Source organism: Dendropsophus ebraccatus, chromosome 3, assembly GCF_027789765.1.
Source record: "Dendropsophus ebraccatus isolate aDenEbr1 chromosome 3, aDenEbr1.pat, whole genome shotgun sequence".
Classification (NCBI taxonomy): Eukaryota; Metazoa; Chordata; class Amphibia; order Anura; family Hylidae; genus Dendropsophus; species Dendropsophus ebraccatus.
The window spans coordinates 18173421-18286676 of NC_091456.1; the positions used below are offsets into that span (position 1 = coordinate 18173421).

General features: G+C 43.8%; 3 protein-coding genes and 4 non-coding genes across 15 annotated transcripts in view; all 7 read left to right on the top strand.

Annotated features, from left to right (window-relative positions):
• The window catches only part of ULK1 (unc-51 like autophagy activating kinase 1), an 82382-nt gene extending 67756 nt beyond the window's left edge, over positions 1 to 14626 (top strand). Inside the window, exons 21-28 of the mRNA XM_069961010.1 lie at positions 543 to 658; positions 1653 to 1790; positions 1890 to 2077; positions 3513 to 3691; positions 5288 to 5406; positions 6761 to 6918; positions 9852 to 9987; positions 11230 to 14626. Of these exons, the coding sequence (XP_069817111.1) occupies positions 543 to 658; positions 1653 to 1790; positions 1890 to 2077; positions 3513 to 3691; positions 5288 to 5406; positions 6761 to 6918; positions 9852 to 9987; positions 11230 to 11285 (1090 nt within the window). The 3' untranslated portion in view covers positions 11286 to 14626. The remainder of the gene's footprint in view (positions 1 to 542; positions 659 to 1652; positions 1791 to 1889; positions 2078 to 3512; positions 3692 to 5287; positions 5407 to 6760; positions 6919 to 9851; positions 9988 to 11229) is intronic.
• An 8839-nt stretch (positions 14627 to 23465) lies between these two features.
• PUS1 (pseudouridine synthase 1) lies at positions 23466 to 31739 on the top strand. 4 transcript variants are annotated; one of them, XM_069964028.1, is made up of 6 exons: positions 23466 to 23552; positions 25670 to 25952; positions 27017 to 27154; positions 27253 to 27355; positions 29361 to 30046; positions 31262 to 31739. In XM_069964028.1, exons 2-6 carry the CDS (start codon positions 25734 to 25736, stop codon positions 31304 to 31306), a joined length of 1191 nt encoding a protein of 396 aa, XP_069820129.1. In that variant the 5' UTR covers positions 23466 to 23552; positions 25670 to 25733; the 3' UTR covers positions 31307 to 31739. The 4 variants fall into 4 exon arrangements, with proteins under 4 accessions (XP_069820129.1, XP_069820128.1, XP_069820130.1 ...); XM_069964027.1 differs by having other exon boundaries at positions 23469 to 23563; XM_069964029.1 differs by having other exon boundaries at positions 23481 to 23563; positions 25714 to 25952.
• A 4391-nt stretch (positions 31740 to 36130) lies between these two features.
• Positions 36131 to 112440, top strand: LOC138785262 (E1A-binding protein p400-like). Of its 6 annotated transcripts, none has more exons than XM_069961011.1 (52): positions 36131 to 36213; positions 44073 to 45429; positions 47467 to 47554; positions 48606 to 48710; positions 49884 to 50197; positions 50722 to 50982; positions 52308 to 52493; positions 52640 to 52780; positions 53076 to 53154; positions 54123 to 54163; positions 62793 to 62829; positions 62940 to 63118; positions 63212 to 63389; positions 63476 to 63612; positions 64816 to 64985; positions 66140 to 66314; positions 71801 to 71937; positions 72335 to 72521; positions 74005 to 74171; positions 74253 to 74419; positions 76957 to 77139; positions 79581 to 79742; positions 80358 to 80510; positions 82649 to 82728; positions 83467 to 83756; positions 83991 to 84193; positions 86322 to 86491; positions 87007 to 87203; positions 87676 to 87787; positions 89631 to 89774; positions 90100 to 90261; positions 91649 to 91732; positions 91896 to 92024; positions 92607 to 92651; positions 95478 to 95631; positions 95737 to 95978; positions 96958 to 97131; positions 98371 to 98418; positions 98561 to 98688; positions 98967 to 99023; positions 99518 to 99596; positions 99692 to 99907; positions 100787 to 100832; positions 101214 to 101332; positions 102335 to 102512; positions 102755 to 102909; positions 104694 to 104876; positions 104963 to 105128; positions 106264 to 106391; positions 107246 to 107410; positions 110250 to 110327; positions 110480 to 112440. In XM_069961011.1, exons 2-52 carry the CDS (start codon positions 44113 to 44115, stop codon positions 110750 to 110752), a joined length of 8769 nt encoding a protein of 2922 aa, XP_069817112.1. In that variant the 5' UTR covers positions 36131 to 36213; positions 44073 to 44112; the 3' UTR covers positions 110753 to 112440. The 6 variants fall into 6 exon arrangements, with proteins under 6 accessions (XP_069817112.1, XP_069817116.1, XP_069817115.1 ...); XM_069961015.1 differs by having other exon boundaries at positions 104700 to 104876; XM_069961014.1 differs by having other exon boundaries at positions 50728 to 50982.
• Positions 81228 to 81355, top strand: LOC138787727 (small nucleolar RNA SNORA49). Its single transcript, XR_011362462.1, has one exon. It is a non-coding gene; the product is annotated as a small nucleolar RNA SNORA49 (small nucleolar RNA).
• LOC138787730 (small nucleolar RNA SNORA49) lies at positions 85602 to 85728 on the top strand. The gene has a single exon (XR_011362464.1). It is a non-coding gene; the product is annotated as a small nucleolar RNA SNORA49 (small nucleolar RNA).
• Positions 86798 to 86925, top strand: LOC138787731 (small nucleolar RNA SNORA49). The gene has a single exon (XR_011362465.1). It is a non-coding gene; the product is annotated as a small nucleolar RNA SNORA49 (small nucleolar RNA).
• LOC138787728 (small nucleolar RNA SNORA49) lies at positions 90788 to 90915 on the top strand. Its single transcript, XR_011362463.1, has one exon. It is a non-coding gene; the product is annotated as a small nucleolar RNA SNORA49 (small nucleolar RNA).
• Positions 112441 to 113256: the final 816 nt, after the last annotated feature.

Genomic DNA, 113256 nt, shown 5'->3' on the forward strand with positions numbered 1-113256 from the left:
TTTCAAATCAACTGCTGTCAGAAAGTTATACAGATTTGTAATTTACTTCTATTTAAAAATCTCAAGTCTTCCAGTACTTATCAGCTGGTGTATGTCCTGCAGGAACTGGTGTATTCTTTCCAGTCTGACACAGTGCTGTCTGCTGCCACCTCTGTCCATGTCAGGAACTGTCCAGAGCAGCAGCTAATCCCTATAGAAAACCTCTCCTGCTCTGGACAGTTCCTGTCATGAACAGAGGTGGCAGCAGAGAGCACTATGTCAGACTGGAATTAATACACTACTTCCTGCAGGACATACAGCAGCTGATGACCACTGGAGACAGGAGTTTTTTTTAAATAGACGTAAATTACAAATCTATACAACTTTCTGACACCAGTTTATTTGAAAGGAAAAAAAGAAAATTTTTGCTGGAGTTTCTCGGATATTTAGAGGGATTTACAGTGTGTGAAATCCCAAATGAAGATGAGTTTTCATATCTGCAAAGGCATAGAGACGATATTTCCCTGGTTATAATCAGTGTATTTGTGTCTGGATCACTGCAGGTCTCTCAGCACTGGCAGACTCACTGATCTCCTGCTGAAAGCAGCATTTGGGACACAAGCTCCTGACGTTGGCAGTACAGATAGCCTCAACGCTGAGAAACCAATGGAGATTACAGGTGAGTTCACCACATTTTAAACATGTTGATGACCTGCACTACACAGTGAATGGGGTAGGTGATGTAAACAAGTCCCTATCTGCAACTTTGTAATGCAGACCAAACAAACAGAAGGTGCAGCAGCAACCCACAGGTGCAAGGGCTTACCGTATATACTCCTCCCAGCGTACACACGGTAAACACCTGCTCTGTACATATTAAAAAGTGAGGATCTTAGCAAACTATTTGATTAAACAGAGTGTACAATGTCGCCACGTTAAGGCGTCCTCGAGACATGGACCCTACTCCAGCATTTTCACACTAGCAATGGCCTCTACTGGGCTGAATAAGCCTACAACTGGGCAGATAGGAAGCCAAATGATCTCTTTATATAGCAGCCTTGGGACATGGGTGGAGTGCAAGCCAACAGGAGGTAGCCACACCCACCACATTCAACAGAAAAAAAGGAAAAATTGGGCGCACATCTATGACTCTGTTCACACTGCAGGTTGCACACTGCTTGTTGCTAAAGTACAGAGGGACTTGTTTACATCAGGGAGGGAGAAAAGGGGGAGACAGAGAGAAAAGCTCACAGACAGATTTTTGTGTCTTCAGCAGAAAGCAGCAGCTCAGAACTGGTGGAAGGAGACTGAATAGATAATAAGTATGGAAGCCATTGTTAGTCTCAACATGGGCAGCAACATATTAAAGGGGGCGCAGAATTACATACTCGCAGGAGTCTTTCAAACAGCTGCGAGTATGTAGTGACAGGGAACTGCTAGGACCTGCCAGACTCGCAGCAAGATTTACGCTGCGAGTCTGTACGTGTGGACAGACCTTAAAAGTTATATTTGAGCGGAATGTCCCTTTAAGTGTATGAAGAAGGGGGACAGCCGAATAAGAATGGAAAATCATGTGTGTATTTATTGGTAACTTTAGAGTTGAATTTATCATCTGCAAAATATTTATTATGGGTCAGATAACAAATACACAATCTGCTTTGCCTCCTGTGTAGCTCCCTTAGTCGGTTATGGAGGGAACCTGCAGTGTGGGGCCCAAGGCTCTGTCAGTCCGGCTCCGGTCATTTTCACGGTGGGTTCTCCCCCTGATGGGATGACCCCTCCTCAGACAACACGCACGCGACTCTTCTCAGGTAGGTTGGACTAGAATGTCCGTATAATATTACAGTCCGTTAATTTTCTTGTGGACCTTTCATACATTGTCTCTTTTTACTTTTTTTTTTACCTCTCAGTTGGATCATCGAGCTCTCAGAGCTCAGCCGGCTCATACACTGGAAGACATCTTGTGGTTGGCGCAGGTGGTGAAACATTTGAAGCTCCCTCAAGCCTTAGATACGCATTCCCTGACACTGGGATGGCTAATGCTGAAGGCGTTGTAATGTTTGAAGTGCCTGAGCTTCCTGAGGAGACTCTGATGGAGGTAAGAGCATGATAATGGTTACTTTAGATGACAGAAAGCAAGTCTTCCAGTACCCATCAGCTGCTGTATGTCCTGCAGGAAGTGGTAGTTTTTCCAGTCTGGAGAGCAAGAGAGGTTTTTCTATGGGGGGGTTGCTACATCTCTGGACAGTTGTGTAACAGCAGAGAGCACTGTGTCAGACTGGAAAAAATACACCACTTCCTGCAGGACATACAGCAGCTGATAAGTACTGGAAGACTGGAGATTTTTTTAATAGAAGCAAATTACAAATTTCTGGCACTTTCTGACACCAGTTGATTTGAAAGAAATGGAGTACCCCTTTAAAAGTCATGTTTGCTATACACACCCTTCGAGGTCTAAGCACATCAGGAGTAGACAAGTCACAGGCAAGTTACACGTGCAGATTACCATGTTCATTCAGGTTCATGAGAAACATGGTCTGAGTCTGAGAAGCTTTGCCCGTTTACAGTGCTCATTCGGCGTGATAAGTAATAGGTCATGTTTAGTCAGGTGCCGCATACACGTCTTCTCTTGTATAAACATAGGCAGCTACTGCTTTATAAGTGATTATTATGGGAATCGGCAGAATCAGAAGTACTTGTGGTTAGATTAAATTTTTTCACATAGAACTTGGGGAAAAAGTGCAGTGTAGCTATTCCCGCCTGAGCTTATACAGTAAATCATAGGATGTTATAATCCTGGTCAGCTCCTTTAGACTTGGTATGAAGGGGCACACCAACAAAAACAAAATCTTTCAGATCAACTTTCCATATAACTTGCACTATTTAGGGCCATGAATGTCTTTCTTCACTCCCAGCAGATGTATAACTAATAGCCATATAGATTAAAGAGACTCTGTCAGTAGGTTTATGGTGTCCTATCTCAGGGTAGCATAAACTAGTAACAGAGAAGCTGAGCAGAATGATGGATCACTTACATTGTTCTGTGCAGCTAATCCAGAGATATCCTCCTGAATAACATGGACAGTAAGTAGTCCTCTCCATTATGTGCATGAGCCCAGTAGTCCTGGATATTCATGAGAAACAGAAAACTCCACCCACCAACCGCTGATTGGCAGTTATCTATCCATGATGTGTATAGGCAGTCAACTGTCAATCAGCAGCTGGAGGGCAGGGTTAGGGGTGTGGCAGGAATCTTATTCTCCTGCATATTAGGAGAACGGCTGAACAGAATGATGTAATTAATACACCGATCTGTTCAGCATTTATATCACTAGTTTATGCTGCCCTCATTTAAGGCGGCATAAACCTAGTGACAGATTCCCTTTAATGTGCTCACACACAGCATTTATATGAACACAGAAAAATGGAATATTACTCCAAAGTGACGGATACTCTTTAGAGCTTGATTTATCGTTCTCTCAGATTTCTTCATATTCTACCATCTAAATGCAATACGCCACTTCTCTTTCCAGCAAGAGCATACAGACACACTCCGCAGCCTGCGATTCACGCTTGCCTTTGCCCATTCTGTTATGGAAATCGCCAGTCTTAAAGGGGGCTCTGTGGACACCAGTGCTTCTGTGACATCCGAGTACCAAATGCAAGAGAGCGTTGTGGCGGATCAGATCAGCCTCCTGAGCCGGGAATGGAGGTGAGTCGGCCTCTTAGATGAGATGTCAATAGGTGACTTGTCTACACGTGAAGGGAAATAAACCATTCATAGATTATTATGTCATTATGCCCAATGTACAATTCTGGGGAAGCTTATAAAAATCAAACTGCTCTGTTTGAGGATGCTGTGTATGAGCAGCAGCCATTGCCAGATGAAGGGCTTGGAGAGAAACTCCTGTTATACGCTGGCAGAAGATGTCAACTGGGGTTGATGTAAGCTGGCAGGAGATGTAAGCTGGGGGAGAGATACATGGGTCCTTTGCGGGCAGCTGGGGCACAGCTCCTGACCGGCACTGGGCCTACAACCCTGAGATCAGGTAAAAGCGCTCATTCCTCTGTTCCCACTCCCACTGGAGAAATGGATCAGCTGTCCTCCACCTCTGCACTGGGCCTGGTTAGTAGCAGTAACACAGCCCACCACTGAAATCAGTGCTCTGGATTGGTCCGTGGACCCAGTTAGCACTTACAACTCGGCCCGCAGCAGAGACGTAGGACACGTGATCCACGTCTCAGATGGGAGGGGGGACAGAGGAAGGTCTGAGACAGAATAAGAGCCCTGCAGCCGCTTTTTCCTATCTGGAGGGGGGAGTCGGATACACAGTAAGGGCCCTATTCCACGAAGCAATAATCGGCCGAATCAGCCCAATTTGGCCGATTATCGCTCTGTGGAATAGAGACAACGATCAGCCGATGGAAATGTCGACAATTTTACAAGCACCGTGCTTTACCTAAGCATGTTGCAGGTCTTCTCCTGCGTTCCTTCTTCCTCACGGTCCTGCGCACAGCAGCAGCTTCGGTGCGGACTGTCTGAGGTGACAGACCGCTCAGCCAATCACTGTCCAGGACCTGCGCGCAGGACCGGGAGGAGGAAGAAGCACAGGAGAAGACCTGCAACATGCTAAGGTAAAGTATTGTGTTTAAACAAGGGCTGCAAGGACATCGGTAACGATGTCCCTGCAGCCCTCGCTAAACGATTATTGGGCCGTGTAATAGGCCCAGTAAACCAGCGCCGATCTAGCAAATCGGCGCTCGTTTACATTATTGATTGAGCCCCCATCGGCCCGTGGAATAGGACCCTAACAGTGCTAAGGCCGTTATTACATCACATTACACATCTTTAACATTGCTGCATACTATTGATTAATACAATAATCGTTTTGAGCAGAATACTCCTTTAATCTTCAGTAGTTTACCCTGTATGGATATTTTATAGACATCTTTATTTTAAGGTGGCCTTATCCCATAACAGAGACACTTTAAGATATGTTGCTATGTATGAATGTATCCTCCATCCTATGAAAATATTTACTTGGTGTGACGTCTGGTAGATACAAATCACAGTTCAGTCATGTGAATATCTTCATACTAGATTTACTGGGTTGTTATTGTTGAGACCGTGGTGTTTTCTTCTGTATCCTGTGAACTGTGGGTCTCACTTCAGTGTGTCATTATATCGTGTACGATGATGGTTCTCATTTAAGGAAGTTATATCAGGAGGAAGGTAGAGCGATGAAGAGTGTGAAATATATGGAAATCAATATATCGGCAAACTAATTTTCCCTGTACTTTCTATTAGTTATGCAGAACAGCTGGTCCTCTATCTCAAAGCAGCAGAACTTCTCTCCAATGGGCTGCAGACCGCCATGGAGCAGGTGAAGAATGGGAAACTGTGTCTATCCTCTACAGTTAAACAAGGTAGGTGATGCTTTATCATCTATACGTGAAGTACAGCGCTGTCTGAACCTGTCCATAGACATGAGATAAACTGCAACAGCTAATTCTTCCTAATTCTCCCACTTTTTCAATATATTATTGGGGGATAAGCAGCTGCCAGCTGTCAGATATTCCATCGCTTATTTGAGTGACAAGGACTTAAAGTGGTAAAATTCAACCAGTCGGATCCTTTTTCCCCCTGATGTCACTTAATAATGTGTTCCTTTCCGTAGACAATGGAATACTGACAGATCCTGAAGGTCTATGACCAGCTTCAGCAGAAGGCTCTTTATAAATATTAAAGGGGTACGCCTGAGGAGAAAAAACACAATTAAGTAAACTGGTTTAAAGGACAAGTGCCATGAAAAACGTTTTCCCAGTAATTGAAGCACATTACAACGTTATATAACTGTGTAATATGCTTCAATCACCTATCTGCCTCCCTTCCCTGTCTTTTCCCCCCTCCACCCCCACCAGGAAGTGTCCTAACTCACACAGACCTGATTACTGTCGTCACCATCACCAAGCTCTTCTCTCAGCTCCTTTTCCTGTTACACCAGCCTCCCCCCTCCCCTGCCTTGTCAGGTGACTCAGCTTGCTCAGCTCCCATTGGCTGAACAACTGCAAGCCATCACTTGGACTGGGGAGGGGGGGCTGCTGTAACAGGACCTAGAGCAGCCCTCCTGCTGATGACTCATCCTCACAAGAAGGAGCTGCCTGGTGACGGTGACGACAGTCTGTGTGAGTTAGGACACTTCCTGGTGGGGGGTGGAGGGGGGAAAAAGACAGGGAAGGGAGGCAGATAGATGATTGAAGCATATTACAGAGTTATATAACTTTGTAATGTGCTTCAATTACTGGGAAAAGGTTTTTCATGGCACTTGTCCTTTAAGAAAGTTGTACAGATTTGTAATTTACTTTGGTCAAAAAATCTCAAGTCTTTTAGTACTTATCAGCTGCTGTATGTCCTGCAGGAAGTGGTGTATTCCTTCCAGTCTCTCTGCTGCCACCTCTGTCCCTGATAGGAACTGTCCAGAGCAGTAGCGAATCCCCATAGAAAATCCCTCCTGATCTGGACAGTTCCTGACAGAGGTGGCAGAAGAGAGCAGTGTGTCAGACTGGAAAGAATACACCACTTCCTGCAGGACATACAGCAGCCAATAAGTACTGGAAGACTGGAGATTTTTTTTTAATAGAAGTAATTCTATTCTTTCCTCCAGTGTACCCCTTTAAGAAAGAAGCATTCTGCTATATTGTATTACTTTCCCTGGCACAAAGGAAATAACAGATACCTTAGAACGCATTTGACTTTTATATTTTCTTTTTGGTTCCTTAGTGGTGAAGAAGCTGAATGATCTGTACAAATCTTGTGTGTCTTCCTGCCATTGCCTGAACATGCGGCTTCAAAGGTTTTTTGCGGACAAACAGAAGCTTATGGACCGGATCAACAGCATCACAGCAGAAAAGCTGATCTTCAGCTATACTGTCCAGATGGTGAGTGGCGGTAGACGTCTGCCCTCCATTCAGTCTTGAATCATCTCACTAATGCATGAAATCACATCATTCTTCTGCAGCTGCCTAGTCGTTGCTTGGTGCAGATGAACCAACAACCCTTTACAACTATATACTGCTTAATGGTGCGTTCACACCTACAGGATCTGCAGCTGATTTTCTGCTGCAGATCTGCAGCAGATTTCATTTAAATAACTGAACACAGCATCAAATCTGAACCATCAAATCTGCTGCAGATCTGCTGCAGATCTGCTGCAGATCCTGTAGGTGTGAACGCACCCTAAAGTAACATATTCAGTACCCGTTCAGGACCGAAGACATAACCATACGTGCATTTTTGCAGTGCATTCCTGCTCATGGACGTACAGTTACATCCACGGATGTAACGGGTGCGAAAGCTGTTTCATCCTCAGCGGGGCACGCTGTCAGTGGTAGCCGAGCACCCGCCACAACTGCTAGGCCCCCAACCGCACTCGGATTCCAGCAGTTAACCCTATAGATGCTGCGATCAGTGCCTTAGGGAAGAACAGAGGGAGAATTCTCCTTCTGTTTACCATCGGGGCTGTGCAAAGCAAGACCCATAGCCCCCATGAGGCCTCCAGTGTTATAGGTACAGAAGCTGAGTCTGATCAGCTATGACCATGACAGGCACAACGCAATGCAGTGCAGACCAGCACTGCAACTAGAGATGAGCGAACCTGGAGCGTGCTCGAGTCAATCCGAACCCAAACTTTCGGCATTTAATTAGCGGTGGCTGCTGAATTTGGATAAAGCCCTATGGCTATGTGGAAATCGTGGATATAGTCATTGGCTGTATCCATGTTTTACAGACAACCTTAGAGCTTTATCCAAGTTCAGCAGCCCCAGCTAATCAAATACCGAACGTTCGGATCGACTCGAACCGGAACCCGGACCCGGTTCTCTCATCTCTAACTGCAACGTATTATGTCTGTCATCAGGAAATCAGATAGTGGAGTCCCCATGGTGGGGCAATAAAATAGTAAAGTGAAAATGTAAAAACAAATAAAAATAAATATATACACTACCGTTCAAAAGTTTGGGGTCACATTGAAATGTCCTTATTTTTGAAGGAAAAGAACTGTACTTTTCAATGAAGATAGCTTTAAACTAGTTCTAACTTTAAACAAATAGACTCTATACATTGCTAATGTGGTAAATGACTATTCTAGCTGCAAATGTCTGGTTTTTGGTGCAATATCTACATAGGTGTATAGAGGCCCATTTCCAGCAGCTATCACTCCAGTGTTCTAATGGTACAATGTGTTTGCTCATTGGCTCAGAAGGCTAATTGATGATTAGAAAACCCTTGTGCAATCATGTTCACACATCTGAAAACAGTCTAGCTCGTTACAGAAGCTACAAAACTGACCTTCCTTTGAGTAGATTGTGTTTCTGGAGCATCACATTTGTGGGGTCAATTAAACGCTCAAAATGGCCAGAAAAAGAGAACTTTCATCTGAAACTCGACAGTCTATTCTTGTTCTTAGAAATGAAGGCTATTCCATGCGAGAAATTGCTAAGAAATTGAAGATTTCCTACAACGGTGTGTACTACTCCCTTCAGAGGACAGCACAAACAGGCTCTAACCAGAGTAGAAAAAGAAGTGGGAGGTCGCGTTGTACAACTAAGCAAGAAGATAAGCACATTAGAGTCTCTAGTTTGAGAAACAGACGCCTCACAGGTCCCCAACTGGCATCTTCATTAAATAGTACCCGCAAAACACCAGTGTCACCATCTACAGTGAAGAGGCGGCTGCGGGATTTTGAGCTTCAGGGCAGAGTGGCAAAGAAAAAGCCATATCTGAGACTGGCCAATAAAAGAAAAAGATTAAGATGGGCAAAAGAACACAGACATTGGACAGAGGAAGACTGGAAAAAAGAGTTGTAGACGGATGAATCCAAGTTTGAGGTGTTTAGATCACAAAGAAGAACGTTTGTGAGACGCAGAACAAATGAAAAGATGCTGGAAGAATGCCTGACGCCATCTGTTAAGCATGGTGGAGGTCATGTGATGGTCTGGGGTTGGTGCTGGTAAGGTGGGAGATTTGTACAGGGTAAAAGGGATTCTGAATAAGGAAGGCTATCACTCTGCACCGCCATGCCATACCCAGTGGGCAGCGCTTGATTGGAGCCAATTTCATCCTACAACAGGACAATGACCCTAAACACACCTCCAAATTGTGCAAGAACTATTTACAGCAGAAGCAGCAGCTGGTATTCTATCATAGGTAATGGAGTGGCCAGCGCAGTCACCAGATCTGAACCCCATTGAGCTGTTGTGGGAGCAGCTGGACCGTATGGTACGCCAGAAGTGCCCATCCAACCAACCCAACTTGTGGGAGCTGCTTCTAGAAGCGTGGGGGGCAATTTCTCCAGCTTACCTCAACAGATTAATAGCTAGAATGCCAAAGGTGTGCAATGCTGGAATGCTGTAAAAACAATGTTATTTCAAATACAAATCATTATTTCTAACCCTGTCAATGTCTTGACTTTATTTTCTATTAATTTCACAACGTATGGTAGTGAAGAAGTGTGACTTTTCATGGAAAACACAAAATTGTTTGGGTGACCCCAAACTTTTGAACGGTAGTGTGTGTGTGTGTGTGTAATATATATATATATAATAATACACACATACAATCCCCATATATAAAATTATCGCAGAAAATTCGAGGTTAGAAAGTGCAAAAGTATATTGGCCAAAAGTACATTATTTCACAAAAAAACACTCCCAGGAGAACTCTCATCTATGACCAAGCTTTCCGGAAAAGTTGCCACAACATTGCATCAAAAACATGATAGATTTTTAGTTTCCGCTTTGTGTTCCCATCTACTTAATGTCCTTGTTGGAGAATCTATTTCTAGCTACATGATGATACTTACATGTTGTTACAGGTCCAGTCTGCAGCTCTGGATGAAATGTTTCACCATCGAGAAGACTGTGTGCAGAGATATCACAAGGCTCTGCTCTTGATGGATGGATTGCTGAACTTCATGACCGACCAGTCAGATATAGAGAACATCAGCAAATGTAAGTCCACATTAATATGCCTGGTATGGAATGTTAGCTGTCACTTACATGGGCAAAGAAGAGCCTAGTGCGTAACGTTCACACAGCCTGGCAGGAGACTGGTAAGGGGCAGATGTCTGGGTGCTTACAAATCAGATTTTTTTTTTTTTTTTTTTTGCTGTTCTTGAGCTATGTTGTAGTGTACTATGGGAGATAGAGAGACTAAAATAGAGATGTCATGTAGAGCCACCATGTAAACCAAATATTCCCATTTATATGGCAATGGGATGAAAGTTTTCTATTGCCAGCTATCCTATTCTTGTATTCGTTCTTATAAACATCTGACAAGGGTTTACTAAGTACAGCATGTCTGTAAGGGCCTTATTACATGGGGGAATTATGTGCTGGGTCGGGCAGATATCGGCCCGTGTAATAAAGACAACAATCATTCAAGGAGCTAATCATCAGCAGATCATAGTCTTGATGGCTGATTGGTTCTAGAAAATAATAAAGATGTACTTACCTGTCTGCACTTCTCCTATGTCATCCTTCCTTGTCTCTGCATCCCAGCTCAGCGCAGTTGTCGCTGACTCTTCTGATCCTGTCTCTGCAGTGACAGGCCACTCAGCCAATCACAAGCCGCAACCCTGCCCCATCTCAGCCAATGATTGGCTGAGCAGCCTGTCACTGCAGAGATGGGATTAGAAGTGTCAGCAGCGACTGTGGTTAGCGGGGATGCAGAGACAAGGAAGAAGGATAAAGCGGAAGTGTGGACAGGTAAGTAAATCTTTATTATTTTACACCTTTAAAGTAAGGGCTGCACGGACATCTCTAGCGATAATCAAGTCATCTAATAGGCTCTGTAAGCTAGCGCTGATATAGCAGATCGGCCAAATCGGCCCTGTAAGGCTATGTTCCTACACAGTATTTTTGGTCAGTATTTTGCAACCAAAACCAGGAGTGGATTGAAAACACAGAAAGGCTATGTTCACACACTGCTGAGTGGATGGCCGCCATTTAACAGCAAATAATTACTGTTCTTCTAAAACAACAGCCATGCTTTGAAATAACAGCTGTTATTTGCCATTAAATGGCGGCCATCCACTAAATTTCAACAGTATGTGAACATAGCCTTTCTGTGTTTTCAGTCATCTCCTGCAAAATACTGAGCAAAATACTGTGCGGGGAGAAAGCCTTAAAATGTAAAAACTTTAATAAAAACTCCCGATCCAAATAAATAAGTGTCTGTGTTCTTTCTTCTAGGTAAACTTTGTATAGAGCGACGACTGTTTGCACTTCAAGGCAGCATCTGTGCATGAGCCCATGTCCCAGACGTCTTCCTGTTACATTTCCTCTAACTTTGGAAGAAAAGCCTTGCCAGCACCCTATACAATTTCAAGTCTATGGCAGGCTTCACATTTCCAGCTATAAATCATCAATTCTCTAGCTATCTTATGGGGACTCCCCCAATTCCCTCCAACTACATTTTCCTGCACATTAATGTGACATTGGTGAAGAACATCTGGAGAACACTGCATGGAATGTGTTTGTGCTGTAGTAACAGGACTACTTAAAGGGGTTATCCAGGCTTAGAAAAACACTTCTGCTTTCCTCCATGTGATTTTGCAGCTTGGTTCCATGTGAAGTGAATAGAGCCGAATTGCAATACCATACGCAACCTGAGGACAGGGGTGGCGCTGTTTCTTGCAAGAAAGTCGCTGTGCTTTTTCTAAAACTGGAAAATCTTTTTAAAGAAGATGCAAAGCAACCTGAAGAAAGTGCCCAGCTCTAACACATACTGCCTGCACTAAGATAGTCCATCCTAGCCAAAATGGAGTCATGACCTCTCTAGTGGTACAACCAAGGCTGATGACACTATTCCACTTTATAGAACCCCAGGATGTGGACTAGAAAGCTGCAATGTCATTGGCTCCTTAGTACACCTAGAGGTCAGGGTCAGAGGAGACTATCTTTGCACAAGCCCGCCATTACATTTTCTGCAGATCTCCTATTAAGATTTCATTTTGCACAAGTTCCAAGCAAGTGAGGTCTGTACCGTTGGTCGGATCCTCGCTCTTATTTACATCTGAATACTATAGTTTATGAATGACGGGAAAATCTCAACACCATCAACAAGGAAAGCGGAGTCATTACTGTATTGTACTTGCCAAGGCTCAGAGGGCTTGGATGTAATGTTTGCACAGAATTCTTTTTTTCCCATAGACTTTACACAGCGTACCAGCCACAGGCTAAAGGACTAATCTAAGGATTAAGAATGATCTAGTTACCCAGGGTGTGTCTCTTTTATGTTTCTTTTCCGTAAGCTTGATCGACTTTGGAAACCTCCGTCTAGACAAGTTCACTAAAACTTTCCCTGGGAGTTTAGTGACTCGTGTGGATCATAAACTTCTGATATGACGAAGAAGCATCCTCATGTAGCAAATACGATGGTTTCCGGGGACAGGACAGCGTGACGTGGTGCAGTGTTGAATCCTACCATTTCCCTGCATGTTCTGTTTTATAAATAGATTTTTTTTTCTTGCACTTTATTCACTTTTAATGAAGATTTGAGAATGTCAACCAAAAAAATGTACAAAGAACATGTTAAATTTCGAGGGGGACGGATGCTCAGAGCTGGCACAGAAGGCTACAGGCCAGGATATCATAAACCAAGGTTACTTCTCTAGTCTTCTTTCCTTTTGTACTACACTACCAGTGTAAATACTTTAGTGTATATAAAAATATATATATGTATATAATGTAGATTTTACAAGAACTGTAAATTGCAGTAAGAAGCGACTATCAGATGTTTGTTGCTTTTGTCTTCCTATCAGCCGTTTTGTTATTGTTTGATCCACTCGTGCAGAATAGAAGTAGTCACTTAAAGGGAACCCGTCACCATAAAAATGCTACCTTAGCTATCGACATCATGTTATAGAGCAGGAGGAGCTGAGCAGATTGATATATATCTTTATGGGAAAAGATTCAGTATAACTTGTAATTTATTCACTGGAGTCCAGTCAGTTGAGTGACCCCGCCTACTTGACTTCTTAATACAGAATGATCAGGGATTTCAATCAAGTTATACTGAATCTTTTCCTGCAAAGTTATATATCAATCTGCTCGGTTCGTTCTGCTCTATAACATGATGGCGATAGATTATATAGCATTGTCTTAGCGACAGGTTCCCTTTAAGGCTTGCTGCTCTTCTTCACGCTTAGATTTCATAACACAGGTTGGAACTACCACATTTGTGTCTGACTGTGGACTTATAGACTTATATATGATGCCTATACGAGACGGATTTTCAACAAGGCCTTTGCTGTCAACTCTGGGATATTGCCACTTCAAAACTCCTATCCACCGAATGCGTACAATCAATTTGTATCGAGGGCTCAATCTCGGACTTGCAAGATGCAGCACATGGCCACCATAACAATCACAAATGCAAAATCGCATTGAGTAGTGAGCTAATGGATAACCGCTGGGAACCGGATGGACAGTGACCAACATGAGATCTGATCGGAGCTCCTGTTATGAATTAAGGACTCTGCTTAGATCCGGAAGTATTACTCAGCAGCTTATGGTTTACAGGTCTTTTGAAGCAGTTGGTCTTGTTCAGAGAGTACACAATGGAGGTAACATCAATTTGTATTGTCCATAGACCTGTCTGGTAACTATAACCACAGGTCGAATAGTATTTATGGTGTTACCTTAGTATCAGGCTCCGGAGACTAGCAGAGCCCCAGCGTCGGGGGGTAGAAAATCCACTGAGACCTGGTTGTCGAAATATCCCCTCAAGACGATGTGCACCACTGCTTCTACAACTCTACTTCCCAATACTTGAAATTTTATTTAATGCTTTTTAGTCAATAGACGTTAAGCGCCTTGAGACCTGAACGAGACCTAGGAACACATCCCGTTTTCCTGTTTTAGGTAGTGTTAGGCCTCCGGCCACAAGGGTTGATGATGTAACTTGTGTTTTTATTTTGCCATTAGCTGGGTTGCATTTTTATCACATTTTTACGTTGTATGTAGCATTTATTCAAAAACTTGGTATTTATTGTGTGCTAGACAAAAAAAATACAAAAAAAGTTCATAAAAAGGTAAAGTAAAAATATTTTAAGAAAAAATAAATAAAAATCTCAGCTTTTTCACAATGAAAAGTGCCCTTTTAACTCGTGTAGTACCATAGTTCACCAGAGTATTACATCCATAATAGACAGGCAAGCCTATTATCTACATATAATTGAAGGTAAATGTTCTATGTGCTTCTGTATGATGTGCAAGTGTTCGGATGGAAAATGTTTTACAAGACTTTGTTTTTAAAGCCTTGCTAATTCAGTGCAGGACATTGGGCAAGCCCTTCTGGTAGACAGCTAGTCGCTTGTCTATAGGCCCCACTTCAAAGTTGCACCATTGGAAATTATTTTTAGATGACTCTGCTGGATTGAGTCAACCTGACTATTCCACTGTTCTGACAGTGAAAGGGTTAAACTAAGGACGGGATTCTGATCTATTAGCTAGTTGCACAGGTAGAAGTGACTTCCCCGTAGGCTTCCCTACTAAGTATGCTGTTTGTAGTATGAAAACTTATTTGGAATATGCTGGTTGTGGTTGGAAAATTCTGATGTGGAATGTCTGCTTTTATATATATATATATATATATATTAAAAAAAAAAAGAATGAATAGTGTTTGAGACATGATTGTTTTAATTTTGTTCCATTTTTTTTTTGTTTTCTTGTGTGTTGCATTGATCTATTTTATTTGTATACCTTCAATAAGAAAATGTAAAAAGAAAGAAAAAAAAAGAAATAAAATCTTGATAACTCATTGATTTGTGTCTTCATTTTAAACAACAAAATGCTAAAACTTCATCTAGCTCGGGTGGTGTCCTACCTGTGGATCATGGCAACATGCCCCAAACAGCTGGAGAGCTACAGGATAGAAACCGCTGGTCTTGTGGATGACTGCATCTATACAGAAACTTTAATTTTAAAGTGGAAATACGGTGAAAAATTATTATTTTTGAATCAACTGGTACCAGAAAGTTATACAGATTTGTAAATTACTTCTATTTTAAAATCTCCAGTCTTCCAGTACTTATTTGCTGCTGTATGTCCTGCAGAAAGTGGTGTTTTTGTCAAGTCTGACACAGTGCTCTCTGCTGCCTCTGTCCATGTCAGGAACTGTCCAGAGCAGTAGCAAATCCCATAGAAAACCTCTCCTGCTCTGGACAGTTCCTGACATGGACAGAGGTGGCAGCAGAGAGCGCTGTGTCAGACTGGAAAGAATACACCACTTCCTGCAGGATATACAGCAGCTGATAAATACTGGAAGACTGGAGATTTTTAAATAGCAGTCATTTATAAACTTTCTGGTACCAGTTGAATTATGAAAAAAAATTGTCGGAGTTGCTTCATTTATTCTAGCACAATGTACAACTTGCCAGATGGGAAAATGCACCACCTCAGCTCAGCCAATAGCTGCTTCACACCCTAAGGGCTAATTCACACGTCCGTTGTTCTGTCCGCAATTGCGGACAGAACATGAAACCAATGTTATCCTATGGCCCCGTTCACACGTCCGTACGTGTATACGGGGCCGCAATCCGTGCCGCAAAAAACGGACATGTTGTAATGCGGACCGTTTTCAGCGGCACGGATCTCTGGGGTAATGATGTGTGAACGTAGTGCTCCGTGAAGCACGGAGCACTACGGATCCACATACGGTAACACTTTCTCTAAGCCCGTCCTCCAGAAATGAAAGGTTAAATCATTCCTATGTTTCACAACCAAAGACAGGAAGCTCTGAGGCGTGGGAATGGCACAGATAGGGGGTCAGTAGCCCTGTCCCAGAGATAACCAAAACTCATAAAACTAGTAGTAAATGGTTAATTGCATAAGGTACAGAGATGATGCATGAGGACACATGGAGTTGAGCTCCTGGAATGCGTCATCTCTGTCCTATATGTAATAGAGATGAGCGAACCGGGTTCGAGTCGATCCGAACCCGAACAATCAGCATTTGATTAGCGGGGGCTGCTGAACTTGGATAAAGCTCTAAGGTTGTCTGGAAAACATGGATACAGCCAATGACTATATCTATGATTTCCACATAGCCTTAGGGCTTTATCCAAGTTCAGCAGCCACCGCTAATCAATGCCGAAAGTTCGGGTTCGGATGGACTCAAGCATGCTCCAGGTTCGCTCATCTCTAGTAATAAACCATTTAATCTAATAAATGTTGCTATTGTATACCGGCCCCTATGAAGAACATCCCGACTTTAGGTACAGCTAAGCAGTCCTGGTAATGCTCTGCATATCTTTTATATGGACATTGTCACTTTTTGGTGTGTCCTAGAGACATGTTAATAGTTTTCATTAGTTGGGGTCTGGATGCTTAGACCCCCACCGATTGCTAAGAGAAATGCAGGGCTGAGTGCTTTATTCCCTGGCTCACTGCCTTCTCTGTCTAGGAAACAGACTCCGTTGTAAGTCTAAGATAACAGTCTTCTGCAGTAAAACTGGGAATGAAGTGCTCAGCCAAGTGCCTGGCTCTATCTGACAGTGGGGTCTGAACACTAAAACCCTGACCAACATTACCACCTGACATGTCTTTGGGACAGGGACACTCTAAAGCTAAAGTGTACTTTCTGCTATCACTGCTTGCTGTAAGGATATACAGGGGGGTAGACAGCCTGCTCTGTATCAGTAACCCTGTGGCCCTTGAGTAGAGCAGGAATTGGCATAGGCAGCCCTGCAGTACCTAACTGGTACCTAACAGTACGTGCCCATGTCGCCCTACTGCTGCGACTGAATGGAAGTTGTATCATGGATAAAGGAAAAAGTATACATTTATTTTGATGAAGTTATTAATATAATTTATAAATCTATGTATTAACCACAAAAAATCTCCCTAAATAGACCCTTGGACCTTTTACTGGAAGTTCAATATGGCTTACAAAGAGGTACCTTTTGGCCTCTAGGTAGACAGTATACAGTAAGGGTGCTGTTTTTCTTTTTTGCTGGATAGAAAAGTGCAGCAAATTTGCCATGTACCATTATCTACCACATAGAAGCATGCAAAAAAATACATTTACCACCATAAAAGAGGATCTTATGTTTTTATAGGTGTTGGAAATGCTTTTTTTATGCTGAGGTCGAGATTTCGTGCGTCACATCATAGTCTTGATCCATATATTTCTGGCTGCCTCCTGCTGCTGTTAGGGTGACAATGTACAGATCTAGTGGGAGCTGTATAAATCTGAATGTAGTGATCGCCCCCTACTGGTAGATGCAGGAAAGAGCTTATCATTTAAATTACTTGATGCCGTCAGTCTTAAAAAATATGGAACCCTTTAAGTACAGCTCCCTATAGTTTGAAGCCTGTAAGCTGCCTCAGCATCTTAAAGGGGTAGTCCACCCAAAAATTTTTTTTTTCAAATCAACTGCTGCCATGAAAAGACAGAGATTTGTAATTTACTTCTATTAAAAAATCTCAAGCCTTCCAGTACTTATCAGCTGCTGTATGCCCAACAGGAAGTTGTATTATTTCCAGTCTGGAGAGCAGGAGGGGTTTTCTATGGGGATTTGCTCCTGCTTTGGACAGTTCCTGACATGGACAGAGGAGGCAACAGAGAGCACTGGGTCAGACAGGAAAGAAAACACTACTTCCTGCTGGACATACAGCAGCTAATAAGTACTGGAAGACTTAAGATTTTTTAATAGAAGTGAATTACAAATCTCTGGCACTTTATGTCACCAGTTGATTTGAAAGAAAAAAATTTTGGGTGGACTACCCCTTTAAAGTTTTGCCTGTCATTGACTGTAACAAACAGGACTTGAGTGATGTATGTTCTTCATGATGTACCACCCAGGTGACAGATCCATGTGGCTAACAGTCCTGTCTCCTTGCTCTCATCTTTGCACTTTAGGTCCAATGAACGGCCCTTTCTGCATTCAGATTATTGATATTTCAGCATTATTATGTCTCATTATTATGTCTTCAGGTTCTGTTGCACCATAGTCCTATGGTGGACTCCTTGTTCTGTGTTTAGGGCTTAATATTCTACTCTAACAAATCTTAAAATCATGTTTTGTCTCTGTATCTTGGGAGTCAAAGAATTGGGTCTTGCAACAGGTTCTTTAGATATTAAAAAATAGAGGATTTTAGGAATAAATTCCTTGATGGCGTAGTTAGGCCCACCTCTAACCGCTATATACATTAGGCCCCCATATAGTAGTTAGGCCTATCTCTTGCCATATAGTATGAGACCACCTCTGTGCCCTCATGAAAAAAAAAACTGTCACACTGCTCCCCCATGGCTCCTACCATCTCTCTACTCCTCATCTGTGTCCTCATATAGTAGTTAGGCTCCTTTTTCTCATTTTGTATTAGGTCCCCTCTGACCCTCATCACACTGCTCCCCAACTGCTCCTCTCAGCTCTCCACATCTCCCAGCTTTCCGTGTGCATCTTAAAGAGGTACTCCAACATCAGTTAAAAAAAAAAAAAAAAAACATGCTGCTCAATTATGTTGGAGCATTTGCTGCATTCACTCCCTGTCTGCTTTTTCTTTAGCATTACTCAACACAAGGCAACATGCTGAAACTGTCCCAATGTATATGTTTCTGTGTACTATATATGACAAGGAGATGGTGATTTTGGCTGTAGGGTCTGGTTAGAGATAGTGACATCACTCAGGGGGTGAGGGGTCTCAAAGACAAAATGCAGAGGATGAACTGTTGTCTATGAAGAAGAGAAGTAGGAACCGGGAAGCTGTAGACAATACTTATTTTGTAGTCCTTCTATTTTCAACTTCCTGTCAGGGGTAAATCATATGAAACCACGCTAAAGCCAATACTATTAGTGATAACACTATATTAGTAAGTTATATATTTTGGGGCGGTAGTTTTATTTATATACCTGATAGCGGATACCGGACTACCCCTTTAAAGCACACATACAGTTGAAATCTGTGCTCGCCCAGGGACCCGGAACATGAGTCCTGGTTCTCTAGGTGGGCCCTGCCTTCATCTGTAGTCCACAACTGCGATTATCATGTGGCTGCAGCCCTAACATCTTATAGGGGAACATTACAAGGGGCATATGTCCTTGGGCCACTCTTTTTTTATTAAAGGGATTTGCTGATTAAAACCTACTTGTAAACTAGTCTTACCTCTGTGCCCCCCTCCAGATCACCACTGGCTCCTTTGCTGGAGTGCGGCATGTGACCTGCGGCTCTATTCATTCTCTATGGAGCCGCCGGAAAGAGCCGAGTGCTGCACTTTTTTTTTTTTTTAAATCAATGTTCGAGTGCTGTACTTGACTCTCTCTCCGGAAGCTTCACAGAGAATAAACAGATGTGCCAACCTGTGTCGCCATTGAAAACAAAGGAGCCAGAGGCCAATATGGAGATTGCTAGGGGCACGGAGGTCGGACCTGTTGCAATCACTTACTGATAGGGGACGAGTGGAGTGTGGATTTTCTATTGTTTCTGTTGACTTCCTCTGAATATCTATACACTGCTCTCCAAACTGAATGGTGCCAAATAGAAATGAATGGACACAGCGCTCAGCCGAGCACTGCCGCCTAATTATTCTACCACAGCAGGTTTAAAACATCTAGGTTATGTACCCTGAGTTTTGCCCACAGCTAAAACAAGATCCAGATGAAAACCTGTGAAATGTACGCACACACTTTTTGAGCATGCTTACCCCAGGGCCGTTTTAATACATTGGTGGGCCCAGTGCACAGCCCTCAAGAGTGGGCCCCCCCTTCCCTTTCAGCACATTGTATAATGTACTGAATTTGCCCCCACACTGTATCAAGAGCCCCAATACATACAGTAGTTACCTTATAACACTATTTCCACCATACAGTGATTACATATTACATAAAAACTGCACTAAACAAAACAGAAAGATATCACCAATGATACCATTACATAATACCGCCACACCATGACCCCTAACACTACAACCCTATAACAGAGTGCAGTTACATCCAGTGACTCACCGGGGGCGTCTTCTCCGATCAGAGTCTGTCACCTTTTCTTTTTGTCTCTATCCAGCCTGGGCCACCTTGAAGTCTTCTCCTGGCTGTGAATCTTCTCTCCAGAATCTGCCAGACAAATATTTTAGGCTCCAACACATACAGTAGTTAGGTCCCTTGTACCCCTATACAGTAGTTACACCCCTCTGTGCCTCCATAGTTTTAAGGTGTCCCTGTAGTATATAGACCCTCATGTGCTCCTCCAGTTATATACAGCCCTCCTGTGTGCTCCCCCATTAGTATATAGCCCCCCTGTGCACTCTCCCCAGTAGTATATAGCCCCCCTGTGCTCTCCCACAATAGTATATAGCCCCCCTGTGCTCTCCCACAATAGTATATAGCCCCCCTATGCTCTCCCACAATAGTATATAGCCCCCCTGTGCTCTCCAACAATAGTATATAGCCCCCCTGTGCTCTCCCACAATAGTATATAGCCCCCCTGTGCTCTCCCACAATATTATATAGCCCCGCTGTGCTCGCCCCCCAATAGTATATAGCCCCCCCTGTGCTCTCCCCAATAGTATATAGCCCCCCTGTGCTCTCCCCCATAGTATATAGCTCCCCTGTGCTCCCCCATAGTATATAGCCCCCTGTGCTCCCCCATAGTATATAGCCCCCTGTGCTCCCCAGTAGTATATAGCTCCCCTGTGCTCCCCCATAGTATATAGCTCCCCTGTGCTCCCCCATAGTATATAGCTCCCCTGTGCTCCCCGATAGTATATACCCTCTGTGCTCCCCCATAGTATATAGCTCCCCTGTGCTCCCCCATAGTATATAGCCCCCTGTGCTCCCCAGTAGTATATAGCTCCCCTGTGCTCCCCCATAGTATATAGCTCCCCTGTGCTCCCCCATAGTATATAGCCCCCTGTGCTCCCCCATAGTATATAGCCCCCTGTGCTCCCCCATAGTATATAGCTCCCCTGTGTTCCCCCATAGTATATAGCTCCCCTGTGCTCCCCCTCCCATATAACATTGAAAAAAAACAAACACTGTTACTCACCTAGGTCCACGCGTTCCTCTTCTCTTGCCTCTTGTGGCCGCACTTCCTGCGGTCACAAGAGGCTGCACTCCCCTTACCCTCGGGCCGACGCTCCAGTGACGTCGGGCGCTAGAGGGAGAGTGCGGCCTCTTGTGATCGCAGGAAGTGCGACCACAAGAGTGACTGACAGGGAGGGAGCCAATGGCTCTCTCTCTGTCAGTATCGCTGCTGCTGAAGCGCCGCAGCGGACGGGCAGGGGCAGCGGCGGATGGGGGGGCCCTGCAGGGGGCGCCATGGAGGGGTAAGTAGATTACCCATCCATGGTGCTCCCCCCTGACAGGCTGGTGGCCGAAACCCTGTGCCACTGCACTGGTCGCACATAGCAACAGCCGGCCTGCTCGGGGGGGCCCCTTTAACCAGTGGGCCCGGTGCACGTGCACCATGTGCCCTCTGGTTAAAGCGGCCCTGGCTTACCCCAAAGACCCAGCTTTACCCAGTGAAGTAATGTGAAAGTCCAACGCAAATAGAGATTTATCAGGCTGTCTTGTAGTAAGATTCCATAGAAACCATGGACAGTTCAGCTTTAAAGGGTTATCCAGCGTTGAAAAATGGTATATATTGCTGCACTCTTGGTAAACATATTATGCTAACCTCTCCACGTTCCCCCGGTGTCCCGATGTGGCCTCTCCCGTATCCCACAATGACTGCAGCTCTGCTACTTCCGAGACACACCCGTCTCGAGAATAACAGCCTGCTCAGCCAATCACTGGCTGGGACGCTGTTCCGTCTTAGCCAGTGATTGGCCGAGCAGGCTGTCACTCTCCAGAGAAGTTTGGGGACACGGGAGGGACAGCACTGGAACACTGGGGAGTGTGGAGATATAAGCAAAACAGGGTGTCAATATATAAAAAACTAAATAACCCCCTTTAAAGGGAAACTGACAGCATATATGTATATACAGTGGTACCTTGATTTAAGAGCTCTCAGTTTTTCAAAATTGTGACTTGGTTTAACGGCTCCCTGTACTGGGTTGGAGGGGAGTGGGGGAGGGGCATGGTCTGCATAGCGGGGTCTACAGCCCTGTACTCTGACCCAGGAAGTCTCCCTCACCTTCCAAATCATAGTAGATCCACTTCAGGCTGGGGCTTACATCAGGGACAGCACTGTGGAGGTCATCTCTTCATAGCTGTAACCCCTCTCTCCCTGGACAGAGAGTGCTGCATGTATGTGCCCACATCTGCCCTGCTCATTCCTTCATGCTCCCTGCAGTCTCTGTCAGCCCTTGTGTTCCCCATCCTCTCCATTACTGTACAGTAACTTATAATATGACATATCCAGCATTTTCTGAATGTTTGTTTCATCTGTTTTACATGTTATTCAGAATAATAAATCATTATTTTGGGGTGTGGAACTAATTGTCTGCATATCAGTGATATCTTATGGGAAACCTTGCTTTGGTTTAAGAGTGGATTTGGATTACAAGCACGGCCCCGGAACGAATTATGCTCGTAATACAAGGCAAGACTGTACCAGTTCTGCCAGTTCCTAGTCACCTAAGCAAGCATTCCATAGTTAACGTTATCTTGGTTGTCTGATCTGACATGTTTGTAAAAAAAAACAAACAAATCTTTAATTCCTGGTGACAGTGACCCAGAGGCCGGTCTGTGCCACCATTTGCGCCTGCCCCACTCTTGGATTTGCATCTTAGTGTGATTTCAACATAGCCGAAACTAAGCCAGCCGAAGGTGGGAGCCCCATAATGATGGAGCTCTGGTCCAAGAGCAGGGTAGGCGCAAATGGTGTCACAGACCCGCCTCTGTGACACTGTCACTGGGAATTGAAAGGGGTTATGCAGTGTGAGTAAAACATGGCCTCTTTCTTCCCGAAACAACACGACTCCATGTACGTCAATGGAAAACTGGAGACGAGAGGGGTGCTGTTTCTGGAAGAAAGTGGCCATATTTTTCTAAAGCTGGATAGCCCATTTAATATAAAAACAACCAAGATAAAGGTACTCAAGTAGCGTTGTGCGAACATCCGAAAATTGTCCAGGTTCAGCCATGTCGGATGTTCACATAACACTATGGCAGCTCAGACCCCTGCATATCCATCCTGTCAGTTTCCCTTTCATTGTACCAGAGCAATATAAGAAATGAAAGCAGAGATGGGGTTGGTTGCACCTTTACATTTCCCCCATAGACTATACATAGCTTTCAGACCTCTAAAGGGAGGAGAAATATTTACTTCAAACTTTATGTATTCTCAATATAACAAAAAAACATCAATAAAATGTGTAAATGTTTTAACTACTGTTTAGTCTGGGGCATGAGAGGCGCACTACAGTAGACGGACCAGCAGGGGGAGCTCTTACATTGTGACAAGCAGTTCCGTGAAGACCATAGAGGAAATCTCACTCCGGTCACGCCGCGCTGCTGCTAATGCTGGAGAATTTTGACCCTCACCGGCTGCTGTAGTTCTCAGGGCTGGAGACAAGCAGTCTTCCCCACGTGTTGAAGCCGGATACAGAGCACAAGCCGGACGGGTCGGCGCAGGTTAGAGCCAGGTGTATATATATATATAGGGGTGGCAGCTCCCTGCCCAGTCCTGTAGCTGCCCACCCTGTAAGCCTCTGGGATGGCAGCTTTATTCCTAATGGCAGACAGAGAGCCACCATTACCTAAGGCTGTGTAATATGGGGAGTATAAGCTTTCTGCACTGCATATACCACATACTGGGATAGTGACAGCATATACTATAGGGCAGGGCCCCCCAACTGTTGTAGTCCAGGCATGATGAGAGTTGTAGTTGTGCAACAGCTGGAGAACCAAGGTTTCCTACCTCTGCCCTTGGGGGTTTAACAACAGAGGGTCCAGTTCCCCATTCAAGAATAAACCACTTCCTGCAGGACATACAGCAGCTGATTAAAAAAAAAAAATCTCCAGTCATTCAGTACTTATCAGCTGCTGTATGTCCTGCAGGAAGTGGTGTATTCTTTACAGTCTGACACAGCGCTCTCTGCTGCCACCTCTGTCCGTGTCAGGAACTGTGCAGAGCAGCAGCAAATCCCCATAGAAAACCTCTCCTGCTCTCCAGGCTGAAAACAATAAGCCTCTTCCTGCAGGACATACAGCAGCTGATAAGTACTGGAAGACTGGAGATTTTTTTTTTTTAATAGTACTAAATTATTAATCTTTGACACTCTCTGACATCGGTTGATTTGAAAGAAAAAATATTTAATTGACATACCCCTTTAAGCCCTTTAAGGGGAATCTGTTGCCTCCATATTTGCCCCACAAACTGCCCCTAGTATTTTATACATCTGTTGAATTGCATTCTGGCCATATCTTCATATACTGTGTGCGATGCCGCTATCTGCAGGGAAAACAACTATGATCAGCGCTCACGCGGTACACGGATGAGGTTGATCCAGTCCCAGAGGAGGAGACGCATCTGCTTGCAGTTATGATGGTGATGCCCTCTCAGCCTGACATTACTGACATCCCTGGCACTGGAGTCTCTGGTATCACAGGCAGCATTGGTATAAGATACTGGGATGGTTTGTGGTGCAATAAGCAGGTGACAGGTGTCATTAGTTTCATGCTGCCTCACCAGCCTGGATTGGTAGATCACTTTCTGTTTGGGTATAAGGAGAGATCTGCCAGTCAAGTCCAGCAGGGCAGGTAGAATCTACAAGGATCGTGTTAATCAGACAACATGGAAGTGATTCCAGGTATCCTTTAAGAATCATGTTTCTGGTTGCATAGTTAAAGGGGTATTCCACTCAAACATAACGTTTTCTATGTTGCTGCCCATGAAGAGAGTCACAATGATTCTCGTTCGGTCGTTAATCATTAAATGCTATTCAACCGAACGATTATCGCTTAGATTCGAACGACTTAACGATAATCTGAACGATAATCGTCCCATGGAATAGGCCCTTACTCTCCATCTTTCCCCCCCTCTATTCGAGATGAATCATGTAAACAAGTCACTGGCAGGCTTTATTTGCAACTTTGTAGCAACTTTGTAATGCTGGGAGGACTAATCTGAGGTCAAGTTTCTGATGCACTGTGATGAACCCTTCCAGCATTACAAAGTTGCAGATAGGGACTTGTTTACATCAGCCTTCTCAGAAGGGAGGGGGAGACGGAGAGAAAGGCTCACACAGTTTTTTGTGTCTTGAGCAGAAAGCAGCAGCTCAGAGCTGGGGGAAGGAGACTGAATAGATGATAACAAGTATAGAAGCAATTGTTAGTCTCATTATAGGGAGCAGCATGTGAAAATGTTTGAGCGGAATACCCCTTTAATGCACATTGTATACATCATCAATGTCATCAGTAAAGCATCTGTGTTCTATAAGAGTTACCCCTCACATCAGACAGCTGTCATTCCCAACTCCCTCATAGGGCAAAGCCCTCATAGTGGCTGCCAGATATCTCTTGTGCTTCTTATCCCCAGAGTAACAAGCAGACCGCATCAGTCTCATCTGACACATTTTCCTTCTCCATGATTGCAGCTCCTGGGGTTTGTTTTCTCCATTGATCCCAGTGGTGACTGCCCCCACGCTCAACTCACAGATCCAAACCGTGTTTATAGACTGTAACCTGCTGCTCTATTGGTTAAAGATTTAGGATCATCTTGTTACATTGTTACTCTTCATGTCTTACAGGAAGGTTTCCTAAAATACCTATTATACATTTTGCCTGTTTCAAGAGCCCATCTGACCTCTGCTCATGGCTGACCTGTTAACTGAGGCAGCAGAAGAACAAGTAAGCGGCAGGGGAGAGACCAGGAAAGCTGCGTGTCTCCAAGAGGAATCTGAGGCTGTGGAGGAGAACGGACACGATGCAAAGAGGCTTAAAGTGGACCCTGAAGAACAGAACAAAAAGCATCCAAAGAGGAAAGTGGTGCTGCTTATGGCATATTCCGGAAAGGGATACCATGGAATGCAGGTAAATAATCTCATGTATTTAAGTGTAACTCCGGGCGAAAACAAAAAATACAGTGGGGTGAGGGGTCATAGTAATGAATTATACTTGCCAATCCCCGGGCCCCTGCAATGCCGCATCACCGCACCCGGGCCCTGATGGCATCCACCTGCTCTGTCTCCTCCAGTGTCATGACCCGGGTGATGGATGCCCAGCTCAGCCAGTCAGTGATTGGGGTGGGACACGGCTGCAGCCACTGATTGGCTGAGCAGGTACTTTCCCCCGGGCTGTGACATTGCAGGAGGCCAGGTGAAAAAGACATCCGGCAGGGGTCTGGGAGCCTGTTGGTGCTGTATAGGCATGGGGATCGGAATGTATGTATCATTATTATGGACCCTCCACCCCCTGCCCACACTAAATATATATATATATAATTTTTTTATTATTTATTTATTTTTTTTTGCCCGGAGTACCCCTTTAAAGCGGACCTGTCAGTAGCTTTTTGCTGATTAAAGTAAAGGCAGTGCACAATGAGACTCTTGAGTTTTAGCTCTTGTTGCAATCCGTCGCTCCAGCCCTGAGATATAAGCTTTACAAGTTTTGTGCAGAATGGGGGATAAAGCCCACAGGGTGTTTCCCTAGGCTGCAAAAGTCCAGCAACATGTAGTCACTTTAGTCTCCTAACTAAGGCTATGGCTGCACTGCAATTCCTGGCTGCACCGCGTGTCACGTGACTCCATCACTGATACAAGTGGGGTCTATGCTCTCTGCTGCTACCTCTGTCCATGTCAGGAACTGTCCAGAGCAGGAGAGGTTTTATATAGGGATTTTCTATTGCTCTGGAAAGTTCCTGACATGGACAGAGGTGGCAGCAGAGAGCACTGTGTCAGACTGGAAAGAATACACTACCTCCTGCAGGACATACAGCAGCTGATAATTACTGGAAGACTGGAGATTTTTAAACAAAAGTCTATATAACTTTCTGACACTAGTTGATCTGAAAGAAATAAAAATCATCAGAGTTCCCCTTTAATTAATAAAGACATTAAAATTCCTGGATGACTTTTGGCTTTTTTTTTGTTCTGCAGAGAAATGTTGGTTCATCGCAGTATAAAACAATCGAAGACGTACTGGTGCAAGCGCTTGTCCTGGCGGGCTGTATTCCGGAGAACCATGCCGATGACATGAAAAAGATGTCCTTTCAGCGATGTGCACGCACTGATAAGGTGGGCTTCATACGTACTGTATGTCAGATATGGCTGTGTGAAGGAGACATTAGTCATAGAGGGAATGGCCTTTAATATTAGCTACATTTTCATTTCAGGGAGTTTCTGCTGCCGGACAAGTTGTGTCCTTAAAGGTTTGGCTGATCGATAACATAGTGGAAAAAATTAACAGTCACCTGCCTCCCCAAATCCGAATAATAGGTAAGGTCTGCCTATATACTTAGTAGTATGTAAGTCTCTTAGCAGTATATATTTTTGTAGAGCGGCTTCCTGTATTTATTGTATTCTGCCCATTGCAGGGCCGAGGGGGCACAGGGATCCATTCATTCAAATAGGTGATCTGTGCCACAACTATGGACTGCACAGTGGCCCCAACACAGATCTGTAACACCTACCGATGTGTGTATGGGGTCATAGAAATCAATGAGGTCGTATTCTGTCTGCAAATGGGGACAGAATAAATGGATGTATGAAAGAATACACAATTCTGTATTCTTATATTTAAAGCGACTCTGTACCCACAATCTGACCCCCCCCCCCCCCAAACAGCTTGTACCTTTGGGTAGCTGCTTATAATCCAAGATTATCCTGGGGTCCGTTCAGCAGGTGATGCAGTTATTGTGCTAAAAAACAACTTTTAAATTTGCAGCCCTGTGCCCAACGGCCGTGGCCTAGATTGTGTATGCATTAGGCTGGCACACCCTCTCCTTCCCTCCTCTCCACCCTCTTCATCATTAGGAATGCGCCAGGCAGATTTTCTCTTATTCATCACCTGTGTGAGCACAGCACATGGGCTGGATTGTTAATGCACCTGTGCAATGTTCAAACAGGAAAAAATGTTCCAGTGGCATTCCTAATGATGAAGAGGTTGGGGAGGAGGGAAGGAGGGGTGGCGCAAAGTTAGGGCACAGATACTCCAAGCCCCACCTGTTGGGCACAGGGCTGCAAGTTTAAAACTTGTTTTTTTAGGACAATAACTGCATCACCTGCCAAACGAACCCCAGGACAGATCGTGGATTAAAAGCAGCTATCTGATGGTACAAGTGGTTTGGGGGGTCAGATTGTGGGTACAGAGTCGCTTTAAAGCGAATGTACTACTAGGTACATCCCTTTTTTTTGGTTTTTTTTTTTTTACTTAAATAGACCGGCAGTTTTGTCATGCTTCATGCCTGTCCGATGCTCAGTAATAGACCGGCGCCATACACAGGAACTGGGCGGTGGTCCAAAAAAAAGGATTGCGGCACTGGTATGCCTGCGCCGGTCTATTAATGTAAAGAACAAAAAAAGCGATGTACTAGTGGTACATTCGCTTTCAGGTTTTGCTGCATTTCTTTCTTTCTTTACGTATTTATAGCCTAAGGCTGGGTTCACACTACGTTTTTGCAATCTGTTTTTTTTTTTCCCATTGACTTCTATTGTACAAAAAAAAGGTGCTTTTTTTTTTTTTTTTTTTTTTTAAGTGGACACAAAGATGAGGTAGACTGTGTTTTTGTGTCCAGTTTTTGGGGAAAAAAAACTGTTTTTTTTTTTATTTTATTTTTTATAAAAGTGAATGGAAAAACAGATGCATACAAACACATCCATTTTTTTTTTATCTGTTAAAAAAACTGATTGCAAAAACGTAGTGTAACCTTACTAATATGGATAATATGGATTCTGTCCATTGTCTAAATTAAGGGTCCATTTACACAGAAAGATTATCTGACAGACTATCTGCCAAAGATTTGAAGCCAAAGACAGGAATGGATTTGAAAAGATAATCTGTCAGATAATCTTTCTGTGTAAATGGACCCTAATGGCCTTAGATTTGCCATGTGATCAGCATTACCAGGCTTCATCACAGGTGATTTTCCTGCCATAAACGATCAGATGAAGCCTGGTAACGCTAATCACATGGCAAATCCGCTAACAATGTTTGAAGATATGGATGTTAGCTTTAAGGTGCGTTTACACAGCCAGATTTATCTGACAGATTTTAGAAGCCAAAGCCAGGAATGGATTTGAAAAGAAGAGAAATCTCAGTCTTTCCTTTATGACCCGTTCCATGTTAATGGTCTGTTCCTGGCTTTGGCTTAAAAAATCTGTCAGATAAATCTTCCTATCTAAACGCACCATTAGAGTGTTGATGCTCAGACCAAGTATAAATGTCCTCGATCTTATTTTGCTTTCTTTCTTGCATTTAATTGGTTTTATTTTCTCCTCGAAGGACTGAAACGCGTTACAGGACGGTTTAACTCCAAGAACTCCTGTGACGCTCGTACCTATTCCTACACCCTACCTACCTTCGCTTTTGCTGATAAAGACCACGATCTGCAGGATGAAAACTTCCGGCTTGGCCAAGAAACCTTAGATAAAGTCAATGAACTGCTTGCTCTTTACAAAGGAACGCACAATTTCCATAATTTCACGTCACAGAAGGGACCCTGGGACCCCAGTGCTAAGCGTTACATTATGGAGATGTATTGTGAGCCCCCTTTCCTGCAGGGAGGCCTGGAGCTGGCTGTGATTAAGGTGAAAGGTCAGAGTTTCATGATGCATCAGATACGCAAGATGATCGGACTGGTTATTGCCGTAGTGAAAGGGTATGCTCCGCCATCTATAATGCAGCGGAGCTGGGGAGAAGAGAAAGTCGACATACCCAAAGCGCCCGGCCTGGGGCTGGTACTGGAGAGGGTCCACTTTGAGAAGTACAATAGACGTTTTGGGAATGATGGCCTTCATGAGTCTTTGGACTGGGCAGATGAGGAGGAACAAATTGAGACCTTTAAGAAAGCGCATATCTACCCCACAATTATTCAGACTGAAATTGAGGAGAAGTCCATGGCGAGCTGGCTGGATACGTTATCTATTCACGACTATGATGCAACGTCTCAAGAGCAGGTCAATAACAAGGTAATAGTTTGCTCCTATTCATACATCAGCTCATTCACTGGTTTTTAAAAAATGTCCTAAAACGGGTGTGGAACCATGGCTCTCCAGCTGTTGCAAAACTACAACTCCCATCATGCCTGTCCAGCCATGATGGGAGTTGTAGTTTTGCAACAGCTGGAGAGCCAAGGGTTCCTAACCCTGTCCTAAAATCATTATAGGGGTATTCCGCTCAGGTAAAATACATGTTGAATCATCCCCCCTCTTGGAGACTGCTGATTTCTGCTGAAGACACAGAAACCTGTGTGTGAGATTTTCTCTCCCCCCTCCCTTCTAAAATTGGTTGATGTAAACAGTGTCTCTGGCTGGCTATATCTGCTCTCTGTAGTGTCGGGAGGATTAATCAGATTAACCCTCTCAGCATCACAGAGTGCAGAATCGGCCAGGGACGCTGTTTACATCATCCATCTCTGAATAGAGTGAGGGAGAGGGAGACAGAGAGAAAAGCTCTCGCACAGTTTTTTTGTGTCTTCAACAGAAAGCAGCAGCTCGGAACTGGGGAAAGGAGACTAATAAATAATAGATAATAACAAGTATGGAAGGAATTTTTAGTCTCCAGGAGGAGGGTGATTCAATATAGAATAAGTGGATGATTGATAGTGGAATACCCTTTTAAAGGGGTACTCCAGAAAAAAAAATTCAAATCAACTGGTGCCAGAGATTTGTAATTTACTTCTATTAAAAAAATCTCAAGTTTTCCAGTACTTATCAGCTGCTGTATGTCCTGTAAGAAGTGGTGTATTCTTTCCAGTCTGAAGAGCAGGAGAGTTTCTCTATGGGGATTTGCTGCTGCTCTGGACAGTTCCTGACATGGACAGAGGTGGCAGCAGAGAGCACTGTCACCCACTGGAAAGAATACACCACTTCCTGCAGTACATACAGCAGCTGATAAGTACTGGATATTTTTAAATAGAAGTAAATTACAAATCTATATAAACGTTCTGACACCAGTTGATTTGAAAGAATAAAAAATCAACAGAGTACCCCTTTAATGTAAGTGCCTATGAAATTATGCTAGTCTAGTTTTTTTTTAAGAGCTGACGTTTTCTAATCCTACTTTACAATACTAGCCTTGTACTGACCTATGATCATATGAAAATATATGATCACGCTACTGTATAGGAGCATGACCACAGGCTGGAGGCACAATGCATGTATGTAATTTTTTATTTTCAATAGGCGGAAGCAGCGGGGCATAGTGATGATGGCGGAGACTCTGACTGAATGGCGGCCCGTGTTACAACAATCCACAATCTGAAGACGTCTCGCTGGAAGTGCACAATAACACCTCGGCTCTCGCTGTATAAGCCATGCTGCTTTCAGGATGCTGCGGTGATTTGTTCCCCATCTCATCAGGAGGATTCTGGACGTGGAAGCTAAAGGAGTCCGTATCGTCAGTAACACAAACGATATAAATCAGTGTTTTTAAGTTGGACAAGATCTGACTTATTTGCGTATGTAAGGAAACCACTAAGACTTTACCAGGGCAGGATGGACCAATAGTCTGGGCCAAGTAACGGCCTTTTAGAGGCTTTTCTGTGCCTTGGATATTAGTGGTCTCGTAATAAAATATCTTTTCCATCATAGTTTTCTCATTATTTAAGTAAAAACTAAGGGGGAGATTTATCAAACATGGTGTAAAGTGAGACTGGCTCAGTTGCCCCTAGCAACCAATCAGATTCCACCTCTCATTTTTCAAAGAGTCTGTGAGGAATGAAAGGTGGAATCTGATTGGTTGCTAGGGGCAACTGAGACAGTGTCACTTTACACCTTGTTTGATAAATCTCCCCTGAATACTTAGCTCAGGGGTAGGAAACCATGGCTCTCTAGCCGTTGCAAAACTAAAACTCCCATCATGCCTGGACAGCCTTTGGCTGTCCAGGCATGATGGGAGTTGTAGTTTTGCAGCAGCTGGAGAGCCATGGTTTCCTACCTCTGAATGATTGTAAATTCTGGTGCAGCTATTATACCTGCGGAGGACGGCCACGCTGTAACAGTACACACGGACTGCAAACTTGTCAGAGTAGAAGGTTTATCAAATCAAATCCGTTGTTTATTTCTTTTTAATAAACTCCTCATTTTACCATTTGTGATTTGTCTCTGTTATTTGCCTCGTCGTCTTAGAAACTTAACAACACTTAAAAGGGTATTCCCATCTCCTGATGATTCACTGATGAACTCCGACCTCAGTCACTCAAATTTTCTTTTACTGATTAGAGTCAGATACAAAAAATGTTCTTTTATTCTAATCAGTTTTTATTTTCTGGCTATTTTTTATTTTTTTATTCCACTTTTTGTACATTGTTATGGGGGCTGCCATATTGCCTGTGCTGTTCTTAACAACATTTAGTGACCTGCTTTACAGCAAGACTCATGGACATAGACAACAACAGACATACCTTGTCCCCTTGGGATGAATGTGAAACATTACTGACCTTTGAAAATGGCATTTCACAGACAGCTGCTATTGTCTCCTCTATCTACTGGTGTCACATGGCGCTGCAATGTTGTACAGATCACTTTACAGCAGCCTCCTCTTATCACCACAGACACAACAGGACATCTCAGCTTAGTTTTAGCCCCAGTGGTGAGAAAGAAAACGGTAAGCTATCAGTATCATTTTATAATATAGAAAATTAGGAAATATGTCACCAAAAGTTCTTTTAAAAATTATTTTAAAGAGGTATTCCAGGAAAAAAAAAACAACCTTTCCCCTATCCGCAGGATGCGGGAATAAGTAGGAGATCATGAGGGGTTTGGCCTCTTTACCCCCTGCAGACCTCTGTATCAGGCCCTAGCTACTCTGTAATAAGCTCCGTTCTTTCCTATGGAGTGACGGAAAGAGACGTGTACCCCAGATAAGCGCTGTACTTGGCTCTTTCCGTCACTCAAAAGGAATGAATGGAGCTTCGGATCCATTCATAATACAGAAGCCGGGGGCTATACGAAGATTGGTGGGGGGGTACAGAGGTGGCCCCCCCCCCACACACACACACACAATCTCTGTATCCTGATAGGGGAAACGTTGATTTTTCATGGACCACGTCTTTAACATAAAAACATTATTTAAGCAATAAGTTATTTTCTGATGACTGAGAAAAATACAGTAAGCCATTACTTTTAAGGCTGGGTTCACACTGTGTTTTTGCAATCTGTTTTTTTTCATCCTTTTTATGCAAAAAAAAACAAAAAACGGATGACCTAACTGATGTATTTGTGTGCCTCCGTTTTCATCCGTTTTTGCATTGACTCCCATTATAAAAAAAAAAAAAATTGGATCAAAACGCATCCGATCCCGAAGCGGCAATCCAGTTCTACAATGGCCTGGAGAGAGGTGAGTAGTAGTTTCTTATTATGTCCGTCCCCTACCCCTTTAGCCATTTAGGTTTTTGTTTTTTTTAAATAGTCAAACTCCTTTAGTTTAGACTTAAGGCCCTATTCCACGGAACTTTTTCGAACGATTATCGTTCATAAAATTGTTCAAACGACTGCTCATTAACGATATTTGTTTTGTGGAATAGCTGTAAACGAGCAGACGACAACAGCGAAAGTCATTCACTATTTTTTTTCAACATGTCGAAATAAAAATCGTTGGTCTTTCAACAATAATTCGCTAATCTGTTCGTTGAATAAAAAAATCTTTCAGTCGTTCTTGAAATGTCTACCTACATTTCCCCACGTTTTAAACGACCATGTAACGATGTAACGACCGCAAAAAAATCGTTACACTACAGATATCATTCACGTTCCCACACGTATTATGTGTTATCGTTCGCTTAAAAAAATTAAGTGCTCGTTAACGAGCGGTCGTTGGACCTATGAACGATAATCGTTCCGTGAAATAGGGCTATTATACTGATCATGTTAGATGCCCAATTTACTGCCCTTTCTGTGCCAGTATTATAGGCGGATTTCCTTATGGTGCGTTTACACAGACAGATTTATCTGACAGATTTTAGAATTTTCCTCTAAACTAGTTATATAGAATTATATATGCAAATCAACATAGGAAATATAGAAACTAAATTTCAACATTTGCATATATAATTCTATATAACTAGTTTAGAGGAGCTTATTCGTTTTCTTCTTTGTGATCATTTCCACCCTTGGGGTACAGGGCATCAAAGGTTAAAGGGGTAGTGCGGCACTAAAAAATTATTCACAGAATAACACACATTACAAAGTTATACAACTTTGTAATGTATGTTATGTCTGTGAATCGCCCCGTTCCCCGTGTCCCACCACCCCCGCCCGTGTACCCGGAAGTGTGTGGTGCATTATACATTACCTGATCCGTGTCGAGGGCCGTCCGCCATATTGTGCCAAACGTCATCTTCGGACGGCATAACATACATTACAAAGTTGTATACCTTTGTAATGTGTGTTATTCTGTGAATAATTTTTTAGCGCCGCACTACCCCTTTAACCTCGACTGGTTACTGGTAGTAGAACTCACACTACCTCTTTATTGCTTCCAAAGCCAGGAACAGACTATAAACGGAGAACAGGTTATAAAGGAAAGACTGAGATTTCTCCTCTTTTCAAATCCATTCCTGGCTTTGGCTTCCAAAATCTGTCAGATAAATCTGTCTGTGTAAACGCACCATTAGGGCATTTGTTTTCAAGATAATTAGTCATTTAGATTATTTTGATTGATAAACTAGAAAAATCAATAAACCAATATCAGCATCCTGGTTTCTAGAGGGAAAAAATATTGAGGCTCTGTCCTGACAACTGAAGTAAGAAAGCATGGCAAGATAAAGTGGAGGAACCCCGGCTCGGCTCTATCTGGATTTCCTGATAACACTCATAGGTTTCTATGGGGCATGGACACCTTTTGGTATTTACCATGATGGGTGCCCGTGCTGGAATATAGGCTCGGATACTATAGGACTTATGTTATAATTGTCTGGGATTTAGGCGAGGAAACCACATAGAATCCTATGGTGGCAACCGGAATTCCGGACAGCTCTGGATGCAAAGCACGGCAACCTGGACCAATGACATCACCCAGCCAAGTACTGATACTGGCTTTTAAGTCAGCAGTTTCAGGCCAATGAATAGTGCCGCTTTAAAGTGCACATGCTCCTTATCAGGCGGGCATGCAGGCAAGAGCCTGGATTCACTGGGCCCCATAGCAAGATACTTTATATGTCCCTCCCATATTCACATGACCTGGCGCAGTACCTCAACATTCTTCCTGATCCCCGGAGCAGGAGTGACATCAATGGTGCATCGGGGAGCTGGGAGAACGAATGCTGAAGGACTCCGTCATGTGAGTATGTACATCAGGGGCCCTCTTGTAGCTGGAGGTGCAATGCTGCCTCTGACCACAAGAGAGTGGCGGATGTGGGTGCAGTAAGTCGTAGCTACCATGAAGGCAGACCATGATGTGCCCCATAGCAGTTGCGTGGTCTGCCTCCATGGTAGCTACGCCACTCCATACAGTTAAATGCGGTGCTGTATTTGACAGGGTCGGAGGCCATTTGATCCCCGCCCTGTAAATCCCTCTTCTGGCTGGAGGCAGCGTTATGCCTCTGGCCGTTTTGCCTCAAGAGGCCGCTTTCCCCCATTCCAAGCGTTGCGGCGCACCAGTGACGTCGCTTGTGCCCGAAGACAATGGGAAAAGCTGGAGGAGGTCACAGCCTGCAGCGATGAGTATGCTTTTTTTTTTACTTCCGCCTCCTCCCTTATTATGATCAGTGAACACTGATCCTGAAAGGTTCTCTGGCCATAAAAGTGGCCACCGAGATGTGAAGGGGGCCTTAAAAGGGTTATCCAGAATTAGAGAAAGCACAGCTACTTTACTGCTAATACAGCGCCACCCTGTCCTCAGGCTGTGTGTGGTATTACAATTCAGCTTCATTCACTTCAAGAAACTGAGCTGCAAATCCCCACAGCCAAACTGAGGACAGGAGAAGAGCTGTGTCTGAGAGAAAGCGGCCATGTTTTCCTAAGCTTAGATAAGCGCCTTCTTTCTACACGTCCTATAGGCATTTTCCATCGCCAAGACAACGGCTAGAATCCACGCCACAGCGGCCACTAGCGGCAGAGCGGAGAACTCGTTGTCTTGAGCTGTCCTCTCTCGGCCACCGTGAGCGGGGATTCTCCTCGGCCGCTGACTGCCTTTTGTGAGTATTCCGGGTGGGGGGGTCACCGTCGGAGCGCGCTGAGGGGTGAGTGTGGCCGCAGAGCCCGGGATTGGGCGCTGTTTGGCGGGCTGTGGAGGCTGGGGGAGGTCGGGGAGCCGTGAGGCCCGGGTTATGGGGCGGGGAGGAACTTCCAGGAGAAACTAACAACGTGTGTGCTGCGCTTCCTCAATGTGTCCGCTCACACCCAGAGTGCGGCCTGGGCCCGGAGCTCACAGCCCGGGGTGTAGTGAGGCGGGGAGCCGGTGCTGAGCCCCGGGCCCGCGGTGTATACCCCGCACCCCACAGGCCGGCCAGCGCACGGGTAAGGGGCGCTCTGCTGCCGCGCAGTGTGAACGGGGCCAGGGAGCCGCTGCGTTTCCTGCTGGGGGTCAGGAGCTGTGTCTCACCCACTATTTCTTGCTTCTATTAAGTTTGCTGTGTAGTGTTCCCAGGGTATGATGATGGTTGTAGTCCTATAATGTTCCCAGGGATGATGATGGTTGTAGTCCTATAATGTTCCCAGGGATGATGATGGTTGTAGTCCTATAATGTTCCCAGGGGTGATGATGGTTGTAGTCCTATAATGTTCCCAGGGGGTGATGGGAGTTGTAATCCTATAATGTTCCCAGGGATGATGATGGTTGTAGTCCTATAATGTTCCCAGGGATGATGATGGTTGTAGTCCTATAATGTTCCCAGGGTATGATGATGGTTGTAGTCCTATAATGTTCCCAGGGGTGATGGGAGTTGTAGTCCTATAATGTTCCCAGGGGTGATGGGAGTTGTAGTCCTATAATGTTCCCAGGGGTGATGGGAGTTGTAGTCCTATAATGTTCCCAGGGATGATGATGGTTGTAGTCCTATAATGTTCCCAGGGATGATGATGGTTGTAGTCCTATAATGTTCCCAGGGGGTGATGGGAGTTGTAGTCCTATAATGTTCCCAGGGGGTGATGGGAGTTGTAGTCCTATAATGTTCCCAGGGGGTGATGGGAGTTGTAATCCTATAATGTTCCCAGGGATGATGATGGTTCTAGTCCTATAATGTTCCCAGGGATGATGGGAGTTGTAGTCCTATAATGTTCCCAGGGGTGATGGGAGTTGTAGTCCTATAATGTTCCCAGGGGTGATGGGAGTTGTAGTCCTATAATGTTCCCAGGGGTGATGGGAGTTGTAGTCCTATAATGTTCCCAGGGGTGATGGGAGTTGTAGTCCTATAATGTTCCCAGGGGTGATGATGGTTGTAGTCCTATAATGTTCCCAGGGGGTGATGGGAGTTGTAGTTATGTAGTGTTCCCAGGGGGTGATGGGAGTTGTAGTTATGTAGTGTTCCCAGGGGGTGATGGGAGTTGTAGTCCTATAATGTTCCCAGGGGGGGTGGGAGTTGTAGTTCTGTGGTGTTCTGGGGGGCAGGGTGGGGGTGCTGGTGGTTGTGGTTCTGTAGTGTTCCCAGAGGGATGATGGGAGTTGTAGTTCTGCACCAGATGCAGACTCACTGCTGTATAGTGTGATATAGGACTGTAGAATCCAGGATTTACTTATTTTGTATAGATTATAATTTAGAAAGCTTCCTGTCTGCTGCCCTAGAGATAGATAGATATATTCACACACTTTTTGAATGTAATCGGGTCAGGAGGGCAGTTTGAGAACCTGAGCAAATGTAAATGTGTTCAGTCGGTTCCAACACCCACCAATAATTAAAGGGAACCTGTCACCCCCCACTGCAGCCCCCTATACTCACCTGATCCCACCGGGTCACGGAGATCTCAACCGCTACAGCCCCCTATACTCACCTGATCCTGACGGGTCCCGCTTCTGGATCCGGGCGGGTCACGGAGATCTCAGCCGCTACAGCCCCCTATACTCACCTGATCCCGCCGGGTCACGGAGATCTCAGCCGCTGCAGCCCCCTATACTCACCTGATCCCGCCGGGTCCCGGAGATCTCAGCCGCTGCAGCCCGGCGCGCGTGCTGAGAGATGATTCCAACAATCATAGAGAATGACGGAGAGTCCAGCACTCTGTCATTCTGTATGAGCGTTGGACTCCTCTCTCAGCGCGTGCGCTGGGCTGCAGCGGCTGATATCTCTGGGACCCGGCGGGATAAGGTGAGTATAGGGGGCTGTAGCGGGGGGTCGGGAGCCTGTCACCCTGGCACGGGGGGTGACCGGTTCCCTTTAAAGGGGAACTTCAGGATTTTTTTTTTTCTTTCAAATGAACCGGTACAGAAAGTGCCATAAATTTGTATTTTACTTCAATTTAAAAATCACAAGTATCCAGTACTTATCATCTGCTGTATGGGTCCATTTACACAGAAAGATTATCTGCCAAAGATTTGAAGCCAAAGCCAGAAACAGACTATAAACAGAGATCAGGTCATAAAGGAAAGCCTGAGATTTGTCGTCTTTTCAAATCAATTCCTGGCTTTGGCTTCAAATCTTTGGCAGATAATCTGTCAGATAATCTTTCTGTGTAAATGGACCCGATGTCCTACATATCTATATCTATCTCTCTGACATGCAGCAGATGATAAGTAGTGGAAGATTTAAGATTATTTATTAGAAGTAAATTACAAATCTCTGGCACTTTCTGATACTTGTTGATGTGAATGAAAAATGTTTTCACTGGAGTTGCTTTTTAAAGGGGTTGTCCGGCGAAAAAAAATTATTCACAGAATAACACACATTACAAAGTTATACAACTTTGTAATGTATGTTATGTCTGTGAATGGCCCCCTTCCCCGTGTCCCACCACCCCCACCCGTGTACCCGGAAGTGTGGTGCGCTATACATTACCTGTCGCGTGCCGACCACGGTCTCCGATCGTCAGCAGTGACGTCTTCTTCGGGAGCTTGGCGGATCTTCCCGAGTGCCGGCCGCCCTCTGCAGCGTCATCCGAAGCTCAGCCGCGATTGGCTGAGCATAACTGTGCTCAGCCAATCGCGGCTGAGCAGCTGATGACGTGGCCGCGTCATCAGCCGCTCAGCCGCGATTGGCTGAGCACAGTTATGCTCAGCCAATCGCGGCTGAGCTTCGGTTGACGCTGCAGAGGGCGGCCGGCACTCGGGAAGATCCGCCAAGCTCCCGAAGAAGACGTCACTGCTGACGATCGGAGACCGTGGACGACACGACATGCGGTGAGTATAATGCACCACACTTCCGGGTCTAGCGTGGGTGGGGGGAAACACGGGGAAGGGGGCCATTCACAGACATAACATACATTACAAAGTTGTATAACTTTGTAATGTGTGTTATTCTGTGAATAATTTTTTTTCGCCGGACAACCCCTTTAACTACAGTATTTACCTATTACATTGAAATGGGCCCCGTATAATCCCTGCAGTACAGGACATCATACACAAGAAGTGTGCAACAAAACCAGCAGATATAGTATATTATAGTACAGTAGTCACCGACTCCTCACTCATCCTTTACTGTATAGTGCCCCACCCCAACACTATAACGGATGGGAGATGGTGGTGCACTGACTGTACTACTACTGTACTCTATATATGCTGTCTTGGTGACGAGTTCCCTAGAAATGGGCTATGTGTTTATCAAGCAGTCTGATAGGCTGTGCAGTCGGCAGTACAGATCTAACCGATTGTTGCTTGCTTAGGCCTTATTCACATGTCCAGTGTTTTTTTACAGAGCGTGATTTTGTCCGCTCCGTAAAAAACACTAGACGTCTGTTGATTGCATCCGTTTGCATGCACTGGGTTGGGGATCATGAGGCGCTGGTGGTGTCCGTAGGCGAAGCAGGGAGAGACGGGAGTGTGGAAGATAGGCTGGTGACAGGAGCGGGGGAGATGGAAGGCTGGTGACAGGAGCGGGGGAGATGGAAGGCTGGTGACAGGAGCGGGGGAGATGGAAGGCTGGTGACAGGAGCGGGGGAGATGGAAGGCTGGTGACAGGAGCGGGGGAGATGGAAGGCTGGTGACAGGAGCGGGGGAGATGGAAGGCTGGTGACAGGAGCGGGGTGATGGAAGGCTGGTGACAGGAGCGGGGGAGATGGAAGGCTGGTGACAGGAGCGGGGGAGATGGAAGGCTGGTGACAGGAGCGGGGGAGATGGAAGGCTGGTGACAGGAGCGGGGGAGATGGAAGGCTGGTGACAGGAGCGGGGGAGATGGAAGGCTGGTGACAGGAGCGGGGGAGATGGAAGGCTGGTGACAGGAGCGGGGGAGATGGAAGGCTGGTGACAGGAGCGGGGGAGATGGAAGGCTGGTGACAGGAGCGGGGGAGATGGAAGGCTGGTGACAGGAGCGGGGGAGATGGAAGGCTGGTGACAGGAGCGGGGGAGATGGAAGGCTGGTGACAGGAGCGGGGGAGATGGAAGGCTGGTGACAGGAGCGGGGGAGATGGAAGGCTGGTGACAGGAGCGGGGGAGATGGAAGGCTGGTGACAGGAGCGGGGGAGATGGAAGGCTGGTGACAGGAGCGGGGGAGATGGAAGGCTGGTGACAGGAGCGGGGGAGATGGAAGGCTGGTGACAGGAGCGGGGGAGATGGAAGGCTGGTGACAGGAGCGGGGGAGATGGAAGGCTGGTGACAGGAGCGGGGGAGATGGAAGGCTGGTGACAGGAGCGGGGGAGATGGAAGGCTGGTGACAGGAGCGGGGGAGATGGAAGGCTGGTGACAGGAGCGGGGGAGATGGAAGGCTGGTGACAGGAGCGGGGGAGATGGAAGGCTGGTGACAGGAGCGGGGGAGATGGAAGGCTGGTGACAGGAGCGGGGGAGATGGAAGGCTGGTGACAGGAGCGGGGGAGATGGAAGGCTGGTGACAGGAGCGGGGAGATGGAAGGCTGGTGACAGGAGCGGGGGAGATGGAAGGCTGGTGACAGGAGCGGGGGAGATGGAAGGCTGGTGACAGGAGCGGGGGAGATGGAAGGCTGGTGACAGGAGCGGGGGAGATGGAAGGCTGGTGACAGGAGCGGGGGAGATGGAAGGCTGGTGACAGGAGCGGGGGAGATGGAAGGCTGGTGACAGGAGCGGGGGAGATGGAAGGCTGGTGACAGGAGCGGGGGAGATGGAAGGCTGGTGACAGGAGCGGGGGAGATGGAAGGCTGGTGACAGGAGCGGGGGAGATGGAAGGCTGGTGACAGGAGCGGGGGAGATGGAAGGCTGGTGACAGGAGCGGGGGAGATGGAAGGCTGGTGACAGGAGCGGGGGAGATGGAAGGCTGGTGACAGGAGCGGGGGAGATGGAAGGCTGGTGACAGGAGCGGGGGAGATGGAAGGCTGGTGACAGGAGCGGGGGAGATGGAAGGCTGGTGACAGGAGCGGGGGAGATGGAAGGCTGGTGACAGGAGCGGGGGAGATGGAAGGCTGGTGACAGGAGCGGGGGAGATGGAAGGCTGGTGACAGGAGCGGGGGAGATGGAAGGCTGGTGACAGGAGCGGGGGAGATGGAAGGCTGGTGACAGGAGCGGGGGAGATGGAAGGCTGGTGACAGGAGCGGGGGAGATGGAAGGCTGGTGACAGGAGCGGGGGAGATGGAAGGCTGGTGACAGGAGCGGGGGAGATGGAAGGCTGGTGACAGGAGCGGGGGAGATGGAAGGCTGGTGACAGGAGCGGGGGAGATGGAAGGCTGGTGACAGGAGCGGGGGAGATGGAAGGCTGGTGACAGGAGCGGGGGAGATGGGAGGCTGGTGACAGGAGCGGGGGAGATGGGAGGCTGGTGACAGGAGCAAGGGGGGTGGGGGGCATCCGTGCCGCCATACACATTATGACAGCACAGATGGTGTGAATGCAGACACACGATTTAATGGGCCATAAAAATTTTCTGTGGTCGCGGATCTGCGACTATGGACAGTTTTATGGGAAGTGTGAATAAGGCCTTACACAATGGTTCGGCTCGTCTTAATACAGCCTTCAAGTAGCTGAGAGTTGTTGTAAATTCCACAGAGAGTGACTGGTGTAGTAATTTAGCATGCACACTGTAGGACGAGGGACTCTGTTCTGGTGGTCAGTAGTAGGATGACAGCACTGAATCCCCACTGATCGTCTGCCACCGATCCTCTAAGTTATATACACAGTGTATGCACAGAGCTTGTGTACGATTATAGTAGAGGAATAAAATAGCTAAAGGAGGAAATGCTGCGAGAGGGGGTCGGACTCTTCTGTCAGAAAGGAGCCGAGATGGGATAATAAGCTGAGATGGGAATAAAGCTCAGCGCCAGGAATTGTTCTGTTTTTGTGGCAGTTTTCTCTCTTTTTTTTTTTTTTTTATTTTTTTTATTGAATTTTGTTTTCTAACAAATGTGATGAATGAAATGAAGCGCCAAAAACAATGGTAGCAACGCAATGAAAACGCTTGAAATGTATTTTTGCAAGGAATGAAAAAATAGGTGTGATTCCCAGGTTAGGCTTCTTTCACACGGTCAGTATTGTACATCACAATTGTAATTTTAAATCAGAATTGCTACAGTAAAAAAAACTGCAACAATTATATAAGGCCTTAGAAAAAGAAAAAAAACAAACAATAAAAATAAAATTTTTAGGTCAATTGCAGTTTTGTTAAATCAAAGCAGGCTATCGGTCTTTTTTTTTTTCTTTTCAAGAAACATTGGAATGTTTCCCGGGGGAAACCTTGGCATTTTTTTTTCCTGTGCTTTTTTCCCCTTGTATTCTTCAATAGAAATCTTGGAATCACATGATGAAGAATAACATGACTTGTTTTGAAAAAAAAAAAAAAGCAGGAGGTAAAACATCAGAGATAAAAAAAAAAAAAATTAAAATTAGGGAATGCCAGAAGAACTGCCAAAAAGGAAAAAAAATAAATGCTGCTCAAGATTTGTGTGTGAGGGAACTCAGCAGTTTTTTTTGTTTTTTTTTTTGGGGGGGGGGAAACTACTGCTGCAGTTTTTGAGCCAAAACCAGAAGTGGCCCCAGCAGGAAGAAGTATGAGCCATTCCTTTAATCCCCATTCCATGTGAGTGCACTGGTAGTGCTGCATCAGTTTTCAGCTGCGGTCTCTTGCTGCTGGAGATGGTTCTTTTAAACCTACAGATTTGTTAGCTGCAGGGGATGAAAACGTGCACGACAGGTCGAGGGGGAAACTGACAGCACGGATATGTACGGTATATATAAATGTATACATACTTACCATCTGCGCTGCTTGTGACCTGGCATCCAAGTTGTATCTTCAGGCCTGCCTCCTCCATCCGTCAATTATTTTGGAGTAGGCGGTGGCCTGAAGATCTGAAAGCTGGATCACAATCAGTGTGGATGGTAAGTATACACTGCTGCTTGTGATCTTTTAACTGACAGCACTCATATTTAAAAAAATAAATAAATAAAAAAAAAATATATATTTATATTTATTTCCTGGCCGCACATAACCCTGTTACACAGGAATATGTGCGGTCGACAATGATAAATTTTAAAGTCTGCTCTAAAGACCTGATCATCTGAGAATCAGGTGTTTTCCCTGCCCTTCGCCTTAACGGTGTCACACGGGGCGATTATCGGCTACAGGAACGTTTCTACCCACGCTCCTGGCCTATAATCAGCCCTTTACAATAGAGACAGTCCCTTGCTGTGAGCCAGAGAATAAAGAACTTAATCAGGAGTCTCTTAAAAAAAAAAAAAGGCCACCATTCTTAAATCCTACTTGCTGTATATTTTTGCACCATTTTGAGGACAGTATGTCAGTGTGTCGGCAGAGAACAATAGGAGACGGAGCTCATCATCTCTACTGGAACTATTCTAAAAAGTATTGTATTGTTTCACTGCGTGTGTGTTTTTTTTCTTTCTCTTATTAGTTCTCTAAAAACTCTTGAAGAATAATTCCTGCTGTCACTCTATCCTTACTTCCTTATTCAGTAGCATTATTGTAATGGATGTCCCTTTTTTTTGTTTCTTAGGATTATATTGTGAGATCCAGGCTTGGGGCGTGGGGTTATAATGCCCCATGGTAACAGTCCCCAAGATACTCAGAATCAATCTCAGCCGCCAAAGAGCAGCTCAGGGAATGATGGCGACCAACAGAGGACTCCGAAAGCTACACCTCAGTCTCCAGCTCCATCCTTTGCACAAGCGATCAGTTCTCCTGGACCTCAGTCACCCGGTTACCAAATCCAGCAACTGATAATGAGCCGGAATCCAGTGGCTGGTCAGAATGTGAACATTACCCTACAGAATGTGGGGCAGGTGGTAGCGGGAAACCAACAGATAACGCTCACGTCACTGCCAATAACAAGTCCTGCCTCTCCTGGGTTCCAGTTCAGTTCCCAGCCACGCCGCTTTGAACATGGGTCTCCATCTTATATTCAGGTTACATCCCCAATATCTCAGCAGGTTCAGACTCAAAGTCCTACGCAGCCCAATGCTGTGCCAATCCAAACGTTACAGGGGGTCAGAGCCGCCAGTGCTGGAGCTAGCTTGGGGATGTGTAACCAGGCCAGCACACCTGGGTTTGTAGATGCAGGCTTGTTGGTGAGACAGCTAAGTCTTGGTCCATCAAGTACCGGACACTTTGTATTTCAAGAAGGATCTGGAATTACTCAGATCACACCCGGCACGCAAGTGCATCTTCCATCAGGAACTTCCACACCAGTCCAGACACATACTCTGCTGCACTCCAATTCACAGACTGTTGGTTCTGTGCATCAGTACGGGTCGCAGAACACTGTCGCCGCTGGTGCTGGTATGCAAACTTTGGCTACGGCAGGCCATCTAACTACCACTAATATACCTACAAAGATAAGCAGTATTATTCAAGGACCGTTCATTCAGCATCAGCAGGTTCTTCACGGCCAGCAACTGGGCAAGACCATCGGCTTCGACAGAACATCTGGAGGAATGATAGCCGGTGTTGCCGGTGCTTCGGCTTTTGGGATAACGCAACAAACGCCAACGAGCCCATCCCGAACAGCCGCTTCTCAGGGACTCTCAAGTCTTCCTCTAACCATGAGCAGTACTGTAAGGAAACAGGCTAAGAGGCTGGAAGAGATCCCACCAGCCACTGCTGAGGATGCCCGTCTGAGGAAGCAGTGTCTGGAGCATCACTATAAAGCCATGAAAACAATGAAGGAAAACTACAAGGATTGGCTGACAGAGTTGTTCTTTCTACAACACTGTCAAGGGAACATGATGGATTATTTGGCCTTCAGAAAGAAACCTACCCTGCTGCTGCAGACCTTCTTACGGCAGGGGGATTTAGATCTAGAAGTGGAGGAGGAAGAAGTAGCAGAAAAGAGTCCGGCAGTCGTCGCTATGCAGGTAAGATCGGTTATATATATGACTCCATATATAATGACTCCATCCAACCAGTCTCTTATAGTCTCTATTATACTCTATGCCTATGCATAAAGAGAGCTGTCAATCACTAGTTAGCTTGGACCTAGAGTGGTATTTTATTTCTGTTCTTTTCCCTAGACATGTTGAGGCCCATTTAATGCAGGCTGAATTGTGGTTTGGAGGGGCTGTGCTTGTATTATCATAAGGGTTGTCTGGGAAAAATTCATACTTAGCCCTGCATGCCACCGGCATCATACAATCATTAAAAAAAAAAAAAAAAAAAAAAACATTCTCACCCACCTGGGTCCCCCGTATTCCCTGCTGTGATATCATCTCCTGCTTATCTTTTTACCGTCTACTTCTGAGACTGACTTGTTTCACTTGTGATAACCCACTTGGCCAATCAGTCAGGCAGGATGCTGGGGGTCAGTTGCTGCAGTAAAATATAAATGATATAGCTGGATAACTTTTTTAAGTCACCAGTTTGATAGATAGCAGCATTAAAGGGGTTATCCAGCACTACAAAAACATGGCCTATTTTCCCCCCTCTCTTGTCTCCAGTTCAGGTGCAGTGTGCAATTAAGCTCCATTTACTTCAATGGAACTGAGTTTCAAAACCCCACCCAATCTGGAGACAAAAGAGGGGGAAAGTGGCCATGTTTTTGTAGCGCTGGATAACCCCTTTAACCTTCCTGCAACCTCCATTAAATTTTAAATGGAATCTTTGGTTTAGGTAATGCCCACATCGGTTCACAAGTAGCATGCTGATAGAGGATTATTTGATGCTGTTAATTTCAATAGTTATACCAACTACATTAGTATTTTCATTTTCTTTGTTCCTCCATATAATGGCAGCAATTCCAGGACGTAGGGTTCCATTGTGCAGTTATAAGAATAGCCAATATATCCTGCAGAAAGGAAAACAAAAAATATATTCTTAAAGGAAAAACTGTTGAAAAAAAATATTTTAAATCAACTGGTGTGAGAAATTTATATAGATTTGTCATTTACTTCTTTTTACAAATCTCCAGTCTTCAAGTACTTATCACCTGCTGTATGTCCTGCAGAAAGTGGTGTATTCTCTCCATTCTGACACAGTGCTCTCTGCTGCCACCTCTGTCCATAGCAGGAACTTTCTAGAGCAGGAGAGGTTTTCTATAGGGCTTTGCTACTGCTCTGAAGAGTTCCCGTCTCAGACAGAGGTGGCAGCAGAGAGCACTGGATTAGAAAGGATACACCACGTCCTGCAGGGCATACAGCAACTGAAACGGATTGGAAGACTTGAGATTTTTGAATAGAATTAAATATATATATATATATATATATATATATATATATATATATATATATATATATATAGTTGATTTGAAAAAAAAAAAGGACCCCTTTAATGATGTAAGAAGTCAAGGGGTGCCAGGTCAAGCTGCTACCAGGAGTGTGTGCTGGTGAACAGTGAATGCTGAAGCCAGGTCATCACTATCACAGCTCTGGACAACCACTTTGCTGACTGGAGGATCTGCTTGAGGGACTTAGGCCGATCACGTATCACAGATGGCTGGAAGTCCCGGCCTTTCTTTTGGGATAATGACCTGAGCTGCCAGGTGTTGGTTCAAGTCAGAACCGCAGTCATGGCTTCCTTGTTATGGCTTGTCGTGATGCAGAATTGCCTCCATAATACACTTGTGTGAAGTTGGCCTTATGGTACACTTCTATGTAGTAAATGCTGCATTGCTTTGACCATCCCAAGTCCTTGACATTTGGTTCTCTAGTCCCCCTAATCCTGGCAGAGGTCCGTGTGAATGTACAATCCCTCTCCATTGTAATAGTCTCACTCCCCCGGTCTGTAATGTCCTATTCAATAAAGTAAACAGTGATGGGATATTTTATAAGGGGCCAAAATTCACCAAGATACAAGTATGTATTAAGTCGTCTTGTAGTAGTTTGCGTTCACATATATTTACAGATATATAATGTAGACTTTAGCTTTAAAGTTTTATTTTTGCTTGTTTTTTGAATAAGTCCTTTGATGATCCTACAAGCCCCGCACCTGAAATTCCGAGTGCTATGGAGATCCAGACGTCCTATGTACAAAAGGAGAATTCAGCAGGTACTGGATGTGTTAACCAAGTGTAATGTTTAGCTAGCATTGTAAAGATTTAGCTTTGTTTGGGTGACATCCTTGACTGAATGTTAGACAAAAGGTGAAAACTTAAGATTGTTAAAATTGAGCTCTGGTGAAAAGGTACCAGAAAGTTATACAGATTTGTAAAATACTTCTATTTAAAAATCTCAAGTCTTCCCATACTTATCAGCTGCTGTATGTCCTGTAGGAAGTGTTGTATTCTTTCCAGTCTGACACAGTGCTCTCTGCTGCCACTTCTGTCTGTGCGAGAAACTGTCCAAAGCAGGAGGGATTTTTTATGGGGATTTGTTACTGCTCTGGACAGTTCCCATCACGGACAGAGGTGGCACCATAGAGCACTGTGTCAGACTGGAAAGAATACAACACTTCCTGCAGAACATACAGCAGCTTATAAGTACTGGAAGCCTCACGTGCTTTAGCTCACGACTTAATAGTGTCATGTTGTGGCACATTTACCCGAGAAGGCACATGCTGGCCAATGCTAAATTCTAAGGCTATGTTCACACAACGTATATATTGAATTAATCACGACCATTGTTGCAAATTGCAACACTGACCCTGTCCGGAGTGCATATAAATAGTATACACTACGGCAGGGAGTCTTATCGGCCGCAGGAAAAAACTATCATGTCAGTTTTTTGTGGCCGCTGTTCATTGAATAGCAGGCACACAAAACTGCTAGTTTACACGTTGAAATGTGCAGCTCCGGCTGCACTCTCCATTGTGTGCTATGGTGAATTGGGATATGTGCGCACGCGAATGCCCCTGTATCCCATTTCAACAGAAATTGAGTTAATCCGGCTGGTACTGCAGATGAACTTCACTGACACTGGCCGTTCTGTGACACGGCCGGTGTCTTACTGTGTGTGAACCCGGCCTAAAAATGCCAGAGTCTTGAAGTAATGTCTTCAGGACAGATATTCAGTATATAAAGTCCAGTATTTCCATTCTCACGGTTTTCAGCACCTCGTACCTAAGTATTCTAAAAAGAATTTACCACCCTCTATGATTCCAGGCTCCTTACATATGCCGCTTCTTGATTCCATCAAGCCCGAGCCTGGATCCCAGTCACCAGATGTGACGCATGTCGTAGTGCAGCAGCCAACACCTGGTAAAATAGGTAATCTGTCCGATCATTGTATAGCAGGACATATGGCGGGTTGGTTCGGGTGACCATCTGAGAAAATTTTTGCTCTGGGCATTATATTGTTTTCCTCTGGTACAGGTGTCATACGGTGTCATACTTACTATTAGAGATGAGCGAACCTCGAGCATGCTGGAGTCCATACGAACCCGAACTTTCAGCATTTGATTAGCGGTGGCTGCTGAACTTGGATAAAGCCCTAAGGCTATGTTGAAAACATGGATATAGTCATTGGCTGTATCCATGTTTTCCAGACAACCTTAGAGCTTTATCCAAGTTCAGCAGCCCCAGCTAATCAAATGCTGATCGTTCGGGTTCGGATCGACTCGAACCCGAACCTGGTTCGCTTATCTCTACTTGCTATACTACATAGAACAGTACAATGCAACAAAATTTTAGCTATTGATCTTCTTAAGGGTAGTTTCACATGTACCGGATCCACAGCAGATTTCTCGCTGTGAATTCGCAGCGAGACCCGCTGCGGATCCAGTACCATGAGGCTGAATGGGTCCCATACACGCAGCGCATCCACTGCGCGTATGGGACCCGGCCCCTTTAACCGCCGCCCGCCCGCAGCCCCAGCCCCGGCCCTGAGCATACATTACCTGCTCGGCGCCGCGGCCGTGTGAGGCTCACACAGCTGCGGCGCCAGCTGGTATTGTATGCTTGGGGCTGTGGGCAGCTGGCGGCGCGGGGGTTAAAGGGGCCGGGTCCCATACGCGCAGTGGATGCGCTGCGTGTATGGGACCCATTCAGCCTCATGGTACTGGATCTGCAGTGGGTCTCACTGCGAATTTGCAGCGAGAAATCCACTGTGGATCCGTTACGTGTGAAACTACCCTAACACTGATACCAAGAGGGCATGTTATATCAATATTTGGAATCATTATTTTACTGAAGCCAATTGAATTGAAACAAACAAATTCTCGTGTGTGGGTCAAAGTCTGAAAACTCGAGAGTCTTTTAAACAAGCCGATGTGGCTAATAACGATAAGAGGAAACTGCCAGCACAGATATGTATATACAGTTTCTGTGCTGTCAGTTTCCAGATCACAAGTAGTAGTGTATACTTACCTGAGCGGAGTGCCCCTTTAAAGCAGCTCACTCTTATCCCCCCTCGTGTTTGTGGTTGTGTTCTCTCTTACGCAGGTTCCTTCTCCGCTACACTTGGGATGCCACCCTCGCACCAGTCTGCTTCACTAGGTAACAGACAGAATCAACCAACAAAGGTTTCTCTGGTGCCAAACACTGCCGGCTTACAGACTGTGAGCAGAACTGCAGCTCCGAGAACGCCTGTGACTACCGCCACTCCTCTTACACAGCCGCCACATTCAGATCCTGGGAAAGGGAAGCCTCAGGCCTTTGGCACTCCCAGCCTGCAATGTACTCTAAGCCAGAATTCTCAGCAGCCCCAAGAAAAGCTGCTGGGTCAGTCATCTGCCCTGAAATCTCCCTCTCACTTGGTATGTAAAAATATAGCATGTTAAATGTTTTGATGGCCGTCTATTGATGCAGATACTCCATTTAATCCCCGTACCCGTGCTTCTAGGGTACATTACTCTGATATATAGAGCTGTTTCTTGCACTGTTAGTTAAGCTACCTGTGGGTATGCCTCTTGCATGTATTGAGCACTGTTGTTTTGTTATTTTATTTAAGGGCCTGTTCACACCATGGAATCGGGGCAGAGATTCCGCTCGGAACACCCATCCGTGGACTCCACACCGAATCCCGACTGCTATCTCTTTCAATGGGAGGCCTCGCACGCCTCTGCTCTCTGCTCAAAGAATTGACAATTAAAAGGCGCGGAGAGCGAGGCACGCAAGGCCTCCAATTGAAAGAGATAGCAGGATTTGGCGCGGAGTCCGATTCCGTAGTGTGAACGGGCCCTAATGGAGTAAATAAGGGCCTCTGTTGGAGTAAATAATTTCTCAGTTGGACCTAGGAGATTTTTATGTATTGGTTTTATTTATTTGCTTTTCGCTTTAGCCACAGGTTTCTTCATCAAAACTCGGTTCTGATGCTGGAAAGTCTGTAGTTCCCGCTCCCTCTTCACCTACTACGCCAACCTGCATTCCAGACTCTCTGCTCCCTCCTGTACATGGCTCACCCAAGAGGATGGCGTCTCCAGGGGCCAGCAAAGTGCTCTCCCCGTCTTCATCAAAGTCACCTTTGCATTCCGGAGTTCAAGACTCTTTAGCGCTAGTTACAGAGGACATTCAGCAAGAAGTGTCCAGACCACTAGAACAGGTAAATTCTGGGATTTCGGCTTCCATCTGGTTTCCAGATCAGAGTATGACTGAACTGTGAAGAAATTACATTTGCCCGTAATACACAGTCCTACCCTGCACTGTAAGCAAGCACTGATCTCCCAGATTGGCTCTTGCTTACCGAGCCTACACACTGCTCAATAATTGTATGGCATTGCTGTGCGGTCATCGTTAGTGATAGTGATGCCCGTGCAGCCCTTGCATTGGTATAAAATAATGACATGTACTTACCTGTCCAGGCTCCCACAGTCTCCTCCAGATTTGTTCTTGTGTTCGCCGCTTACCGCTGCTGCCTCGGGGACTTTTGATCTCCGCGGTCAGTGATTGGCTGAGTGGACTGTCACTTCACTGACTGGTTCAGAAGTGCAGGAGGCGGCTGGGGTGAGTGGGGAACACAGGAACAAGGCAGCAGGACAGAAATTAGTCAAAATGTCCAAGAGTCTTTGGAGCAATTTTTAAATACCTTATGGTACCATGTTCATGCACGTTTAAAGGGAAATTGATAGCAGGTTAGGAGAATGTAACCAGCTGTTACATTCTTATAGGGCAGGAGACGCTGAGGAAGAAGGTTGTTTTCTTACCTAAGGAAATATAGAAATTTACTGCTCTCAAAGCCAATCAAGTGGATATACATATATATTATGTGCGCGCGCGTGTGTGTGTGTGTATATATATATATATATATATATATATATATATCATATATCATATATATATCATATATATCATATATATATATATATATATATATATATATGATATATATGATATATATATATATATATATATGATATTGGCAAGTATTTTTGGAGCAGGTCTAAAAGCTCCACAAATATAGAGCAAAACAAACACTTCAATAATAATAGATGGCCATATTTCTCCCCATCCCATTTTCACTATACACCATACAGCGATTGTGTTTTTTATGAGGAGGGGTAAGCCACCACCAGAGAGCTGGTGTATGGGGACCTTAAAGGGGTTTTCCCATCTCATCTGAAATATTTTAGCAAAAACATTCTTTTAGCAAACTTAAAGCAGTGGTCTGTATTTGCAATAATATCAAATTTGACCTACAAGTTTGACTATATTAGTGGAAATGATATTATCACTTTAAGGTTCTCCAAAACTGTTGAATTGTAGGAAATTAAAACACCCTTTTAACTCACAGATTGTTTATCCCCTAATCTGAACAGATATCTAGTTGTATTCGCCCACAAGATTTCAGTGATTACATATTATACCGCCCCGCCCCCGCTCTTTGTAAGGCTGTAGACCATAAATTAGAGTGAGTTATCTTTGTTACAGGAAAATCGTATCCACCAACGAATAACAGAACTACGAAAAGAAGGCCTGTGGTCCTTAAGAAGACTACCAAAACTAATGGAGCCTGCAAGGCCTAAATCCCACTGGGATTATTTGTTGGAGGAGATGCAATGGATGGCCGCAGACTTTGCCCAAGAAAGAATGTGGAAAATGGCCAGTGCTAAGAAGGTACTACATACATATAAAAATTATTATTAGTAGTAACCTGTATATATTCTGTTTCTAAGCTTTTTGTTATTTTGGAGTTAGTAGTTCGCTCATTAGAGGAAATGGCATCTTTATTATTTAGTAAATTATTGGCCGTCTGTTTGTAGATGGCGAGGACGGCAGCAAGACATCTACGTGAGAAAGAACAGATTGATGCCAGAGTCAAGAAAGAAGCTGAAGACAGACTGAGACGCATTGCATGGCTTGCTGCACAAGAGATTCAGCATTTCTGGTCAAATATTCAACAGGTGAGTGCGCCAACTGCTGTCTTCCATTTACATAGTATATCCGATTCTGCTAAGATCGCACCTTTTCCTGGGCACATTGTGCTCCTATTGGCATAGCGCGGTGTGAGCAAACTGCATTACTGAAAAAAGACTTGGACCCACAGATGGGGTTTGTCATGAAACAGCTGTGTGTATTATTGAAGAATGGACTTCTGGATAGTTGTAATAAGAACTAAAACAATTTTTTATATATATATATATATATATATATATTGCAACAGCTAAGACTTTTGTTTATTTTAATTTATACCATCAGGTAGTGGAGATAAAACTTCAGGTGCAGTTGCAGCACAAGAGGAGTAAAGTCTTCCATGTACCACATGAAGCACAAAGAGGTAAAACCATTAGAATGTGTATGTATTAAAATTACCTTGTTGGATAATATACCTTAAAGGCATTCGTAATCCTCCAATCCTGCCCATTTTACTCTTGGATTACTGGGGTCTGTGACCGGAGCATGTTTAGGGTAGCTTCACACGTACCGGATCCGCAGCGGATTTCACGCTGCGAGCTTGCAGCGTGATCTGCTGCGAATCCTGGTAGTGTGAAGGTGTAATTTTCATTCCACTGCGGATATGTAACCCGGCCCCCTTAACCCCATGCCGACCCCAGCCCGGAGCATACATTATCTGCTCGGTGCCGCGGCTGTGTGTGAGGCTCCCGACTCCCCTTGCTCCTCATTAGCAAATCTGTGCACGGCAGCACTGATTGGCTGATGGGGAGCGAGGGGAGATGTGACCCTTGCACACAACCACGGCGCCGAGTAGGTAATGTATGCTCCGGGCGGCAGGGGGTTAAAGGGGCCAGATAACATAGTGGCAGCGGAATGAAAATTCAACCCATTCAACCCATTCAACTTCACACTACCAGGATCCAGACTTGCAGCGTGAAATCCACTGCTGATCCGGTACGTGTGAAGCTACCCTTAGAGGGTCCTCTGATCAGGTCACCAGGTTTTACAGTTTTCTCCTGGGTATATAGGTAGAACCCCAGAGCTGTCTGTTTGCTGTGCATGCTGCTAGGGCCCAGTAAGTATAGCCCTAAAGGCAACCTGGGTCAAAATGACCTAGGATGTAATACAGGAATAAGCCAATACATTATAATTATGTAAGAATGTTTATCGTAATCCATATGTAATACTTGGGTGTGGTGTTCTATTGAAGTGAATAGAGCTGAATTGTATTCCCGCTTACACCTAAGCACGGGGGTGGAGCTGTTTTTGCAAGAAAGTAGCTCTGCTTTTTCTGATCTTTGATAACCCAAGGAAATTGTCCATCACAGTTTTTCGCATCCTTACTTCTAGGGCAGGAAGGTAAAAAGACAGAGAAACTGGCCAAGTGTTTGGTAAGTAACCAGCATGACTGGGATAATTTGGTCTGGCTTTTTTCCAATTTCCAATAAATGGCGCTAGAGAGCTTTTTTCCTTATGGGAGAGAAAACATTTGCATATGTATCAGCATCTTCATCATTGTTGCATACATGCAAGTAAAGTAGGCCTATGTGGTACATTTATTCACATGGTATGGGCCTATTATTCAGTCTTACTGGTCTTTTTGAGGCAGATGCTTGTGTTACAGAGATTACAGACCCTATTACCCGGGATGATTATTGTGTGGAAATTCTGTATATTGTTCTAATTTAGACGTTAATTGTCCTGTGTAATTGCAGGCAACGATCGAAAAATAATTTTCTCGTGCGTCTTATTGGGGGACACAGATACCATGGGTATAGGCTGCTGCCACTAGGAGGCGCTGACACTAAGAGAAACAAAGGAAGTGACTCCTCCTGAGCAGGATATACCCGCCCACAGGCACTGAGCTAAACCAGTTTAGCTTAGTGTCAGTAGGAGGCAGACACAGGTCTGGGTTCTCCAGACCAGTTTCTTCCTTTATGTTTAGTTAGTTGGTTTTTCTTTTTCCTTCTAGGTCCTATGGATTCTTGGGCACGGTGGGTTATCTAAAACTCACCCTGATCCCCCCACTATGCGACCAGGGAACAGACCATAAATGTAAATGGGCTGTGACCCCTCGGTCGCCACCGGCCGGCAACGTGACACCAGGGCCCCAGATCAGTCTGACTATCTGGTCGCCTTTCTGCGGACTCTGTATCCGCACAGCCCCTTCCCGCCTCGCCCCCCAAAGCTTGGCGCGTTAAGGTGAGGCACCCACCGGCTGAAGACGACAATGGTGAGTATGTGCTCCTATATAGGTGAGTATATTCCCCCTGCCCTCCCTCCCAGGCCGCCATTTTACTCCACATAGGCAGCTCTCCCTCTCCAGTCACTTGCAGCCCTCCCCAGGCAGATACTCCTCTCCCCTCAGTCGGTAGCAGGCCAGCCCTCTCCACCATTTTATTTTTATTAGTGTCTCTCTTTCTGGGTGCCACTGTGAGGGATGTTCCTCCCCTGACTGGGTGCTGCGCAGGCCGCAGCTTCCCGCACTTTTCCTTTTCATGTGGCTCTAGAGACCATACTAAAGGATGCTCCGCCCCTTTTCCCTAAGCCCCGCCCCTTACCGGGTGCCGCGGCATCCTGCCCTTTTTTCCCTCTATTGTGGCTCTCCAGAGTACACACAGGGCTACCTCCGCCCCCTCCTGATATGCCCCGCCCCTTTTCGGGCGCTGCGCGGCCCTCTTCATTACTTCTCATTATGTTTGGCTCTCACTGGAGCCTGCTCTGGGGATGCCCCGCCTTCTCAGGTAAGCCCCGCCCCTTCCGGGTGCCGCGCGGCCCGGAGAATTGCGCCTTTTTTCTTAACTGTGGAGCCTGCACTGGAATGCTCCGCCCCCTCCCGGCAGGCCCCGCCCCCTTCGGGAGTCGGGTGGGCCGCAGCATCCCACCTTAATCTTACCTGTGGCTCTCGGTGGAGCCTTCACAGTAAGATGCTCCGCCCCCTCCCGGTAGGCCCCGCCCCTTTTCGGGTGCAGCGCGGACCGTGGCATTCCCCCTTTTGGCTCTCTCCAGAGCCTGCACTGAGGGATGCTGCTTCCCCCTCCCCCTGCCATGTGTGTGTGTGTGCGCGGTCTCCTGATGGAGCTACCACACACACTGCCCTTCTATTCCAGCAGCTTGGGACACTTGATGCATCTCTCCTGCCACCTACTGGTGGAAGTGGTTATTACACCATTACATATATGAGAATGGCTTGCATCATGTTTTATTATGGCCAATGTTCCATATAATGTTCCAGCAACCCTTGGTCTGCAGATCCAGCGTTTTTGGTGCTGGTTGACACCTCTGTGTCAGATTTTATATATATAAGATTACATTAATACTTATATACAGACACTCTGGTTCCCCTCCAACCACATACGCACAGACATATTCCCCATCACCATACAGTGTTTCTGTGCCCTCAGTGAGATCCTCTGCTACATGGTGTCACGAGAAGTTCATGGAACCAGACACGTTACCCGCTATCCAGGCGGTGTATCTGTGGTCTGAGCAGAACCCTCTGCTACATGGTGTCACGTGAAGTACATGGAACCAGACACGTTACCCGCTATCCAGGCGGTGTATCTGTACTCTGAGAACCCTCTGCTACATGGTGTCTCGAGAAGTACATGGAACCAGACACGTTACCCGCTATCCAGGCGGTGTATCTGTACTCTGAGAACCCTCTGCTACATGGTGTCACGAGATGTTCATGGAACCAGACACATTACCCGCTATCAGGTGGCGTATCTGTGCTCTGAGAACCCTCTGCTACATGGTGTCACGAGAAGTACATGGAATCAGACACGTTACCCGCTATCCAGGCGGTGTATCTGTGCTCTGAGCAGAACCCTCTGCTACACGGTGTCACGAGCAGGACACGGAACCAGACATGTTACCTGTTTCCAAACAGTGTATCTGTGTTCTGAGCAGAACCCTCTGCTACACAGTGTCACGGTAAGTACACGGAACCAGACACGTTACCTGTTTCCAGACAGTGTATCTGTGCTCTGAGCAGAACCCTCTGCTACACAGTGTCATGGTAAGTACACAGAACCAGACACGTTACCTGTTTCCAGACAGTGTATCTGTGCTCTGAGCAGAACCCTCTGCTACACAGTGTCATGGTAAGTACACAGAACCAGACACGTTACCTGTTTCCAGACAGTGTATCTGTGCTCTGAGCAGAACCCTCTGCTACACAGTGTCATGGTAAGTACACAGAACCAGACACGTTACCTGTTTCCAAACAGTGTATCTGTGCTCTGAGCAGAACCCTCTGCTACACAGTGTCATGGTAAGTACACAGAACCAGACACGTTACCTGTTTCCAGACAGTGTATCTGTGCTCTGAGCAGAACCCTCTGCTACACAGTGTCATGGTAAGTACACGGAACCAGACACGTTACCTGTTTCCAGACAGTGTATCTGTGCTCTGAGCAGAACCCTCTGCTACACAGTATCATGGTAAGTACACGGAACCAGACACGTTACTCGTTGACAAACTATCTCTGAGCAGAACCCTCTGCTACATGTTTTCACAAGCAGGACATGAGACCAGACACATTACCGTTCCTAAGGGGACTACTGTGTTCTTGAGGCAGAATCCTTTGCTAAATGATGTCGCAAGCAGGACATGGAACCAGACACATTACCTATTACTATGCTGTGTTCCTGGGCTCTCACAACAGAACCGTCTGCTACATGGTTTGTTAGACAGGTTATGGGACCAGACTCATCACCCATTGCCAGTCGTTGTTCCGGTGTTACTCAGAGCTTCCAGTCCTGTCACTCACATCACCCATTAGCGGGCGGTGCTTCAGACCTGCCTCTCATCTTCATGACATAGATTCCTTTACTACATGATGTCACGGACATAGAACTGGACATGTTACCCCCTCCCAGGTGGTGGTACAAGGTTATTCAGAGCTCTCCCCTCTGCTGCATGATATGGCTCCAACTACATTACCTGTAGTTCGGTGTGCACAGATTGTGGTATTCTGTTACACGATGTAATACACCACCTTCAGGTTTGCTCACTATCCTGGTGATGCTGGGCAGTTCTCGTATCCAGTCCTCATTTACATAGGGACACAGTCCTGATCTCTTCCCTGCTCCCAGGGAACACACTGTAGGCTTCTGTTTACAGGTCTGACCAGGCACGTTACCTGCTTCCAGTCCAGGTATTTGTATCTCTTGAATGCTGGTCTTCTGTTACTTACTGCTTGCAGCTACTCTGCTCGTGTTACCCTGTATATTACCTTTCATCCTCGTAGGACTTCCATGATCTGTGCCTGTCACTTCAGGGGATCATCATGGGGTAACTTGTTACTACACCATGTTGTCTTCTATATGTTTCCACTAACAAGTCTCATTACCTGCTCTCAGGCAGCGTAACCTTGTTGTATTCCTCTTGGGCTGTATCCTTTCTAAAGCCCAAGCATCCTGCTACGTGTCCCACTACACGAGGTACAGAACCCCTCGCTTTACCTGCCCCTGGACTGTTGGACTCTCATACTCTGGTCCTCTGAGTGGCCGGCAGCATACAGATCCGGTCACTATTTCATCCTGGTACTGTCAGGGTAGTTCTTCTGTCCTTTGTCTGGGCATAACTACCATGTTCTGGCATTTGTCTCGCTGGCTGTTCCCCAGTAGTATGGCTTGAATTGCTTAGGCCGTCCCCTCTTTGATCTGGATGAAGTGAGGCCTCTCTGCTCCTCAGGTAAAACAGTAAAGGGTTTCTTCTACCCCTGGTGTATGTAGGACATCAATTGCCTACATGTCTATCACAGTGCTACTTTAGGACTTCTCCTTCTGCATCTGCCTATGGCCAACATGGCAAGTATTTAGTCTTCTCTCTTAGGCAGCTGCAGTCTCACAGGGTGAGGATTTCCTGTTTACTGCCTGCACTGTTTCTCTACCGTCCTAAGCATAGGTGTATGGTCTCTTCGTGGTCTAGCTTCTCCAGGTGTCCTTGCTTGGCCATATGGACTATGAAGCATTGCTCTCAGTTCAGGGTTTTGCAGTGCTCCCGCTTACACCATTACTCCTTCTCCCTGGAGTAATGCACTGTTGTGCATGACCCCCCCATCCTGGGTTTGGTTTTTTACCACTCAGTCAGAAAATCTTCAAGCAGCCCTTCCCTCCTCCAGGAGGATGGAATATTTAGTATAAGTATCCTCCTGAGGACTGCTATTCCGTAATAGCTTCTTCCGACAGGCAGGTGTGGGTTTCTGACCCTCACTGGCCTCTATGAGCACTCCTGCTTGAATTCCTTGTCCTTGGTCTTGTTGTTGACTGGCCATCCCCCTCCCTTATGTTGTCTCCCATGTGGATTCCTTGAGAACTTAATCCCTTAAGGGTTTCCTCTCCTTGGAAACAGGGTTGTTCACTGGCCCATTCTGGCAGGACTTACATTTGCTGTTCTGCTCTTACCAAGCAACGTCTCTGCTCACCCTTTGAGGCGTTGGTTTCTGGATCTAGTTTACATATGGACTCTAGTCTATGTATTACCTGTTGTGCCCATTGTCCTGTGACAACTCCCATGCCCATCAGCCTTACCTTGACCTCCCTTGACAGTTTTCTTCTGGGACTCCAGGCTCTCGAGTACCTCTAGGCTTCCTTGGAGCGGAGTGTTTTATATGATCAACCTCCTTTCTAAGGCTCTAACAGCCCATGGAGTTGTTTTTTCCCCGGCTTACCGGCTTTCCTCTGCTCCTCTTTTCTGCCGGGCACTGCGGGGTACCAGGTACTACTGTACTCCTTCCAGGACAACTTACTCAAGATTCTGATCTTGTTTTTCCTTCCTTCCCTGGACTGCATTATGCTTGGACAGCTTGATTCTTCTTATTAACATGTGTTTCTCAGATGGGATAACTCATGTCATAGGCCATGGCTTCTCTTGTGCTCAAGTTTTGTCTTCTCAGTGAAGACTGTACTCCTAGGCCCATGGAGCTTTCAGCCTGGCCATTCTTCCCAGCTCCATAGTCAAGGACGCAGCTTCTCCTGCATCTCATGTGGCACCTTCTATGAGAGACGCTCAGTCCTCTCTCTCCTTTATTTGACGCCTTAGACCTCTATGTGCCATGAAACATTTTCCAGTCTCTCCCGTCATGGTTGTATTTGCCTTTTATTCTGTTCTACCTCAGAGTAAGTCCCTGCCGCCTGTGGTCACCCACTTGGCTGGGCGTCTGCTTTTTTCCCCACATCTAGCCTACTAGTTCTGTTGGACTCGATGTTACATCATGTTGCTGGCTTCCAGGACGGACACAACCCACTCTGTCTGCCGTGCAGCACGTTGCTCCAGGGACTAGACATTTTTTCCTTTGCTGCGGACCTGTAGGGGTTTTTCTCTGATGCATTCAGCATCATCCCTTGCTCTATTCCTAGTTGATGGTTGTGTTGGTGCTATTCTGTGCCTTCTCACCAAGCGCTCTTGTCTAGCGGTTATCTTTCCCACCCCATGGACTGCTTTTGGACGTCCCATGGTATCTGTGTCCCCCAATAAGACGCACGAGAAAAGAGGATTTTTTACTCACCGTAAAATCTCTTTCTCGTAGTCTTCATTGGGGGACACAGCACCCACCCATTTTCTTTTGGGGTTTTTCCTCGGTATGGTAGTTTTCTCCGTTTTGGGTGTTATTCCTACTTTACCTGTTCTTGACTTCTCCTACTGCTCTTGTACAAACTGGTTTAGCTCAGTGCCTGTGGGCGGGTATATCCTGCTCAGGAGGAGTCACTTCCTTTGTTTCTCTTAGTGTCAGCGCCTCCTAGTGGCAGCAGCCTATACCCATGGTATCTGTGTCCCCCAATGAAGACTACGAGAAAGAGATTTTACGGTGAGTAAAAAATCCTCTTTTTGTGTCACTGATTTAGATCTGAGCCAAAAATTTTAGTTCACTGTAATTCCGCATTTATTTACTAATCATTTAGTGTAATTCCAAATCGTTCCCCCTTTTGCTGGGATCAGATGGAGTAATAATGCGTTTACACGGAGCGATTATCCTTGGAATTTTCGTGATAACTATCCCATTTGAGCGATAATTGGCTTGTGTAAACACGGCGAACGATCAAGTGACGAACGATAAATCGTCCATTGTCATCTTTCAACAAGTTCTCAAATCGTCGTTGGTTGTTCACTGAAAATTTCCATGTCGCTTTGTGTAAACAGTCTCTCACCGATTCACCCTATCTGTGATCTTAAAACGATTGCAATAACGAATTTTTCAAACGATATATTGTTCCGTTTAAACTCTGATCGTTATAAAAAACACATTGTTACTTTGGAATCGTTAACCATTCAATTGCACAAATTATCCCTCCGTGTAAACGGACCATAAACGATCGTAGTAACCATCGTAACTAACAAGTATCATTCCGTGTAATATGGTGAATGATTTCAGTTTAACGATAAACAATCTCTTTTGCGATCGTTAATCGATATTCGCTAGAAATCGCTTCATCTAATAGGACCCTTAGCTGAGACATCTCTACTGCTTATTGTGGGATTGGGTTCTTGTTACTCCCTTTTTGGAAATAAATGGCAGGATGAGCACGTATAAACATTGAAGAAGCCCAAACACCCCCATCCCTTTAACCCCTTAGCGTCCCATGATGTACCTGGTACGTCATGGTGGCGCAGGGGGAGTTCAGAGAGGGGTCCCGCCGGGCCCCCACTCTGAACGGCACCGCTCCCGGCTGCAGCCGGGCAGTGCCTCTATTAGCCGGCGCGGGTCCCGTTGCCGCGCCGGCTAATTAAGCACTTCATTGCTGCTGTCAAACCTGACAGCTGCATTGAAGTGCTTTGTACTGCACGTCCCTGTTGTCTAGTGGGTTGGATCTCGGTTGAATCTCGGTTGCAATCACGGGGGGGGGAGATCCGGTCTTCTTGCCGGGTCGGCACTCAGCGTCGCAATGATGCTGATCCCGGCTCGGCAATAGATTGCTGTGGCCTGCAGCAGGCCACAGCGATCTATAACCGAGTACAATGATCTTTGCTGTGTATATACAAGTCCCCCAGGGGGACTTCAAGTTACAGTAAAAATAAAAGTAAAGTGTTTTTATTAATAAAAAATCCCCTCCCCTAATAAGTCCAAATCACCCCCCTTTTCCCATTTTATAAATATAAATAAATAAACAAATAAACATGTTTGCTATCGCCACGCGCGTAATCGCCCGAACTATTAAATTATCACATTCCTGATCTCGCACGGTAAACGGCGTAAGTGCAAAAAAATTCCGTAAGTGCAAAATTGTGGATTTTTGGTTGCATCAAATCCAGAAAAAATGTAATAAAAAGTGATCAAAAAGTCGTATATGTGCAATCAAGGTACCGATAGAAAGAACACATCATGGCGCAAAAAATGACACCTGACACAGCCCCATAGACCAAAGGATAAAAGCGCTATAAGCCTGGGAATGGAGCGATTTTAAGGAACATATATTTGTTAACAATGGTTTGAATTTTTTACAGGTCATCAGATAAAAGAAAAGTTATACATGTTATATATCTTTGTAATCGTAACGACTTGAGGAACATATATAACATGTCAGTTTTACCCCAGGGTTTACGGCGTAGAAACAAATACCCCCCAAATAAAAGAAATGCATTTTTTTTTTCAATTTCACCACACATTGAATTTTTTTCTGGTTTCGCAGTGTACTTTATGCAAAAAGTAAGCCTGTCATTGCAAAGTACAATTAGTGACGCAAAAAATAAGGGCTCATGTGGGTTTCTAGGTGAAAAAATGCAACTGCTATGGCCTTTTAAACATAAAGTGGAAAAAGCAAAAGCGCAAAAACGAAAATTGGCATTGACCTTAAGGGGTTAAACAGCTGATCAGCAGGGGGGCCAGGAGCTGTAGTGCCAGTCAGCTAATATTGATCACCTGTTCTCAGGATAGGCCATCAGTTTTAAAAGCCTGTGTGACATAAATTAAACCGGCTTGCAAGACCACAGTGTAAAGAAGCCAAGTAATGATAGAGTATTATTATTATTATTATTATTATTTTGTTTATTTTTTTATGTTTATCTGCATTCAGGATCCGGCTGTCTTGGACACTGTTTTAAAGCCTAAAGGTAAACGCTTTCTATGGTTACTTATTACTATTTTTACTATTATAATTATTATTATTTGTGTGTGTGTGTATATATAATTATTTTTTTTACATTTCTCCATTTCTGCTTAGATTGTGACACAAATCCAGATTACACTCAGAAGCAGGTAGTTCTTATCGACTCTCTGCTGGCTGTAGACGGGGGCAGTTCTGCTCATATGGGTGCAAGAAAACACAGTTGTGACATTGCCGAGGTGGCTGCTGCGGCAGAACTGTTACTTCCTCGCGGCAGCTCCCGCATCTCTGGAACGGTGAGTCCTTGTTCTCTTGTAGCATTCAGTACATTGCTCACTTATATGTACCCAATGCATTCTACTGAATTGTAAAATGTATGTGTCGCCTAGGTAAAAACATTTCCCCCACCATTGCTTCACGGCAAACTTCGAGATTATCAGATGATCGGATTGGACTGGTTGGCACGACAGTACAAAAAGAATCTTAATGGAATTCTGGCAGATGAAGCGGGACTGGGTAAAAACGTCCAGGTTATTGCTTTGTTGGCGCATCTAGCTAGCAGCGAAGGTGAGAATTATTCTTTCGTTTTATCGGCAGTTGTTCGTTTTTTTTTTTCTCTTTATCCCTTTTAAATTCCCTGTTTTCCTATGTAGGAGTCTGGGGTCCTCACCTGATTGTTGTACGAAGTTGCAACGTTCTGAAATGGGAGTTAGAACTGAAACGCTGGTGTCCATCCCTTAAGTTACTTCTGTATTTTGGCAGCCAAAGAGAGCTTAGGAGAAAGCGACAGGTAAAATATGTTATACACAGAGGTGATATAACACTGCATATACTGAACCAACCTATATATCCCAGATTAAGTCTGCATTCACACCTTTAGTAGTTTTTTGGGACTGTATATGATACCTTCAAGCGTCTGTAATGAATCTATACTTTTGGCGGATTAGCAAAGAACGGGAAGCCGATAGCGCTTTTTTTTTTAACTTCACGTTTTTTTTATTCTTTATACAATTCATGGGAAGGTGATAGTTAAATATACAGGAATGGTTTAAAATGATTACTCCTTCGTATTTGTTACGGATTTGTGAATGTTCAGGACGTTTCTTCTGTAAAAAATACGGATCTGCTAAAATTACGGCCGTTCCCATAGACTTCAATTAGACAATTCGTGCCGCGATTACAGTCTCTTTTTGAAATATTAGTATATTAGACCTTAGATCTGCAGCGACAAATTCACAAAGATTTTGGTATGGATTTGCCTCTAAAAACAAATTGGTCTACCTGATGTTGCCCTATTGGTTGGGTTATCCAGTATTATGACCATACTTGTTCTCTGTTGTTCCCTGAAGGTGTACACCTCCAAAGTATATATAGGGCAGACTGTGCCCGATTATGTTTCTTGTTTATGTGTATATTCTCTATGCAAAAGTTTAAATAAAATCTTAAAAAAAATAAATAAAATAAGTTGGTCACCAATATGGTAATAGATGGGTGGGCAAGGGGAAGGGATAAATAAAATGTTTAGTTGTGGATCTGCAAAAATTACGGACGCTCCCATAGAGTTCTATGGGACAATCTGTGATGCGATAACTGTCACTAGTAGAGCTTGGCAGTAAATTTTGTAGGTGCGAAATTTTTGTGAATTACGAATCTGTAAAACTACGGACTGTGTGAACATTGTGAAACCAATCTATGACCCCTAAATTTGTTCTTAATTGAGGATCCACAATTACAGAAAAAACTTTAAAACGTGTAAATGTGGCCTAACACCATCAGGTCATTTTATGTTTTAGCTTCCTCTATAACCACTTATAAGGCTACGTTCACACATGTTCATCTTTCAGCGCAGAGAGAAGAGGCGCTCGAGCCTCCCATAGACTGTCATTATGACATGGAGGCTCCGCCACGGCATTCCGACACTTTTGCTACGTGTGAACGTAGCCTAATGCACACCCTTTATTTATTCTTTTATTTATTTTTATTTTGTTTTTAGAGATGGGAGGAGCCCAACAATTTTCATGTCTGCATCACGTCTTACAAGCAGCTGTTCAAGGGACTTCAGGCGTTTATGAAGATGAGATGGAAATATTTGGTCCTCGATGAAGTTCATCAGCTTCGGAATGTAACCGAGAAGCATTGGGAGGCCATCTTAAATCTACCAAGGTTTGTACTAATGAATATTGAATCACTTTCCTGTTAGGGCCCGTTCACACTACGGAATTGGCGCAGATCCGTGCCTCTTCGCTCAGAGAATTGACATGTTGCCAGTCGATTGATGTAAAAATCTTAAAGCGATACACCTGCTGGTACATTCGCTTTAAAGGGCCAGCCTGAGCACCCGACAGCACTTGCCCGGGTGCTGGCGCTGGACCACGCTGCCATGTAATGCATCCAGAATTCTGGACAGATTCCAGATGTCTGTGCCATAATTCCGGACAATTATAGGACATATAGGCTATATTTTCCAGAGCTGTTTTCTCTCACGAACATCCTTTAGGAAAAATCCTGAAGGGCATCCGTGCCCCATAGAATGCTATGGGTCCGGAAATTTACCCGGATTTCCTCAAGAAAAACTTCACAAATGTGTAAAGGGGGGGTGCTAAGAACTTATTTATTTCCGTCAAACACCCTGAGTAATAACATATAACATAGAACATGTTGTGGATTTTACCAGTGGAAATGTTGTGGATTTGACTTCATTGGGCAAATCCAAATCTGAAATAAATCTGACAGTGTTGTGGATTTTGCGGCAAAACCTTCAACTGCGGTTTTGAGTTTGTTTTTTTCTCTTTAAGATATTAGTTTATTTGACCTTTGATCTGCAGCGGCAAATTCACACAGATTTTGGTGTGGATTTGCCTCTAAAAAAAAAAAATTGGGCACCAATATGGTAATATATAGAGGGGTGGGGGATAAATTAATAAAGTGTTCACATCAGCTGGTACCAGAAAGTTTATATAGATTTGTAAATTACTTCTATGTAAAAGTACTTATCAGCTGCTGCATGTCCTTGCAGGAAGTGGTTCTTTCCAGTCTGTGCTCTCTGCTGCCACCTCTGCCCAGAGCAGTTGCAAATCCCCATAGAAACCCTCTCTTGCTCTCCAGACCGGAAAGAATACACCACTTCCTGTAGGACATACAGCAGCTGATAAGTACTGGAGGACTGGAGTTTTTTTTAATAGATGTAAATCACAAATATCTGTCACTTTCTGGCATCAGTTGATTTGAAAGAAAAACATTTGGTGAACAACCCCTTTAAGTTTATAACAAAAAAAGTTGTCACATTTACAAAGAATTCTGTTTGCTTTCATTTGCAGTCAGCGCAGGTTGCTTCTAAGGGACACTCCATTACCGCACACGTGGAAGGACCTCTGGACCATGGTGCATTTTCTCATTCCAGGCTTGTCAAGGCAATACTTAGACTTTCCAGTAAAAGAGGGCAGTGAGCAAGACCCGGAATACAGACACACAATATCCATAAGATTACATCGGGTAAGCTGAAATTATTAAAATTTTTATTTAACCATTTGTCTACATCTATTTTATGTAAACGTTTGGGGTTGAATACAATTTGCCTATCATTTAAACAAACGTCTGACATGTCAGAGGTGTGTATAGGTCGGTGTCCTGGTGCTGAGACCCCTGCCAATCATTAGAATGAAGGGGCAGACATGCACAGCAGCGCACGCTGACTCTTTATCTCTGTGTCACTGCTCAAGTAGTGGTGAACGAAATTATAATGGAGCCCTATGGAGCTTTCTGTACGGTGATTACCAGAAGTTCCAAAAGCTCCATTATAATTCCATTGACTGCTACTTTAGTAGTGAGACAGAGATGAAGAGGCAATCTAATGATTGGCAGGGGTCTCAGCACCCGCACCCCGACCTATACACACCTCTGACATGTTGCTATAACATGTCAGGAGTTTGTTTAAATCAGGGGTGGGGAACCTTTTCCATGTCGAGGGCCGGTCGGGCCTTAATAAAATCATTCGAGGGCCGCACTCAATGTTATACCGTGTGCGGCAGTTAGTAGCGGGGGTTTGCAGCACCCGAACAAGGCAAAGTATTGTTCCCCTAATGCCCCTGCTATTGTAGTTAATCCTCTGTGATGCCCCTTGTACCTGATTTGAATCCTTAGTGATGCCCCTGGTAGCCTAGTTAACCCCCCAGCCATGTCCCTGGTGGCCTAGTTAACCCCCCCCAGTCATGTCCCTGGTAGCCTAGTTAACTCCTCAGTCATGTCCCTGGTGGCCTAGTTAACTCCTCAGTCATGTCCCTGGTGGCCTAGTTAACTCCTCAATCATGTCCCTGGTGGCCTAGTTAACTCCTCAGTCATGTCCCTGGTGGCCTAGTTAACCCCTCAGTCATGTCCCTGGTAGCCTAGTTAACCCCCCAGTCATGTCCCTGGTGGCCTAGTTAACCCCCCAGTCATGTCCCTGGTAGCCTAGTTAACCCCCCCCCCCCCCCAGTCATGTCCCCGGTGGCCTAGTTAACCCCCCCCCCCCCCAGTCATGTCCCCGGTGGCCTAGTTAACCCCCAGTGTCTGCCCCAAATGAAAAAAATAAACATCCCACTCACCTTTCCTCCGCTCCCACGCTGTCCAGGTCCTCTTCTCCCTCCTCTCTTCTGTGCCGGTCTTCTCCTGCAGGCGGCGCGCGATGAAATGACGTCATCGCGCGCGGCCCGCAGGAGTCAGAAGACGTGCGCCGCTCTGCGCCGCGCTGGTGAGACAGGAGCCGGCATACAACACATCTTCCTGTGTCTGTGCCAGCTCCTGCCTCACCAGCGCGGCGCACGTCACAGGAGGGCAGGAGTCAGAAGATGTGCACCGCTCTGAGGGGAAGGAGCCGGCACTCACAGCATCCTCCTGGCAGCTGTCACAGACACAGGAGGATGCCGTGTGTGTCGGCTCCTTCTCCTCCGGAGCGGCGCATGTCACAGGGGAGCCGCGGGCCACATCCGGAGGTGTCAGGGGCCGGATGCGGCCCGCGGGCCGGAGGTTCCCCACCCCTGGTTTAAATGATAGGTACCCTTTAAGTAACATGCTCATACTATGATACAATAAAATTATCCTCCTGAGGTCAGTTCTGATACATAAACATTGAGGGGAAAGTGTATACTTGAACAGCTGTTTATAATGAGCAATGGGGGTGGGGGTGATAGATACTGCTGACCACATGCTTTAAAGGGGTTATCCAGTGCTACAAAAACATGGCCACTTTTCCCCCTCTCTTGTCTCTAGTTCAGGTGTGGTTTGAAATTAAGCTCCATTTACTTCAATAGAACTGAGTTTGACACCCTACCCAATCTGGAGACAAGAAAGGGGGTTATCCAGAGCTACAAAAACATAGCCACTTTCTTTCATAGACAGCACCACCCTTGTCTCCAATTCAGATGTGGTCTGCAATTAAGCTCCATTCACCTCAATAAAAATTTGTTACAAAACCTACACCCAAACTGGAGACTAGAGTGGTGACCATGTTTTTGGAGCGCTGGATAATCCCTTTAACACTGATCGTTAATGACCTGGAGTTTTAGAAGTCAAAACTGCAGTTTTCTTTCTGTCTCCTTTTTCTCTTTCTTTCTGTCTTTCTTTCTGTCTTTTTTTCTTGTTCCTTCTATCTCTTTCTCTCCTTTTTTTTTCTCTCTCTCTCTCTCTCTCTAATATGTATATGTGTGTGTACGTGTGTGCGTCTATGTGTATATGTATATTTATGTATATATATGTATATATATACATATATATATATATATATATATATATATATATATATATATATATATATATACCAGCAAAATTACCGCAGCACTCCAAAGTAGGTCGTTTTCAAACCGTGAAGTTTATTGCTCCCACAAAGTGCATTTAGCAACGTTTCAGCTCAATCGGTATGAGCCTTTCTCAAGCTGTGCAACATACATGTGTATCAACAAGCTTTAAATAGTTACAAAGTGATTACAAAACATGTCACGTGATCAGTCGATAAAATAGTGAAAAAAATCAAAGAATTGTATCTCGTAATGATATATACGACAAACATAATAAATGTGAAATGAGACAGCATTTTCTGTCATAAATATAATGTGAAATAAAGTGTCCATAAATCTCAAAAATTGTCTTTAAAAATGTACAATTGGAGACAGGTGGGATGATCGCTCACCGGATGGCGTCAGACGGCCACAAGAAAGATGTAAACATATGCACGAGGCGTATGGAGGTCTCACAGCCTTGGCTTGTAGTGAGAATAGTAGGGTGGCTTCGCGGATATCCATGGAAACCAGACGCTCAAGCCGGACTATGCAGGGGATTAACCTCTTGTGAGTAAACGGCATTTCTTCAATCACACTGTTGGAATCATAGTGGCCAAGGAACATAGTCCAAAAAGAGGGCGGGTTCCTGCATAGGGCTGCGCCCTCGGACCTATGTCACCCCTGGGCAACCCAGGGGTGTCCCGATTCCCATAGAGGCCTCATCCCAGGGATTGTAGTATAGCCGAAGAACTTATGCCGGCAAGTCCAGTTCATGAACCAGGAAACCGCATCATTGCCTCAGTCACAAACGCACCGTGTGAATGGACATGTAAACATAGTAAGTCCAAAAAATAAATAGATATTGGCCAAGACGTCAACCAGGCAAGTGTCCCACTCTGTTCCACCGAAAGTCAGCTTATTTCGCTATGTTGTTTCGTTCTGTGATTCCAACAGTGTGATTGAAGAAATGCCGTTTACTCACAAGGGGTTAATCCCCTGCATAGTCCGGCTTGAGCGTCTGGTTTCCATGGATATCCGCGAAGCCACCCTGCTGAATTACGTAGAAGGTTACGTCACATGGCACATGATGCCTCTGCGCCTATCCGACCCTGCCACGTTCTTCCATCTGGTCGGTCCCAATTGGCGCATGCGCTACTATTCTCACTACAAGCCAAGGCTGTGAGACCTCCATACGCCTCGTGCATATGTTTACATCTTTCTTGTGGCCGTCTGACGTCATCCTGTGAGCGATCATCCCACCTGTCTCCAATTGTACATTTTTAAAGACAATTTTTGAGATTTATGGACACTTTATTTCACATTATATTTATGACAGAAAATGCTGTCTCATTTCACATTTATTATGTTTGTCGTATATATCATTACGAGATACAATTCTTTGATTTTTTTCACTATTCACTATTTTATCGATTGATCACGTGACATGTTTTGTAATCACTTTGTAACTATTTAAAGCTTGTTGATACACATGTATGTTGCACAGCTTGAGAAAGGCTCATACCGATTGAGCTGAAACGTTGCTAAATGCACTTTGTGGGAGCAATAAACTTCACGGTTTGAAAACAACCTACTTTGGAGTGCTGTGGTAATTTTGCTGGTTTATATACTCTCATACCCCCGGTCCGCAAGGGTATCTACTGCAGGCACCAACCACATAGGATTTCTGGAGTGCTGCGTCCACTCTACGCTATATATATATATATATATATATATATATATATATATATATATATATATATATATATATATATATATTACACACAGTGGTACCTTGGTTTAAGAGTAACTTGATTTAAGAGCGTTTTGGTTTAAGAGCTCACAGTTTTTCAAAATTGTGACTTGGTTTAAGAGCATTGCTTTGGTTTAAGAGCTCCCTGTACTGGGTGGGAGCTCTTAATCATAGCAGATCCACTTCAGGCTGGGGCTTACATCAGGGGACAGGACTGTGTAGGTAATCTCTCCATAGCTGTAACCCCTCTTTCCCCAGACAGAGTGCTGCATGTATGTGCCCACATCTGCCCTGCTCATTCCTTCATGCTCCCTGCAGTCTCTGTCAGCCCTTGTGTTTTCCATCCTCTCCATTACTGTACAGTAACTTATAATATCACATATTCTGCTTTTTCTAAAAGTTTGTTTCATTTGTTTTACATGTTATTCAGAATAAAAAATCATTATTTTTGGGGTGTGGAACCAATTGTCTGCATATCAATGATTTCTTATGGGAAAATTTGCTTTGGTTTAAGAGCACAGTCCTGGAACGAATCATGCTCGTAATCCAAGGCACCACTGTGTATATATATATATATATATATATATATATATATATATATATATATATATATATATATATATATACATACAGTAATACCTCGGTTTTCGAACGCTTTGGAACTCGAATTGCTTGGTATTCGAACGAAATTTACCCAGAAGTAGTGTTTGGAATTCAAACTTTGCTCGGTTTTTGAACGTTTTTCGAACGTTTTTGCGAGCGTGGATGGTGGGTTGTACCTGGCGAGTTAAGCAGTGGTGAGGCTTCACATACAGTACAGTGCTGTATAAGACTGCTGGAGTGCATATACAGTGCAGTAGTAGTAGTACAGGCAGTGCACCACCATCTCCCATACATTATAGTGCTTGGATGGGGGGAGACGCTATACAGTAAAGGATGGGTGAGGAGCTGGTGACTACTGTACTATAATTGCTGGTTCTGATGAACATTTCATATGTTTAATGTCCTGTACAGTATAGTGCTGTACTGTACTGTAGTGATTATACTGAGCACTTATCAGTGTAAGGGTACAAACCCACACACCGTATACGCAGCAGATACGCAACAAATACACAGCAGTTTTGATGGTTTAGATTTAATGCTGTGTTCAGTTATTTAGATCTAATCTGCTGCGTATTTGTTGCGTATTTGCTGCGTATTTGCTGCGTATCGCAGCTGCGTATACGGTGTGTGGGTTTATACCCTAATAAATTAGGATTGTAGGTAATTATTGGTGGCTGCTGGAACCAATTCATCACATTTACATTATTTCCTATGGGAAGACACTGCTTGGTTCTCAAACTGCCTTCCGGAGCCAATTAAGTTCCAGAACCGAGGTACCACTGTGTGTGTGTATGTATATATGTCACTGTTCTGATGCTTTCTTGAATATTGGTATGTGTTTAATTCCAAGTGTTGCTACATTATGATTTTTACAGTCTGCTCAGCCGTTTATATTGCGTCGGACCAAGAGAGATGTGGAGAGGCAGCTTAATAAAAAGTCTGAACATGTTCTTAAATGTCAGCTGTCAAATCGGCAAAAGGCGATGTATGAGGATGTTATGATGCAGCCTGGGTAAGAACGTTTACTTTCAGTAATGTTTGTATATTGCAGTAGTTTGTCACGAGTCTATTAAACAATGGTTTATTGATCACCTAATCCCTGCGTGATCAGAGGTTGTCTATTTACTTACTGAAGATGTCACAGGAAATGTTGTGGTTTGTTTTCCTCAGCATAAGTGTGGTGTCAGAGATCCTGATGTAGGTGCTGTCTGTCTTTTGGTCGCATAGTTTTTTAAAATCAGTGTTTATTAGTTGGGACTACAGAACCAGTATGCGCTGTGTAGTCCCAGTTCTGCATGAGCTGTTTCCCATCACTGACTGCTATCTGCCGTGGTTGTGCACACCTTTGTTAATAGATAGCAGATGCAATGTTAATATTTGTCTATTACGTTGTTTTTTTTATTTTGTAGAACGCAGGATTCCCTAAAGGGAGGGCATTTTGTAAGTGTTCTTCATGTCCTGACACAACTTCAGAGAATCTGTAATCATCCGGATTTGGTGGATCCCCGTTCTGGACATTCTTCCTATGCGTGTGAAGCATTGCAGTATAAGACTGCATCACTTGTACTGCAAGCATTACAATACGATCCTTGGAAAGTAAGAGATCTCTATGGGTCTTTGTTTTGTTTTTTTTACTTTTGACAAAAACATTCTGAGTGATAAAATAAAACAACATATTACACATATTACATATTAAACATTTTTCTTCAAATTTTCAGCCCGTTTTACCAATCAGGTAATATGTGTAACCTCTGACTGTCACATAAAATATGTGTAACATGTTAAACATGTTGCACATATATGTGACAGTCAGAGGTTACACATATTACCTGATTGGTAAAACATTGCTGAAAATTTGGAGAAAAATTTTTGGATCACCTCCGGGGTCATTGGAAGCTGTACAGTTGGCTTTAGGTTTATATCTATAGTAAACTGTTATAGCACTACTGTTCCCTCATGCCCTTATTTATAGCACTGCTGACCTATCTTTATTACTCTGACATGTAACCGCTTATATCATGCAGACAAGCTTAAAGCAACCCTGTACCCACAATCTGACCCCCCCCCCCCCCAAACCGCTTGTACCTTCGGATAGCTGCTTTTAATCCAAGATCTGTCCTGGGGTCCGTTCGGCAGGTGATGCAGTTATTGTCTTAAAGAACAACTTTTAAACTTACAGCCCCTATCCGTTAAAGTGTACCTATCATTTTTCGTGGGTGGCAGGATATGCTGTCAAAATCTTGCAGGCATTTTTATCATGAAAAAGCAATTTGAATCTCTCCCCCCCCGTCTTCATTGTTCTCTATTGAGAGGGGAAGGGTGGAGGGAGATAAGGCACCAAAACAGGACAACAAAGAGTTAATTTACAACTACATCACCAGGCTCTGAAGTCAGCACTGACCTCTCTCACCTCTGAATAGGGGCTTTCATACAGCTCCCACTGTGTAATCCTTTGTTCTCTGCTCTCTGCTGGCGACTAATCTCCCTCCGTCGTCCTCCCCACTCCCCTCTTCATAGGTTAGACAGGGCTCGACTGTGTAAAAGAGTAGAGATTTCCTAATAATGAGCAGTGAATGAGAGAGAGGAGGGAGGGGGGGGGGACCTGGGAAAAGTCTTTTTGAATGCAGATAATGGCATATTTGCCTAATAAACCCAATAACCAAGTTTCTTAAAATCACCTGTACTATTGATTTCTGAAAAAACAAAACAAATGAAACGACAGTGACACTTTAAAGTGGCACTGTCATTATGAAAAACTTTTGACATGTCAAAAGTTTTGATTGGTTGGGGTCTGAGTGTTAAGACCCGTACTGATCGGGAGGAGGCAGGAGAAGACCACGCTGCAGGGCTCCCTCTCAGTGCTCTGAGTTAGTCAGGCTTCGTAGAGCTCCGTTATAAGTCTGACGCCTTTTTCTAGCTCAGAGCAGAGAGTGGACACGCTACAGTACTGTCCTCTTCTGGCTCATTCTCCCGATCGGTACAGGTCTAAACACTCAGACCCGGACCGATCAAAACGTTATTATTTTTCTGTGATACCTCTGCATTAATATTAAGTATTTTTTTTCCCTTATCTCCACAGAGCGTGGATTTATCCCTATTTTCTTTACTTGAGCTTGAGAATAAAATGACCCGTTATGAAGCTCAAGTGCTTCCTAAGCAGAAAGTAACAAGGAAACTGCTTCAGGAGATCCACAGTCACCCCGATCCTGCCCCTCGACCTAAAAAGGACAAAATTAAACCCAGCAGGTATTGTTTACTATTGCTATTGTCTTCCTTATTTTCTCCTTACCAGTCTATACTTCTAACGTGTCACTTGTCATCTGGTAGGTTATTTGAGCCAGTACTTTATGGTCAGAAACCTGAGGGGCGCATCATTGCTTTTCCAAGTGCACCGACGTCACGTGTAGTGACTACGACTACAGCCACTGTCACCCAGCAAAGCCAGGTCAGAAGGTCTCCAGTTACCACAGCCGCTACAGCTCCAGGAACCAAAGGTAACAAAAAAGCAAATACATAAATAGTAGAGATGAGCAAATCTTGAACACACTCTGGTTGGAACGGGGACACACTGCAGTTGATTACCTGTGCCTGAAGAAGTTGGATACAGCCTTATGGCTGCCTCAGGCTATATCCATGTTTTCCAGGACACTCTAAGGCTGCATCCAACTTAATCAGCCACTGGTATTCAAATGCACAGCGTTCAGGTTCGAACCAGAGTGTGCTCGAGATTTGCTCATGTCTACTGACTAGTATTGGAAGAGGTTGTGCATAGTAATATTGTATGCTTGAATTAATTCAGAAATGTGGCAAACAAGAGCGCCGGCCACCTGACAGCACTTCAGCGTGGGCTTAAAGTGATCTGCTGAAATGAAGCTGTCACGTTTATCTTATCTTGGGGGACAGATTCTCTATGCACATTCTCTTAAGTCCACTTGGCACTAAGCAAAGGGATTTATTAATTTTATAATTTTTAAGAGTCTGCTCAAGCAGAAGGATCTGTCATGTGCAGTTTTATTTAGTTTTATTTAGTCTTTTATTTATAGGCTGCGGTGCCAGATGATAGAATTGCATGCATCTGTCATTTCTTTCTGTGTGTGTTAGGGACAGATTATCTTCCAAAGATTTAAAGCCAAAGCCAGGACCAGACTATAAACAGAGATCAGGAAAGCCTGAGATTTCTAGTCTTTTGAAGTCCCTTCCTGGCTTTGTCTTCAAATCTGTCAGATAATCTTTCTGTGTAAATGGACACTTAGGATCAGTCTAATTATTCTACTTGATAATTGCAATAGCAGTTGAGCTTGCCATAATTCTGTCCGGCCCAAAACCTGTCCTTTAATTTTTTGCAAAAAAAAAAGTGGGGGAGGGGGAAACATCAGCTTTGAGAAATATTCAACTTAAAAAGTACCTGCACACATGGCAGTCTCTAAATCCGGAAGTTTGAGTATTTATGGTTACAAACCACAAGGGATGGAAATGTGTGCATCTCCATTGTGATCCAATATTGTGCAGGTGCTCAGGCGAGATGGTTGACCACATAACAATGTACTAAAAATGTAATTAAATAAAAAAAATGGACTCTTAGAGTGCCATTACACAGAGAGATTTATCTGACAGATTATTGAAGCCAAAGCCAGGACCAGATTATAAACAAGGAACAGGTCATAAAGAAAAGACTGAGATTTTTTCTGATTTCTTTTCAAATCCACTCCTGGCTTTGACTTAAAAAATCTGTCAAATAAATCTCTATGTAAAGGCACAGAGAAAATAAAAAATATTAGGAAAAAGTTTTCAGCAGTGACGCATTCTGTTTGACAATTGGCATTTCTGTTTAATTGATATCAGTTGTTTTATTTTCTAAAAAAAAAATAAAAAAATAAAATATACCGTATTTTTCTCTTAATGGGACGCATCCCTAGATTAGACAACTGAAAACAGGGAAAAATCGTGTTAATAATTGTTCCCTGGCGGTCTAAGGCAGTGAATGGGTCATAGGTTATTGAAATGACAGGGCGACTTTAAAGGGGTTATCCAGCGCTACAAAAACATGGCCACTTTTCCCCCTACTGTTGTCTCCAGTTCAGTTGCGGTTTGCAATGAAGCTCCATTTACTTCAATGGAACGGAGTTTCGAAACCCCACCCAAACTGGAGACAACAGTAGGGGGAAAGTGGGCATGTTTTTGTAGCGCTGGATAACCCCTTTAACATTGTCCATGACAGTACATTATATACGTACACAGCTTTGCTGCGTGCATAATGCACACCTATCTCTGCTGCATCAATACACGCTTAGCTCACAAACACACACACAATGCTGCTACACTAATATACAGACACAGATTGTCCCTGCTTACAGTATTGATAGGGAGCCTGTCTTCCAGTCATGTGGCTAATCACATGACTGTGACATCATTGAAGGTCCTGAAGGTTCTTCAACACTCGTTCTTGGTAAGTTCCTGTGGGGCTTCTACAAGCAGGAATCTGGAGGTGATTCTCTCCTGTCTGGCGCTGATGTCACCAGGAAATGGGAAAGGACAGAGTCGCTGTCAGTAGCTGCACAGGTCACCCAAATAATCTGCACAGTCCTAAATCAGCACTTTGCCCGACCATAAGGGAAGCAGTCAGGGTGGTCAGCATTTCCTAGTGGATATAAGATACAGCCACTTTTTTTTTTCTTCTAAAAAGTGTACACAAGGAGTTGTTTCATACAGTAAAACTGTATTGCTTCAGCATTGTGACTGTCCATGGGGTCTGTAGCCATCTTGAGGCCAACAACAAATGCTGATCACTCCTGAAGCGCTTAGTTCCATCTATTATCAATAAACAGGACTGAGTTGTACAGTGGCTTGGATTCTATATGCTGCACCTATGCGACATGATGTCACCAAAGCAATGACAGAGGTAGAGAGGATTGATGCGGTGGGCAAAGGGTTAACCGTTATATCAGCTATTTCGGGGGTTGCCTTTTACGCCTGTGTAAGTGTTATGTATGTGGGATACTCTTCTTGGTTTAACTATTAATGTCATTCTCAGCGACTCCCACTCAGGGTCAGACTACTCATGTCACATTGGGGGCTCCTAGGCCACAGGCACCAGCAACCTTTGCAGCAGCCACTGCAGTAAGGCAACTGACCCATTCCCAGACTTCCCAGCATACAGTGCAGCAGAGTGTTCTTTCTCCAAGGCTGGTGCTCAGTTCTCAGGCAAGGCTTCCAAGTAAGTTTTCCAAAAAAGCCCTCATCTTTGTAAAAGTCAAGTAATTTTTATACGGACAACCTATTGTAGGAACCTGATTTGATTTTTCTCTTTTTTTTTTTTCCCCAAGCGCAGTATCTAAACCAGCTAAAAATGGTCTAACCCGAATGCAAACTAAACAACCTCTTCATTTTTAAAGGGTTAGTTCAATAATTTTTTTCCTTTCAGATCAACTGGTCCCAGTAAGCGACAGAGATTTGTAATTTACTTCTATTAAAAAACTTAAGATTTCCAGTTCTTATCAGCTGCTGTATGTCCTGCAGAACGTAGTGTATTATTTCCAGTCTGACACAGTGCTCTCTGCTGCCACCTCTGTCCACGTCAGGAACTGTCCAGAGCAGTAGCAAATCCCCATAGAATACCACTACTGCTCTCCCGACTGGAAAGAATATCCCTTTCTACAGGACCCTCAGCAGCTGACAAGTACTGGAAGACTTGAGATTTTTTTTTAATAGAAGTAAATTACAGATCTCTGGCACTTTCTGTCACCAGTTGATTTAAAAGAAAAAAAAAAAAAGTTTGGTGAACAACCCCTTAAAGCCTATGTACACCTTTTGTATGGGTATTTCTGTTAATTTGCCTCTCAAATACAATATTGTATCACTGTCTAAATGGTCTTTAATGTGGGCTACTGTGTGCTTGGGACTGACCTCCTTGGCATATATATTGATGGGAGGACCCACCTGGGACAAACTCAATATCACAGGTCTGAAAATGAGTAAATATCACAGCCTGAAACTAAGTGCAACTGTATTTTAAACAAGTTTAGCCACATACTATGTCAAAGGTGTCCATAGCCTTTAAAGCGACTCTGTACCCACAATCTGTCCCCCCAAACCGCTTGTACCTTCGGATAGCTGCTTTTAATCCAAGATCTGTCCTGGGGTCCGTTGGGCAGGTGATGCAGTTAATGTCCTAAAAAACTACTTTTTGCAGCCCTGTGCCCAATGGCCATGGTCTAAAGTGTGTATGCATTATGCTGGCACACCCTCTCTGTCCCTCCTCCCCGCCCTCCTCATCATTAGGAATGCTCCAGGCAGATTGTCTCCTATTCATCAGCTGTGTGAATACTGAACATGGGCTGGATCGTTAAGACACCTGTGCAATGTTCAGACAGGAGAAAATGTTCCAGTGGCATTCCTAATGATGAAGAGGGTGGGGAGGAGGGACAGAGGGGTGGTGCAAAGTTAGGGCACAGATATTCTAGGCCCCGGACGTTGGGCACGGGGCTGCAAGGTTAAAAGTTGTTTTTTAGGACAATAACTGCATCACCTGTCGAACGTACCCCAGGACAAATCTTGGATTAAAAGCAGCTATCTGATGGTACAAGTGGTTTGGGGGGGTCAGATTAAGGGGAACAGAGTCACCTTAACTTCATATGAAATAACTATGAATTCTGTTTATTGCCTTTTAGGTCCGGTTCATACTGTGTATTTGCTGTCCGTTTAACTGATCGTTTTTTTTTTTTTCTTTGTTTAATTTTAATGTACAGAAATCCATGTTTTGGTGTTCCCTAAAAAGAAAATTTATCAGATTTGATGCTTTTATTATTTTTTAGAATTTACTTTGCAAAAATGAAATAACGGATGTAATTGTGTCCATCTGTTCGGATCCGTTTTTTCATTGACTTCTATTATGAAACAATGGATCAAAAAACAGCTCAAAACACACCTGCTTTGTATAGCGTGTACGTCAATAACAGGATGCATTTTGATCCTTTTTTTAATAATTGAAGTCAATGGAAAAAGAATTCTCATTAATGCATCTATTTTTTCATCTGTTCTTTGTATAAAACGGATGAAAAAAACGGATTGCAAAATTGCAGTGTAAACCAAGCCTAAGTCATTGAAAAATGGATCCCGATGGATGGCATACAGCTGCATCTGTTATCCCATGAAACATTACGTTTAAGAGACAGCAAAATCGCCGGCTGAACCCTTGCCCTAAGGCTGGGTTCACACTATGTTTTTGCAATCAGTTTTTTTATCCGTTTTTGCAAAACTGATGCTTTTGTGTGCATCCGTTTAGATGTATTTCTTCTATTGACTTCCATTATACAAAAAGAGGACCAAAATGCATCCTTTTTTTTTTTTTTTTTTTTTTTTTTTTTAAATGTACACAAAAATGTCAGCTCCGTTTTTGTGTACTTTTTTTTTTTTTTTAAAGGATGTGTTTTGATCCCTTATTTTTTTATAATGGCAGTCAATAGAAAAACTGATGCACACAAATGCATGCGTTTTTACATGTTTATCCATTTTTTTTTTTATTTTTTTTTTTTGCAAAAAGGCGTTACATGTCAGGGGTTAACATATTTTTGGCTTTTTATTGCTCTTTAACAGAGTATGATCATTGGTCAAAAAAATAAATCTGAAGCAAAAGAAATATATATATTTTTTTTGCAGGTGGGGAAGTTGTAAAAATCGCTCAGCTCGCTGCTGGTGCATCCCAGGGACGAATCGCTCAACCTGAGACGCCGGTTACCTTGCAATTCCAAGGGAATAAATTTACCCTGTCCCAGAGCCAGCTACGCCAACTCACCGCCGGTCAGCCCTTACAGCTACAAGGTACACGAGAAAACTGCAAACAAGATTCATGCAGCTTAAATTTATACTCGCTGTTCTCCATGTTATAGAGTTATTAGATTTCTTGAGAGTTACTTATCGCCTATAAGGCCGCCTTCACGTCCAGGTAAATTTGTGGACCCCTAGGGTTCTATTGGGCACTGATCCCCTTTAGGATTTTTCATGTCGAAACGTCGCACATGATGGATGAATAAATGAGCCGCTTCTTTTTTTCACCACAAGTTATTAGTGCAACTTATTCCTTGTCTGAGTTCTATTTGGGCATTCTTGCCAAAATTACAATGGGGACATCCACAGTTCTGGACTGTTCCAGGTGCACTTCCAGAATCTGTCCAGATACATAGCATGACAGCCCTGGATGGCTTCCTGACCATAAAAATGGCCGTGGACGTGTCAAAGGGGGGGGGGGTGAAATGCAGCGTAGAACCTGCATCCAAAGCCTGGAGTGGCCAACCTGTTGGTTGTAAAATATATATATAAAAAAAAGACCTGCATATCTCATGTTAAATATAGTGACTATAGATATGTATTCAAACTGCGTGCGTAACTCTAGCTCACCATGTCTTACTCTTTGTTCACTTCTATCTGCATTTATAGGTAATGTTCTTCAGATAGTCTCGGCTCCTGGTCAGTACTTACGTCCTCAAGGATCTGTCGTTCTTCCAACTTTGCCACAGGGCGCCGCTGCAAACGTTCTGAGAAATCAGCCCCAAGTGGCGGCTTCACAGCTCAATCCGGTGTCATCGCCCGGTGAGTACACGAGTTTTGGGTTTCACAATAATCAAATTCAGCGCCTTTCAAGTAAGGTACAGTGGTAGCTCGGTTCTCAAGCAATATTTTAAAAGAAATTTGGCTTTTGAAATGTAACCACTTTAGCCACGTTTCTAAACCACTTGTTCAGCTCTCAGTTTAGCAGTTTTCTGCAACACACTAGGCCGCAGTGCAGATGCTGTCGGCGTCCCTTTGTGGTTGTGGTGCTTTGTTGTTGCCTTTTGTTTGCCACCTGCCTGAGCTTTCTCCTCGAGTGTACTGTATTGCTTGTATAGGCCACCACATCCTGTTTATTTTTCAGTCTTCCAGTACTTATCAGCTGCTATATGTCCAGCAGGAAGAGGTGTATTCTCTATAGTCTGACACAGCCCTCTCTGCTGCCACCTCTGTCCATGTCAGGAACTGTCCAGGGCAGCAGCAAATCCCCATAAAAAACTCTACTACTCTGGACAGTTACTGACATGGACAGAGGTGGCAGCAGAGATCGCTGTGTCAGACTATAGAGAATACACCACTTCCTGCAGGACATACAGCAGCTGATAAATAGTGTAAGATTTGAAATTTTAAATGGTAAATTACAAATCTATATGTTTTTCTGACATCAGTTGATTTTGAAAGAAATTCTTTTTGCCGGAGTACCCCTTTAAGTCAATGGTACTCTTTCACCCTATTTTGGCTCTTGTGAGGTGCTGTGTTCTTCCTCATCCTTACTCCAGGGTTATTGTTCTCTGTACGTTCCCTGGCATTAATTGAGGATAAATAAATAGTTCTGACCGCGCTTCTGGAAACTGTTTCCACCGGCTTTACGGTTGTGAACTTACATAACATTACTGTGGGAGTGCATTCTGCTCTTCCCCTTTAACCATATATTTTTTTTTCACAAAATTTTATTGGAATTTTCAGAATATAATATTTGTAAGAATAAAGAAGAATAATAATGTAGAGTATCCAATTACATCAAACACTCTATTCGAATAATATCACATAAAATAATTACAAATATATAAATGTAACAATATATATCGTTGTTATGATATATAATAACAACTTAGGTAGCAGTCAGCGGCAGACAAACAGGAAGTAAAGAAACAGATTATAATTATGTATATGAAGTAAGGTATCCTAATAATTTTAGTCGTTAAATGGAAATAACATACAAATTACTTATATTGTATACAGTATGTATGTATGAGTTATTTTTTAGAGTATACAGATATTGTATACAACCAAATGAAATCAAATAGATCAGTAAGAAAATCTGAACATAAAGCAATTTGTAGAATCGTCGATATATAAAACATATCTGACTTTAAAAAATATTTAAGAGTATTATCATAGTGTTAGACACTCATCATAAAATTATATACAAAACAAATTAAGCATAATATAAAATCATAAAAATTATAAAAATAAAAATCATATTAAAATATTAAAAGGAAATATAAATCAAAGGGGGAGGGGGTCTGCCAGCCAGCTAGGTCGTAAGCGTTTAAACTATGGTAACTTTAGATTTCCGAGAGAACCTGCTAGTTCCTGAGTATAATACCAACGTGTATGTCGAAATTTTTGCAACAACGAATGTCGTTCAATAGTAGATAGAGAAGAAGAAATAAAAGACCTCCATTTTGAGAAAAAAACCACCTATTATATTTTCTGTGCCCGTTAATGCATGGGGAACATCATACGTAATTTGTTCCATAACTTCGGATAGTGTTGGTGGGTCCTTCTCCAGCCAATGTCGTAATATACATTTTTTTGAGTGAGAGGATAGATAGGTGAGAACCGGGGATAGTCAGGACCCCTAGAGATGGGTTATCAGAAGAAAGAGGAATATTATGGAACAGACATTGCAAAGGTTCTAATGGTAAATCATTTCCCCAACCATATTAACATTACATCTTATGGGGAAAAATCTGCTGTGTACTCAATCAACCTTCCGGAACAGAGTGTGGCTGAGCACAGAGGAGGTACCACTGTATTTCTATAAACTATACATGGGTACAGCTTTATTTTTTAGAGTGCAGCTAAAGTGATGTATGACAGTATCATGGCCTTCCACGCCTGTCACTTTTGTACTACATTGTACAAATAATCAGTATTTTTTTATTTCTTTTTAGCTCCAATAACCACCAAAACTGCACAAACTGCAGCGGAGTCAGTAACAAAGTCAGTTCCTGCCATGCACCTTAATGCCCAGGTATGTACATAGCCAAGACAATTGTTAGATGTCGGATGAAGCTCTCGCTCTGTCTGCTGCAATTCACTTTCCAAACTGCTGACACTGGTATATAACTGTTTAGGGTGACACACAGTACCTTTCATATATCAGTCTGTGCTTCCAGAATGTGGAAAAATGCTTTTATTTTATAGTACAAAGAGGCTTTCCTGAGCTTCTGAAGTGCAGAAATCCATAACACCTCCTCCTTTCCCCCCGCCTTACCTGACCCTGCTTGGGACTTTGCTTCCAGGAGTCAGTCAAGCAGGTTGGGGAAGAGAAGAGACATACCTGCTTGTAGCTATTCAGGAGTATGGAAAAGCCTCATTGACTCTTTGTACCAGAGAATAAAAGCATTTTTTACATCCTGGAAGCACAGCTGGATATGACGGTACCACTTTGACCCAACAGTTACTGTGTCAGCAGTTTGAAACATGAATTACAGCTGACAGATTCCCTTTAAATCAGGGATGAGGAACCTTCAGCCCTCCCAGATGTTGCAAAACTACAATCCCCACCATGCCTGGACAGCCAAAGCTAAAGCCGTTACATGCATTCTATGTCCGTGTTCCGTGCAGAACACTGAACGTGTGAATGCATCCTAAAGCTTTGCCTATCCAGGCATGATGAGATTTGTAGTTTTGCAACAGCTGGAGAGCCAGTACCAAAATGATTCCATAAGAAGACGTCTAAAAGATTTAATTTCTCTCTGCAACAAAGGAGTCCACCGAGGACAGGCAGCGTTTGTTAAAGGAAAGTCTGGACCGCATTTTCATTTGCAATGAGCGCCGTTGTGGAAGAGCTCCTTTGTACGGATCAGACTTATTGTCGCTTTTCACCCTGAGGCCTGCGTACATGCACTCTCGTAGTCTGGATACACGGTGGAGCTGGATCGGGGCTGTAAACTGTGCAATATCCTCTCAGTCCACTGAGAGCTCCAGTGATCTACTAAGACACTTAATTTTGAGTCCAGAACAAAAGAAAGCGGCCCTGGAACCAGTAGTTAAGAGGTAAGCAATGTATATAGCAATGGTAAACTAGAGATTATTGCTGTTGGCTTCTCATTTTGTAATGTTTAATGAGTTGTTACTATTAGAATGTTCTTAGTTCAAAACAAAATAAAAAATAAATATATAATATATAAAATTTATTTTAATTTTTTTAAATAAAGGCAGTTATGTGGTCGTCGCCTTATTCCGAACTTCAACTAGTGACCAGTTGTATCGTTTTATTCCTGCTTTCAGGACACTGTGTGTTGTTCCCCCTGTTGTTGTTCCTCCACCTCTTCTTACGCTTCTGCATCCACCACCTCTCTATACTCACAACATGAAGCTCCTTCGTCTCAGACTACGGGAATACGCCACTCCATACATGCAAGAGCTGAGGGAGCAAACAACCCCTCATTGTGTGCAGACTCCTGACGTGCGGCTCATTCAGTGCGATTCAGGTAGATAAATTCCTTGAATATGATTTGAATACAACAACTTATTCTGTCCACTCAAAGTCCATGTATTTTCTAGAAGCTGTTTACAGACTTTTTTGTTACAATACAGTAGCCTATTTAAATTTTTTTATCATTTTTAAATATTACATTATTAAATATACAACCAAAATAAGGCTAAGGGAATAATGGATGCTGGGGTCCTACTGTAATCTGTTTTTTTTTCATTCGGTTTGTGCGAAAAGCAGATGAAAAAATGGATGCATTTGTGTGTATCCGTTCTCCATTGACTTCCATTATAAAAAAAAAAAAAAGGATGACTGATCAAAACCTATCCTTTTTTAGGTTACACAAAAACATGGTCGACCATGTGTTTGTGTAAGCTAAAAAAAGGGATGTTTTGATCCTTATTTTTGTCCTTTTTTTTAGTCAGTGGAAAAACGGATCAAAACAGATGCACACTAATGCATCCGTTTTTTCACCAATTTTTCATCCTTTTTTTTTTTTTTTTTTTTTTGTTTTGCATAAAACAGATGAAAAAACTGATTGCAAAAACGCAGCGTGATTGTGTTTTGTGACTACATTCTGTTCTTTTCCCGCATGTATACTACTTTTGTGCCGAACTCAAAAGCATGGTCTTCCACGTCCTGCAGAATAGTAGTGTACATCAGGAAAATGGACAGAACATAGTCCAGAAAGCCTGGCTTTGTCACTTCCTGGATAACATGATGATGTCACTTCCTGGATAACATGGTGATGTCACTTCCTGAATAACATGGTAATGTCACGACTCGACTCCCAAAGCTGTGGCTGCGGGAGAGGATGATGGCAGGGGGACACTGAGGGACACTGAGCATCCCTCTGCCATCATCCTCTCCAGCAGACACAGCCCGCACAGCTCTGGGAGTCGGGTCATGACATCAACATATTATTCAGAAAGTGACATCACCACGTCATCCAGGAAGTGACATCACCATGTTATCCAGGAAGTGAAGCCTTGATGCAGTAGTAAGTGCAGGGGAAAAAAAGCACTTTATAAGCATTTCCCATAATAAGTGTATATTGGGGATTTGTATAACTTTTGAGGGGCAATACAATACTTTAATAAAAGTCTTCGCCAGATTTCTCCTTTAATCATAAATATTTAATTTATATAATTATTTCCCCACCCCCTTTTAACCCTAAACTGTAATTGTGGACTGTAGTTGATGGACTCTCTGTTGTTCCTGTTCTCAGATAGTTGGATATATTTTTGGGAGCAGGGTTTTTTTAGTAGTAAATGTCATCCATTACAGAACATAAAAAATTTATTTTCAACAAAAAAAAAATAAAAATTAGATGCCTGCATGATCTACACAGCACTTCTAGCCACTTTTAAGGAAGGAATCTATCTTTATTTCTTATGCTTTTGTTAATTCCTCATCCTTACTCCAAGGTTATTGTTCTTCATACATTCCTTGGCATTAATTGAGGATAAAACAACTGCTTTTGTTCAGTATCTGGAAAGTTGTTTTCCAGCGGACTGGACGTGAGCATACATTATCTTCTGAGATTTGGATAAGACTTTAGTCGTCTTTGTCTTTGAGAAACCCAGAACATGTCAGTAGTTTTATATGGAAACATATGCAGTTTACTGGACTGTCTACTAAAGGTTACACATTGTGTAATGAAGCAACTCTTAGTATCTCTGGTTGCCTGTATAGACTGTGAGCCCATCACCTTGGCACAGATCTCTCTATTCATGATAGTTGTCGATTTGTGAAATGCCAGGTCAGGGTGGATCTTCTAGACCAGGGTGGATCTTCTAGACCAGTCTAGACCAGCTAAAGCTTTGGCTGTCCAGCCATGATGGGAGTCGTAGTTTTGCAACGGCTGTAGAGCCACGGTTCCCTACCCCTATCCTAGACTAGTGATGGGGACCCTTCAGCACTCCACATGTTGCAAAACTACAATTCCCATGATACCTGGGTGGCCAGAGCCATATCTCTGGTTGTCCAGGCATGATGAGAATTGTAGTTTAGCAACAACTGAAGGGTCCCCATGACTGTCCATGGCAGTCCAGCCATGTTAGTCAGGAAATGGAGTTGTCTCTACATCAATAGCTATATTGATAATGTTTTGTGTTTGTATATAGGGAAACTGGAGGCTTTATTCATCCTTCTGCATAAACTCAAGTCTGAGGGACGACGCGTTCTGCTTTTCTCCCAGATGTTACTCATGCTCGACATACTTGAAACCTTCTTGGATTTTAATTCTTTCACCTTCTTGAGGATTGATGAAAATGCCAATCACGACCAATGCCAGGTAGGTGCCTATATGAAAGGAGAATCCAGTGCAGTTTTTTTTCTCCAGGAACTGTGCAGAGCAGTAGCAAATCCTCATATAAAACCTCTCCTGCTCTGGACAGTTCCTGTCATGGACAAAGGTGGCAGCAGAGAGCACCATGTCAGACCACTTCCTGCAGGACATACAGTAGCTGATAAATACTGTATTTTTTAAATAGAAGTAAATTACAAATCTATGTAACTTTCTGACACCAGTTGATTTGAAAGAATTCCCCCCCCCCCCCCCCCCAGTGAATTATCCTGTTTCCTTGTGAGGTGCTGCGTTCTTCCTCATCCTTACTCCAGGGTTATTGTTCTCTGTACGTTCTCTGGCATTAATTGAGGATAAATAAATAGTTCTGACCGCGCTTCTGGAAACTGTTTCCACCGGCTTTACGGTTGTGAACGTACATAACATTACTGTGAGAGTGCATTCTGCAGTTGTTGTCAGGGGTCGTCTCCCCTATTATTAATCGTCACTTTATTCTCTGCTAGGATTTAATGAAAAGCTTTAATAGAGACCCCCGGATTTTCTGCATGGTCTTGTCCACCCACATCCGCTCCTTGGGGGTATACCATGTAGAAGCAGACACAGTGATTTTTTATGACAGTGATCTAAATCCTGTGATGGATGGGAAAACCCAGTCATGGTGTGACCTCATTGGCCGAGCAAAGGACATCCATGTTTATAGGTATGTTTTATGCTTTATAAAATATTATTCACTGGCTGCGTCATGTAGCTTTCTTTTTCTCTTTACCATGTGCACCTACTAGTTTTAGTTGGTTTAGGTTACACTGGTCCATGTTTCCTGCTTGCAGTGTTATAACTATAGGGGAATAATTATCAAGCAGTCTTAGGCCATGTTCACATGGCGTAAGACACCGGCTGTTCCGTGACCCGATGTCAGAGAAGATCATCCCTGCCGATACTGCAGTACCGGATGGATAATTTTCACTGCTGCTGAAATTGGATGCGGGCGCATCAGTGTGTGCCCGCATCTGAATTCAGCATCAGTGAAGATCATCCGGCCGGTAAACCTAGCAGTCCTCTGGATCTAGACAAAAGGACACTATGATGCTAGTGTGCCTTACAGTTTGTGATATGACATTAGTATGTACTAGATAAATCTTTTAGCTAACCATATTGTCATGTTCTTTTTCCAGACTGGTCAGTGCCAATTCTATAGAGGAGAAATTGCTGAGGAACGGCACCAAAGATCTTATCAGAGAGGTGGCAGCTCAGGGTAGTGATTATTCCCTGGCATTCTTGACTCAGGTACATATATATCTTTGTTTTTTTACACTTTTCTTAAAGAAGTCTGGCGAAAATCTTTATTAAAGTATTGTATTGCCCCCAAAAGTTACACAAATCACCAATATACACTTATTACAGGAAATGCACATAAAGGGCTTTTTTCCACTGTTCTTACTACTGCATCAAGGCTTCACTTCCTGGATAACATGGTGATGTCACTCCCTGGATAACAGGGTGATGTCACTCCCTGGATAACATGGTGATGTCACTCCCTGTATAACATGGTGATGTCACGACCCGACTCCCAGAGCTGTGCGGGCTGTGGCTGCTGGAGAGGATGATGGCAGGGGGACACTGAGGGACACAGGGCACTGGAGGGACACTAAGCATAACTTTTGGAGGGCAATACAATACTTTAATACAAATTTTCACTGGACTTCTCTTTTTATCCCCTTTTAGGATTAGTTTTTTTTCTACTCACATTCTAACAGCCATAACTTTTATTTTCTCTACACAGTCATATTGGGGCTCTTTTTTGCTGCACCAAGTTTACTTTGTAATGACCCCCTACATTTTACCAAAGTATATTGAAAAAGAAAAAAAAAAAAAATCAATAATAAAATTCAAGTTGAAAACAAAAATAGCATTTTTGCAAAAAAAAAGTGTCATATTACTGTCATGTTATGGGTATTTCTCAGGTCAGGTTGTATAACTTTTCTTATGTTTTAGTACATTTAAAAGAAATCAAATGCTTCTAAAAAAATAACTTTTAAAGGGGTATTCCACTCAAGCATAGCTTGATATGTTGCTGCCCATGATGAGGCTAACAATTCCTTCCATACTTGCTGTTATCTATTCAGTCTCCTTCCCTTAGTTCTGAGCTGCTGCTTTCCACTGAAGACACAAAAATCTGTGTGTGAGCTTTTATCTCTGTCTACCCCTCCTCCCCCTTCCTTAGACAGATAATGTAAACAAGTGCCTTATCTGCAACTTTTTAGCAACTCTGTAATGCTGGGAGGGTTAATCACAGTGAGTCCATCAGCATTATGACCTCAAATTAACCCTCCCAGTATTAAAAAGAGGCTACAAAGTTGCTGCTACAGCCTGCAAAGGACTAGTTTGCCTTAGCTGAAGGAAGGCGGAGAAGACGAAGAGAAGAGCTCACACACAATTTATTGTGTTTTCAGCAGAAAGCAGTAGCTCAGAAGTGGGGGAAGGAGACTGAATATATAATAACAGGCATGGAATGAATTTTTTTTTCTCACCATGAGAGTATTTATAGGCTTCTGCGTGCAGAAGTAATCGATAGCCCCAGCCACCCCCACCAAGTGATTGCTATTGGTCGCAGCATTCAGTGGTTAAATGACTGATATTGGCAGGATCACTGGTGTTGGTCATTAGCAGGGCTCGGCTCCTAAAACTGCTCCATTCTCCTCTTCCCTTGCCTTGCCTGTATTAATGTAGAGCAGTCAGGTAGGAGTTAAAGGACAACTCTGGCCAAAACGTGTTTTTTAATATGTTGTTACTTATGGAAAGTTATACAGATTCCTAATGTACATTAATTATGGGAAATGCACATATACTGCTATTACCCTTAATGTAGTAGATCATGGAGTCTTCAAATTCTCTCAAAAACTGTGACGTCGCGAATCAGTTGTAATTCCTATTGAGTGTCCAGCAGGGGGCGCACTATATATAGAAGTCAATGAGTACCATTGACTTCTACATATAGTGCGCCCCCTGCTGGACATTCTATGGGTTCTATGGATGTCTATGTAAATGATGTAATGTAATTCACAGTAATAACATATTAAAAAAAAACTATTGGCCGAACTTCTCCTTAATCTACATTTTGTTTTCACAGCAAACCATCCAGGAACTGTTTGAAGTCTGCTCTCCGCTGGATGACACTGGGTTTAGGGTGAAAGCTGAAGAGTTTGTGCTGTTATCCCAGGAACCGTCTCCTTCTGACATAATCACACCAAAGGTGGCTAAGCCATTTGTAGAGGTAAGAACATACTTATACAGGGGGAGGTTTTGTTTTTTTTTTCTTTATTTTGCTACTGAACAAAAGATTTTTGTGAGTGGGACAATTTCACTCAACACAAAACTTAGCTCCATGCAGTTCAATGTAAATTGTACATATACTATACATATACATACATGCGTAAAGTACACTTATCCTTTACATTAATTCTTTGCTATCCAGGTGATATCAATAGACCAGAGGGGTGACTGAAACATTTGGTCTAGACATAGGGTAGTTTGGGAGTGGGCATGCTGTATACTGTGCTCTGCCATGCTTATTGATCACTGTATATGCTGATTTACAGGCACTGGGGAAGATTGAGTTTGGACAGGAAGAAGAGATGGTGGAGTGTAATGGGCAAGATGGTCCAAATACCAATGCTGGGGTCTTCCCTACCGTTGAATCTGAGTGTATGGAGTGCAATGAACCTTCCCAACTGAAAGAGTTATCTGACCTTGTCCAGCAGGTAAGTGTATCCTTACCACATGTTTCCATTCTTAAGAAGCATTTTTATATTATTAGCACTCCTAGTTGTAACCCTTATATACGGTAAAGCAAGATTATTTAAGGGGTTTTCAGACAAAGAAAATGTTCTCAAATCAACTGGTGTACGAATTTTATACAGGTTTGTAAAATAAAATAAAAAAAACTCAATCATCTAGTACTTATCAACTGCTGTATGCCCTGCAGGTGTATTCTTTCCAGTATGAGACAGTGCTCTCTGCTGCCCCCTCTGTCCATAACAGGAACTGTCCAAAAAAAGAGAGGTTTTCTATGAGGATTGGCTGCAGCAGCAGAGAGCACTGTGTCAGAATCGAAAGGTTGAACTACTTCCTGCAGGGCAAACAGCAGCTGATAAATACTGGAAGACTTGAGATTTTTCGATAGAAGTAAATTACATATCTGTATAACATTCTGACACCAGGGTTCCGCCAGAGTTCCTGAATTCTCCTGCTTCATCCTATTGTGGCTCCCTTGTGAGGTGCTGCGTTCTTCCTCATCCTTACTCCAGGGTTATTGTTCTCTGTACGTTCCCTGGCATTAATTGAGGATAAATAAATCGTTCTAACCGTGCTTTTGGAAACTGTATTCACCGGCTTTACGGTTGTGAACGTACATAATAAGTAATTTATAAACCGGAGCACCCCCTTTAACCCTTTTGTAATCCTATATGAAATATATCTACTGTTACTGTCTTTTCAAACAGCTTTGCAGAAATCCATATTACAAGAGAGTCTGTAATAGATCTTACTTGGAAAAGGAACTTCTTTCTATACTCACATGGCCATACACTGGTGATAGAATGGCACATTCTGTAAGGCTGGGTTCACACTACATTTTTGCAAGCCGTTTTTTTTTCATCCATTTTCCATTGACCTCCATTGTGTGTGTGTGTGTGTGTGTATGTATGTATATATATATTTATTAAAAACCGGATCAGCTTCTCTTGATGGACACAAAAACGTGGTCAACCTCATTTTTGTGTCCATTAAAAAAAAAAAAAAACGGATCAGTTGTGATCTGTTTTTTTTTTTATAATGGAAAAACGGATGCACACAGTTTCATCTGTTTTTTTCAATCAGTTTTTCATCCGTTTTTTGCAAAAAATGATTAGCAAAAACGTAGTGTGAACCCAGCCTAACTTACCTGAAATCATATTTACAGGATCTGTCGCAGATTTGAAGCTGCAGACATCAATGTAACCAGATGATGGAACACGGCGTCAAATCCGCCGCAGGTCCTGTACTTGTGTCAATCCTGCACAGACCTATTTGTGTTTCTATATGTTGAGTTACACCGTGGTTTTATGCTGTAACCTGTAATGTTAATGCATGTCTCTGCTTTATTTCTAGCTGACTCCCATAGAGAAGTATGCTATGCAGTACCTAGAACTATACCATGCTTACAGTGTAGGAGACCAAGCTGGAAGCCTGGAGGTAAATGCAGGTTTTTGTTTAGGGAAGTCAAATAAGAGTTTAATATGGTCGTTTAACATATATGTGGACTTATTGTATAGGAACATTTATCTTGCATGACTTTTTTGTATGTTACATGGTGCTAATGTCTAACCAGCTCCATTGTGAACGCTGTATGTTACAGGAGCAACTAAGTGTGGCCAGGAAAGAATGGGATATGAACCACTTGAAGGAACTGAAGGAGCGGATGCAGTGGGACGCGGATGAGAACGAGGAGCTAATCACTTACACAAGGGAGGATGCATACAATATGGTAATGTTCGGCAAGCAGAAAAAGACACCTGCGGTTTATGTAAAAGTACAATACAGATTTAAAAAATGAATACATTATTATATAACAAACATGTATCTGCATGCATGGTATAGTACAAAGTAACACTGTACCACTTAAAGGGGTAGTTCTGCAAAACAAAACTAATCATTTAAATCAACTGGTGCTACAGATTTGTAATTTACTTACTTCTAAAAAAAAAAAAAAAAAAATCTCCAGTCTTCCAGTACTTAGCTGCTGTATGTCCTGCAGGAAGTATTCTTTCCAGTCTGGAGAGCAGGAAAGAGCTGGAAGACAAGATTTTTTTTTAATAGAATTAAATCACATATCTTTCTGGCACCAGTTAATTAAAATAAAAATATTTTTGCTGAACTACCCCTTTAAAGAGGACATGCCGCCGAGATAGCAGCTTACCTAAATGCCACTGCCTCCTGGTTTTCACTAGGGTATTGATAGTATTAATTTTTATCATTATTATTGTTATAGTTGTTGTTGTTGTTGTTGTTGTTATTATATTATTATTATTTCTTTAGCAGCAACTTTTTTTCTTTTTTTCTCTCTTAGGACTTCATTTATGATGGACCAGACGGAGAGACAGAAATAATGCCGGTGAGACTTTTATCATACAATCTTATATCTAAAGGATTTTTGTGGTTTTATTGTGGTAGTATGCGTAGTAGTCTCCTATCACTTCGAGATGGTGGCAGGACAAGCTGGAAGTGTCATAGTCTGCATTGTAAGTGTATTAAAATGCAGTTAACGGCACTTCCGAGAGCTCCGTACCCTGCTCACATCATAAGAGCAAATCAATTGTACAAGCAAATATAGTAACCTGTAATATTATATGAGTTGATTCTTTCCTCTGGTTCGCCAAGAAATCTGCGGCATACACTATCACTGTCAGTTTCAATGTAATTCCATACTCCTCCCGCTGCAAGTATGTGAATACCGGCCCTCTTAACCCTGATGCCACCCGTAATATACTTTAAAGTGACTCTGTACCCACAATCTGTCCCCCCCCCCCCAAACCGCTTGTACCTTCGGATAGCTGATTTTAATCCAAGATCTGTCCTGGGGTCCGTTCGGCAGGTGATGCAGTTATTGTCCTAAAAAACAACTTTTAAACTTGCAGCCCTGTGCCAAAGGTAGTGGCCTAGAGTATCTATGCCCTAACCTTGCACCACCCCTCCGTCCTTCCTCCCCGCCATCTTCATCATTAGGAATACCACTGGCAGGATTTGTCCTATTCCTCTGCAGTGAAAATGGCACAGGTGCCTTAACTATCCAGCCCATGTGCCGTGCTGACACAGGTGATGAATAGGAGACAATCTGCCTGGAGCATTCCTAATGATGAGGGTGGGGGGGAGGAACAGAGAGGGTGTGCCAGCATAATGCATACACACTCTAGACCATGGCCGTTTGGCACAGGGCTGCAAGTTTAAAAGTTGTTTTTAGGACAATAACTGCATCACCTGCCGAACGGACCCCAGGACAGATCTTGGATTAAAAGCAGCTATCAGAAGGTACAAGCGGTTTGGGGGGGGGGGGGGGGGGGGGTCAGATTGTGGGTACAGAGTCACTTTAACTGACTGGTCCATGCTGCGGCTGCATCTGAGGCTTCCGGTCCCTGTAGGTCTCGCTCAGCCAATCAGTGCACGGCCTGTCATTGATTGATTGGCTAGACGGGAGCTGGGAGCCTCAGATGCAGCCGGAGTGTGGATTAGGTAAAGTATGTTACGGGTCGCGGGGGGTTAAGGGGGCAGGCATTTACATACATGACTATCCCACTGTGAGTATGTTATCGCATTGAAAATTACAGGGAGGGTACCCGCAGCGGATTTCGGATACGGTATATATTTAGCCTAACACTGAAAAAAACAGCTAAATTCCATCCTATGGTGACAAGGCAGACTAGCCGCTCACTCAGTGATCAGATCGCATGTTGTGTGTGGAGGGGGGCACACAAGTACGAACTGTAAATAGAAGATGTGGATTCCTGTTCACTGCTGGTCTGTGTTCCCCTCATTGTTGCTGCCTTTTAAGTTGCGTACATACATAGGAGAGCAGGATCCCCTCTTCTGTGTTTGCAGTGTATGGAAGCCATCGTAGAGTCTAGGTTTTACCTACCAGCTCAGAAACAACTAAAAACTAAAAGAATGCCTTTTAAGTGTACATGTTTCATGTTAAAAAAAAACAAAGTTCACATACAGTTAGGGCTACCTCTTTGGCTGCTGTCTGACGCTTTTTCTAGCCCCACCCTCTTACACACACCTTTCTAGCCCCACCCCCTTACACACACCTTTTCTAGCCCCACCCCCTTACATACACCTTTCTAGCCCCACCCCCTTACACACACCTTTTCTAGCCCCACCTCCTTACACACACCTTTTCTAGCCCCACCTCCTTACACACACCTTTTCTAGCCCCACTCTCCTACACACACCTTTTCTAGCCCCACCCTCTTACACATACCTTTTCTAGCCCCACCCCTTACACACACCTTTTCTAGCCCCACCCCCTTACACACATCTGCACTGGGATACAGATGCGCGTTTGTCAGAGCTATCGATCAAATGACTGCCTTGCTTGGTTGCATGGGTCGGGTTTTCCTGTGTTTAGACTTTTTTTCTAATGCAGAAAGAAGAAAGAGTCAAGATTTCACACTACATAACTTACGTAATAATCATGGCCATTGTTGCCGATTTGCAACAATGGCCATGATTACTACGTAGCTTACGTAGTGCTGCCTTCTATGGAATCCTGTCCGGAGTGTATACACATAGTATATACTGCGGCCGGGATCCCTAGCGGTGCCGCAAAGAACAGACATGTCAGTTTTCTGCAGCCGCTATTCATTGAATAACGGCCGCAGAATACCTGTCAGTGCACACAATGGAGCGCGCGTCCAGAGCCAGATGCAGCGGCAAATTCGGATGTGGGCGCCTCAGATGCGCCCACATCTTATTTCAGCAGCAGTGAAGATCATCTGGCCGGTACCGTCCGGGATGACCTTGTCTGACACCAGCGGTTCTGTGACCTGCCGGTCTCTGACACCACCGTTCCTTGAACGGCTGATCTCTTACGCCATGTGAACATGGCCTAAACCAGTATAACTGGTGTTAGAAAGTATAGGCTAGGTTTAAAACATATTATGGCCAAAATATTTAATTAAAGTATATTACAAGATCATCAGTAAGCCCGGGAATGCCTTCTACAAGTTACACAATGGCTAGAAATAGCATTTCTACTCATTTACAAAAACATGACTTTCACTGGGATACATTGTATAGAAGGGGTTGGTGCCAGAGGTATAATAAAAGTAACTTTATTATACGGTGTCATAATATTATACCTTAACTGGAAAAATAACTTTTGATTTTCATTTAGTTGTATTGTATTTAATCATTTTCCTTATTCCCTTTTCATTTTGCTTAGATCTGGACCCCCCCGACTCCGCCTCAAGATGAGAACGACATTTACATTGATTCTGTTATGTGTCTGATGTATGATACCAACCCAATCCCAGAGTCTAAGCTGCCCCCGGTCTATATCCGGAAGGAACGCAAAAGACATAAAACAGATCCAACTGGTGAGTTGTAAATTATGGTGGATTTTATCATAAAGACAGTGTATTACTACTATCTTGTGTCATTGAATGTTATGTTGTTATTTGTTCCCCTTTTTCTCATAAAAGCTGCTGGTAGAAAAAAGAAAATGCGACACGGAGAAGCTGTTGTTCCCCCACGTTCTTTGTTTGATAGAGCTGCTCCAAACCCACTTAAAGTGCGCAAAGAAGGCAAGGAGCAGAAGAAGAATATCCTCCTAAAGCAACAGACACAGTTTGCCAAACCTCTGCCGACTCTGATAAAACCAGTCATGGAGACCGGGCCTGACAATCCAGAATGGCTGATAAGTGAGGACTGGGCTTTGCTGCAGGTAGGTCTGGGTCACAATTTCGTGTTATTTATAGTTTAAATAACAAAAATATATACCCCCAGTCCCCATCCCTTTACCAGCATACCCCCCCCCCCCAGTCCCCTTGCCCCTTAATCCCTTCACCAGCACCCCCCACCCCCATCCATTTACCAACATGCGCCCCAGCCCTTCACCAGCATACACCCCCAGACCCCTGCCCCCATATCCCTTCACCAGCATACACCCCCAGACCCCTGCCCCCATATCCCTTCACCAGCATACACCCCCAGTCCCCCTGCCTCCTCATTCCTTCACCAGCATACACCCCCAGTCCCCCTGCCTCCTCATTCCTTCACCAGCATACACCCCCAGTCCCCCTTCCTCCTCGTCCCTTCACCAGCATACGCCCCCCCATCCCTTCACCAGCATACACCCCCAGTCCCCCTGCCTCCTCCATTCCTTCACCAGCATACACCCCCAGTCCCCCTGCCTCCTCATTCCTTCACCAGCATACACCCCCAGTCCCCCTGCCTCCTCATTCCTTCACCAGCATACACCCCCAGTCCCCCTTCCTCCTCATTCCTTCACCAGCATACACCCCCAGTCCCCCTTCCTCCTCGTCCCTTCACCAGCATACGCCCCCAGTCCCCCTTCCTCCTCATTCCTTCACCAGCATACACCCCCAGTCCCCCTTCCTCCTCATTCCTAAACCAGCATACACCCCCAGTCCCCCTGCCTCCCCATCCCTTTACCAGCATACACCCCCATTCCCCCTTCCTCCTCATCCCTTTACCAGCACACACCCCCAGTCCTCCTGCCTCCTCATCCCATGCTATATATTGCTCAGTATAAAAATAAACTTGATAAAGGCCACTGAAATGTTATTTCAAAGCAAAATCCATTGGCAGGAGACATTTTCTACACAGAAGTACAGAAAGGATTTTATAGATATTTAGTATTTGAAAACTTTTGTACGCATCCATATATACTTTGTCTACAGGCAGTAAAGCAACTCTTGGAGCTCCCTCTGAATCTCTCCATAGAGTCTCCGGCACACACGCCCAACTGGGATCTTGTGAGTGATGTAGTGAACTCCTGCAGTCGCATCTACCGCTCATCTAAACAGTGCCGCACCCGTTATGAGAATGTTATAATTCCACGAGAGGAAGGCAAAGTAAGTATGTTACAGATGTGATGCATGAAGATCACTTATGATACTTTGTGAATGGTGTTTCCAGGAGCGATTACTATAAATAGGCAATGAGGCACTTTTCAGTTCTTTTATCAATAATAAGAATGCTGAAGGGTTCATTGACAAAATTGGCCTGAAATCCATTCTGCTTCCGGAAGTTCGATGTCCATGGATACAACCACGGTGGGATGGCTCCATGCATGAGCCCTATTGGATTAGAATGGGTCTTGTGTGCAGTACAGACCTAACGTGGTTGTAGCTATGGATAACCAACTCACAGTGGCTAATGGATTTAGCACTGATCGGGTCTACATACTGCATGAGAGGTACCATTTAAAAGAGAAGTCCCATGAAATTTAAAAAAGGCCGCAAGGGCGTGCAGGAACATAATAAACAAAGTATACTTACCCATCCCCATGCCATCGTTCCCAAGTCTCGCTGGCGACCACCGACTGTCATTTTCGTCTGCCATCCGGCTCCCCCAGCTGCAACGTTTCTGCCTGGCTGATCCAATTGCCCTCTCAGCCAGCCAGTGACTAGGGTGGTGTCCTGCCCCAGTCATTAATTGGCTGAGCGGGCGATTGATATTCTGGGTATGTGACATTGCAACTGGTGGAGCTGCAGGAGGCCAGCGCCTGTCAGCGACATCTGGGAGCAGCGCTATAAGGCACGAGGATAGGTAAGTATACTTTATTATGTTCCCACACCCCCTGCCTTCCTGTCATTTTTTAGTTTTATGTGACTGCTCCTTTAGACTTCAGTCTGCTTTTAATTGTGGGTTGTTGCATTCGCACCATGACTTTTTGTTTCTTTTTCAAGTTTTTATACCATGCCGATGTAGGGCTAGGTTCACACTGCGTTTTTTTTTTTTTTTTTCGAAAACCGGATGAAAAAAACGGATGCGTTTGTGTGCATCTGTTTTGATCCGTTTTTCCATTGACTTCCATTGTAAAAAAAAAAAACGGATTAAAACGGATCCGTTTTTTTTAACAGACACAAAAATAGTGTCAGCTACGTTTTTGTGTCCGTCCAAAAAAACGGATCTGTTTTTGATCCGTTTTTTTTACAATGTAAGTCAATGGAAAAACTGATCAAAACGGATGCACACAAATGCATCAGTTTTTTTGATCCGTTTTTGCAAAAAACGGATGAAAAAAACGGTGTGAACCCAGCCTAACATTATAAATTACAATCATTTTTCCCTTCTTACCCATGTTTCAGCTGCTGTATGAAGCAAGCCCAAAGAAGAAGTCCGAAAACATATTCAAGGTATGTCTGAGTAAGGTTTTTAATCTGAAGGTTGTAACCCAACTATGTATCACAGCCGCCCATTCTGATGTCATAAAAGTTATATTTAATCTTTCTTTTTTTCTTTTTCTTTTTTTTTTTATATTTCTATTCTTTTATGAAGAATAAACCTTTAAGGACTAGCCAGATTTACTCACAAGACGAGGGATTATCTCACAGCCAGTTATACACAACCCGGTTTGAGCTGATGAAGATGACTGCGGGGAAGAGAAGTGCGCCAATCAAACCTCTGTGAGTATTGCAGCGTAAGAATTACATGTTAGACACGTTTCAGGATTTCCCGGCTTGTTTGATCTGTGGTGTTTATCGAGCATAGTTACACCCATACTTCTCTTAACATAGCAAATGCTTGCTTTATTGGTAAAAGGAATAAAAAAAATTCTGATTTTACAGCTGGTATTCAGAAAATCTTGTAGCAGTTTTCTTTGCTTCTATGTATTGTTTCCCACCTTGTAACCTTCCAGGTACATTATGTATGGTCTTGACCTGTGTTTCTCTGTCTGTTTTAGGCTGGGCATGAATCCATTCCAGAAAAATCCCAAGCATGCATCTGTACTAGCAGAGAGGTAAATCCATCAACCGCTTATTCGTTTTGTCATTCACTTAGAATAAGTGGTTATAGTAGATACCTGTGAAAACGACGTTCTGTTTTAACAGCAACCTGTATTTTAGTCATTTCAAGTTATAGATTTGGTGATAATTGTAATTTACTTCTATTAACAAATTTACAGTCTTCCAGTACTTATCAGCTGATGTATGTCCTGCAGGAAATAGTGTATTCTCACCAGGCTGACACAGTGCTTTCTACTGCCACCTCTGTCCATGTCAGGGACTGTCCAGAGCAGTAGCAAATCCCCCTAGTAAACTTGTCCTGCTCTCCAGACTGTAAAGAATAGTTCTTCCCATAGGACATACAGCAGCTGATAAGTACTTGAAGACTGGAGGTAAATTACAAATCTCTGGCACTTTCTGGCACCAGTTGATTTGAAAGAAAAAAAAATTGGTGAACAACCCCTGTAATTTCTTTCAAGATTAAAATATATAGTACTGTTTTTTCTAGTGGCATCAACTATGACAAGCCTTTGCAACCGATTCAGGTGGCATCCCAGCGTGCAGACCGTATAGCCAAAGAAAAGAAGGTGCATTTTTTTGTTTTCTGCAACCTCTCTTACTTTTTTTTTTATTACTTCTGTGGATAGATCTAAATAACTAAAACATACTCCATGTGTTTAAGGCTTTGGAACAAGTACGTGCACAGCAACAGCCTGGCCCATTACAACAGCAGCCGCAGCAAAATGGACAGCAAGTAGCCCAGCCGACACCTGCGCAGCCTGCACCAGTCCAGACGCCAGCTCCTGCGGTGACTCAGGCACAAGTTGTTGTTCAGCAGCAACCTGCAGCCAAGGGTCCTACCACAGGCACGGCGTCCATAACAGCTCCAGCACTACTTGTAAGGCTTATCTAACTTTATACCTTGGCCATGCTTTATGAGTTGTGTTACTACATAATTATCACAAGGTCAATCTTAAAGTGATACTGTCACCCCCCCCCCCCCCCCTTACTTTATATGCGGTTATTCGCTCCATCCACAAGCTTAGATGCATTTGATATATATACCTGTATAACACCTGTCTGTGTCTCCTTTCTCTTCTAACATAGCTTTATTTCATTGATGGACAGTGTCACTTAGGTGGGGCTTCACGGCAGTTCGGACCTCATCCCAGAGCCCCGCCTAGGTGACATTGTCCACCAATTAAGTGAAGCAAGAGTAAGGGGGGGTGACCATATCGATTTTAATATCCATCTTTAACGTAGTGCGGGGAAAGAGTTTGGACAAAATTTATTAAAAGTCTATGGGCACCTTTTACAGTTGACCAGCTAGACGAAAAGCTACAACTATTCATAGGGTTATAGAAGACAATTCTGTATCTATAAATAGTACCATTTACATCTACATAAACTTTTTGTAGGGGAAGCAATACATCCCAATAGATCCCTGGCTGTATTACAAGTTGTGCCAGCCAGCCCTACACAGTGCTGGTACTTTTCGGTGGTGCCTCTATTTTGTTCTCTGATAGTAGTGTGATATCATCCGAGACGGGGGGCTACAGTGTGAAGTTATTGTGTTAGGAGGTGCAGGCCCACAATGGGATCCGCCAATAGGCCATGTCTGATGCTGTAGCTAGGATATTACTAGATCATCTGTAACATAAGAAATCTAGTGAAAGTGTAACCTAGTATCTTGGGCATTGTTTTAAGGGCAAATGTCTGGTTTGCATTGTAACAAATTGTCTATAGTGGAATAACAAGATTGTGTTCTGTTTTACAGACTGGCACCATAAAGGCTGCTGTACCTGGAACCACCATTGCTACTGGTGAGTAGTAGTGTTAAAAGGGAAAATAAATAAATGTAAATATCAGCATCTTTTATCACCTGATGTTGTTAGATCTGTAATCAGCAGAATTTAATCCTTAGGCTTCGTACACACGTCCCGCGTTTGCAGCGGATTTCACTCGCGTTTTGGCTTTGAAATCCGCTGCAATAGCACTACGTTTCTCTGAGGATTTTCATTCCACTACAAGAATATAGTGCCATAGCCTTGTAAAGCTTAACCATTTAGCGGCTGTGATGTTAAAAATCATAAGCAGACAATGCCTAACTAGCAATGCAGACATATGTATAATATATGTATAAGTTAGGATTCTATGTAAAGACTAAAGTGTGGAAATATTTTCTTCTTTTCTGTTCTGTCCAGGAACCGTTACTGCAAATGTGCTTGTAAACGCAGTGTCGGGAGTTGCAGGTGTCTCTCCTACTACCTTCCAGCCCATTAACAAGCGCTTGGTATCTCCTGTGGTAACTGGTACAGTATCGGTAAGTAAACTTTACTCATTTGATCATAGTTGATGCTGGATGTTGTAACCTAGAATGTGATTCTCTTTTTACACAATGCAATTTACAGTAAACCTGACATGTTATCTTCTATAGGTCAGTTTGAGTAAAACGATACCCATGTTTACAAGCTTGTAGCTAATATGCTACTATTTTAATAAATGTTTTAAATTGCCCCATTATGGCTCCTATAACCTTTTTATTGTCCATCTAAAGGGCTTTGGGGGATCATTTTTTACGGCTTTTTTTTTTTTTTTTTTTTTTTTTTTTTATTGGTGTAGATGGCATTATGATCATTTGATCATTGCTCTTCACCGTGCAATGATAGCAAATATGTTTAATTTTTATTTTTAATTTTTTTTTTAACATATTTTTATTTGGAAAATGGGGCTTTTTTTATTTGGACAGGGGCTTTGTAAAAGTGTTGTTTTTTTTGTTTTTGTTTTAAATTGGGGGCATTCACCCATTCTGAAATTTTGTTCCATGCACAGAGGATGTACTACAGAACAGAATCTACAAACTCCCGGCATCATGTGTTATGTTGATGTCGGGAGCTCCAAAACAGTATCAGTACAGTAACACAAAGATTTAAACAGTTTCAGAGCTCCCTGCATTATCATGATATGCAATGTTGGGAGCTCCGACCTCCGTTCCTTAGCACATCCTCTATATTTACGAACCGTCCACGTAACTTTGGAATAAGGCCTGATACCAGTCAGTGCTATGACACGTAATATTGATCAATGATATCAGTTTTCTGCAACGAGAGTCTGCCTGAGGCAGAATGTAGATGCCAATCACAGGTTGGCCCCTAAATAGGTAAGTATGAGACCTCTTTTTCAGGAAAACCAGTCCTGTCACGGATATGCTTGAATACCGCAATTGCTATGGATAACAGCATTTAAGGGGTTAATGGCAGACAACTGTCTAACAACCCTGATTTACATGTAGTAGTTTAACATACAACTTTGCTTTTCTTTTCAGACTACAGCAGGAGCAACTGGTCAGGTAGTTCAGCAAAGAACAGTGACAACTCCCACAGAGATGGTGACAATAGCCACCAGTCCGGGTGTGCGAGCTGTGACCGCAGGGACGGTTGTGTCACCTAACCTAACCTCAGTTCAAACACAGGCGAGAGCCATTGTCACCCAAGTGACTACAGGTAAACAAACAAACCACCTGTTTTATTGCAATGGTAAAGCAGGTAACTACAGGATGCTACTTTTATAACATAACATATGTTTTTAGAGTCACTCTGTTTTTATTCAATTTTGCAAATAAATGTGAATAGTGAAATGAAACACCCACTGCACAGAGGAGACTTCATAGCCCTGACCAGCAACGAACTGTAAAAACTAGGATTGGAGAATCCACATTATTTACCTGTCTCATTTTACTTATCAGCCACTTCTACTGGGGTTCCACTGGCCAGCAAAACCATCACCCCTGCACAATTCCAGCTGCTTCGCCAGCAACACACAGCACAGCAGGTCCAGGTGTCTCAGATACAGGCCCAGGCGTCTCCAGGGCAAATAAAGGCTGTTACGAAGATCTCTCAGGTGAGCTGTTTGGAGGTCTGTCTGCTTGTTTAACAAATAGAGCAATATTCAGACCATGGACAAGAACTGCAAGAACTACCAGAGATGAAGCCAACATTGTGATGCTGCAGTCTATTTAAAGTGATACTGTTACTCCCCCCTTACACTATGTGTGGTTCTGAACAGTGGACTGTCACCAAGGCGGGGCTTCACAGCAGTTATGCCTCATCTCACCAGGGGGCCACACTGTCATGAAGCTCCGCCTAGGTGACACTGTCCACAGGTGACATGAAGGAATTTTAGAGCAGAAAGAAGACACAGACAAGTTTTATACAGGTATATATTGAATGTGCAGCATCTTAGCTTGTGGATGGTGTGCAGGTACTTGCATTCAATGACGTCTGAAGGACATCGAAGATTAGACCGCATTGGACCATCAGTATTCCGCGATATTTGTCCAATATAAAATGTTTATTTCATAGTTTATTTCATAGTAGCAGCAACTGAGGAGTGTTTGCCAGTTGTTGTTAAGCTTAAGAATAGCCACCTTGGATACGGCTGGCCGTAACACGTTGCTGCTACTATGAAATAAACATTTTATATTGGACAAATCGTGGAATACAGATGGTCCAATTCTGTCTAATCACAGATGCCTACCAGACGTCATTTAATGTAAGTACCTGCGCTCGATCTTCCCCTTGGAATCGTCCAGGTCCAGTGATCCCGAGTGGCTTACACTTCAGCTGTTATAAAGTTAGATTTCCCTTATTGGAAAAGACATACATTATTGTAATTTTGAATACACGAGGCCTTGTAATATCCAACAGGGAACTTATTTCTGTATGTGTTACCTACCACATGTAATTTTTCCGGTGCGGTCTGGGTTCAGTTGCGTTTAAATTAAATTAAATTAATATTTGTGTTTCCTTAAAGGACAATATAAGTGTAAAGGGGTTGGCCACTTCATAGTAAAATAGTTCAGTGTACAGTATTAGTAAGTATACTCACTGCACTTACTGACAGCAGCTTTCTGTGTACCTCTTAGAGCAAAAATCATACTCCCCTCCCCCAGCCTGTGCTGTCCTACTCTGTGGTGATTCTGTCCATAAGATGGCTGAGCGTGGAGGAGCATGTGACCATGCCCCGCCCCCCAGTGTTCACCGATGAGACTGTATATGTCTATGGAGAACACTGGGGGGTGGGGTATGGCCATGCTCTGCCATCTTATGGACAGACTCACTACAGAGCAGGGCAGCAAAGCCTGGAGGGAGGGGAGTCTGATATTGGCTCTGAGCGGTACACAGGGAGCTGCTGTCAGTAAGTGCCGTGAGCACAGTTACTAATACTATATACTGACCTATTTTACTATAAAGTGGACTGCCCCTTTTTTAAAAAAAAAAAAAACAGTTGCACCACTTCTGGAAAATGTGTAATTCCTGCTTAAGGTTACAAACCCACTTCTGCAGCGAGTCTCCATGCTGGCGGCTGGCTGGAGCATATACTTCACCTGGTCCCTGCTCCGGCTTGCTGAAGACATCGGGAACCGCCGGAGCCGGGATCAGGTGAAGTATCAGCTCCGGCGGCCGGGGGGTTAATGGGGAGGGCTGCAGACCAACTCGCAGCAGGGATGTACATCCCTGCTGCGTGTTTGTCTGCCATTAAAAGCATAGGGCCGGGATCTGCAGCGAGTCTCGCTGCAAAAACGCAGCATGGAGACTCGCTGCAGACCCGCCAAGTGGGTTTGTAACCTAAAGGTAATTTATGAATATGCAAGCTCATTTTGCCTTTTTATTTTTCTGTCCAAGGAGCAGCTTCTAAAGCTCCAGAAACAGAAGCTTCAGCTTCCACAGCAGGTGACTCAGACAGGAACGCTGGCCGGCACCACAGCACAAGTACAGGTCCAACCTCAGCAAACCCAGCAGCTGGCTGTAACTGCATCGCGTGCTGGAGCCGTCCTTACTGGAGCTACCGTGACCAACCTCCGCCTGGTAACATCAATTATGTATATTACACATGGTTAAACTGGGTGTCTTATGATTTTGTCAATTTAACGTCATTCCTTTTTAATACTTAGCTGCAGGCTCAAGGTCAGATCCAAGCTCAGCCCGGGCAAACGGCACAAGTTGCTTTGGCAAAGCCACCGGTGGTATCTGCCGTAGTCTCATCTGGAGGTGTCACTACCCTTCCGGTTACAGTAGCGGGAATCAGTGTGTCCATCAATCAGCCCCAGAAAGTAGCAGGTAAATAAAATGGCGAGAGTGGATAGTGAAATGTGGGATTTCAGGGACTCCAATATCTTAAAGGAGAAGTCCAGGGAGCAGCCGCGGGAACCCAGCCGGCTCCGGGATCTCTGTGGTGTCCACATCACGACCTTGCTGATGAACTGACGGGACGCCGTTTAGTTACTGATTGGCTGAGCGCCAGTCCATCATCCGGGACAGGCATTTTCCTCTGAATTGTGACGTTATTACAGTTTGGGGGTAAAATGGCTTTGGCGGGGGTCCAGCCGCTCATCGCGGGCACTTGTTATCAATTTTCCCCCTCCTCCTGCAGGCTGTAGATTCAATTACATAACGCCTCTGTCATCCATCTTAGCATTTTATCTCCGCAAGGCAATTTTATTGGAGATGGTCTGTCACATTCTCGGCGTATCTGAATAGGAAGCATTTATATTACCAGATTTTTTGATAAGGGAGCTCTATATTAAAAAAAAAAACCAAGATTATTCTCTGTAATTTCCGTTATCTTCTTGTGAACAGTTTTATGGTAGTAAAATGTGCATCATCGTGTATCAACTCAAAGGAACCACAGGGGGGGGGGAGTAACAAATGTGTACAAGTAATAGCTAGGAAAGCTTTTTTTTTTTCTTTCTCTTTCTAATTTCTTCCTAAAGCCAGTACAGTGAAACCTTGGATTAATGAGCATGATTTGTTCCGGGAATGTGCTTGTAATACAAATCGCTTGTATATCAAAGCAAATTTTCATATAAGAAATAACTGAAAGGCAGATGATTTTCTCCACACCCCAAAAATAGCGCTGTATCAATAAAGAACACTATCAGCAAAGAAGGGGTTAATAAGTTTCGAGTCTGACACAGTGCTCTCTGCTGCCACCTGTGTCCATGTTAGGAACTGTCCAGAGCAGGAGCAAATCCCCATAGAAAACCTTTCCTGCTCTCCAGACTGAAAAGAATATACTACTCCCTGCAGGACATACAGTAGCTGATAAGTACTAGAAGACTGAAGCTTTTTTTAATCTTTTTTAATAGAAGTAAATTATAACTCTGGCGCTTTCTGGCACCAGTTGATTTGGAAAACAAATTAAAATTTGCTTGAGTACCTCTTAAATTGTAATTGTTTTTTTTGTTTTTTTTAGGGGGGCAGACTGTCATGGCCCAGCCATTGCATATGCAGCCATTAGTGAAATTTAAACAACACCATACAACACAGGCCCAGCAACAGCAGAAGACTCTACAGACACAGACAACATTGGGCCAACAGAAGGTAGGTGCCATGTCTATTTATACTCAAGACTGTGTTCATACATGCAGTTGTGTGAGCCAAACACTGGCATGGGTGCAAAAGAATTAAGTTTAAAGGGATACATCCTGTTCTTACCTAACCACGGACCTCCCTTTTAAAGTGAATGTACCACTAGTACAGCATTTATAAAAAAAAAAAGCAAGATACTGTAGAGAAGTTAGAAGTTCCATTTATATGTTAGTGCATTTCATGGGAAAAAGCTATTTATGTGATGCATCATGGGTTTGTAGGATCTGTTCAACCACCCCTTTCCAATCCCTATCCCTGCTTGACAGTCTCCTGGAAGCAGTGTCAGAGATGGTGAATGGGGCTAAATGCGGGAGTATTTATGACTTACACTGTATGTATGTATGTATGTATGACTTACACTGTTCTGTGCAGCTGATTCGGAGATATCCTCATGAATAACATGGACAATAAGTAGTCCTCTCCATTATGTGTGTGCTCAGTAGTCCTGGATATTCATGAGCACCAGTAAACACCCCGCCACCAGCTGCTGATTGGCAGATGCTGTGTATAGGCAGTCAACTATCAATCAGCAGGGGGAGGGATATGGCAAGTATCCTATTCTCCTGCAAATTAGGAGAACAGATAAACAGAATGATAGAAATAATACACCGATCTGCTCAGCATTTTATACTGCCCTCATTTAAGGAATCATAATTATATTTATATAATGCCATTTCCCACCACTAGTAACAAGCAGGATGATATAATGACATTTTTATATGTACTAATGTATTTGTGTCTACTTTTACTGGCTGTTTCGTTGATCTCTTTCCATCTGCTTTTTTCCCTGGGCTTTTAATGCTCAGCCTTACCTTTCCCTTCAGATTACGACACCCCAAGTGTCCACTGCCTCACAGCAGCAAAAAGTCACCTATACCAACCAGCCGGCTATTAAAACTCAGTTCCTGACAACGTCCTTAACTCAGGCACAGAAGGCGCCTGGGACCCAGCAGGTGCAAGCTCAAATACAGGTAAACGCCTTTAACAGTGGAGAACTACAGGATGGCTGTAGTTTGCAAATAGAGGTGTGTATATATATGTATATGTATATATATATATATATATATATATATATATATATATATATATATATATATATATGTATATGTATATATATATATATATATATATATTATGAATGATTACAAGCCGATCCTCCTGCTGTATTCTGTGCAGTGTCGCACCATTCTAGCCGCAATAATTACTAACCATTGATTCCTAGGATGTGTATAATATATACATATAATATGTATAATTCCCCCTCTGTGGAGGACATTAACAATAGTTATTCATCATTTAGGCATTTTGCTGGTTATATTTTCAGTGATTCTAGCACATTTATATATATATAAAATCTCTGACGAGCCCTGTGGCCTATACAGGTTTTTCACGATTTTGAGGCTTATAAAGTGCATTTTCCTCATAATTGATCTATAAAAGTCAGAATGATGATATATCGGGTATGTATTCACGTGTGTCGTCTTGGAAAACCGGAAAGTAAACTGCTTGTGTTTTGCAAATTGTAAATGGGGGTAACTGTGAAAAACTAACAGAAGTCCTTATGCGCTATCACCTACGGATGTAGTATCTGCAGCTACAATGCCTCTGGATGTCAGTATCACAAACAATCACATGACTCTGCTCCTGGTGTTTATCTTCTATTTTCTCTCTACCCCACCCTGAAGTATATAATATCATACATCCCTGCCTGTCCTCTTATCTCCTCACTGGCTCTTCTCCCTCCCTGTATTTGGTAGGGGGAGGGGGCGTATGCTGGGCAGCAAACAGTGGATCTGCAGTTCCTAAAATCTCACTATTTTAAAAAACCTAGGTTTTCACATGTCAAAGAGACCTGTTACAGGCTTTGATTGATCTGGGTCTGGATCCTGAAAACAAATCGGAAAAGCGCTAGGCTGTGCTCCATTTCTCGGGATTTTGATGACTGACTATATAAATGTATGTAGCCTGTCTCCTGCAGCGAGGAGAGAGATGGAGAGAGAAGTGCCTAACAAAGCCTAAAAAATTATCTGATATCAGAAAGTTGTAAAGATTTAAATTATTAATTTTTATTCATTTAAAAAAAAAAATCAGGCCCCTCGTACTTATCAGCTGCTGTATGTCCTGCAGGAAGTTGTATATTCTATCTAGTTCATACAGTGCTCTCTGCTGCCGCCTCTGTCTGTGATGGGAACTGTCCACATCAGGAGAAGTAGGAATTTGCTACTTCTCTCTACAGTTCCTGACATGGACAGAGGTGGCAGCAGAGAGCACTGTGTCAGACTGGAAAGAATGCACCACTTCCTGCAGGACATACAGCAGCTGATAAGTACTGGAAGACTGGAGATAGTAATTTACAAATCTGTGTAACTTTGTGACTCACTGTCTCTTAACTACGAGGCCTCATGCACACACCTTGTAGTCCTCTCTGTGTGCTATACACACACCACTATCTTTTATGGACCCAGGCTTTACTGCGTCTACATGCTAGGTTCATACACAGTAAAATAAAAGTTAAATAGGCCTGTAATTTTGAGTAAAAATTAAACAGTGTGTGAACAGATAGGAAAAGTCTGTTCTCTGCAAAAGTAGGTTGCAAATAATTGATTGTAACCATTATTCCATACAGTGTGTGTTCATTGTTTTCCGATTTTTCAATTGACTTCAATGGAGCACATTATTATGTTGAAAATATGGCTGTATTTTACCTTTTTATATTTTGGTGTGAACATAGCCTTACAGTCCATCTTTAAGGTGCCCAAAAAAGTCAGTGGGTCAAGAAAAAATCTGGATGGCCTATGGCTTTGGGGAGCACAGAAAGTCCTGACTATTAAGAGGTACCTACCATTATCCAAACTCTGGCAGGTACACTGTCCGCTTCTAAAGTAAGTGACGTGCGGAACAGCTGGCAGTGCCGTGGACTGTATCATAATACACTTACTATGCAGCCTCTGGAGACTCAGGTTGTTCTGTACACCGCTCGCTTCAGAAGCAGACTGTGTACTGTTTGGAGAAGGTATCCTGCCCAGCATGTGGGATGGTGGGTACCTTTTAACTGAATTGTCAGACACACTTTAATGAGGAACTATCAGCAGGTTAGAGTTATTAAACCTGCTGATAGCTCCCTATTGTGCAGAAGGTGCCGAAGATGATGGTATGTCTCTTACCTTCCTCCTCAGCGCCGTTCCTTTGCTGGTAGTTACTCCTCAGTCCGGTAAGACCATTAGGAGCACTGCTTGCCCCTTTAGCGCCGATCCACCCCAGCCGCCCCTCCTAATGATGCTCAGCAGAGTGGGGCAGTGCTCCTAACGGTCTTACCAGACCGAGAATGGTGCCGAGGCTGAAGGTAAGAGACTCACCTTTATCCTCATTCCCCCTTGTACTATAGGGCAATATGAGCAGGTTCGATAAGTCTAACCTGATGATAGTTCCTCTTTCAAAGGGGTTATCCAGCACTACAAAAACATGGCCACTTTTCTCCCGCTCTTGTCTCCAGATTGGGTGGGGTTTCAAACTCCGTTCCATTGAAGTAAATGGAGCTTAATTGCAAACCACACCTGACCTGGAGACAAGAGAGGGGGAAAAGTGGCCATGTTTTTGTAGCACTGGATAACCCCTTTAAACGCACATTTAGGAACAGGAGGACATTAAGAAAAAGAAAAGGTGTCATCGTTGCACCACCTTACGCTGTTTACTGATAGTAACATCTCTCTTATTCCAGGTCGGCTACAGGTCCTCATTGACTCGTGATCATGGTTCACTTTCTCAGTAGTATATCTCCGAACAATGAGTTTTTTTCTTATTTCTTTAAAGGTTGCCAAACTCCCTCAGGTGGTCCAGCAGCAGGCAGCCATTGCCACACTCCAGCAGGTTGTTTCCGCTTCGCAGCAGGTAATACAATCATTCAATCCTTATTTGTTTCTATTACCAGACAAGGTTTCCATTGAGATTTGTTGGTTAGTCATTTTTGCTACATTTTTCTTCTGTCATTGATTTGTGTGTGTTTTGATGCTTTATGTCTGGTCATCTCCTATTTGTAACAGGTTCAACCACAGACTGTGACTTTGACGCAGGCAACAGCCGCAGGACCACAGCAGGTGCAGGTGATACCTGCTGGTTCAGCTGCAGCCCATGTAGTGCAGCAAAAACTCCTGCAGCAGCAAGTAATGGCAGCCGCCGCTTCACCGCAGCTCCAGGCTTCAGCCGGTCAGACTACTGCTCCCATATCAGTTGCCGTTGACACCCAGAACCAGCAAGCAAAATTACAAGTCCGAACCCAGACTGTAAGGATCAAAGCTCCCACAAAGCCAAGCTGAAAGCCATGGATTGAGCCTTCTCTTTTTTCGGAATGCCTTGCTTTTGGTATGGTTCACAGATGACCCTTCAGACTTTCTATTACCAGGACCAGTCAGCTACTCAGAGAAGGATGGACTTCAAAGCTCAATACATAAGCTCTAGAAGATTGGCCTGTTGCCTCCTTACTGTAAACCTAAACTGAATTGGATCAAGTCAGTCCCTTCTACCTCTTGGTTGGACCTTGTGAACGATTCACGGTTTGCAGAGGGGCAGAGACTGCAGGTTTTAAGTTAACACATATTACTGTATGTATAAAATTTAAAAGAGAAGTCCTATGAAACTAAAAAATGACAGACAGGCAGTGAGGTGCGGGAACATAATAAAGTATACTTACCTATCCTTGTGCCCTGTAGAGCCGCTCCCAGATCTCACTCCTCCTTACGTACCCAGCTGATAAATTGCTCATTTAGCCAATCAGTGATTGGGCAGGACACTGTTGCAGTCACGGACTGGCTGAGCAAGCAATACATCAGCCGGGCCTTGATGTTGCTGCTGGAGGAGCCGGGTACCTGGATGCTGGGCGAAAATGACAGCCGGCCCCAGGAGCAGCGCTATGGAGGGCACAGGGACTGGTAAGTATACTTTTTATTATGGCCGCCTTGTATTTTTTGTAGTTTCCCAGGACTTCCCTTTTAACCAGTAACCATGATAGCACAACCTATTGTAACATGCTTACTCATCATAACCTACTTATGTGTTTGTAAATGTTTCGGGAGCTGTGTACACATGTCAAAAAACAGGCGCACTCCCAACTTTTGGGGTTTTGGGGGGAAAAAAAGCCATAACTGGAATAACAGGTTTCACATGTGTGGCCTTTGCGGGTGTAAATGCAGAAACATACAAGAAGCTAAATCAAACTAACAAAAAAAAGAAAGAAGTTTTTGCCAGGTTGCACCCCATAGCCTCATTCTGTTGAGGACTAAAAAAAAGAAAAAAATCAGGTTAAAATGTAGAGCTTGGACATCTTACTATTTTTGTACAGACATGAATAAATGGATCTATGTGGGGACTCTTTAAGGGCCTAAAGACCTATTCACAGATAATAAAGCCTTTTACTGCTGGAGAAGGCAGCGACTCATTGCTATGGACAGCTCTGGCATCATCATTTCTTACTTGCTAGCAGTCCTGAACCCTTTTCACTGCACAATTCCACGTATGCTAATATGTTTAAATGTAATTTATACCAATCTTAATGTGTAACAATCCGCCGCTGTGTATTTTTTTTTCCTGTACAGAGTAAATTCAATTTTAGTAATAGATACTATAACTCCCGCCGTGTATATTCACATCACGGCCATAGTTATAGTACAGTGTCCTTTCATGTACTTTTTTTTTTCTTCTCTATCCCTTATTGTTTGCTGTAGCAATGAGCGGTGTCCAGTTTTATCAGCAGTAACACAATGAATGGCAGGTGCCCAGCTGCAATTTGGGGCTCGCTGCTTGCACAGTAACTTCTTTCTGAAGTAGCCATCAGGTATAAAAACAAGACATGGGGTCCAAGGATTTGTTTTAGGATTTTTCGCTTGTACCCTTCCAAAGAATCAAGAAGAAAAACTTCAATGTGAACCTTTTACTGCTTGAAAATTGTAAACATTTTGACTCTCCCATTTTGGTTTTTATTTTGTAAGAATCTCTCTTTTCTAAAGAAGTATATTGTGTCCGTGTGATTTGTGCGTCTGAGTGTCTTTGGTTAATATTACAATGCTTGTGCAGTAGATGATCAATGAAAAGAACCCCTTAGGCCTCGTTCACACTACAGAATTGGCGCAGAGATTGGCGACGAACCCTGCCTTTTATCAGTTACAATGGGAGGGCATGCGTGCCTCTCCGCTCAAAGAATTGACTTGTCAATTCTTTGAGCGGAGGCGCATGCGCCCTCCCATTGTAACTGATAAAAGGCAAGATTTGGCGGAGGAGTTCCGCCCGGAATCTCGGCGCCAATTCCGTAGTGTGAATGGGGCCTTAGGCTGTAAGGCCACATTCACACGTCTGTACATCTTGCGCACCTTACAGGCAGGGAAGGCCTGTCATGGAGAGTTTCCCCACCCAGCATGATGTATCACGATCATGCCAGCAGCAGGGAATTTGTGTGAATTTCTGCGGCACTGTAATGACCATTAACAAAAAGCTGCTCCCCTGTGCCTGCATCCTCCGCTCACAGCCGGCCCGCAGAGGAAGAGATTTAAAGGGGTGATCCAGCACTTCAAAAACATGGCCACTTTCTTCCAGAGACAGCACCACTGTTGTCTCCAGCTTGGGTGGGGTTTTTCTGCTCATTTCCATTGAAGTGAATGGAGCTTAATTGCTAACCGCATCGGAACTGGAGACAAGAGTCTAGTTGTCTCTGAAATAAAGTGGCCAGTAAGTTATATTACTTTATAACATAACTTAAAATAATTTTTTTTTTCCCCCATATACCAGCAGTAAGGGGCAACATGCCCCCCCCCCCACACACACACACTAA

Bases quoted from the DNA above. Each gene is read 5' to 3' on its own strand.
- PUS1 (XM_069964028.1), top strand. From the start codon at position 25,734: ATGGCTGACCTGTTAACTGAGGCAGCAGAAGAACAAGTAAGCGGCAGG. The intron at 27,155-27,252 runs GTGGGCTTCATA...TTTTCATTTCAG, and splicing joins GATGTGCACGCACTGATAAG to GGAGTTTCTGCTGCCGGACA. The intron at 30,047-31,261 runs GTAATAGTTTGC...TATTTTCAATAG, and splicing joins AAGAGCAGGTCAATAACAAG to GCGGAAGCAGCGGGGCATAG.
- LOC138785262 (XM_069961011.1), top strand. From the start codon at position 44,113: ATGCCCCATGGTAACAGTCCCCAAGATACTCAGAATCAATCTCAGCCG. The intron at 52,781-53,075 runs GTGAGTGCGCCA...TTATACCATCAG, and splicing joins TCTGGTCAAATATTCAACAG to GTAGTGGAGATAAAACTTCA. The intron at 79,743-80,357 runs GTACACGAGAAA...CTGCATTTATAG, and splicing joins TCAGCCCTTACAGCTACAAG to GTAATGTTCTTCAGATAGTC.